The 144,179-nt window shown below is 37.4% G+C and overlaps 7 protein-coding genes, 1 long non-coding RNA gene, 4 other non-coding genes and 4 pseudogenes across 20 annotated transcripts; 3 read left to right on the top strand and 13 right to left on the bottom strand.

Annotated features, from left to right (window-relative positions):
* Window positions 1–648: 648 nt before the first annotated feature.
* TRNAS-GCU (transfer RNA serine (anticodon GCU)) lies at window positions 649–730 on the bottom strand. Its single transcript has one exon. It is a non-coding gene; the product is annotated as a tRNA-Ser (tRNA).
* Window positions 731–9,403: 8,673 nt separating this feature from the next.
* Window positions 9,404–11,834, bottom strand: LOC126590532 (putative pentatricopeptide repeat-containing protein At1g12700, mitochondrial; annotated as a pseudogene).
* Window positions 11,835–13,760: 1,926 nt separating this feature from the next.
* LOC126590225 (uncharacterized) lies at window positions 13,761–14,395 on the bottom strand. Its single transcript, XM_050255736.1, has 2 exons — window positions 14,110–14,395; window positions 13,761–13,879 (listed from the first exon to the last, which is right to left on the bottom strand). Exons 1-2 carry the CDS (start codon window positions 14,393–14,395, stop codon window positions 13,761–13,763), a joined length of 405 nt encoding a protein of 134 aa, XP_050111693.1.
* Window positions 14,396–31,454: 17,059 nt separating this feature from the next.
* Window positions 31,455–34,587, bottom strand: LOC126590226 (pentatricopeptide repeat-containing protein At1g62720-like; annotated as a pseudogene).
* A 5,640-nt stretch (window positions 34,588–40,227) lies between these two features.
* Window positions 40,228–55,590, bottom strand: LOC126590533 (putative pentatricopeptide repeat-containing protein At1g12700, mitochondrial). The gene is made up of 2 exons (XM_050255978.1): window positions 55,447–55,590; window positions 40,228–44,180 (listed from the first exon to the last, which is right to left on the bottom strand). The coding sequence occupies exons 1-2, from the start codon at window positions 55,492–55,494 to the stop codon at window positions 42,402–42,404; spliced, it is 1,827 nt and encodes a 608-aa protein (XP_050111935.1). The 5' UTR covers window positions 55,495–55,590; the 3' UTR covers window positions 40,228–42,401.
* LOC126590227 (pentatricopeptide repeat-containing protein At1g09220, mitochondrial-like) lies at window positions 40,258–40,785 on the top strand. Its single transcript, XM_050255737.1, has one exon. The coding sequence runs from the start codon at window positions 40,258–40,260 to the stop codon at window positions 40,783–40,785; it is 528 nt and encodes a 175-aa protein (XP_050111694.1).
* A 1,565-nt stretch (window positions 55,591–57,155) lies between the features above and the next one.
* Window positions 57,156–58,508, bottom strand: LOC126590228 (putative pentatricopeptide repeat-containing protein At1g12700, mitochondrial). The gene is made up of 2 exons (XM_050255738.1): window positions 58,497–58,508; window positions 57,156–57,973 (listed from the first exon to the last, which is right to left on the bottom strand). Exons 1-2 carry the CDS (start codon window positions 58,506–58,508, stop codon window positions 57,173–57,175), a joined length of 813 nt encoding a protein of 270 aa, XP_050111695.1. The 3' UTR covers window positions 57,156–57,172.
* A 542-nt stretch (window positions 58,509–59,050) lies between these two features.
* On the bottom strand, window positions 59,051–61,176 carry LOC126590534 (putative pentatricopeptide repeat-containing protein At1g12700, mitochondrial; annotated as a pseudogene).
* A 10,876-nt stretch (window positions 61,177–72,052) lies between these two features.
* TRNAS-GCU (transfer RNA serine (anticodon GCU)) lies at window positions 72,053–72,134 on the bottom strand. The gene has a single exon. It is a non-coding gene; the product is annotated as a tRNA-Ser (tRNA).
* Window positions 72,135–75,754: 3,620 nt separating this feature from the next.
* Window positions 75,755–75,836, bottom strand: TRNAS-GCU (transfer RNA serine (anticodon GCU)). The gene has a single exon. It is a non-coding gene; the product is annotated as a tRNA-Ser (tRNA).
* Window positions 75,837–80,239: 4,403 nt separating this feature from the next.
* Window positions 80,240–80,321, bottom strand: TRNAS-GCU (transfer RNA serine (anticodon GCU)). The gene has a single exon. It is a non-coding gene; the product is annotated as a tRNA-Ser (tRNA).
* A 12,478-nt stretch (window positions 80,322–92,799) lies between these two features.
* LOC126590913 (uncharacterized) lies at window positions 92,800–93,795 on the top strand. Its single transcript, XR_007612194.1, has 2 exons — window positions 92,800–93,092; window positions 93,455–93,795. It is a non-coding gene; the product is annotated as an uncharacterized LOC126590913 (long non-coding RNA).
* A 1,603-nt stretch (window positions 93,796–95,398) lies between these two features.
* On the top strand, window positions 95,399–114,129 carry LOC126589653 (tRNA ligase 1-like). The gene is made up of 27 exons (XM_050255019.1): window positions 95,399–95,850; window positions 96,530–97,000; window positions 97,291–97,341; window positions 97,565–97,647; window positions 98,294–98,393; window positions 98,693–98,771; window positions 99,102–99,225; window positions 99,476–99,582; window positions 105,676–105,804; window positions 106,250–106,314; window positions 106,422–106,586; window positions 106,818–106,978; window positions 107,126–107,157; window positions 107,594–107,763; window positions 108,644–108,723; window positions 109,009–109,074; window positions 109,169–109,458; window positions 109,875–109,982; window positions 110,607–110,704; window positions 111,130–111,190; window positions 111,337–111,413; window positions 111,504–111,575; window positions 111,664–111,740; window positions 112,436–112,516; window positions 112,756–112,858; window positions 113,014–113,172; window positions 113,282–114,129. Exons 1-27 carry the CDS (start codon window positions 95,656–95,658, stop codon window positions 113,669–113,671), a joined length of 3,594 nt encoding a protein of 1,197 aa, XP_050110976.1. The 5' UTR covers window positions 95,399–95,655; the 3' UTR covers window positions 113,672–114,129.
* A 59-nt stretch (window positions 114,130–114,188) lies between these two features.
* Window positions 114,189–115,760, bottom strand: LOC126589654 (uncharacterized). Its single transcript, XM_050255020.1, has 4 exons — window positions 115,604–115,760; window positions 114,891–115,318; window positions 114,560–114,675; window positions 114,189–114,465 (listed from the first exon to the last, which is right to left on the bottom strand). Exons 2-4 carry the CDS (start codon window positions 115,155–115,157, stop codon window positions 114,357–114,359), a joined length of 492 nt encoding a protein of 163 aa, XP_050110977.1. The 5' UTR covers window positions 115,158–115,318; window positions 115,604–115,760; the 3' UTR covers window positions 114,189–114,356.
* Window positions 115,761–126,187: 10,427 nt separating this feature from the next.
* LOC126590773 (general transcription and DNA repair factor IIH subunit TFB2-like) lies at window positions 126,188–133,987 on the bottom strand. Of its 9 annotated transcripts, none has more exons than XR_007612150.1 (11): window positions 132,488–132,621; window positions 132,163–132,231; window positions 131,820–131,903; window positions 131,219–131,318; window positions 131,065–131,127; window positions 130,066–130,155; window positions 128,360–128,474; window positions 127,224–127,268; window positions 126,920–127,005; window positions 126,734–126,796; window positions 126,188–126,273 (listed from the first exon to the last, which is right to left on the bottom strand). XR_007612150.1 is itself a non-coding variant. In XM_050256278.1 (10 exons), exons 4-9 carry the CDS (start codon window positions 131,276–131,278, stop codon window positions 126,947–126,949), a joined length of 432 nt encoding a protein of 143 aa, XP_050112235.1. In that variant the 5' UTR covers window positions 131,279–131,318; window positions 131,820–131,903; window positions 132,163–132,231; window positions 132,488–132,621; the 3' UTR covers window positions 126,734–126,803; window positions 126,922–126,946. The 9 variants fall into 9 exon arrangements, 7 of the variants coding, with proteins under 7 accessions (XP_050112235.1, XP_050112236.1, XP_050112238.1 ...); XR_007612151.1 differs by having other exon boundaries at window positions 126,196–126,273; window positions 126,734–126,803; XM_050256278.1 differs by lacking the exon at window positions 126,188–126,273 and having other exon boundaries at window positions 126,734–126,803; window positions 126,922–127,005.
* A 1,425-nt stretch (window positions 133,988–135,412) lies between these two features.
* LOC126588312 (exonuclease V, chloroplastic-like) lies at window positions 135,413–140,732 on the bottom strand (annotated as a pseudogene).
* Between the last annotated feature and the right edge of the window lie 3,447 nt (window positions 140,733–144,179).

The following is a 144,179-nucleotide window of genomic DNA, read 5'->3' on the forward strand; positions in this document are numbered from 1 at the left end:
TTTTTTATCTCTTAAAAATACCCATTTGTGTAATTTTTTAATTTTTTAAAGATACCAATTGTTATATGTAAAATGTACCAATTTCTTTTAATGTAAAACATACCCATTTTTTTATTTTATGTAAAATCAGTTCACTTTTTTTTAATCTATTTTTTAAAACTTATATGGGTACATTTTTCTCGTTCATTTGAAAATGTATTCACGTCTAGTTATTCGAAGAAATTTATTAATGTTATTAAACCTAGTATTCATTATTATTATTTTTCATGGATTGGAAGAATGTACCCATGTTTTCGGTTTGAAGAATTTACGAAATGTTTTATGGTACCATAACTTCTGGTTAATATTGATGAATGTGCTATATATATGTACACAATATGTTTTACAATATGTGTGTACATACTTTTTATGGCAAAACATGATTTTCTACATCGGCAGCATTGTGTCATCACCCTATCATGAGACGTTTGGTTCTTTTTACTTTTAGTTTCTTGTTAATTTTTTGGACAATGTTAAAAAAGCTTTGCATGGCCACGTTGTGAATGTAACGTAATCCCTACAAATATTGACTGTTCCAGTTTACGTGATCCTGCAGATGGAGCACCATAAGCATGGCCGAAAAAAATTAAAAAAAATAAATAAATAAATCGTCGCCTGAGAGGTTCGAACTCTCGCGGGGGATCCCCATGCACTTAGCAAGCACACGCCTTAACCACTCGGCCAAAGCGACTGTTGATGACGTAGGAAGCTACTAATCGTTTTTAATTAATTATTTAATTAATCAAAGTCTTTGTTTGTAAATGAGGATCCTCTCTAGATCCTCAGGATCTTGGAAATCCTCCAATCACATCTGTTTATCGTACACCGTGTGACTATTTTTCTTCAGGTATAGTTTATATTCAACTTTAAATATAAAAAAAAAACAATGATTTATGATCGGATAATGTACGATGAACGGACGTGATTGGAAGGGCCCGGGGATCATTACAAAGAGGATTCAGAGAGGATCCTCGTTCCCTAATTTCCTTTCGTGAACTTACTCATGCAAGCTCATGAGTAGCACCAGTAGTAGTACTAGAAGCAAACAATAGAAATTGGTGGCGGTGACGAATAATGGAGGAGGAGCAGACGGCACAGCTGCCCGAGATCTTCCGATCGTTTGACAGCAACAAGGACGGCAGCTTGACTGAGCCGGAGTTGTAAAATAATTGACCAAAAGATCAATGTAAAATAATTGCAATAAGGTGATTTAGCAAATTAATGGAGTTTTCTCTCGCGTTAGGGTGAGAGTTTCTCTCAACACTAGAAGAAAAATGCTCATCCATCACGGTAAATGCCTGTGATAGATTGCAATCCACTACAAACATTGTGCTCGTTAGTAATTTGGATGTGGTAAAAAGTCTCAATTTCTACCACAAGCTATGCCCATTGTCAAATGTAATGTAACCACAAACAGTGCCCGTTGTAGATTGGAATTTACCACAGGTTATTTACCACGAGTAATGCCCCTTATAAAAAAAATTGGAAATTTACTATGAATACAATTTTTTTTTTAAATAATCACATATTAAAAAAGAATTACAAATTGTACAAAGCTAACAACACCACCATTGATTTATACTAGGAAATATCAAACTACACATGAAGCATCAACTAGGCCTCAAATAACAAGGAAATTGTCAGTTGAAAGACTTCACTTTTTCTTGAACACCTCCAAACGCCTTTGAAAGTTAATACTATGAACTGTTGTTAACCTATGAACAACTGAAATTATAAACAATGTAAATCACAAACATTCAGTAGTATTGAAAATCAATAAGCACCGACAACAACAAACAGACTCAAAACTAACGAAGGCATTACTTGAATTCTCCCATCGGTCAATACATATGCAATAATTGTACTAAATAAACAATTACTTGAAGTTGGGAATTACCATTTCAACCAAGTTTCTTGAAGTTATTTAGTGAGCCACCGAAGAGAAGGATCTTGGAGTCCTTGACCTCGAGGTAGAATTACAACTTGAAGTAGAAGCTTGAACAAGGGAAATTTCCATTACTGCAGAAAAGATTCAAATAAAGCAATAAAGCATAGTGTGCGAAAAGACTCGAGTGCACATCAAAATACATATAAAGGAAGAAAACAAAAAATATATATAATGAATAGGCAAAGAACATGGATAAGGCAAATACATTTTCTGAGAAGCCATGAACACTAGTCGCCCCATTTGTAGCCGCCATCTGCGTCTCCAATCATTAAACACCCACAACCAAAATGTATAAGAAAACAACTTGAAATTAGGATTGCCATTTATTTACATCAAAGTAATTGGATGCACTTATATATAGAGTGGGCGAGATTCAGAGAGACCTTCGTATAAACTGTTCTTTATTACACTGGAGCTTTTCCCTTAACATCTCAATCAGAACAAGACATACTCATGCACATACCTAAGAAGCAAAGTGGATCATCCCACTGATTTTTTATTTTTTTATTTCTTTCACAATGGACATGTTTCAAATATATGGGTTACCAAGATTTATTCAAGCTTAAGTTATTTAATGAAATATTGAGGGAAACATCTTCAATTCACTAACCATATGATGGCCCCTGAACTAGTTAAGTAGAGGAAATGGAAGCTACGATCAAACCAACAAAACAACTACAACAGTATTAGAACAAATACAATACAAAATTAAAATACAAGAGCAAAGTTCCGAAATTTGAGTGAGAATATAGAGAATCAAATTCAAAACCATAACCTTAAAATCCGTCCAAATATTTGCATACCAATTTCTAAGCCATAAAGTGAGAAAGGCTGGCAAATGCAAACTGCCCTGCAACCCAATCGTCATCCACCATCATTCATAAGAGAGAATAAGCACATGGGTAGTTTTTGAACAAGAAAAACATTACTGCGACAAATTATTATCAAAGACTCATTAATAAAGGAATATAAAAAAAAATGATACAAATGAAAATCAAACTTACCCAACCAAAAAAAAAAAAAAAGGAATATTCATCCAAATGTAAACTCTTCCTATTGGCTGGAAAAGCGATGAGATTCAACGAAGTGACGGACGAATCGATGGAGTGACAGCGGAGCAATGGACAAACGAATCAGTGGAGTGAGCGGTGGAGGTGAGAAAGAGGGCGAAACCAAGGCCGAATTTATAAGGTTTTCAATGAAATTGGGGAAAATTGCTTCAGAAACAAAGCTTTTGATGGCAGTTTTGAAGAGATTCTGGTGCGTAGAGTCCCATCTCCACTGAGTTGGCTCGGAGGAGGAAGAAGGGTTCTTCTTGCATCAGTAAAGGGACGAATCGGGATACGCGAAGAAGGTTTGAGAGGAAGTATGAACAGGGGTGCTTGTGGAGACATAGGATTGGAGTAGATATGGAAGCCATTATGAGAGAGAGAAAAAGAGAGGAAAAAAAATTAACGAACTAAAAATAGAAGATAAAATGGAAGAGATGGGGGTATGAGGAAGGCAGAGAGAGCGCAAAGTGAACTTATCAAATTTCAAATATGTTTAAAATTTTCCAAAATTTGGTGTCCCACCTTTTCTATTTTTTTTTAATTATGAATAACTGTACCACACGTTATGCTTGTGATAGATAATAAAATGGTGCTGTGGATATATATATATATATATATATATATATATATATATTTTTTTTTTTTATTTATTTTTTTTTTTTAAGGAAAGACGATATCATTAACTTGAAAAGTTGCATTGTTTATTGGATAAGAAGATCTAGAATAAAACTCAGAGGTTCCTCAATCCAAACTAAATGTGTCCCACTTGACACTACTACCTTTGCCAAACAATGGGCAATACCATTATTATTCCTAGAAATAGAAATAAACTTCGAGGCAATAAACGAAGCTGCACTATGTAAATCATCCCCCACTAACAAATCCACAACTGAAGCACGATCCACACAAGTATTGATAATGGAAATTGCTTGGGAGGAGTCACTTTCGACTTGAACCTTTTGATAGCCAAGTTGTTGAGCCAACTCCACTCCATGCTTAATTGCTAGCAACTCAGCTTGGAGAGCCGAGGAAACAAAGGGAAGAAAGCATGTCGTTGTTGCCACAAAAGCTCCATGTGCGTCACGGTTTACCACACCAGCCCCACCCCCCTCAACCTGCAATTTAGTAGCTCCGTCCACATTCACTCTCACCCAATCCTCCCGCACCACCCTAGGCATCAAACCACTTCCTCCCTCTACTGAGTATGAGGCGTCTGTTATTGAGCAGTAAGTACAAGATTTGCTGCAGCCTAGAATTCCTGTAGCCATGCCACAACGCGTTGCACCACAACCCCTGGGGCCTCTTGCTTCCACTCCAAATTCGATCATTCCTCACCTGCCAAAGATGCCAAACCACCATACAAATGAAATCGAAAGCAGAATGATTAGTTTGTAACAACAATAAAAACCACTCATTGACTGATCCGTAAAGGACGGAATCAACCAGAAAGCTGCATAGGGCCGCAAACCATGTAGCTCTAGCAAAATGACACTCCTTGAGAACATGCACCACCATCTCCAGTGCTCCATATCTGAAAATGCACGTCAAATCCAATGTACTCCTTTCTTAGACAAATTCTCTTTTGTCAGGAGAATATTATGACAAGTCCTCTACACCATATTCTGCACTTTTGGTGGGACTTTGGCATTCCATATTGCTTTCCATAAAGGAGTAAACGGATTACCTCCAGAAGCTGAAGAAGACACACTTAGTGACGATGGTTTAATAGAATCCCATGCAACCCAATAAGCACTATTGACTGTGAAAATACCCCGGTCATTATAATGCCAAATTAATTTATTAGACGGAAGCCGATAACTAATGGGCAAAGCACCAATATGCTCCCTGTCTTCTTCCTAAAAAAACCCAGTCAACTTAGCGTCATACCACACTTTCCTTTCCACATCAATAAGCTCATGAACCCTCATTTCCTCCTGAGATGGAAGCGGCATCGTTATGGGATGAAAGGTCAAGGGTCATGGCACCCACCTATCCCTCCATACCCACATTGAAGCCCTATCCCCAATCAGCCATCTTGAGCCATTCTCCAACATCATTCTAGCTTTGAGTATGCTAGACCAACAATATCAAGAAGATGAGGGAACAAGGGGTGTCCCAAAAGGAAGTATTGGGGAAATACCTAGCCTTAAATAGCCTTGTTGTTAAGGACTTTGGGTTTTCGACAATTCACCAACCTTGTTTTGCCAATACCTCCAAGTTAAAAGCATAAAGATTATGGAACCCCATACCACCTTCCGGTTTAGCAATGCACAACTTATCCCATGATTTCCAATGAATCTTCCTCGAGTCCGGATAACTGCCCCACCAAAACCAAGCCATTAACTGATGTAACTCATCACAAAAAGTCTTTGGAAGCATAAAACAATTCATAGCATATGTAGGCAGTGCCTAAGCCACCACTTTCACGAGCAATTCACGTCCCACTTCACTTAAGTATTTCCCTTTCCACCCATTTAACCTCTTGTGGACTTGTTCTTTGATATAAGCATAAGTTTGGCGTTTATTCTTACCCACGAACGTAGGGCGGCCCAAATAATGCACATGTCATTCCACCAATTGGACCCCCAAAAAATTGGCAAGCCCTTGCTACTCTCGGCCATGCACATTAGCACTGAACATAATATTACTCTTCCCTAAGTTTATTTCCTGCCCTGACACTTGGGAGAAAACATCAAAAATATGTTGGACCTCAGCGCATTCATCCAGATTGGCTTTACCAAACAAGAAACTGTTGTCAACAAACAATAAGTGATGGATACTAGGCGCATCATCACAAATCCGAATCCCGATAAGAACTCCCATTTACTCAATATGCGCAATAAGTGCCGACAAACCCTCAATGCAAAGGAGGAATAAATAGGGAGATAACGGACCACCCTGACATAGACCATGAGAAGGCTCCACATACCCATATGTTTCCCCATTGACCAAAAAGGAGTACGACACAGATTTCACACACATCATCACCACCGACACCCATAGACTATCAAACCTCAACTTCAATGTCACAGCTTCCAAAAAGTTCGACTCCACCCTATCATAGGCCTTACTAAGATCCACTTTAATAGCAAAATAACCTTCATAACCTGACCGTTTATTATGAAGATAATGACCTACTTCCAACGCTACCAAAGTATTATCAGAAATCAACCTCCTTGGGACAAAAGCACTCTAATACGGAGAAATAATTATATTCAAAAATTTCGTCAAACGATTTGCAATCACCTTTTCCCCAATCTTATATATGACATTACATAACTAATCGGTCGCAACTGTGACATCTCCTACGGCTGATTCACCTTAGGAATCAAGACTACATAAGTGAAACAAACCTCCCGTAGCAATCTTCCAAATGTGAGAAAAGAGCGAACAACATTCACCACATCATGCTTTACAACATGCCAGAACTTCTAAAAAAATAGGGGTGACATACCGTCCGGTCCCGGAGCTTTAGACGGGTGCATTTAGAAGAGTGCAAACTGGATCTTCTCCTTCGAGTAAAGTCTCAACATCTCCTTATTCATTTCAGAAGTAACATGTCATGAACATGCCCCTATAACCTCTTACACCGCACGGTCTAGGACGCCCCGAGAATGAAAAATATTCTGAAAATACCCCACTACCGTGCCTTCAATGCCAACCCTCGAATCCTACCATACCCCATTCACATCCCTCAACCCTTTTATATTATTTTTTCGTTTACGGTTTAACGCCTGCAAATGAAACAACTTTATATTCCTGTCCCCCTCCTGTAACCACTGGACACGCGACCGTTGTCTCCAATACGTCTCCTCCCTTCCTAAAAGTGAGTTAAGTTAACCCATCAATTCACCCCTTGCTTCATAGACTTCGGGCGAAGGTGGGTGTTCAAACAACACCCCTAACTTATCCTGAACCTTTGCAATCTCAACCTTCATGGATCCAAAAACCTTCTTCTGCCATGTGAGCAAAGCACAACGGGTAAACTGTATCTTTTCACACACTTGGAAAAGAGGAAGTCCCACCACCAGTTTACTCCATGCCGAGATAATAATCCCTTCACAACTATCCTCTCGAAGCCACATCTCCTCAAAGTGAAACCTTTTACTCTTCCTCCTACTAGATTACTCAACCGAACTCCGAATCTCTACCAGAATAGGGAGAAGATCCGACTTGGAAGGGTTGAGGTGGCAAACCCTTGTCACAGGAAACAAATTAAGCCACGGTTGAGAAGCGAAAGCCCGGTCAAGTCTATATCTAACCTCATCCTCCCTATTATCCGTCCATGTATACGAGCTCCCCATAAACCCCAAGTCAATCAACTAACAAGCATGAACCACCTCCCTAAACCCATCCATTTGACTTTCCCGATGTTGATTGCCACCCAACTACTCCTCAGCACTATGAAATTCATTGAAATCCCTCATACAAATCCACGACAAAGCATTTCGTTGACCCAAATTAGCAAGTAAGGACCATGATAAATGCATTATTCGTCATGACCGGATTTCCATAGAAACCCGTTAACCTCCACCTCTACTTCGACCCTTCTAACCTACATTCCATATCAATATGGTTCACTGAAGAAGATAAAATCCCAATCTCAACCTCGTCCATCCATAACACCGCCAACCCCCCAACCTCCCATTACTTGATACTGCAAAGGATTTGTCAAAACCTTAACTACGCTGCTTCTGTATAATCACAGTCTCACTACATTTTGTCTCACATAAGAAGACAACCAGGGGACGATGATGTTGTATGAGCCTCAACAGGGCCTGAATTGCACGAGAATCTCCCAATCTTTGGCATTTCCAACATTGTGAACGACGGGTGTGCTTACTAGCACACTCCACGGTGGGTGTGCTCGCTGTGGATATTAATCATATTAACCACGAGTATCACACATGGTGACTTAGTATATTTACAACATGCAACTTTGCATGTGTTTATTAATTACTATTTTACCACGGACTAAAATTTGCATGTGATAAAAAATTGTTATTCACCACGTGCTCACTATGCCCGTGGTAAATTTGTATTTTTTACAATGGACTCTTAATGCCCGTGATCAAATTTTCGTGGTAGATGAGATGTTGTCTTGTAATGCCGGTGTGTGAGAGTTCAACCTTCTAATTTCAGTTCATTCAAGATGGTTTCTTCAGTTTTTCCACACCCTAGCTGCCGCCGATCCTAGTTGTGGCTGCCATCTTCCACCGCAACATCTTTGATGGGATTGGTTTCCTCAGCATTTGAATTTCGATCTGGAAGCTCCTCGGGTTAATCGATATAGTTTATGAATTTATCGAGCTTAAGATGTCCATCTATAATTGACTTAACTCATTTGTGCTTATTAGTCTATTTTAATGTTGGATCAAATGGGACAATTTATAATAAAAAATGCTAGAGGAATCAATGTATAAATTATTTTTGTAAACCACATACGGTTGATAATTATGCACTTTTTTTTAATAGAAAAAATTGTAGTAACGCTCTTTCAATTTTAACTCAATTGGAACAATAGTTCATCAACTAAAAATCAAGGTTCTAAAAAACGTTAGGTGCTAGTCGGGCGGCAGGCTGGCGCCTAGGCGGGGTCTAGGCGGCCTAAGCGGATTTTAGGTAAATTTCTTGTATATCTTGTAAATAAGTGCATATTGACACTTACAAAAAATTATACTTGTATGAAATCCATGGATAAGATAATAAAATAATGATAAAATGCAAAAAGAGTATCCAACAAGTCCAAAATTTAAAAACACATTAAGCATATATGCTATATAACCATAGTGAGGAGTATTGTAGGATGACACATGTACAACAAGTTCACAATTTAAAACCACATAAAATGCAAAATGGGAGGAAAATAAGGAAATATAGTAATGTAAGATACTTATCTTTAGCATCCCGGAATTTAAGTTGATACACCTATTCTATAAAATTAACAAAATTTCAAGGTATAAACATAGATTCATGTAGTACCAACTGTGAATGAAAATGTCTGGACCTGAGGGTGATGGAGCGGTAAGAGCTTTCAAAGCCTCATTCATTGTGTTGTCATCTTTAGCAACCCCCAACATATTCACGAGCTCTTGAGCACCACCCATCTCCACAATTTTCATTCTCCTTTCATCTGTAAATCAAGAGAAGACATAAAAATTTACAACCTGATTTCACAGTTGGAGATCAGAGAAATGAAACAAGCACTTATATGTTACGCAACTCAAACACAAGAAAGTTTCTGAAGTGAATTGATTTACCAACAAGGCAACCAGCACCCATACATGTATGTAAAACAGGTAAAAAATGTACAAAAGAAATATTTCTTTCAACAAATAAAGTAATTCATAATCCTATGGTATACTTGAAAACAAAGCAGTGCTTGCAACCACTGAAATGTGATTTCCAATCTTATCTGGGTATCCCATATACTTTGTAAATGTTTTAAGTTAAATAATATTTACGTGCAAGAAAGAAAACGGCAAAGCCCATGTATGCACATCAACAAATAACAATCGAAAAGTCTAAGTTCCATTACTCTGCTTTTTCAATAGATTTCATAATCTTAAAAGAAGAGTATCATAAAAGTTGCTCTATCATTTGATAGATTCAATTAATAACACATATGATACATCACTAGCCAATGCACGAATGAATGGCTACCTAAACTGCACTCAGCAGCAGAACAACTCCCTCCACTATAGCATTCAAGAGAAGGAAGCACCGAAAATTGTCAAAACTGAAAAGATGCAAAACAATTTCATCACGGTCTTTCTATAAATGCCAACAAAGCGGGATCTACTTTATCTTTAGACAATAAGTTAACGACCAACTCCGTAGTTGATGCATTTGCAGAAAAACCTATCTCCACCATTTCTTGAATAAGCCTCACAGCCGTTGATGTCTCGTTGTTATTGATAAACCCTCGGATAATTGTGTTGTACGTGTAGCCATCCGGACAACAACCTTTCTCTTCCATTTCTCTAAGCAAGTTTTCAGCTTCACATATTAGCCCTCCATTACAAAACCACTAATCATTGTATTATACGTCCTGACATTAGGTTGAATTCCTTTTGATGGTAAGTATCGAAAGAGATCCCATGCATATTCAACTTTTTCAGCTTTGCACAATCCTTCAATAAGAATATTGTAAGTTACAATATGAAAATCCAACTTCATTCCCTCCATCTCTTCCAAAAGTTCAACTGCCATAGGAAGTTGCTGGTTTTTACAAAGGCCATCCAACAAAATATTACAAGTTCGAATATTTGGAAGTTGGCCACAATCTTGCATTTGAGAGAACAAGTTATGTGCATCTCGTATTTTTCCCATCTTGCAAAACCCATCCATAAGAGTATTATAAGTAATAGTATTTGGAACAACTCCTTTATGAGACATTTCCAGAAAAAGCATCCGGGCATCATTTATCTGTGTACACTTACAATGGCCATTTATCATTATGTTATAACCACGAGCATCAACCATGAAGGCCTTGCTAAGCATTACTTCAAAAACCTCTTTTGCCTCGTCCATTTCTCCTCGCAAAAAAAAAAATCCATCCTTAAGCAAATTGTACGTGATTGTACTAAGTTTGATATCTCTTTGAATCATCATCTCAACCACGCTCCTTGCTTCCCGGACCATCCCCCTTTGTAGAATGTATCAACCAAGACATTGAAGGTGTGCGCATTTGGAAAGATATGTTTCTCCACCATTTCATTCAACAATCTTATAGCTTCTTTCCACTTCCCTACTTTGCAAACTCTATGAATTAAAGAGGTATAGGTAATGACGTTGGGATCAATGCCCTTACCCGTCATTTCTTAAAAGAGGTTCAATGCATAAAAAAACTAGAGTATCCTTGCAAAGACTGTCGATGATTGTGCTATAAACAACAACGTCAGGCTTGCAACTTCTTTCTTCCATCTTTCTAAGCAATTGGATTGTTGCACTATTGTTACCTTTCATGCAAAGACCCTTAACTAATGTGCCGAAAGAAACTACATTCGGCTTGCAATTACCACTCTACAACATTTTATTGAAAAGTGTTGTAGCCTCAACCTTTCTATTCTTAAGAAGAAAGTCATTAATTAGAGTGGTGTAGGCCGTGACATCTAGCTCAAAACCTAATTTGAAGAAGTTACCCAAGACTGACAAACTAAAGTCCACTTGGTTGAGATGACAAAAGCAATTAATGATAATGGCTAGGGTATAAACATCTGGACGAATTCCGGACACAACCATTTGGTTATCCATGGAGATGACTACCAAATAATGTTTCAACTTGGCAAGTTAAGTCAAGATTTGGTTGAAAGGGACAACAGAAGGCAGATGACGCCTTTGAAGCATTTCGTCGAACACATTGAGAGCATCCTCAATATTACTGATTTTCACAAGTTGGGGTTGTTGAGTGTTTCTAGATTTTGTCGATTTAGAAGCTCAAGAGTGAAACAAAGCCAAGTAATTGTTGAAGAAAACAACAACAGGAGAAGATTGAAGAAGGCAAGGCAGCATACCTCTGGTGTTGCTGCTTCCATAACTAACCTTCAAAGAAGAAGAAAAAGCAGCAATCGTTGCCCGCATCATCTTCATCATCTCTAAGTCAGCGAGTTAAGAGTTGAGAGTTGCTCATTGTAAGATTGTTTGTGAGAGTTCAAGAGCATGAATTTCATGTTTTTTTTCTAGTTGTTGGGGTTTCTTGTTTTTAGGTATGAAGTCGTGCATAATAATCTTTGGGCGAAAAAAACGAACCCAATCCAAGCCAAATCTTTAGGCTAAAAGCCAATGTCAAACCAAGGCCAAATACCCCCCAAGAACTAGCCTAGAAACATGTGGACTCGCCCTTTCCCAGCCCATTCTTGGCCTGATCGCATGCCCAACTCACCCCAAGCGAGTTGAGGCTTTCAGCGCTCAACAGGGTGGGACCTACTGTCAGGGTCGCTGTCGGCAACCATCATGTGCCCAACGACTCTTTTTATCATCCGACGGTTGAGATTTTTGGACTGTTGGTTGATCCAACAATCCAGATTCAAATTTTGTTTTTTTTTTAAAAAAAAAGATGTAATTTTAAAATATATTGAATCCAACGGCTAAGATTAAATATAATCAAATCTAACGGAAAAAAAAATATTTAACTGCCCAAATTTAAATCCAACGGCTAAAATAATTAAAAAAATTTATTTACCTCAAAATTCACCCAAAAACTATATAAATACCTATGTATTTGTTCAAATATCTACACAAAACTCACTTTTCTTCTACAATTCTTCCAATTTTCTCTACCATTTCCAAATTGTTCAACATAGCAAGAGAGCATATTAGAGGTCATAATTGGACCTGTGAGGATGATGTTGCTTTATGCTTGGCATGAGTTTCTGTTAGCAAAAATGGTGCAGTTGGCACAAATTAAAATAAAAAGGTTTTATGGGATAAAATCATTGAAAAGTTCCATGAAAACTGCAAAGGCGGGAAGGAAGGTGGTGGTGTTTACGATCAATGGAAGACTATTAACAAAGCATGCACTTTATGGAAGATAAGCTTGAAGAGAGCTGTGGTTGGCATGGCTAATGGAAAGAGCACTGCAGAAATTGTGAGTTTTTTTTGTTGATATTTTATTTGTCATGTACATAATATTATTTTGCAACTAATTGTTTTTATGTATTTTTTGCATAGGGTGACAAAGCAATGGAAATTTACAAGACAAGAGTAATACCAAAAAATCAACCTTTTAAGTTGCAGCATGCTTAGGACGTCTTCAAGGATTGTTCGAGGTGGGCAATTGATGCGGACCAACAATGGGAAAGATTATTTCAATGTGAAGCAGCACAGAAAAATGATAAAGATGATGGTGTCAATGAAATGACCCTAACTCCTTCTTTTGTAAGGGCAGCAAAGAGAAAAAGGAAGTCCCAAGATCCAATGAGTGGACACATTGATACCGGATTTGTAAGATTGAACGAAACCCATAGCGCCCGCCAAGAAGAAGCGGCACGAATATTTTTGTGAATGAAGGAAGAAGGGGATAGGAAGCAAGATAGGTTCGAAATTAATTTCATGATGGAGGACCTCAACAAATACACTCCAGAGAGGAAGAAGTTCTTACGTGGTAAGAAAAAGAAAATTTTGCGAAAGTATGCCACAAGGAGTATATTTCAAGATGATGAATCATCTCAACCCTATATCCCAAGTCCACCACCAAGTCAACATGGTGGATATCATTATTAAGTTCATGTAGTTTATGAATTATCGATTGTGTTAAGTTTATGTGGTTTATGTGTTTTATGAATTGTTGTTTGTATTAAGTTTATGTACTTTATTAATTGTCGTGTGTATTAAATTTATGGCTTATTAATTATTGTTTCTATTAATCTAGATGCCTTCAATAATTATTGTACTTATGCACATTTTGATGTACAATAGATGCCTTTAATAATTGAAACGACATTCAATAATTTTGACAACGTACTAGACAAAAGACTTTGCACAAGAAGACACTTCAATTTATTACAAGAAAATACCAACATAGTACACTTACAATTATTACATAAAATAACAACATAGCACACTTAAATTTAACACAAGAGCACATAAATACACCAACATCATCAACGTTCACATTTTTGGCGCAATACTTGCTTAACCAAATCCTTGCAGAGTGTGTCATGACCTTGAGGAGCTTGAATTCTATTTAAACGTCTCATATAATCACTGACCCTATCCTGTCAAGTCTCATATGTGGTTGCAGTGAGATATTCAACATCTCTTGCCATAGCTCTCGCATGTGTTAGTTGGTCATCATCCACATCTTCATTTGAATGTTCTTCAATTTCGATGTACTCATCTTTCACAATCATGTTATGCAAAATTATGCACGTTATCATGATTGAATGGAGGTCTTTGGTATGCCAAAGTAATGTAGCCCTCTAACAATTGCCCATTGAGCTTGTAAAATCCCGAATGCTCTTTCCACATCCTTCCTATAAGACTCTTGCCTCTTCGAAAATAATTCCTTCTTTGCATTATCGGGATGAGAAAAACTTTTGACAAAGGTAGACCAACTAAGATAAATACCATCAGTTATGTAGTAACCTAGCTCATACCTATTACCATTTACCTTGTACCGAAATTCTGGTGCCCATCCATTGACAACATCATCAAACAGAGCAGAAGACCAAAGAACGTTGATATCGTTGTTTGTTCCAGGAGTGTCGAATAATGCATGCCAAATCCATGTGTCGTAAGATGCCACAACCTCAAGCACGATGGTTGGCTTGTTATGACGGCCCTTAAATTGGCCAACCCAAGTAGTAGGACAATTCTTCCACTCCCAATGCATACAATCGAGACTTCTTATCATGATAGGGAAGCCTTTGTTGTCTGCCTTGCGTAGAAGCCTTTTCAAGTCTTCACAATTTGGCTTTACAGAGTTAAGGGCCCCATATATAGCTTCAATTGCCTTATAGAAGCACTTCAGGTTCTCAATAGCAGTAGTCTCCACAAGTCAACAATACTCGTCAGTTGAGTCTGCAGAACACCCATTAGCTAGCATCCGAAATGCAAATGTGAGCTTCTTATGAGGTAGTGGTCATGATTGACAACTACATTCAACATGCTTTCAAAAAGCTCTCTCCTTATCCCAAACCGCCTCCGAAAATCATGAGCAGGAAATCTTGGACGCTCGATGAAATAATATTTCATCATTCAGTCATGACACTCTTCTCTATCACGTTGCATAAATGAATGCCCTGTGACAGAACCACGATAGCTAGATTCGGCATAGTACTCATATTGCATAAGCGAGTTTGCAAATTCAACTTCTGCGTTGATCATTTTTGTATCCTCAATGTCAAGGCTTGCTTGGTATTATGCCATTTGCATTGCCCTGCTACGCCTTCTTCTATCACCCATTGATGAGATATTGAGGATTTTTAGGAAACAAAAACACTTTGAAAGTTGAAAGATTGGTGAATATAGAGGATGATTGTGATCAACTGATATTCAACCTGTGTTTATATAGAAGATGATTGAAGGTTTCAGTTTCATGTGTGTAAGTTTATGTTTCATGCGTTTCATGTGTTTTGTATGTATTTTGTATGTGTTTCATGTGTGTCATGTGTTTTACATGTGTTCTTTGTGTGATTCATCTCTATCATATGTTTTGAATGTAGTTTGTATGTGTTTTGTGTATGTCATGTGTTTCACATGTGTTTTGTGTGTGCTTCATCTCTATCATGTGTTTTGTATGTCCTACACATGTGTTTTGTATGTGTTTTATGTATTTTGTTTTTATACATCTCTATCATGATTTTCATATTCTTCCATAGTGTTTCATGAGTTTCATGTATCGATTTAGTGATTTTTCAATATTTATCGGAATTTAAATATTTTTAGATTAAAATGTTCATAAAATTAATTTACGATAGTCTACAGAATTTTTTTTTAAAAAGTAAATTTAAGAAAATAAATTAGTCTAAAAGCAACATTTTTTAGGCTAAAAAAATTGGCTTTTAGCCCAACGGTTGGAAATGGTCTTAAGGGACAAGTTTATTTGTTTTGGACTTAGTCATGCACCACGATTCTAGGGTTGTAAAGTCATGGGGGTTGTTATTTTCCTTCTTGTTCTGATATAAGGCTATTTAATAGCCATATTTGTTCTTTAATTCTGTTGATGCAGAAAACCAGAGGTCTTGGAACAACGTAAATCCGACCGTGAATCTGCATGAAATGTAAATAACACAAGATGTATCGTGGTTCACCCCAAGGTTTGGGCTACGTCCACACTGATTATGTATTTATCTGAGAAGTGTGGGAGAGAGATTCAAAGCCTTTGAGGGAGAGAGTGAGGTCTCTGATGGCCTAGGAAATGGCCTCTGAATATGATAGGGGATGTGAGAGGGGTGAGAAGGCTTAAGCAATGGCCTCCTCTATTATGAGGGTGAGGAGTCCTTTTATAGAATAAGGGCTCCTTACTTATTACATATTTGCCCCTTCCTTTATTACATAATTACATTTGAGTCCCCCGAGTATTTATACGAGATCTAAATACGGAGGCCCTAAGTATGGTATAAACAGTAGTCCCCCAAGTCTTCAGTCAAGGGAGTCTTTTGGCTAGAGACTTGAAATTCAGTCTATGTGTGGGCCGAGGTAACTAGATGTCGTCTTGAACTGGTACTTGATATGAGGCGGTGTTTAAAGTGAAATGATGCTTAATTATAAGTAGCACATGTTGCGAGGCTGCTCGGCTTATGGCTTATGTTGCCGTGGTTGGTTCGGCTTGTGGCGCTTGAAGGTGAAGGGGTCCCTTTTATAGAATAAGGGCTCGCTCCTTAATACATAAATCATGGGCTAGAGTTGATGCTCGCGGCGAGGCGGTTGCTCAGTAGGCGGCGATGCTCTCTAATGGTGGTGAGGGAGTCCATTTTATAGAATAAGGGCTCGCTCCTCAATACATAAGTGATGGGTTAGGAGTGATGCTCGCGGCGAAGCGATTGCTCAGCTGGCGGCGTTGCTCTCTAATGAAGGTGAGGGAGTCCCTTTTATAAAATAAGGGCTCGCTCCTCAGTACATGAATAATGGGTGTTCTCTAATGAAAGTGAGGGAGTCCCTTTTATAGAATAAGAGCTCGCTCCTCAACACATAAGTAATGGGCTAAGTACCCCAAGTATTTTGCATAAGGCCCAGTTGAGGCCCAATAAATGGTACATAATGTAGTCCTCCAAGTCTTCGGTCAATAGAGTCTGTTGGCTGGAGACTTCAAATTGAATCCATGTATGGGCCGAAGTGGCGGTTGTTCGAAGGCGGTATTTGTATACCCTACACTGAAGTTTTGTAGGTGAAACTTTGTAAGTGAAGCTTTGAAGCTAAAGCTCTGTAAATGAAGCTTTCGAAGCTGGAGCTTTTGTAAATGAAGCTTTTAAAGCTGATTGACATGAGTGATGCTTATGAATGTTTATGTTGATTGACATGAGTGATGCTCATGGATGTTGTCATGAGTGATGCTCATGAATGTTAACATGAGTGATGCTCATGAATGTTGATATGAATGATGGTCATGAATGTTTATGTATGATTGTCATGAGTAATGCTCATGAATGTTTATGTATGAATGACATGAGTAATGCTCACATATAATTTGAAGTACTGATAGGAGCATATTTATACGACTTAGTTAGCTTGTTTTCTTGCTTTTAATTAGCTAAACTATGATAATTATAGTGTTTAAAGTTATTTTCGTGCAATTTCAGGTTTTAGTGTCAAAGTATGCAAAAAGAAGCAATTTGGAACATTCTAGAGCATTTTTGGGCCAAGATTGGATTGTGCAAGCATGGAGGCATGAGGATGGACGAATTTGAAGACAAAAGAGGCTATGAACATGCTAAAAATCTGGTGAAACAAATACAAGTTGCAAGAAGGGATAAATTTCTAGAAGGATTGACCAAAACTTCACTCAAAACCAAGAAATTCTTCAATGCCGTGGGCATTGATTCACTTTCACCAGAAATTTGAGTGATGATGCAATGCTTAAATCACCATGACATGTGAGTGGATGATGCAATGCTTAAATCACCATGACATGTGAGTGGATGATGCAATGCTTAACTCACCATGACATGTGAATGGATGACTCAATACCTAACCCACCAACAAATCCCACTCTTTGCCGTGCTCACCTACTCAATTCCACCAGATTTTTGTGTTAAACAAGTCCATCCTTTTCCTATAAATACCATGGCAGCAACCTCATTCAAATCATCCAAAAATTAACCATTCTCCAAGCCTTCCCTTGCCTCTCCCTACATATCTAAACCTTCCTCATCCATTCCTCCATATAACCAACCATTCAACCACCATAACCACCTTGTGCCGCCACCATTGAAGGAGAGGAGGAGTAGTGCCGTGCTTATGCAATCTGCAACTATTAGAGTGTTTGGAATTCTTTCTTCTTTTAATTCTATGTTCATGTTTAATTTAACTTGTTGTTCAATTATGTTAAACATGTGGAACTAATTTCTTTTTAGTTAGAGGCAAATTTGAAGCCATGGATATATGTTGGTTATGATTTGTTTTACTCCAGTTATGAATTCATGAACTTTAGATGTGGTTTACTTTTCTGTTTTGATTAAGAACTTGTTTATGTATGTGGGTTGAGGGTCGACACTTAATTTGCATGCCTAAACTTGATGCTAGGATATAAGGGAATTTCACCTAATCGTTATGAACTTATATTCATGAGTAGTAAAGATCGCTAGTCACGATTGTGTTTAAGTAAACCCTAGGCTGGATTAACATGCGTATTCCATAGTTATGAATGCCTAGTCAATGTTTATGATTTCCGTTGAACTTAATGATCTTTGTTGAATGTCTCTATCATGCGTATTCCATAGTTAGGGACTTTGATGAGGAATAATTTGGTTGTAATGCGTATTCCATTCAATCCAATGAATCTAGGGAAATCTAAGAGTTAATTTAAGCGGACCTAATTAACTTGGAACATTGTCATTCATCGTTTGTTGAAGTCATAACTGGGAATCAAATTATATGCATATGTTCATGTGTGGATAAGGAACCCTCTAACTAGTTTCTCATCATTCTATTTCATCACAATCTGTTTTGTTTTAAGTTTATTTTCAAAGTTTAAAGTTTTAAACTTCAATTTTCGTCAAAACAAAACCCCTTGCTTTTAAGTCTTGCTTTTAGAGTCAAAACTTGTTTCCTTTAAATCTTTTGAGTCTTTTAAAGTTATATTTTCGTCCAAATCACTTGTTAGGTCTAGAATTGAATCTTTTTTATTGTTATTTGTTGTTTTGAGTGTTTTAAGTTAGTTTTGAGTTTATAGAGTCTAGTTTAGTGTTTTTTAGTCTTATTTTTGTTGATTAGCATCCCTAGTTAATCCCCGGTCTAGAACGATCCCTACTTACATCATTACTACAATTGTCATCAATAGGGTTTAATTTGTGTGTCAAGTAATTCTCACATCAAGTACTGGGTGTACTTTTGATCACCTGGTTGGTGGCATGAAGGAGAGTACGGGTTGTACATGTCATCACCTGGTTGGTGGCATGAATGGCTAGTTGCCAAATGATATTAAAGTACAGGTTGTACATTTCATCACCTGGTTGGTGGTAATAGCGGCAGGTTGCCGAATAATTTTGGAGTACTGGGCATACTTTTGATCACTTGGTTGGTGGTAATAGCAACAGGTTACCGAATAATTTTGGAGTACTGGGCGTACTTTTGATCACCTGGTTGGTGGTAATAGCGGCAGGTTGCCGAATAACTGTGGAGTACTAGGCGTACTTTTGATCACCTGGTTGGTGGTAATAGCGACAGGTTGCCGAATAATTTTGGAGTACTAGGTGTACTTTTGATCACCTAGTTGGTGGTAATTGTGGCAGGTTGCCAAATAACTGTGGAGTACTGGGCGTACTTTTGATCACCTGGTTTGTGCGATTTTGGGCTTATGGGCCTTCGCCCTCAACACAACATTGCAGCCCATTTATTTTAGGCTTTGCCATTTTTTTTTTAATTACCCTTTGATGGGGTTTATACAGATGTCTCCGAAAGATAGAAAAAATAAATTACATCATACATCTACCAAGAAAAGTAAATCACATCATTCTGGTGAGGTGTTTATTCCTTGCTTTTGCAGATTTGCATGCCTGCTATCCATAGCTTTTCTGTGGGTGGTCGACAAAATGAAGAAAGCACCAACTTGCTTCAGCTTTTAACTAAAGAAAGCATAATTCTTTCTTTTCTCTTTTCTTTTTTGCTTTCCTTTTACTTTGGTTTCTGTTTCCCACTGCGCCTCTCTCTGTCTCTGCAGACTTGCTTTTCCTTTTCCTTTCCATTGCGTTTGATTTTTGCTTTTGCTTTCTCCAGACATCCGTTGCTTTTTCTTTTCATTTCAGCTGTTGATGGTGAAGGCTAACAATGTATGGCAGCACCAGCATGCACTGTCCCCATGGCTATTCATTACTTAGGCTGCCTATGAAGAATTGAGAAACAGCAGGATGTTCTTGAAGCTTCTGGAAGCTGTTTTGAAGACTGGAAACCGAATGAATGTTGGGACAAATCATGGTGATGCCCAAGCCTTCAAACTGGACACACTCCTTAAGCTGGTTGAGGTCAAGGGGGCAGATGGGAAAACCACACTCTTGCATTTTATCGTACAAGAAATCATAAGGACGGAATGTGCTCGTCTCAATGGTGGCAATCAAACTTCAAACCCAACTTTGAGTGATGATGTCAAGTGCAGGAGGCTTGGCCTGCAAGTTGTTTCAGCTCTCAGTTCAGACCTTAGTAACGTGAAGAAAGCTGCTGTCATGGATTCTGATGTGCTTAGTAGTGATGTTTCTAAGCTTTCTAAAGGAATTAGCAACATCGCGGAGGTTGTGCAATTAAATGAGACGACGGTGTCAGATGACAGCAGCCGGAAATTCTCAGAGTCGATGAACATGTTCATGAAATTGGCTGAAAATGAGATTATAAGACTTCAAGCTCAAGAAAGTGTTGCATTGCTTTTTCTCTGCACTTTTGTTGCTTTTGTTTGTTTCCCATGTGCTCTCTTCTTTGATATTTCTGTCGGAAGGTCCCCTTCACCACCTTGGGTCCCGTCTCCATCTGCTCTAAATTCCAAGAGTGACAAAGTGTCGAGAAGTTGCACGTTATGCTGTCATTTTTTTTTCTTTTTCTTTCCACTGCGTTTGGACACTAGCTGGTGTACTCCAGCTGTAAAATCTGTGAGATCTGGAGAGAACTGTATGGAGAAATGCGATAACTGAGAGATCTCAATCTGAATGCGGGGCCTCTGTAAACAGAAGGACCAAGACCAGCTGATGGTTGAAGAATATGGGCCTGCAGCAGGATCGCATAGGCGTGCAGCAAAGCGACCTGTCTCTCTCAAAACCCATCAGCAATCGAATGGGCGTGTAGCAACATCGCATATATCTCATCCTTAAACCCTGAAACGACCGACACGGTGAAATCGTAGGTATACTTGTCGGGTTTAAGATTAGTATTCTTCCGCAAGTGGGTGTAGAGAGAAATCGCAGAGGAAGGCGCAGCATTGGCGGTAGAGCCTCGGATGACGACGTTGAAGAGGAAAAGGTCGGGTCTTTGGATGGAGAGAAAGAGGTCACGTGCGTTGCGCATGACCTTCAGGTCAGAGAACTTGTGGGTGAGCTTAGTGACGGTCGCCACTCTTGAACAACATTGGGCTCACCGCCCCAACCCTCGTCCTGTACGGCTTCACGTCCACCATTGACCCGTACCCACATGCTACGCCGTCACTGCCGTCGCCTTTGGGGCTGCTGTACCAGGTGGCGATGGCCAGGAGCCAGCGGGTGTTGGCCCCGGGTTGCTGAACTCTCAATTCATTTAAAAGTGATTCTGCTTTCTTCTGCAGCTCGGCCTTCAGTTTCGAAATGTCCTCTTAGGCTAAGCGAAGCTCATATTCACTAATTGTAGGCCCATTTTCTTCTACTGCTTCTTTCTCCTCTAGCAAACATTGAGGGTCTGTAACTCGGAAAGCCATGAAAATGTGTACTGGTCTCCTGAGTTTGCCTGGTAGAAATAAAGGTAACGATGGGTAGAGTGGTGGGGTTTCGAATTGAGAGGGTCTTAATGGCTTCTTTTGTTTGCCTGCCGTAGTAGAGAGAGAAAAAGCGTAGTAGAGAGAGAAAAAGAGAGAGAGCTCTGTGTTTGTGTCTCTGTGTGGATTTTGCAGATTCACGGTGGAGTGTGGTGAGGTCTCACGGTGGTGAGATGAAAAAATGGAAGAGAACCGAGTATTTATAGAATAAATGCTCCTCACTTATTACATATTTGATATGGTGTGACTTGTTTGAAGAGGTATTCCCGGAAATAAAGAAAACTAAGTATTTCGAGATGCTTTGTTGAAGATGCATTCTCGGAGATGAGAAAGAGTTAGGTATTTTTGCAGGTCTGCCTTGTAATGGAGCACATAGGTCGACATATATAGGGATTTCCCAATATCAGGTATTGGTTATATGCATTTACTCTTGTCAGCAATTGTGGTGTAATTAGAACAGTAAGATTTACGTGTTTTCAACTTTATCAGAGATATTTTGATAAAGTTGCACGAGATATCTGAAAAAGTTGAGATTGCGTCTGAAAAATGCCAACGAACTTTATTCAGGAAAATCTGACTTTTGAAATTCGAGAGCCATGCTGCTTTGATCTCTGAACAAGTGGCTATGTTGCCTCTTCTTTTATAGAGACATCAATTATGTTCATGAGTATGCTCATAAAGTTGATGCCTGTAGAAATTTTCACCTTCTTGCACTTTTGAAATTTTATTTGACCTCTTTTTTTTCATCATTTCTAAAAATGGCTTAGCCATCTAACATTTGCTTAGATTTGAGTGTTATGAGTGATATAGACGAGTAGCGTCAGGATAACATATGACGCTCATCCTTCTTATCTTCTAATGGTCTTCTTACGGTTGGGGACTTTGTGATGAAGAATAACATAATCGCTACTGTGGTAGCTAGGAATCTTTTCACTCCAAAGGATAACAAAATCCTTTCAAAACGGTCTGACGAGTTGGTCGTTCAAGACTCATTGGCTCTCAGTGTTCAGTGTGCAAGTTCTGTATCCAATATGGGCCAACGCCTACTTGCTCAAACTCACCAAGTTGAATCATTAATGGCTGAGGTGGCAAGTCTTAAACACGAGATCAGAAGGCTTAAGCACGAGAATAAAATGTTACACGTGCTTGCAAATAATTACTCTACAAGCATGAAAAGAAAGCTCGACCAGCTGCAAGAATCAGAAAGTCAGATTCAAAGTGATCACTAGAAGTTCGTTGCTATATTTCGAAAGAAACTGATACCTTCCCCTTCTGGTGTTTTGCCAAGTACTGGGGTGCCACATGATCAATCTCCAGTGCCTCCCCCTTCTAGGGTACTTCCGAGTACTGAGGCTTCACATGAGCAACCTTTGTGAAGGCTCCATCCTGTTTGTTTGTTTTAACTCATGTGTATGTACATATTTGTATAGAGATATTAATAGATAAGCTTTATTTCATTTAGTGTATTATGCTAAATACAATAAAACATATACTTCACTAAGATGTGGTACTTTTGGACCAAATATCAATTTATCTTTACCCTCACGAAGATAAATGATCTTTCTTAGTGTCTACATCATTTGAGTATTCAACTCTTAATCTTCAATCCATATGGTTCTTTAATATCATAAACATCATGGATAAGATTCGTGTTGGTAGATTGTTCGATCTGCAGCTCGAGACAATATTTCTCTCAACACTTTATAATCTTTCTTGACTCGTCAGGAGTCTCAATTTAATATCATCAACTCTTCAGGAGTTGTAATTTAATGTCATTGACTCTTGCAAAAGATTTTAGTATGTTGCAACAATATCATAATGATAGTACTCACTAAGGCAATTTATAACATCCATTGGTATTGAGTACATATTTTATGTTTTACCCTTCTAGGGCTTACTTTAAGCAATTTGAATCCTTCAAGGATTTTCTACACTTCATGACACATTTTCCTTTGGAATTTATATAGAGCAACTTGCTCCCATGTATAATTGAGGGATTTACTTATGGAGATATGATGTGGGCGACTCACAACCCTTCTTATATAATTCTGCATTCATATGAACTTGTTTACAACCTTGTGTCATATCATGTGAGTGTATTTCACTATATTACAAATGCCCAATGTAACCTCCTTGGTTCAACATCTTTTTGGCTATTTGTATCATATTCAAATATATAGGTCCATTTTTCCATGTTCTTACAAAATTGTAATGGAATTGCCTTTCTCCATTTTGGCCAATAATTTTGTTGACAAAAAAGAACGGGACTCAATATCAACACAACTCATTGATGAATTTAGTAGCTATTTATAAAAACCAAAATTACCATTGGTTATCATCAATTCGTGATCCCATATTTTCATGTGCATGCGCATGCATAAAAGCTTTTCATTTCTTTAGATATCCATTGCCTCTTCAAGGGCATTACACTATCTCTTCCATGACAATCATAGTTTAGAGAATGTGGATTATAACCTCTTCTTGAGCATTATAGAGCTTGGATTTTAATCTCCACTTCAAGGAGTTGAGTCATTTAGAACCTATACGTCTATCATGCTTCATGCTTTATGCATGAGACATCAACATTCCCATGTCCGCAGATTGTCCTTTCTAGGACTTGTATCCATGCGGCGACTGTCATGCTTCTGGCATGCAATAGTTATGCTTCAGGAATGCAATAGTTCAGTAGTGCCATATTCTTTTTCTTTCGAATAACTGAACCTTTTGAGTTTGAAGGTTTGCCACGCTTCAGGTGTGCAACAAATAAATCATTTCTTGTAGGCACATTTGCAGCAACTACATGTGATTTTATCACTTTCGTTGCATCATTAAATGCATATGGCATTTGATTGACACATCATTGCATCATTCAATTATTCGTACTTCATTTTCATGTTAATTGCTTCATGAATCAAAATAAGACAAATTCTCTTCGTTCCTCTGGAACGGTCTTTTCTCATCATTCTTCTGGAATGATATTTTCTCATCATTCTTCTGGAACGATGTTATTTTCTCCCCCTAACAGCGGGAAAATTGTCTTATCAAAATGACAGTCCGCAAACCACGTGGTAAACATATCCCCAGTCAAGGGTTCTAAATATTAAATGATAGATGGTGTTCAACATCAATGCCCAATCCGTGATGATGCCTTATTTCAGTACGTTGTAGCAGTGCAATAGGCACAATGATAACACAACCAAAAACTCGTAAATGTATAATGTTTGGATGGTTCATAAACACGAGTTGTACTGAGAAGTATTGATGGTTGGTAACATGTCTCAACCAAATTAATAATGCATCATGCAAAATAGCATGTACCCATGTAAAAACTGGCAATTTTGTTTTCATGAGCAAAGCGCGGGTAATCAATTTCATTTGCTTAATAAAGGCTTATGCTAAACCATTTTGAGTATGGACATAAGGAACTTCTGGTCCTTATTTAATAGTTTGTAGACTGAGACTCTTATGGCCTTAATTACAATTAAGTTGAGGCACTACAACACTTCAAACTTACGGTACTCATCAAGGAATTTCATGTCCTGATCTTCAGGAGCGAAGGACTTCATGTCTACTCTTTTTGTATGATGGAACTTCGGGTCCAATCATTTTATATGATGAGGATCAAGAAACTGCAGATTCTTATCTGATCAAGGAAATTCGGGTCCTTGTTATACTCATCGTAACAAAAGATAAGTACAATAAATAAATTAAAGCAATAAGTGGTAATTCCAGCCATAGTGAATAAATTGCATTTAAGTAAATATACTTTGTGACAAGGGCTTTAATTCAGCACCATTCATAAATCAAAACTTAAAGCAGTAGGCGGTAAAACCGTCCATGATAAATAAATTACTTTAAAGTATATAGAACTTGTGAAATGATTTTAAGCCAACATCATTCACATAAATAAATATATATTTTTCCTTCTTTCTTTTCAGCTGGTGTAACACCAAGGTTCTAAAAATCACTAGGCACTAGTCGGGCAGCGGGGCCTAGCGCCTAGGCGGATTTGTATTTTTTTTAAATAAATTTATTAAATAACATATTAACATATAAATATACATATATTCACACTTAGAAAAACCATACTTGTATAGAGAAATTAGAAGAAAAAAATGTAAATTAAAAAAATACATAAAAAAATATTTATTATATAGAATAATGGGCTTAGTTTTAAATAGACCCAACTTGAAAGAAAAGCCCATTTTTCAATTGAACCACCTCAATTCCTTCTCCACAGCTTTCTACAAGGCCAGTCCCGACTCCCAAGTTCCCAACCATCATTTGGTTAATGGAAAAGTGATACTTTCCCAAGGCCAAGGCCAGACCTTTATTCTCCATCAACTTTCTCCAAGGCCAATGCTAGTTTAAAATAAAGAATAGTGGGCGTCCTTAGCATTTATGCCTTTTTTCATCCATTTCTTTCGACTCTCTCTCTCTCTCTCTCTCTCTCTTCTCTTCTCTGCATATCCCTTTTCTCTGCAGCAAAACCCATCATCTTCTCAATCTACTTGAGGTGTCGTGAATTCTAGTTTCATTCTTTATTTTTATTTTTTAATTTCAGTGGGTTTATCGATTGATGTTGGGTGTAGGAGTGCTGGTTTGAAGATTTGGGTTGTCGGTGGTGGATCGTGCAGATGTGAGGCAAGATTTGCAGCGAGATTGGGAGTTGCTTTGACTGCCGCCTAAGCCACCGCCTAGCGCCGCCTAGACCGCCTTGAGCGCCTAGGCAGCCGCCTAAATTCTCCCCACCTCACTGGAACGCCTTAGCCTAAATCGGGTCAGGACTCCACTGCCGAGCGCCTAGGCCTAGGCCGATTTTTAGAATATTGTGTAACACCATCCAAAAGCTTTTACCCTTTTTTTTATTTATTTTTTCTTATTCATTCACATGGTGCAACAATCCAAAAATCCTTTGCCCTTTTTTTATTTGTTTTCTTTCTTGGTTTCCACATGGTGTCTGATGCACCACCCTTTTTCTTTTTCTTTTTTTATTTTGTCTTATGCTTTTTCAAAAGGTGCTGATGCATCATTCAATTGCTTTTACCCTTTTTTTTCTGCAAAAACCCATAGACTGTTACTTCTTCCATGGGAGAGGCCAAATATGGAATACCATTTCGCATCCCCTCATTTTCTTCATTTTTCCTTGCATAGCCCAAAGAACATGGCATTGCAAAGTAAGAACCTCTATACAGGAACATAGATGACAGCAGGGTTGATGGAGGTACAAGTGAAGGAGGCTTATGTTGAGTCGGTCCTGCCATTACCATCTCAGACAACCAAGTATTCATAGAAGTTCTCGAGATCCTTCGAAAACGACGCGATCTAGGTTTCCAAGTATGATGAGATTCTTCTAATTCTCTGGAAACCAGTTGCCAGGTACGAGTTTTATCATCCTATGACGACTACAGGTTATAAATTTCAATTCTCACCGGTTTTTGTTGGGGCGCTTCTGGCGTAGTGGAAGAGATAGAAAATGGACATACCTTTTATTCTGTGAGATTTTGGCTGGTAGAGGTGTGAGGAAGGTAATGCTTCATTGGATTTATGACGTTGTGCTTTACACTGACATGAGAGCTTTTCGTACTAATAACTTGTTGTAAAATTGACAATGTGTGCAGTGGAATAAAAGAAACAAGACACAAAATTTATGAGGTTTCTCTACAGTCAGTGTGATTGGAGTACGTCCTCGGGGCAGCAGTGGTGCTTTCATTATAATTTGGAATAATAGGAGTACAAAAATAACTCTCTCTATTATCTCCTCTCATCTTCCTCTCTTTTCTCTTTTCCTCTTCCGTCTCTATATTCCTTTTTCACCTCTTATTCATTTTATAAGCAAAGAGAACACTATTCACTTTACAAATTTTCCACAAATGAATAGTGAAAATACTGTGCATAAATAGTAACAGACTATTCATTTGGGCCATCCACATATTATTCACAACAGATTCTTTTTTGTCATGATTTTAGGTTTGGTCATAATTAAATTTCTTTGAGTCTATATATAAAATGAACCAAGTGAATAAGATATTTTATAAAGTGAATAAACGGTTCGGTCTGGTTTTGAGGTTCTACCAAGATGAAAACCGAAATGGATATGAACGGATCGGTCCGGTTCTTGAACATTAGTTGATTTTTTTTTTGTCAACATAGTTTTTTTCGGTTTATTATGTCGTTGTTTGATTCGGTTCCATGATTTTTATGTCCTCCTTTACAATTATATATAGAAATAAGGGCACGTATTTCATGACACTTCTTAGAGGTCAGGAGAGGTTGAAATGTAGGGCGGGTTCGGGATGGGATCTCGTACCGAAACTCAAAGCCCGATTCCCAACCCAATAATTTTCGGGACGGTATTTTACAACCCAAAACCGAACCGAAATTTCGGGATTCCCAACCCAATAATTTTCGGGACGGTATTTTACAACCCAAAACCGAACCGAAATTTCGGGATTCCCAAATTTCGGAATACTCGAAATTTTTTCGGGATTTCGAGACGTGTTCGGGATTTGTATAAACCTAGAAAATTCATACCAATTGCAGAAAATTTATACCAATTGCAGAAAATTCAAAATTGGTATAAACCCAGAAAAGCAGATGAGCAAAGAAAGCAGACTCCACCTATCTCCTTCCTCTTTTACCCCAAAAGCATCAGATGAATTATGGCCAAATTTAGTGGGCCATTGGCTGTTTTTGGTTCCCATCCGTCTCATGCTTTCAGTTCCCATTCAAAAAGCTAAGGAAAAAAAATGAAAGGGTGCATAACAAAAAGAAAAGCAAACTGAAAAAAAAAAAGTAAGGTAGATACCTCCTCGGAGTTCCGCCGACGCTAAACCCGCCGTTCACTTCGTATACACCATTGCAGAAGCCCCAATTCAAAGCCCCATTTCGAAACCCTAACCCTAACCCGAAACCCCACACACAAAAACATAATTCGAAACCCCATTGCAAAAGCTCCAATTCGAACCCCCAAATCGAAATCCTAATCCTAACTCGAAACCTCACATATAGAGAGAGAATCAGTGATAGTCTCAGAGAGAATCAGTGATAGTCTCAGAGAGAAAATCACAACAGAGAATCGTGAGAGAGAGGGTTGGTTGTGTGACTGTGTGTGGTGGAGGGAGGGTGGAGGGTCAGAGACTGTGTGGTCGTGAGGCGTGGTGGTGGCCGGAGTAGAGAGAGTTTGTCAAAAGAATTCGAGTGAGATTGTGGGAGGGTGTGTTGGTCTAATTCGAGAAGGAGAGACTTAGAGAGAGTTTGAGCGAAGAGGGGAGGGCTGTCAAAATGAAATGAGACAGAGAGTGGGTAGGGCTAGAGACCCCTAACAAAGAATGGACGACCCAAATTGTTTTGAAACAATCCAATGGTTGCAAACTTGCAATTATTTTAAATATAATTATATATATATATATATAATATTTTCGGGATTTTTGGGATTCCCAAACTTAGAATGAGCAATCCCGAATCCCATACCAAATGATTCGGGATCAGTTCGGGATTTTTGGAATCGGTTCGGGAATTTTCGGTTTGGGATTTTTTCGGTTTGGGATCGGGATTTTTTCGGTTTGGTTTGGGATTTTTGAGATTTTTTTCCAGCCCTACTGAAATGTCTCTGTTAGTCTTTCTAACCTTTGAAATGATGGAATGTTGTGACAAAGCTACCAGTTGGTTAGTTTTTTTTTTTTTCTTAACAAACGATATTATCTACACCAAGAGAGGGGCACAACGTGGGCAAAACCTCACAATGGGTTAGTCATATTAATGTGGTTCAAATTTAAGACATTATTATTTACAAATGAAGAGGAATGTCACTAAGCTGTAGTATTAAGTGGCAATTGAAAACGTTATTAGATGCAAAAGTAAGAAGTACTGAGCGTGAAAGTTTTGCATGCTTAAAGCCGTGAAACAAGTCAACAATGACGAGCACCTGTATTCAACAATTGTCCATGTTTGAATTGTGTAAGTTACAAACTCCACCTTCGTTATTCACTTAAAATATATGTAGCACTAAGTCAGATGTCAAATTTACAAACTAATTAGGTAATTGTGCACCAAAAATCTGAAGGCAAACTGAAAATTACAACAAAACGATAAAATAATAAGGCGTCAAATTAAGCAAGATAGTACAAAACACGAACAATTAAGATCACCATTGAGAAAAATCGAACCTGTATGACTAAGATAGTGGTTGAAAAACTCAGCTAGCTCCTTCAAACATGCATAGAAGCGTCTTTAGCCTTTCAAAATACATCACAATAGCATATTATTGCTCAAATTTCTAACCCTAATGAAAAGTAAAATTTATAAACAAAAGAAATTACATCTTCCGAGAAAAAAAAAACGCGAATGTGCAATGGTTGAGGAAAGAAATGCAAAACCTGAACGGGCAAACAGAAACATTTGGTATTTCACACTCTCTCTTTTTTTTCTCTTTCTTCTTTCTCTTCAAGCAAACTTTCTTAACCATTTCTTAAAGTCTTACAATTGTAGGGTTTTGCACAAATGAATTGGACCCCATCCGGATCCTCTTTGAGGGGATTATTGGAATCCCCATATTTTAGCCGTTCATCGTATATCGTGCAGTAAAAAATCATATGATTTTTTTATTTAAAATTAAACACCAATAGTATTTGACGAAAACTGGCTGCACGATGTACGATGAACGGCTCGGATGTGAGGATCCCTAGGATCCCTACAAAGTGGATCCGAAGAGGATCCTTTTCCTTGCACAAAAAGAAAGAGGAGATGCTGACGTTTGGTGATATATGTTAGAATCATGTGGGTGAAACTTCAAAAACAATATTGTTATTTTACCACATATTTGTACTATCTCTCTAACAGAGTTATGACTCACACGCGATGACAGCCCATCGCTATTAGAGAGATGATTCAAATGTGCAAATAGGTGGTAAGTGTAGCATTACCTTTAAAAAAAACAGCTAAAGTTGATTTGTGTGAAATTACATTGCGGCCCATACCTTTTATTTCTGTTCAGTTTTGATTAGTAGGTTAGAATGTTAATTTTATAAAATTTTAGTTCACGATCAAAGTTCTATTGATATGCAGTTTAACTAATTGGACATAAAAGCCTTCAAACAAAAAATTAAACTCTTGAAATTGAAAAACGTTGTATATCCACTTAGTACTACGATTTAGTAGTATTTCCCTTCACTTGTAAATGAGAAGTCTTAGATTCGAGATTTGAAACACATTATTGCTAGTTCATTGTGAGGCTTAGCTCACTCCCCACCCGTTAAGTGCACATAATATCGTTTATTCAAAAAAAAAAAGAAAAAAAAAAGAAAAAATAAGAGGTTAAACAAGCAGTTATCACGTTTAAACATGACTAGTTATTCAGGTTGTGCAAGGTTGGAATTCGGAACTAGTCCTGGACTCTTATCTCCGACCCGGATTGTCACTTAATATGCATATTTGTAGGATTCGTAAAGCAAGCAAAGGCAATCTCATGGATTGGTATTCGAGTCATAAATATGTCTACAAATTTCATACTAGTCCAGATACTCTGCTTCAGCAACAGATTTCATAATCTTAATTGACTACCTGAACTGGACTTGATAATGGAACAAATCCCTCCTCCAAAGTAGCATTCAAGGGAAGGATGCACCGAAACTTGTCAAAACTAAAAAGATGCAAATCAATTTCATCATGGTCTTTCTATAAATGCCAACAAAGTGGTATCTACTCTATCTTTAGACAATAAATTAATGATCAACTCCGTAGTTGATGCATCTGCAGAAAAACCCCTATCCACCATTTCTTGAATAAGCCTCACTCATGTTGATGTCTCGTTGTTATTGATAAACCGTCAGATAATTGTGTTGTACATCCAACCATTTGGAGAACAGCCTTTCTCTTCCATTTCTCTAAGCAAGTTTTCCGCTTCACATATTAGCCTTCCATTACAAAATCCACTAATAATTGTATTATACGTCCTGGCATTAGGTCGAATTCCTTTTGATGGTAAGCGACGAAAGAGATCCCACGCATATTCAACTTTTTCAGCTCTACACAAACCATCAATAAGAATATTATAAGTTACAATATCAAAATCCGACTTCTTTCCCTCCATTATCTCTTCCAACAATTCAACTGCCTTGGGAAATTGTTGGTTTTTACAAAGGCCATCCAGTAAAATATTATAAGTTTGAATGTCTGGAAGTTGGCCCCAAGCTTGCAGTTGAGAGAACAAGTTCCATGCATCTTGTGTTCTCCCCATCTTGCAAAACCCATCAATAAGAGTGCTATAACTGTATTTGGAACAACTCTCTTACGAGACATTCCCAGAAAAAGCATATGGGCATCATCTATCCTTTTATGCTTACAATAGCCATTTATCAATATGTTATAACTACGAGCATTAACCACGCAACCTTTGCTCAGCATCACTTCAAAAACCATTTTCGCCTCATCTATTTCTCCTTTCAAACAGTAACCATCTATGAGCGAATTGTATGTAATTGTATCGGGTGCTATATCCCATTGCGTCATCATTTTGACCACTCTCCTTGCTTCCTGGACCATCCCCTCTTTGCATAATGTATCAACCAAGACATTGAAGGTGTGCACATTTGGAAAGATATGTTTACTCACCATTTCATTCAACAATCTTGTAGCTTCTTTCCAATTTCCTAATTTGCAAACTCCATGAATCAAAGAGGTATATGTAATGACATTTGGGGCAATACCCTTACTCGTCATTTCTGAGAAGAGCTTCAATGCATCAACAACTAGAATATCCTTGCAAAGATTGTCGATGATCGTGTTGTAGACAATTACGTTAGGCATGCAAGCATTTTCTTCCATCTTCTTAAGCAATTGGATTGTTGCACTATTGTTACCTTTCATGCAAAGACCCTTAACTAATGTGTAGAAACCACATTCGACTTGCAATTACCACTCTCCAACATTTTATCAAAAAGTGCTGCAACCTCGACCTCTCTATTCTTAAGAAGAAAGTCGTTGATTAGAGTGGTGTAGGTCGTGACATCTGGCTCAAAACCTAATTTGAAGAAGTTACCCAAAACTGACAAACTAAACTCCACTTCGTTGAGATGACAAAAGCAATTAATGATAATGGCTAGAGTATAAGCAATTGGACGAATTCCTGACACAACAATTTGGTTATTAATGGAGATGATAGTCGAATAATGTTTCAACTTGGCAAGTTGAGTCAAGATTTGATTGAAAGGGATAACGGAAGGCAGATGACGCATTTGAAGCATCTCGTCGAACACATTGAGAGCATCCTCAACATTACTGATTTTCACAAGCTGGTGTTGTTGAGTGTTTCTAGATTCGGTTGATTTAGAAGCTCTAGAGTGAAACAAAGCCAAGTAATTGTTGAAGAAAACAATGACAAGAGAAGATTGAAGAATGTTAGTACCTTGGCTGAGTGGACAGCTATTAGTCCCTCTTTTGTGTTATTTTGTTATTTCCTTGAAAATATTGGTTGCATCCAATGGTAAAACAAGTAGTGATGTGTTTCCATCGTGAGCGTTCCCCCTTCTAGGGTTGTATATAAGCTCCCTTTCACCATTTGGGAAATGAGGAATGAAAAATCAAGATGTTTTAGTTATTTCCTTTCATGTTTTCTTTACATTTTGCATTGTTGTTTTCCTTGTCCTTATCATCTGGTATCAACAACGGGTTGTTGTTATCCATGTGCAAAACCAAGGCCTCTATGGTGGTGGCCGACGTCACGGACGCCGAGCTTGAGTTGGAGTACCAGCAACACCAGATCTTGGAGCTACTCAATGGGTTCCATGACTCGGTCTCTCTGCTTGCTACTCTTCATGAGTCCTTCCAGAAAAATCTCACGGACATTCAAGCCTCATTGGCTAATATTAGCCTTGTCCAGACCCATTTGATGGAATAGATTCGCACTTCCAAGCAACAACAGCCATCTACAAATCCAATTCCCCAGATCCCGATTGGGTCCTAGCAGATTCCCTTGGGTTCCTCTTTTACCCCGCTTCCCTAACCCTCCAATCTCACCTCTTTTGTGGTTCCTCCTCCAACGTAGGGTACCCATTTCAACCATTTCCCCTCTATCCCATACTCCCTACCCCCCAGCCGCTTACCCACATTTGCCCTTTTTCCCTTCCACTACTGCCACCACCCTTCGTCTCGACCTCCCACCTACTTCCTTTCCCCTGCACCAACTCCCTCCCTTCACCCCGGATCACTGCCTGCCACACCCGCTCATAAACGCATGAAGATCGAGCTTTCACGGTTCTCCAGTGACGATCCATATAGCTGGTTAGCCCTCACCGAGGAGTACATAGACTATCACTGCATCGAAACCGCTCATCGGGTCACCATTGTAGGGCTCTATTTCACATGCGATGCTGCTCTTTGGTTCAAATGGTACAAACTTCACATTGGATTTAGAATTTTGGCCACTTTTACCGAGTCTCTTCTCCAACGATTTTGGTCGAGGGACCAATTGGACTTCAACGTGTCTTTTTCCTATGTTTTACAAAAGGGTTCGCTGGAGAACTACATCAATGACTTCATCCGTCTATCATGTCGGGCCTAAGGCTGGACCAATCAACAACTTTTAAGGGTTCTCATTGGTGGGCTCAAAATGGAACTTCAAGACGACATCGTAGCCCAAGGGCCTCGCTCTTTGTCTCGAGCCATAGAACTTGCCTGCATCTATGACAATAAACATAATCGACGCCGTGGTCCTTTTCGTCCATTTTTTGCTTGCCCCTCTTTTACATAACTGAGTTCCTCGTCCTCTTCCCCTCTTCCACCACCCAAACCTGCTTCACCCTCTTCAGCGCTGCTTCCCTTACGCCTCTCCCCAGCAGAAGTCCATGAACGCCGCTCACGCGGCCAGTAGCTTTACTGCCCAGAAAAGTACTACCCCGGCCATTCATGTGCAACGCCACATCTACTCTTACTTGATGCTGCTGCAATCTTCGAAGCTGCATCCTAGACACCGGCCGATGAACCACCACCAGCTCCAGACCAGTGCCCTTTGGAAGACCCTACCCCATCATCCTCAATGCTTTGGCGTCCCCTAAACGCACCCGTAGGCGTGCTATACGCCTCATTGGCCATATTGGGAATCTATCAATTCAGGTGTTCGTCGACTCCGGGGCTGACCTCAACTTCCTCAACCCTTCAGTTGCCACTCGTCTTAGCCTTTGCATTGACCACTCTTTTATCGAGCCCAGCACAGTGTTGAACAGCTGCCTCTGTTATACCAAAAGCCTTGCTCTCAATGTCATAGTCAACTTACAAGATTACTTATTTTCCTCGAACATACGCCTCTTATCCATGATAAGGTGTGACCTCGTTCTTGGGGCCGAATGGTTAGAGACCTTAGGCTACATTGGCTGGCATTTCAAGAATAAAATTATGGAATTCCAAGTCCATGGCCATAATCATCGCTTAGTGGGGCTGTGTTCCCAAGACCCTGCACCTTCTTCAGTCTCTTCACGGGTCGATCTCAGCACCCTGGTTGCATCGCTGATGCAGGATCCTTCACACTCTGAGGGTGCTTCTCCAACACCCCTACCACTTGAGCCAATTCTTAGCTCCTACTTGGATCTTTTCGAGCTCCCAACGGGTCTCCCTCCTCCACGACCCACTGACCATTGGATTACTTTGTTGCCCGGAACCCAACCTGTTAATGTTCGGCCATATCGCTATACCATGCTCAAAAAGCCGAAATAGAACGTCAAGTGGTAGAGATGCTCAAGGCCGACCTCATCTGCCCTAGTACGAGTCCTTTCTTTTCTCCTGCTCTTTTGGTCCACAAAGCCGACAGTTCTTGGCAGTTTTGTGTTGATTATTGGGCCCTTAATTTGGTCACGATCAAGTTCCCCTTTCCTATCCCAATCATCGACGAACTATTAGATGAACTCAATCTTCTCAAAACTGGACCTCCGTTTCGGTTTTCACCAGATCAGGATGCATGTGCCGAACATTCCCAAAACCGCATTCCGCATGCATGAATGCCACTTTGAATTTTTTTGAGATGCTCTTTGGGCTGTGCAATGCCCCATCTTCCTTTCAGGCCTTAATAAACTCTGTATTCAAGCCTTTTTTACGAAAGTTTGTCTTGGTTTTCTTCGACGATATTTTCGTCTTCAGTCCAAACATGCAGACCCATCTCTCACACTTGGTTTCTGTCTTCAAGGTTCTCTGTGCTCATGCCTTGAAGGTTAAAGCCTCTAAGTGTTCTTTCGGCCAACAAACAATGGCTTACCTTGGGCATATCATATCAGTTGCTGGCGTGGCAGTGGACTCTTAAAAGGTGCAATGCATTTTGGATTGGCCACAGCCTCGCACCATCAAAGGCTTACAGGGCTTTCTGGGATTAGCGGGTTACTACCATAAATTTGTCCGTGATTTCGGCTTACTTGCTCTCCCCTTGACAGAGCTCCTCAAAAAATAAGTTCCATTAGTCTCCAACGGCAGACACGGCCTTTACAACCCTCAAGAATGCCCTTACCTCTACCCGGGTCTTAGCTCTTCCGGACTTCAACCAACCATTCATTATCGAATGCGATGCGTCCAAGACAGGCATTGGGGCTGTTCTCTCCCAAAACAATCACCCAATTGCCTTCCTAAGTAAATCTTTGGCAAACAAACACAAAACTTTATCAATTTATGATAAAGAGATGATGGCCATTGTGATTGCCGTACAAAAGTGGCGCATTTACTTGCTCGAGCACCTCTTCCAAATTCTTACAGACCATCAAACCTTGAAGTACTTAATTAGCGGATCATAACATTAACTCAACAAAAATGGCTTCTCAAGTTACTGAGCTACAACTATACACTTGACTACCGGCCAGGTTCTTCAAACACAGTTATAGATGCTCTGTCCTGAAACACTAGTGTTTGGCCCTTATGGGTCTTTCCCAACCTATATTTGATAGTATCTCAGAGATCCAGGCAGAATATGCTACTGATCTGGAAGCCTCCACTATTCTCCAACAATTCCACAACCACCAGCCCACACGCCCTCACTTTTCCCTTCGGGGTGACCTTCTCTACTATTGCGACGGTATTTTTGTGGTGGCTACTTCTCCATGGCGCAACCGAATTTTACAAGAATTTCACTCCTCCCTCATGGTAGGATACTCTGGCTTTCTACGAACCTATAAACGGGTTCGTCAAAACTTTAATTGGCCAAGTTTAAAAAAGGCAGTCAAGTCCTTCGTCTCCACTTACAATACTTGCCAACGCACAAATTATGAAGCCATCAAACCACCGGGCCAACTCCAGCCTTTGCCCATTCCTTCACAAATCTGGACGGACATCGCGATGGATTTCATTGACAGCCTCCCGCATTCTCACGGTCGTAATGCCATATTTGTCGTTGTCGATCGTCTCTCCAAATATGCACACTTTATTTCCATCAAACACCCCTACTATACAGCTAAGGTGGCCGACATATTCCTCCAGGAAGTGTTTCGCTTACACGACATGCCTGCCACAATTGTTAACCACCGAGATCTCATTTTCATCAGTAACTTATGGGAGTCATTCTTCAAGCTTAACAGCTCTCAACTCTGCCGTAGCTCAAATTACCACCCCCAATCCGATGGCCAAATTGAGGTATTAAACCGCATTCTAGAACACTACTTGCACAGCTTTATGGGGGACAAACCCACCTCCTGGGTCAACTGGCTACCGTGGGCAAAATGGTGGTATAACACCACATATCACTTGGCTACCCAACTCACCCCCTTTGAAGCTGTCTACGGGTAACCTCCGCCAAGGGTCTCCTCTTATTTGCCCGGCTCCTCCTCTGTCCACCTTGTGGATACCAAACTACGGGACTGAGATGCTTTACTTCGTCTCCTTCGAGAAAACTTACAGCTTGCTTAAGATCGTATGCGCCACCACGCCAACAAAAAACGTTCTGAGCGCGAGTTTCAGGTAGGTGATTGGGTTTTCCTTCGACTCCAACCATACCGACAGTCCTCTGTCCACCACAACAACTGCCCCAAATTGGCTCCCCGATTCTATGGCCCTTACAGGATCATTGCTCGTGTCGGTAAAGTCACCTACACTTTGGACTTACCACCGAACTCCCGCATTCACCCCACCTTCCATGTCTCTCTCTTTAAATCAAAGCTCGGGTCTATTGTGGTTGCTTCATCTATGCTCCCACCTATCTCGGATACCGGTCTGGTGGCTTGGACGCCAGAAACAATACTGCAGCGTGGCATCTTCAAATGTTGCAACCATGCTATCACACGATGGCTTATCCAATGGGCGGGCCTACCAGAACATGATGCTACGTGGGAGGACGCAGACACCATCCTCGACCGCTTCCCCGACTTCCCCGCTTGAGGACAAGCTTGTTCTTAGGGGGCAAGACTTGTTAGGACCCTGGCTAAGTGGACAATTGTTAGTCACTCTTTTGTGTTCTTTTGTCATTTCCTTGAAAATGTTGGATGCATCCAACAGTAGAACAAGTAGTGATGTGTTTCCATCGTGAGCGTTCCCCCTTCTAGGGTTGTATATACGCTCCCTTTCACCATTTGGGAAAGGAGGAATGAAAACTCAAGATGTTTTAGTTATTTCATTTCATGTTTTCTTTACATTATGCACTGTTGCATTCCTTGTTCCTATCAAAGAAGGCAAGGCAGCATACCTCTAGTGCTGCTACTTCCATAACCAACCTTCAAAGAAGAAGAAGAAGCAGCAATCGTTGCCCGCATCATCTTCAGCATCTATAAGCCAGCGAGTTGAGAGTTGCTCACAAATCAAAGAATTGTTGTAGCACTGTTTGTGAGAGTTCAAGAGCATGAATTTCATGTTTTTTTTCTAGTTTTAGGTCATCTTCAACATTTGCGTTAAAACTTAAAATCTAGGTTTTGAACCCCCTCTTTTAGATCATCGACGATAAGAAATGACATTATTATGATTTTAACAAATGAGCAAAGCAGGTGAAAGCATTATCATGATTTTAGGCTTGGACTAAATTAAATTTCTTTGAGTCTATATATAAAATGAGCCAAGTGAATAAGATATTTAAAAAAATAAATAAACGATTCGGTCTGGTTATGAGGTTCTACCAAGATGAAAACCGAAATGGATATGAACGGTTCGGTCAGGCGTAAGTTGATTTTTTTTTTTTTGGTCAACATTGTTTTTTCCGGTTTATTATGTCGTTGTCAATTCGGTTCCATGATTTTTATGTCCACTCCTACAATTATATATAGAAATAAGAGCCTGTATTTTATATGACACGTTTTGGATTCAATTCTTGGCACTAGTGAATCATATGATAATGGTCAGGAGAGATTGAAATGTCTCTGTAAGTCTTTTCAGCCTCCGAAATGATGGATTGTCGTGACAAAGCCATCAACTAGTTAGGTTTTTTTTTTTTTTTTTTTTTAACATACAATACTACATTAAAATTGAACAACTCTTTTTTATAACAAATGATATTATCTACACCAAGAGGGGTGAGTGGTCAAAGTCTCACAATAGGTTAGTCATATTAATGTGTTTCAAATCTAAGACATCTCATTTATAAGTAAAAATGAATATCACTAGGCCGTGGATTAAATGGCAATTGAAGACGTTATTAGATGCAAAAGTGAGAAGTACTTGGCATGAAAGTTTTGCATGCTTAAAGTCGTGAAACAAGTCAGCAATGAAGAGCACCTGTATTCAACAACTTTCCATGTCTAAATTGTGTGAGTTACAAACTTCACCTTCGTTCTTCACTTAAAATACATATAGCACCAAGTCAGGTGTCAAATTTACAAACTAATTAGGTAATTGTGCACCAAAAATCTGAAGGCAAACTGAAAATTACAATAAAACGATAATATAATAAGGCGTCAAGTTAAGCAAAATAGTACAAAACATGAACAATTAAGATTACCAATGAGAAAAACCGAACCTGTATGACTAAGATAGTGGTTGATAAACTCAAATTTTCCCTTCAAACATGCATAGAAGCGTCTTTAGCCTTTCAAAATACATCACAATAGCATATTATTGCTCAAATTTCTAACCCTAATGAAAAGTAAAATTAATAAACAAAGGAAATTGCAGCTTACAAGAAAAAAATAAACGCGAATGTGCAATGGTTGAGGAAAGAAATGCAAAACCTGAACGGGCAAATGGAAACATTTGGTATTTCACAAACTCTCTCTCATTTTTTCTCTTCTTCCTCTTCCAGCGAACTTTCTTATAATTGTATGTAACCATTTCTTAAAGTCTTACAATTGTAGGGTTTTGCACAAAAAGAAAGAGGAGATGCTGACGTTTGGTGGGTTGCTCTTATTAATTTTTTTTAGGTAAATTACATTTTACCCCATCATGTTTGTGGTTAATTGTAACCTTATACAACATTTTTAAAACATTTCAATCACGTACATTTGCTTATTATTTCATTTTAATTTCATACATCTGCTAGTCAATCTGCTAAATTTGACCGTTAAATGATAATGTATCAACCGTGGATCCCACATTTTTCTAATCTATTTTTTAAACCTATATGGGTACATCTTTTTCATTGATTTGAAAATGTATCCATGCCAAGTTATTCGAAGAAATCTATTTTCCTAGGGTCGGGTGATGCACGAATCGAGTGACATTGTTGAGTATTTTCAATGCTTGGAATGGGGAAAGAATCTGTTGAGAATTTTACAAGCATAGAGAAAGTTGGTCTCAAACCGAATCGAGTGACATTGTTAAGTATTTTCAATGCTTGCAGCCATGGAGGATTAATTGATGAGGGCCTGAACTTTGGGAAGATGATCGATGAGTATGAAATTGCACTGGACATCAAGCACTACCGGTGTTTAATAGATATGCTACGGAGGGCAGGGAGTATAGAAGAAGCAGAAAAGATGGCCTTGGAGATTCCTTGCAATATTGTTTATGTTGTGATTTGGAGGACGCTCTTGGATGCTTGTAGCTTTCATGGTAATGTGGAGATGGGTGAGAGGGTGACGAAGAAGATACTGGAGATGGAGCGAGGATACAGAGGGGACTACGTGCTTATGTCCAACATCTTTGCTGGTGTTGGAAGGTATAGTGATGCAGAGAGAATAAAAAGCTTGCTTCATGAGAGGAACGCCTTCAAATTTGCAGGCCATGGTTTGTTCCGACTGTTGTTCAAGATGGGCAACTATGGTCCTGCGTAAATCCTCTTTTCGAAAAACGTTTGCTGAGGATGATTTGTGTACCATTCACAAATTTATATTACCAACAGGACTTGTGAACCTGCATTTCAACAACTCAAGGCATTTGTTTCGATGGTGAACTTGCCGGCGAGCACTGTTCAGAGCGTACACAGAGAATTCCACTTTGAGAGAGTCTCATTAGCGTTTCACTTGATTCCTATCTGGCTAATAAATACATTTTTTAAATTAGCTTTGATGGTTTTGTTCATGCTAATGGTATTATGGTAAATGCTGCTGCAGGGTTAGTAATTCGAGATCATAATAGTAATCCAATAAAAAGAAAACTTACATTTTCAAGCCTATACCACCAATGGATATGTCAACTTATGCTTCGAGCTTCAAACCAGCAGGTCTCTTGGATCACTCCGAGAGGTAGAACAACCACACTTTCTAGGGTTCACTAGAGTTAAAATGGTTGCAAACTCAAATCAGTCTTCATTCATGGTAGTAATCTGTAAAGATATTCAGAATCTTACCACATCTTATGCTAGTGCTCGTTTTAGGAAAGAAAGGCTTCTGAGAAGTACATAGCCGTTGTATCAGGTGTCCCTTCTGCTTTGCACCCAGGAGCTTGTAGTACTCGCAGTTGGAAGGAAAAGTCCGCCAGTTTTTGCCTTGTATTGGGATATGAAATTGTAACTTTCTCTTCAGGTTGGTAATTACTAGCATATGCTCGCTTAATTAAACACCATCAGTTGGGAGAAGGCATAACTGTAATGATTAACGCCACATTTATGCCAAATTGAGCTCTTCCAAATTGCTGGTCTTTTACTAGTCATCCAGTCTGTTTATCGTGCCAGCACTATTGAAATTTACTCACCACCTGCAGCTGTTAATATGAGGGGATTGTTCGGGGCATGCATCTTAATTCTTCAGCCCTGAGCATCCTCCCTGTTCTGGATTCAGAAACGGAAGACTGACGGAGCCAAACATTTAGTTGCAATTGCCTTCTTATTGCACATACATTACCAACAGGACTCGTGAACCTCCATATCAACAACTCAAGGCATTTGTTTCAATGGTGAACTTGCAATATTTTAGTGCAGATAGAAAAATGATTAAGAAAAGATGGAATTCGTATATTCTTTGTTTAATCACATCTGACATCGTTTGATCGGATACAGATTGTACCTTTCATGATGGAATTCGGATGCATCATTTGATCAGATGTGTATTGTATCTGGTGTTGGAGCAACTGCACAAGTTCAAGAAAACGATTGAGTCCTCGTCCTGTAGCTATCATTTCCTCCATTGCTTCTTTCATCAGACCCATATCCTTTAAAATTAATTATTGCCAAAAAATAAAAGAGAAGTTAAACCAAGCCATAAATATGTCTACGAATTTCATATCAGTCCCATTACTCTGCTTTTTCAACAGATTTCATAATCTTAAAAGAAGAGTATCACAAAAGTTGCTCCATCACTTGATAGCTTCAATTAATAACACAGATCATACATCACTAGCCAATGCACGAATGAATGGCTCCCAGAACTGCACTCAGCAGCAGAACAACTCCCTCCACTGTACCATTCAAGAGAAGGAAGCACCAAAACTGAAAAGATGCAAAATAATTTCTTCATGTTCTTTCTATAAATGCCAACAAAGCGGGATCTACTTTATCTTTAGATAATAAATTAACGACCAACTCCGTAGTTGATGCATCTGCAGAAAAACCTCTCTCCACCATTTCCTGAATAAGCCTCACCGCCGTTGATGTCTCATTGTTATTGATAAACCCTCGGATAATTGCGTTGTACGTGCAACCATCTGGACAACAACCTTTCTCTTCCATTTCTCTAAGCAAGTTTTCTGCTTCGCCTGCTATTCCCCGGTTACAAAATCCACTAATCATTATGGTATATGTCAAGACATTAGGTTGAATTCCTTTTGATGATAAACTACGAAAAAGATCCCATGCATATTCAACTTTTTCAGCTTTGCACAATCCTTCAATAAGAATATTGTAAGTTACAATATCAAAATCCAACTTCTTTCCCTCCATCTCTTCCAAAAGTTCAACTGCCATAGAAAGTTGCTGGTTTTTACAAAGGCCATCCAGCAAAATATTATAAGTTCGAATATTTGGAAGTTGGCCACAAGTTTGCATTTGAGAGAACAAGTTCTGTGCATCTCGTATTCTTCCCATCTTGCAAAACCCATCCATAAGAGTGTTATAAGTAATAGTATTTGGAACAACTCCCTTATGAGACATTTCCAGAAAAAGCATCTGGGCATCATCTATCCGTTTACACTTACAATAGCCGTTTATCATTACGTTATAACCACGAGCATCAACCATGAAAGCCTTGCTAAGCATTACTTCAAAAACCTCTTTTGCCTCGACCATTTCTCCTCGCAAACAATACCCATCCATAAGCGAATTGTACGTGATTGTACTAGGTTTGATATCTCTTTGAATCATCATCTCAACCACACTCCTTGCTTCCTGGACCATCCCCTCTTTGCAGAATGCATCAACCAAGACATTGAAGGTGTGCGCATTTGGAAAGATATGTTTCACCACCATTTCATTCAACAATCTTGTAGCTTCTTTCCACTTCCCTACTTTGCAAGCTCCGTGAATCAAAGAGGTATAGGTCATGACGTTGGGAGCAATGGCTTTACTCGTCATTTCTAAAAAGAGGTTCAGTGCATCAACAACTAGAGCATCCTTGCAAAGACTGTCGATGATCGTGTTGTAGACAATTACGTTAGGCATGCAAGCATTTTCTTCCATCTTCTTAAGCAATTGGATTGCTGCACTATTGTTACCCTTCATGCAAAGACCCTTAACTAATGTGCCGAAAGAAACCACATTCGGCTTGCAATTACCACTCTCCAACATTTTATTGAAAAGTGCTGCAGCCTCGGCCTCTCTATTCTTAAGAAGAAAGCCGTTGATAAGAGTGGTGTAGGTCGTGACATCTGGCTCAAAACCTAATTTGAAGAAGTTACCCAATACTGACAAACTAAACTCCACTTGGTTGAGATGACAGAAGCAATTAATGATAATGGCTAGAGTATAAACATCTGGACGAATTCCGGACACAACCATTTGGTTATTCATGGAGATGACTGCCGAATAATGTTTCATCTTGGCAAGTTGAGTCAAGATTTGGTTGAAAGGGACAACGGAAGGCAGAGGACGCCTTTGAAGCATTTCGTCGAACACATTGAGAGCATCCTCAACATTACTGATTTTCAAGAGATGGTGTTGTTGAGTATTTCTAGATTCGGTCGATTTAGAAGCTCGAGAGTGAAACAAAGCCAAGTAATTGTTGAAGAAAACAACAACAGGAGAAGATTGAAGAGGGCAAGGCAGCATACCTCTGGTGCTGCTGCTTCCATAACCAACCTTCAAGGAAGAAGAAGAAGTAGCAATCGTTGCCCACATCATCTTCAGCATCTCTAAGTCAGCGAGTTGAGAGTTGCTCACAAATCAAAGAGTTGTTGGAAGACTGTTTGTGAGAGTTCAAGAGCACGAGTTTCATGTTTTTTTCTAGTTCTAGATTAACTCAAATTAAAAATAAATACACAAATCAACGAAAAGAAATGATTCTTTTTTGTTAGGAGAAGAGAAGCTTGAAGAAGAACAAGTCTAACTCTCAAATAATTCAAATTACTACATTTAAACCTCTTTCAGACCATCTTCAACATTTGTGTTAGAATTTAAAATTTAGGTTTTAAACCCCCTCTTTTAGACCATCGATGATAAGAAAAGACATTATTATGATTTTAACAAATGAGCAGAGCAGATGAAAGCGTTATCATGATTTTAGGCTTGGACTTGATGAAATTTTTTTGGGAAAGAAATCATATCCAGATCTTTTCCACCTAAACCCGCGGATCAAATGATTTGGGTTCTTCAAATTTGATCCAACGGTTAAAAATAGGTAGCCCTTTTAAAAATTATAATAACATTAGCAATTGAATCAAATTTCAAGGACCTGGATCACTTGATCCGCGGGCTTGGGCGGAAGAGATCCGGAGAGGATTTCTTTCCATTTCTTTGAGTCTATATATAATATAAGCTAAGTGAATAAGATATTTAAAAAAATAAATAAACGGCTCGGTTTGGTTTTGAGTTCTACCAAGATTAAAACCAAAATGGATATGAATGGTTTGGTTCAGTTCTTGAACGTAAGTTGATTTTTTTTTTTTTTCGATTTGTTATGTTGTTGTTCTATTCGGTTCCATGATTTTTATGTCCACTCCTACAATTATATATAGAAATAAGAGCTCGTATTTCATATGACACATCTTGGATTCAATTCTTAAGGCTGGTGAATCATATGATGGTGATCAAGAGAAACTGAAATGTCTCTGTAAGTTTTTCCGGCCTCCGACAGGATGCACTGTCATGACAAAGCCACCAATTGGTCAGTTTTTTTTTTTTTTTTAAAGCATACAATACTACATTAAAATTGAACACCTTTTTTTTTTTTTAACAAACAATATTATCTACACCAAGAGGGAGAAGTGGTCAAAGTCTCACAATGAGTTAGTCATATTAATGTGGTTCAAATCTAAAACATTTTACTTATAAGTAATAATGAATATCACTAGGCCGTTGGATTAAGTGGCGATTGAAGACATTATTAGATGCAAAAGTAAGAAGTACTGGGCAAGAAAGTTTTGCATGCTTAAAGCCTTGAAACAAGTCAGCAATGAAGAGCACCTATATTCAACAATTGTCCATGTCTGAATTGTGTGAGTTGCAAACTTCACCTTCGTTCTTCACTTAAAATACATATAGCACCAACTCAGGTGTCAAACTTACAAACTAATTAGGTAATTGCACCAAAAATCTGAAGGCAAACTGAAAATTACAACAAAACGATAATATAATAAGGCGCCAAGTTAAGCAAAATAGTACAAAACATGAACAATTAAGATTACCATTGAGAAAAACCAAACCTGTATGACTAAGATAGTAGTTGATAAACTCACATTTTTCCTTCAAACATGCATATATAGAAGCGTTAGCCTTTCAAAATACATCACAATAACATATTATTGCTCAAATTTCTAACCCTAATGAAAAGTAAAATTAATAAACAAAGGAACTTACAGCTTACGAGAAAAAAATAAATGCAAACGTGCAACGGTTGAGGAAAGAAATGCAAAATCTGAATGGACAAACAGAAACATTTGATATTTCACACTCTCTCATTTTTTTTCTCTTTCTTCTTCCTCTTCCAGCAAACTTTCTTATAATTGTATGTAACCATTTCTTAAAGTCTTAGTACTTATTTGGATGTGCTTTTAAAATAACAGAAAACGCTTTTGGTGAAAATGTTTTTAGAACCAATCCTTAGTAAAAATACAAGTAAATTCTGGAAAGACACTTAAAGTGCTTCTTGGAAGAAGCACATAACTGGTGTTTCTTACAGAAAGCACATAAGTGCTTTTGGAACCAAAAAAATATTTTCTCTAAAAAGTCTTTAGCCATTTTAAAAGTATATCCAAACGAGTCCGTACAATTGTAGGATTTTGCACAAAAAGAAAGGAGATGTTGACGTTTGGTGGGTTGCTTTTATTAATTTTTTTTTGGTAAATTACATTTTACCCCCTCATGTTTGTGGTTAATTGTAACCTCATACAACATTTTTAAAACATTTCAATCACATACATTTACTTATTATTTCATTTCAATTTCATACATTTGTTAGTCAATCTGCTAAATTTGACCGTTAAATGATATGTATCAACTGTGGATCCCACGTTTTTCTAATCTATTTTTTAAACTTATATGGGTACATCTTTTTCGTTGATTTGAATATGTATCCATGCCAAATTATTCGAAAAAAATTATTAATATTATTAGGCCTAATATTTATTATTATTATTATTATTATTATTATTATTATTATTATTTCGTGGTTCTGAAGAATGTACCCATGTTTTGGGTTTGAAGAATTTACCAAACGTTTTATGGTACAATAACTTTTGGTTAATATTGATGAATGTACTATATATATGTACACAATATGTTCTCTAATATGTGTGTACATACCTTTTATGGCAAAATATGATTTTTCTACATTGGCAACATTGTCTCATCATCCTATCATGAGACGTTTGGTTCTTTTTAAATTTAGTTTCTTAAGTTTTAGGACAATGATAAAAAAAATAAAAAAATAAAATAAAATAAAAAAGAAGCTTTGTATGGCCACGTTGCAAACGTAACGTATACTCCCTACAAATATTGGCCATTCCAATTTACATGATCATGCAAATAGAGCACCACAAGCATGGCCGACAAAAACTAAACAAAAACACGTTGCGAACGTAACGTATACTCCTTACAAATATTGGTTGTTCCAATTTACATGATCCTACAAATAGAGCACCACAAGCATGGCCGAAAAAAAAATTAAACAAAAATTAAAAATAAATCGTCACTTGAGAGGTTCAAACTCTTCCGGGGGAACCTCATGCACTTAGCAAGCACACGCCTTAACCACTTGGCTAAAGCGACTGTTGATGACATAGGAGGCTACTCATCTTTTTTTAATTAACTATTTAAATAAAAAAATTAAAAATAAATCGCCACTGAGATGTGAGGTTGACGTTTGATGGGTTTCTCTTATTAATTTTTCGAGTAAACTACATTTTATTCCCTCAAGTTTGTGGTCAATTGCAACCGCATACAATATTTTTGAAACATTTTAATCACATACCTTTACTTACTATTTCATTTCAACGTTGTATAGCCACTTAGTACTACGGTTTAGTGGTATTTCTCTTCACTTGTAAGTGAGAAATCTTAGGTTATTTCTCGTCAATTGCGTATTTGAAACACATTATTGCTAGTGTATTATGAAGCTTAGCTCACTCCCCACCCGTTAAGTGAACATAATATCGTTTTATTTGGGAAAAAAAAAGGTTTTATAATGCAAGAGCTGTAAAATAGTAAAATTTAAAATAAAATAAAAAGAAGGTTAAACAACCAGTTATCACATTCAAACACGACTAGTTATTCAGGCTGCACAAGGTTGGAATTGGGAACTAGTCTTGGACTCTTATCTCCAACCTGGATTATCACTTAATATACATATTTGTAGGATTCGTAAAGCAAGCGAAGGCAATCTCATGGATTGGTATTCGAGTCATAAATATGTTTACAAATTTCATACTAGTCCAGATACTCTGCTTCACCAACAGATTTCATAATCTTAATTGATAAATTCAATTAATAATGTTGTATAAGTGGCCAAGTGGCCAAAAACCTTTCGGTGCATATAATAAAAAATGAAGGATATAATGATGTGGGAACATCATTATGAGGAGACAAATGATTATGTTTCCTTTTGTTTTGTTGAATTTTCAAAGGCAGAAAATTTGGTGTTTTTACTCCCACCTTTTGCCTTTGGAGAAGAAGTGAAAGCATCCTTTGGTTTTTGGAGAAGCCCAACTTTGCTCAGAGAGCAGAGCAGCAGAGCATCCGAGCAGAGAAGAATGAGTGCTACATTCCTCATTGGAAGAGAGCACCTCTCTTCGGTTAGTAATCTTTCATCAAAGTTGTATTTGTTGTATTAGCTTTGAGCTTCATATAAAGAGGAAATTATTCATTATATTTCTCTCTATTTGTTTTCTTTGGTGTGTGAGAGCTATTGGTTGTATTGGGGTTTTGGGGTTGTGAGCTTGCCAACACGTTGTAAACTTCCATTTGGTTGATAGTGGATTATTGGGTGAGTTCCTACTGCTCCGAGAACGCACTCCAGTTACACTGACTGTTAAGGAACCTCGTTAAAATATTGGTGTCTTTAATATTTTGTTCTTGCATTCCATTTGATATATTTCCTATGGGTTAGCTTGAGTTGGTTCCATAAGGCTTGGTGCTATTCCTAGCATAACAATTGGTATCAGAGCACTGGTTGCTCTTGGGTGTTGTCTAGTTGCCAAAGATGTTGGACGGGCAAGATGAGAATCTTTTTGGAAGCAGCTCCGGGTTTGCAAGAACTACGGTGCAAAATGCAAGATTCCAAGTGGAAAAATTTGATGGCACAAACAACTTCGGGATGTGGCAATGTGAGTTCAAAGATGTGTTGGCTCAACAAGATCTACTTGCCGCTTTGGGAGAGAAGCCAGAAGCTATGTCGAAGCCGAAATGGGAGAAATTAAATTTGTGGGCTTGCTCTTCAATTCGGTTATGCCTTACAAAAACTCAAAAGTATTTTGAGATGCAGGAGACATTAGCAAGTGTGTTGTGGCAAAAATTGGAAGACAAGTATATGACGAAGAGTGCAGAGAACCAGCTACATTTGAAAAAGCTCTACCGCTTCCAATACAAAGAAGGTACAAAAATGATTAGACACTTTGATGCTTTTAATAAGTTGATTGCCGACTTGTTAAATTTAGATGAGGATATTAAGAATGAAGATAAGGCCTTAATATTGTTAAATTCCTTACTGGACTCTTATGAGCATTTTGTTACCACTATTATGCATGGTAAAGAAACTGTGAAATTTGAAGATGCGTCAAATGCCTTGATGAATTATGAAATGAGGCATAGAGATAAAAATCATGATAGTACCTCTGAAGCTTTATTTGTTAGAGGTAGATCATCGAAGAGGAGGTTTTCTTCTAGTAGGAAAAAATCACACTCTTGACCTAGAGGAAACTCTAAAGGTAGAAAAACCTTGGAAAGGGATGAATGTGCCTTTTGTCATAATAAGGGTCATTGGAAGAAAGATTGTCCTAGGTTGAAGACGAAAGGAAAAGAAAGTTCTAAAGCTAATGTTGTTGATGTTGAAACAGATTTTTTTTTATTTTGCTTTAACCACTTCCTCATCATTTGATTGTGCTACTAAATGGGTGTTGGATACGGGTTGTACTCATCATATGACTCCTCACAAGGATTGGTTTTAAAGCTTGAAAGAGTTTAATGGTGGTGTTGTGTTCATGGGAGATGACAATCCTTGTACAACAGAAAGGATTAGTACAGATCGTTTAAAGTTGCATGATGGCATGGTTAAAGAGTTGATAGGTGTTCGGTATGTACCGAATTTGAAGAAAAATCTTATTTCTTTGGGCACTTTAGAATCTAAGGCCTTAAGGTTTCATTTAGATGGGCAGACAATGAAAGTTACTTATAGTGCACTTGTTGTGATGAAAGCTCCTCGATATGGTCATTTGTATCTATTACAAGGAAGCACTGTGACAGGTGAAGCGTCTTGAGTCTCAGAAAATATGGGCACATCTGATTCAGATACTACTATACTGTGGCATATGAGATTAGGCCATGCCGGTGAGAAAGCTCTACAAGGGCTTGTGAAAAAAGGTCTTCTAAAAGGTGCCACGACTTGTAAGATTGATTTCTGCGAGCATTGTGTCTTGGGAAAGTAAACTAGAGTGAAGTTTGGTACTACAGTACATCAGACGAAGAGCATTCTTGATTATGTGCATTCGGATGTTTGGGGTCCTACAAAAACTCCCTCTTTGAGTGGTAGACATTGGTTCGTGGCCTTTGTTGATGATTATTCAAGAAGGTCTTGGGTCTACACTATGAAGCACAAGAGTGAGGTGTTGAACATTTTCTTGGGTTGGAAGAAAATGGTTGAGAACCAGACTGGGAGAAAGATTAAAATTTTGCGATCGGATAATGGTGGAGAATACACATCCGACCCTTTCTTTAAAGTTTGCAAAGAGGAAGGGATTGTGAGACATTTTAGTGTCCGGGGAACTCCACAACAAAATGGAGTTGCAGAAAGATTGAATTGAACCTTGCTTGAGAAGGTTAGATGCATGCTGCCTCAGTCGGTTTGAGCAAGTCTTTTTGGGCAGAGGCAGTTACTTATGTATGTCACATTATCAACCGGTTACCCTCAGCTGCTGTTCAGGGTAAGACACCAATGGAGGTATGGACTGGGAAACCTTTTACTGATTATGATTATATTCATATTTTTGGTTCGTCTGCTTATTTTCATGTAATTGAAAATAAACTTGATCCTAGAGCCAAAAAGGCTATCTTTCTTGGTTTTAGTAGTGGTGTCAAATGTTATTGGTTGTGGTGCCCAGAGATGAAGAAACTTGTAATCAGCAGAGATGTGACATTTGATGAAGAAAGTATGTACAAAGACTCTGAGAATAATGTGAAATATGTCCAACAAGTGGAGCTTGAGAAAGTTGCCTCTGGTACTTCAAATCTTATTTCTGCTTATGTCAAAGCCACTACAAGTGAAAAAGTTGGAGACTCTGAGGATGTTGAAGAAGTTGAACTTGAAGATTCTATTCAAGTTGAAGAGCAAGTTTCACCTCAAGAGTCTATTGCCAAGAACAGATGAAAGAGAAATATTACCAAGCCAACTCGGTATAGTGATTATGTTTCTTTTGCTCTTCCTATTATCACTGATGATATTCCATCCAATTTCGAGGAAGCCGTCGAGAGTGAGGAGAAGGAGATGTGGTGCAATGCCATGGGTGATGAGATGAATTCTCTCTTGAAGAACAAGACTTGGGAGTTAGCTAAATTGACTAAGGGCAAGAAAGTTATCAGTTGCAAATGGGTGTATACCAAGAAGAAAGGTGCTGATGAAAGAAACAATGTGAGATTCAAAACAAGATTAGTTGCTAAAAGGTATGCACAAAAGGAGGGCATTAACTATAACGAAATCTTTTCTCCGGTTGTGAAGCAATCCTCAATCTGTATTATGTTAGCTCTTGTTGCACAGTATGATCTTGAGCTTGTGCAACTTGATGTGAAGACGGCTTTCCTACATGGTGATTTGAATGAAGAGATCTATATGTGTCAACCGGATGGGTATACAGTGAAAGAGAAGGAGAATTTGTTTTGCAAATTGAAGAAATCACTTTATGGCTTGAAGCAATCTCCAAGGCAATGGTATTTGAGGTTTGATAAATTTATGAGAGGCCAAACTTATTCTAGAAGTCAATATGATCATTGTGTGTACTTCAAGAAGTTGCAAGATGGGTCTTTCATTTATTTGTTGATATATGTTGATGATATGTTGATTGCCTCAAAGAATGTCAAAAAGATTGAGAAATTGAAGAAGCAAATGAAAAATGAGTTTGAGATGAAGGATCTTGGTGAAGCGAAAAAGATCATTGGCATGGAGATCACTAGAGATAGAAAGAAGGGTTTGGTCAGTTTGAATCAAAGACAATACCTTGAGAAGTTTATTCGAAAGTTTGGAGTTCATGATTCAACCAAAGCGGTTAGTACCCCTTTGGCTCCTTATTTTAAATTGAGTTCTCTACAATGTCCTAAAACTAATAAAAAGAAGCTGCAAATGAAAAATATACCATATGCAAATTTGGTTGGTAGTTTGATGTATGCAATGGTATGCTCTAGACCGGATATTGCTCATGCAGTTGGCACGGTGAGTTGATATATGCATAATCCAGGTAAAGAGCATTGGCAAGCAGCTAAGTGGATATTGAGGTATCTCTATGGTACTCGAGATGTTGGTTTATGCTTTGAGAGAGATGACTCTGGTATTGGTCATTTTGCAGTTGGTTATGTTGATTCAAATTATGCACGTGTTCTGGATGGAAGGAAGTCTACTACAGGCTATGTGTTTACTATGGCTAAAGGGCCAATTTGTTAGAGGTCCATTTTGTAGTCGTCTGTTGCCTTGTCTACTACAGAGGCTGAATATATGGCAGTTGCTGAAGCTATAAAGGAAGCCATTTAGATACATGGGCTGATTAAAGATTTGGGGGTTGATCAGAAGCAAGTGGAGGTACATTGTAATAGTCAGAGTGCTATTTATTTGGCTAAGTATCAAGTTCATCTTGTGATGACCAAACACATAGATGTGCGATATCACTTTGTGCGTGAAGTCGTTGGTGAATGAGAGATCATTCTCCAGAAGATTCCAACTAAAGACAATCCCGCTGATATGTTGACTAAGGTTGTTGGTGTAGCCAAGTTTGTTCATTGCTTAAACTTGGCTCACATTTTTCCTATATAAAGAATGCGTTGAGCAGTAGGAGTTTCGGAGCATTTGGCTCGGCATGAGTTGTTCTCTTGCTAGTGTTTGGGAGTAATTTTTGTGTTGACTGTGTTGGTTGGCTTATCATGGCATTCTTGGAACTTGGCCAAGGTGGAGATCGTTGTATTAGTGGCTAAGTGACCAAAAACCTTTCGGTGCATATAATAAAAAATGAAGGACATAATGATGTGGGAACATCATTATGAATAGTCAAATGATTATGTTTCCTTTTGTTTTGTTGAAATTTCAAAGGCAGAAAATTTGGTTTTTTACTCCCCCATTTGCCTTTGGAGAAGAAGTGGGAGCATCATTTAGTTTTTGGAAAAGCCCAACTTTGCTCAGAGAGCAGAGCAGCAGAGCATCTGAGCAGAGAAGAATGAGTGCTGCATTCCTTATTGCAAGAGAGCACCTCTCTTCAGTTAGTAATCATTCATCAAAGTTGTATTTGTTGTATTAGCTTTGAGCTTCGTATAGGGAGGAAATTATTCATTATATTTCTCTCTATTTGTTTTCTTTGGTGTGTGAGAGCTATTAGTTGTATTGGGGTTTTTGGGTTGTGAGCTAGCCAACACTTTGTAAACTCTCATTTGGTTGATAGTGGATTATTGGGTGAGTTCCTACTACTCTGAGGACGTACTCCAGTTACACTAACTGTTGAGGAACCTCGTTGAAATCTTGGTGTCTTTAATATTTTGTTCTTGCATTCCATTTGATATATTTCCTGTGGGTTAGTTTGAGTTGGTTCCATAAGGCTTGGTGATATTCCTAGCACAACAAATAACACATAACATACGTCACTAGGCAATGCATGAACGAATGGCTACCTAAACTGGATTCGATAGTGGAACAACTCCCTCCTCCAATGTAGCATTCAAGGGAAGGATGCATTGAAACTTGTCAAAACGAAAAAATGCAAACCAATTTCATCTTGGTCTTTCTATAAATGCCAACAAAGTGGCATCTACTCTATCTTTTGACAATAAATTAACAATAAACTCTGTAGTTGATGCATCTCAAAAAAACCCCTATCCACCATTTCTTGAATAAGCCTCACTCCCGTTAATGTCTCATTCTTATTGATAAACCCTCGGATAATTGTGTTGTACCTCCAACCACCTGGAGAACAACCTTTCTCTTCCATTTCTCTAAGCAAGTTTTCCGCTTCACATATTAGCCCTCCATTACAAAATCCACTAATCATTGTATTATACGTGATGGTATTAGGTTGAATTCCCTTTGATGGTAAGCGACGAAAGAGATCCCCCGCATATTCAACTTTTTCAGCTCTGCACAAACCATCAATAAGAATATTATAAGTTACAATATCAAAATCCAACTTCTTTCCCTCCATCTCTTCCAACAATTCAACACCCATGGGAAATTGTTGGTTTTTACAAAGGCCATCCAGTAAAATATTATACGTTTAAATGTCTGGAAGTTGGCCACAAGCTTGCATTTGAGAGAACAAGTTATTTGCATCTTGTGTTCTCCCCATCTTGCAAAACCCATCCATAAGAGTGTTATAAGTAATCGTATATGGAATAACTCCCTTATGAGACATTTCCACAAAAAACATTCGGGCATCATTTATCCTTTTAATTTTAGAGTAGTCGTTTATCATTATGTTATAACTACAAGTATCAACCATGCAGCCTTTGCTAAGCATTACTTCAAAAACCTCTTTCGCCTCGCCCATTTCTCCTCGCAAATAGTAACCATCCATAAGTGAATTGTATGTAACTGTATTAGGTTTGATATCTCTTTGAATCATCATTTCGACCAAGCTCCTTGCTTCCTAGACCATCCCCTCTTTGTAGAATGTATCAACCAAGACATTGAAGGTGTGCGCATTTGGAAAGATATGTTTCTCCACCATTTCATTCAACAATCTTGTAGCTTCTTTCCACTTCCCTACTTTGCAAAATCCATGAATTAAAGAGGTATAGGTAATGACGTTGGGAGCAATGCCCTTACCCGTCATTTCTAAAAAAAGGTTCAGTGCATCAACAACTAGAGTATCCTTGCAAAGACTGTCGATGATCGTGCTATAGACAACTATGTTAGGCTTGCAACCTCTATCTTCCATCTTTTTAAGCAATTGGATTGCTTCACTATTATTAACTTTCATGCAAAGACGTTTAACTAATGTGCCGAAAGAAACCACATTTGGCTTGCAATTACCACTCTCCAACATTTTATTGAAAAGTACTGCAATCTCGACCTCTCCATTCTTAAGAAGAAAGTCGTTGATTAGAGTGGTGTAGGTCGTGACAAACTATACTCCACTTGGTTGAAATGACAAAAGCAATTAATGATAATGGCTAGAGTATAAACATCTGGATGAATTCCGGACACAACCATTTGGTTATTCATGGAGATGACTGCCGAATAATGTTTCAACTTGGCAAGTTGAGTCAAGATTTGGTTGAAAGAGACAACGGAAGGCAGAGGACGCCTTTGAAGCATTTCGTCAAACACATTCAAAGCATCCTCAACATTATTGATTTTCACAAGCTGGTGTTGTTGAGTGTTTCTAGATTCAGTCGATTTAGAAGCTCGGGAGTGAAACAAAGACAAGTAATTGTTGAAGAAAAAAACAACAGGAGAAGATTGAAGAAGGCAAGGTAGCATACCTCTGGTGCTACTGCTTCCATAACTAACCTTCGAAGAAGAAGAAGCAGCAATCGTTGCCCGCATCACCTTCAACATCTCTAAGTCAGCGAGTTGAGAGTTGCTCACAAATCAAAGAGTTGTTGTAAGACTGTTTGTGAGAGTTGAAGATCATGAATTTCATGTTTTTTTTCTAGTTCTAGATTAACACAAATTAAAAACAAATACACAAATCTATTAAAGTTGTTAGGATCTTCTAGCTGATAGGGTTAGGGTTATTCGTTTTTAGGTTTGAAGTCATGCATAATAATCTTTGGGCTAAAAGCCCAAAATGAACCCAACCCAAGCCGAATGTCAAACCAAGGCCAAATACCCCCTAAGAATTAGCCCAGAAACCCGTGGACTTGCCCTTTCCCAGCCCACTCTCGGCCTGATCATACGCCTAACTCGCCCCAAACGGGTTGAGGCCTTCAATGCCCAACAGGGTGGGACCCACTATCAGGGCTGATGTCGGCCACCATCATGAGCCCAACGGCTCTTTTTATCATCCGACGACTGAGATTTATCATCCAGATTCAAATTTGGTTAGTATATTGATAACCGTTTTACTATATCTATATCAACTTGGTCCACTCATGTTTTTTTTATGCCCCCTTCAAGACTAGAATCGAGGCATACAATCCCGACGTCAAAGCACTTCCGCATCTGCATTTTCAAGTCCTCTCGGTGTAGGACCCACTTTTTTGTCAACTCAATTTTATATTGTTCCTTTTAGTATTATAAATTAGTTGTATGCTCTGAACACGTTCCTTAAATGCATATTCATTATTTTTATATTTTTAAGTCTTATTTATTCCTTATTTTTAGCATTTCTTTCAGTAAATGGCTTTCGTCACCCTCGGGTGTCGGCCAGCACGTGACCATCTCGATGTCCCGATGACATTAGGATCGGGGCGTGTCATATTGATAAACCCTCGAATAATTGTGTTGTACGTCCAACCATCTTGAGAACAGCCTTTCTCTTCCATTTCTCTAAGCAAGTTTTCCGCTTCACATATTTGTCCCCCATTACATAATCCACGAATCATTATGATATATGTCTTGACATTAGGTTGAATTCCTTTTGATCATAAACGACGAAAGAGATCCCATGCATATTCAGCTTTTTCAACTCTGCACAAACCATCAATAAGAATATTATAAGTTACAATATCAAAATCTAACTATTTCCCTCCATCTCTTCTAACAATTCAACACCCATGGGAAATTGTTGGTTTTTACAAAGGCCATCCAGTAAAATATTATACATTTAAATGTCTGGAAGTTGGCTACAAGCTTGCATTTAAGAGAACAAGTTATGTGCGTCTTGTGTTCTCCCCATCTTGCAAAACACATCCATAAGAGTGTTATAAGTAACCGTATTTAGAACGAATCCCTTATGAGACATTTCCAGAAAATCATTCGAGCATCATCTATCCTTTTACGCTTACAATAGCCATTTATCAATATGTTATAAGTATGAGCATCAACCATGCAGCCCTTGCTAAGCATTATTTCAAAAACCTTTTTCTCCTCGTCCATTTCTCCTCGCAAACAGTAACCATCCATAAGCAAACTGTATGTAACTGTATTAGGTTTGATATCTCTTTGAATCATCATCTCAACCACACTCCTTGCTTCCTGGACCATACCTTATTTGCAGAATGTATCAACCAAAACATTGAAGGTGCACACATTTGGAAAGATATGTTTCTCCACCATTTCATTAAACAATCTTTTAGCTTCTTTCCAATTCTCTACTTTGCAAAATCCATGAGGTATAGGTAATGATGGCGGGAGCAATGCCCTTACTCGTCATTTCTGAGAAGAGGTTTAGTGCATCAACAACTAGAGTATCCTTGCAAAGACTGTCCATGATTGTGCTATAGACAACTACATCAGGCTTGCAAGCTCCTTCCATCTTCTTAAGCAATTGGATTGCTGCAGTATTGTTACCTTTCAAGTAGAGGCCCTTTACTAGTGTACCGAAAGTAACCACATCAGGCTTGCAATTACCTCTCTCTATCATTTTGTTGAAAAGTGTTGCTGCCTCAACCTCTCTATTCTTAAGAAGAAAGCCGTTTATTAGAGTGGTGTAGGTTGTGACATTTGGCTCAAAACCTAATTTGAATAAGATACCTAAGACTGACAAACTAAACTCCATTTGGTTGAGATGACAAAAGCAATTAATGATAATGGTTAGAGTATAAGCATTTGGACGATTTCTAGACATAACCATTTGGTTGTTCAAGGAGATGATTGTTGAGTAATTTTTCAACTTGGCAAGTTGACCCAACACTTGAGTGAAAGGGATAATAGAAGGCAGAGGACGCCTTTGAAGCATTTCGTCGAACACATTGAGAGCATCCTCAACATTAGTGATTTTCACACGCAGGTGTTGTTGGGTGTTTCTTGATTCCGTCAATTTAGAAGCTCGAGAGTGAAACAAACCCAAGTAATTGTTGAAGAAAACAACGACATAAGAAGATTGAAGAAGGCGAGGCAGCATACCTCTGGTGCTAATGGTATTATGGTAATGCTACTGTAGGGAAGAAAAACTTGGAATTTAGATAAAAGTTAGAATTTATAAATTGACATGCACTAATCCCCTTGTTTAGATTCATAAACATAGAAATTTAGAATTTTCACTTAGAAGAAAAACTTGGAATTTGGGATCTCAAATTCCTAAGTTTAAATTCCATATAAATAAATGTCATTTCCCAATTTCTATAATTGAAAGTTTAAAAATAACAAGTTTCGCATCCAATTTCCTTATTCTTTTAGGTTACTCAAACAAGAAAATTTACAAATTTAGAGAATAAAATCCTGTCATTTTTTTATTCAAACATAGCGGTAAAGACATGTTAGAATTATGTGGGTGAAACTTCAAAAAACAAAATTGTTATTCTTACAACATATTTGTACTGTCTATCTAACAAAGATATGACCCACATGCGTTGGCGGCCCCACCGTTATTAGAGAGATGATTCAAATAAGAAAATATGTTGTAAGTGTAGCATTACTTTTAAAAAAAAATAGCAAAATTTTTTGTGTAAAATTACATTGCAGCCCATATCTTTTACACAGTTTTGATTAGTAGGTTAGATTGTTAATTTTATAAAATTTTAGTTGACCATCTGAGTTCTATTGATATGTAATTTAACTAATTGGACATAAAAGCCCTTCAGACAAAAAATTAAACTCTTGAAATTGAAAAACATTGTATAGCCACTTAATACTACAGTTTAGTGGTATTTCTCTTCACTTGTAAGTGAGAAGTCTTAGGTTTGATTCTCGTCAACAGCGTATTTGAATTACATTGTTGCTAGCCCATTATGAGACTTAGCTCACCTTCCCACCTATTAAGTGTACATAATATCTTTATTCAAAAAACAAAAAAACAAAAAAAAAAAGCAAAAAACGTTTTATAATGTAAGAGCTGTAAAATAGTAAAATTTAAAAAAAATAAAAAAGGTTAAAACAAGCAATTATCACGTTCAAACACAACTAGTTATTCAGGCGGCGCAAGGTTGGAATTGGGAACTAGTCTTGGACTCTTATCTCCGACCTGGATTGTCACTTAATACGCATATTTGCAGGATTCATAAAGCAAGCGGAGGCAATCTCATGGATTGGTATTCGAGTCATAAATATGTCTACAAATTTAATACTAGTCCAAATACTCTGCTTCACCAACAGATTTCATAATCTTAATTGATAAATTCAGTTAATAACACATATCATACGTCACTAGGCGATGCATGAATGAATGGCTACCTGAACTGGACTCGACAGTCGAACAACTCCCCCCTCCAATGTACCATTCAAGGGAAGATGTACCGAAACTTGTCAAAACTAAAAAGATGCAAATCAATTTCATCATGGTCTTTCTATAAATGCCAACAAAGTGGCGTCTACCCTATCTTTAGACAATAAATTAACAATCAACTCCGTAGTTGATACATCTGCAGAAAAATCCCTCTTCACCATTTCTTGAATAAGCCTCACCCCTGTTGATGTCTCATTGTTATTGATAAACCCTCGGATAATTGTGTTGTACGTCCAACCATCTGGAGAACAGCCTTTCTTTTTCATTTCTCTAAGCAAGTTTTCCGTTTCACATATTTGCCCCCCATTACATAATCCACGAATCATTATAGTATATGTCTTGCCATTAGGTTGAATTCCTTTTGATGATAAACAACGAAAGAAATCCCATGCATATTCAACTTTTTCAGCTCTGCACAAACCGTCAATAAGAATATTATAAGTTACAATACCAATATCCAACTTCTTTCCCTCAATCTCTTCCAACAATTAAACTGCCTTAGGAAATTGTTGGTTTGCACACATGCCATGCAATAAAATAGAATAAGTTTGAATGTCTGGAAGTTGGCCACAAGCTTGCATTTGAGAGAACAAGTTCAATGCATCTTGTGTTCTCCCCATCTTGCAAAACCCATCCATAAGAGTGTTATAAGTAATAGTATTTGGAACAACTCCCTTATGAGACATTTCCAATAAAAGCTTACGAGCATCATCTATTCGTTTGCACTTACAATAGCCATTACTTCAAAAACCTCTTTTACCTCGTCCATTTCTCCCCGCAAACAATACCCATCCATAAGCGAATTGTACGTGATTGTACTAGGTTTGATATATCTTTGCATCATCATCTCAACCACGCTCCTTGCTTCCTGGACCATCCTCTCTTTGCAAAATGTATCAACCAAGACATTGAAGGTGTGCACATCTGGACTGATATGTTTCTCCACCATTTCATTCAACAATTTTGTAGCTTCTTTCCACTTCCTTACTTTGCAAACTCCGTGAATCAAAGAGGTATAGGTAATGACATTGGGAGCAATGGCCTTACTCGTCATTTCTAAAAAGAGGTTTAGTGAATCAACAACTAGAGCATCTTTGCAAAGACTGTCGATGATCGTGTTGTAGACAATTATGTTAGGCATGCAAGCATTTTCTTCCATCTTCTTAAGCAATTGGATTGCTACATTCTTTTTACCTTTCAAGCAAAGGCCCTTTACAAGTGTGCCGAAGGTAACCACATTAGGTTTGCAATTACCTCTCTCCATCATTTTGTTGAAAAGTGATGCTGCCTCGGCCTCTCTATTCTTAAGAAGAAAGTCGTTGATTAGAGTGGTGAAGGTCGTGACATTTGGCTCAAAACCTAATTTGAAGAAGTTAGCCAAGACTGACAAACTAGACTCCACTTGGTTGAGATGACAAAAGCAATTCATGATAATGGTTAGAGTATAAACATCTGGATGAATTTCGGACAAACCATTTGGTTATTCATGGAGATGACTGTCGAATAATGTTTCAACTTGGCAAGTTGAGTCAAGATTTGGTTGAAAGAGACAACGGAAGGCAGAGGACGCCTTTGAAGCATTTTGTCGAACACATTCAAAGCATCATCAACATTACTGATTTTCACAAGCTGGTGTTGTTGAGTGTTTCTAGATTCGGTCGATTTAGAAGCTCGAGAGTGAAAACAGCAACAGGAGAAGATTGAAGAAGGCAAGGCAGCATACCTCTGGTGCTGCTGCTTCCATAACCAACATTCGAAGAAGAAGAAGCAGCAATCGTTGCCCGCATCACCTTCAGCATCTCTAAGTCAGCGATTTGAAAGTTGCTCACAAATCAAAGAGTTGTTGTAAGACTATTTGTGAAAGTTGAAGAGCATGAATTTCATGTTTTTTTCTAGTTCTAGATCAACGCAAATTAAAAATAAATACACAAATCTGTTAAAGTTGTTAGGGCTTCTTCTTTTTACGTGTGAAGTCGTGCATAATAATCTTTGGGCTAAAAGCCCAAAACGAACCCAACCCAAGCCTAATGCCAAACCAAGGCGTGGACTCGCCCTTTCCCAGCCCACTCTCGGCCCGATCACGCGCCAAACTCGCCCTATGTGGGTGAGGCCTTCAACGCCCGATAAGATGAGACCCACTGCCAGGGTGGGACCCACTATCAAGGTCGCTGTCGGCCACCATCATGAGCTCAACAGCTCTTTTTATCATCCGACGACTGAGATTTATCATCCAGATTCAAATTTTGTTTTTTTTAAATGTAATTTTAAAATATATTGAATCCAACAGCTGAGATCGAATATAATCAAATCTAACAGTAAAAAAAGACCTAATGGCCCAAATTTAAATCCAACGGTTAAAATAATTAAAAAAATTATTTAACTCAAAATTCACCCAAAAACTCTATAAATACCTATGTATTTGTTCAAACATCCACACAAAACTCACTTTTCTCCTACAATTCTTCCAATTTTTCTTTCTATTTTCTTTCTATTTCCAAATTGTTCAACATGGCAAGAGAGCATATTAGAGGTCATAATTGGACCTGTGAGGAAGATGGTGCAGTTGGCACGAATCAAAATAAAAAGGTTTTGTGGGATAAAATCGTTGAAAAGTTTCATGAAAACTAAAACGGCGAGGGGAGGGAAGGTGGTGGTGTTTACGATCGGTGGAAGACTATCAACAAAGCATGCACTTTATGGAAGGGAATCTTGGATAGAGCTGTCGTTGACATGGCTAGTGGAAGGAGCACCGCAAAAATTGTGAGTTTTTTGTTGATATTTTATTTGTCATGTACATAATATTATTTTGCAACTAATTGTTTTTATGTATTTTTTTATTAGGGTGACAAAGCAATGAAAATTTACAAGACAAGAGTAACACTAAAAAAGCAACCTTTTAAGTTGCAGCATGCTTGGGACATCCTCAAGGATTGTCTGAGGTGAGCAACCAATACGGACCAACAATGGGGAAGATTATTTCAACGTGAAGTAGCATCGACAAATGATAGAGATGAAGGTGTCAAGGAAGGTGTCGATGAAATGACCCCAACTCCTTCTTTTGTAAGGCCCCCAAGAAGAGATAAGCAAAAGGAAGTAAAGAGAAAAGGGAAGTCTCATGATCCGATGAGTAGACACATTGCTACCGGATTTGTATGATTGAGGGAAACCCATAGCACTCACCCAGAAGAAGCGGCCCGAATGTGTTTGTAAATGAAGGAAGAAGGGGATAGGGAGCAAGATAGGTTTGAAATTAATTTCATGATAGAGGACCTCAACAAATACACTTCAGAGAGGAAGAAGTTCTTACACTTCAGAGAGGAAGAAGTTCTTACGTGGTAAGCAAAAGGAAATTTTGCGAAAGTATGCCACAAGGAGTATATTTCAAGATTATGAATCATCTCAACCCTATATCTCAAGTCCACCACCAAGTCAAGATGGTGGATATCATTATTAAGTTCATGTAGTTTATGAATTATCGATTGTATTAAGTTTATGTAGTTTATGAATTGTTGTTTGTATTAAGTTTATGTACTTTATTAATTGTCGTGTGTATTAAATTTATGGCTTATTAATTATTGTTTCTATTAATCTAGATGCCTTCAATAATTATTGTACTTATGCATACTTTGCACAAGAAGACACTTCAATTTATTACTAAAAAATACCAACATAGTACACTTACAATTATTACATAAAATAAAAACATAGCACACTTAAATTTAACACAAGAACACATTAATACACCAACATCATCAACGTTCACCTTTTCGGCGCCATACATGCTCAACCAAATCCTTACGGAGTGTGTCATGACCTAGAGGAGCTTGAATTCTATTTAAACGTCTCATATACTCAGACCATCTCCAATAGGGGGCTAAAAGCCAAATTACCCCCCAAATAACCCCCCAAACCATCTCCAACGCATGCTAAATTTTTGGGCTAAATGTCAAATGTTATTTTTGGGCCAAATACCCCCCAGTTTCCTCCCTCTCCCCCCCTCCCCGCGAGACTGGACTCGCTGGCCTTTAGGCCAGTCTCGGCTCGTTCACGCACCAACGCGACCCACACGGAGCGCCTGCATTTCGTTCCTGACATGGGTGGGCCTCACTGTCAGCGGGTTGTCGGCCACCCATCGATTTCCAACTGCTACATTTTTAATCGGATGGCTAGTTTTCAAGGACCGTTGGTTGATCCAACAGTCCAAATTCAAATTTGATTTTTTTAAATATGTTATTTTAAAATACATTGAATCCAACGGCTAAGATCGAATATAATCAAATCTAACAGTAAAAAAAAAAGATCTAACGGCCAAAATTTAAATTCAACCGCTAAAATAATTTTAAAAAATATATACCCAAAAACTTTATAAATACCTATGTATTTGTTCAAACATCCACACAAAACTCAATTTTCTCTTACAATTCTTCCAATTTATCTTTCTACCATTTCTTTCCATTTCCAAATTGTTCAACATGGCAAGAGAGCATATTAGAGGTCGTAATTGGACCTGTGAGGAAGATGTTGCTCTATGCTTGGCATGGGTTTCTGTTAGCGAAGATGGTGCAGTTGGCACAAATCAAAATAAGAAGGTTTTGTGGGATAAAATCATTGCAAAGTTTCAATAAAACTGCAATGGCGGCAGGGGGATGGTGGTGGTGTTTATGATCGGTGGAAGACTATCAACAAAGCATGCACTTTATGGAAGGGAAGCTTGAAGAGAGCCGTGGTTGGCATGGCTAGTGGAAGGAGCGCCACAGAAATTGTGAGTTTTGTTCTTGATATTTTATTTGTCATGTACATATTATTATGTTGCAACTAATTATTTTTATGTATTTTTTGCATAGGGTGACAAAGCAAGGAAAATTTAGCCCAGGGTTGAAAGATTGGTAAAAGTTGAAAGCTTGCTTTGTGGAAAATTTAGTGATTTTTCAATATTTATCAGAATTTAAATTTTTTTAGATTAAAATGTTCATAAAATTAATTTACGATAGTCTACATATTAATTTTTTTTTTAAATTAATTTAAGAAAAAAAATAGCCTAAGTTCATTCTTTAATAATCCCTGGCTAAATTTTAGGCCAAAACGATTGGAGCAGAAAAGCTGTTTTTGGGCTAAAAGCTAAATTTTTCAGGCTAAAATATTTGGCTTTTAGCCCAACCATTGGAGATGGTCTCACTGACCCTATCCTGTCAGGTCTCATATGTGGTTGCAGCGAGATATTCAACATCTATTGCCATTGCTCTCGCATGTGTTGGTTGGTCATCATCCACATCTTCGTCTGAATCTTCTTCAATTTTGATGTACTCATATTTCACAATCATGTTATGCAAAATTATGCATGTTATCATGATTGAATAAAGGTCTTCGGTATGCCAAAGTCATGCAGGCCCTCTAACAATTGCACATCGAGCTTGTAAGATCCCAAACGCTCTCTTCACATCCTTCTTATAAGAATTTTGCCTCTGCAAAAATAATTTCTTCTTTGCACTATTGGGATGAGAAAAACTTTTGACAAAGATAGATCAACTAGGATAAATACCATCAGTTAGGTAGTAACCTAGCTCATACCAATTATCATTTACCTTGTACCGAAATTCTAGTGCTGATCCATTGACAACATCATCGAATATAGGAGAATACCAAAGAACGTTGATATCGTTGTTTGTTCCATGAGCGCCGAAGAATGCATGCCAAATTCATGTGGCATAAGACGCCACAGCCTTGAGCACGATGGTTGGCTTGTTATGATGGCCCTTGAATTGGCTAGCACAAGCAGTAGGACAATTCTTCCACTCCCAATGCATACTGTTTATACCACCTGGTGTGCTACTTCTAGTTGAGCATCATTTTAGATTGAGCACCGCCTCATATCGAACATCAGTTCAAGACAACATCTAGTTACTTTGGCCCACACATAGACTAAATTTCAAGTCTCCAGCCAAAAGACTCTTTTGACTGAAGACTACTGGTGATGAAATGTATAACCCGTACTCTAATATCATTTGGCAACTAGCCATTCATGCCACCAACCAGGTGATGAAATGTACAACCCGTACTCTAATATCATTTGGCAACTAGCCATTCATGCCACCAACCAGGTGATGAAATGTACAACCCGTACTCTCCTTCATGCCACCAACCAGGTGATCAAAAGTACGCCCAGTACTCCAAATTATACATGAGCATTACTGATGTCATTCATACATAAACATTCATGAGCATCACTCATGACAATCATACATAAACATTCATGACCATCATTCATGTCAACATTCATGAGCATCACTCATGACAACATCCATAAGCATCACTCATGTCAATCAACATAAACATTCATGAGCATCACTCATGTCAATCAGCTTCAAAAACTTCATTTATAGAGCTCTAGCTTCAAAAGCTTCATTTACAGAGCTCTAGCTTCAAAAGCTTCATTTACAAAAGCTCCAGCTTCGAAAGCTTCATTTACAGAGCTCTAGCTTCAAAGCTTCACTTGCAAAGCTTCACCTATAAAGATTCAGTGCAGGGTATACAAATACCACCTCCGAACAACCGCCACTTTGGCCTATACATGGATTTAATTTGAAGTTTCCAGCCAACAGACTCTATTGACCGAAGACTTGGGGAATTACATTATGTACCATATATTGGGCCTCAACTGGGCCTTATGAAAAATACTTGGGGGACTTAGCCCATTATTTATGTATTAAGGAGCGAGCCCTTATTCTATAAAATGGACTCCTTCACTTTCATTAAAGAGCACCCATTATTCATGTACTGATGAGCGAGCCCTTATTTTATAAAGGGACTCCCTCACCTTCATTAGAGAGCATCGCTGCCTACTGAGCAACCACCTCACCGCAAGCATCAACTCTAACCCATCATTTATGTATTGAGGAGCGAGTTCTTATTTTATAAAAAGGACTCCTTCACCTTCATTAGAGAGCAACGCCGCCAGCTGAGCAACCGCCTCGCCGCGAGCATCACTCCTAACCCATCACTTATGTATTGAGGAGCGAGCCCTTATTCTATAAAAGGGATCCCCTCACGACCATTAGAGAGCATCACCGCCTACTGAGCAACCGTCTCGCCGCAAGCATCAACTCTAGCCCGTATTTATGTATTGATGAGCGAGCCCTTATTCTATAAAAGGGACTCCCTCACCTTCATTAGAGAGCATCGCCGCGAGCTGAGCAACCGCCTCACCACGAGCATCACTCCTAACCCATTATTCATGTACTGAGGAGCGAGCCCTTATTTTATAAAAGGGACTCATTCACCATCATTAAAGAGCATCAACTCTAGCCCATCATTCATGTATTGAGGAGCGATCCCTTATTCTATAAAAGGGACTCCATCACCTTCAATGCCACAAGCCGAGCCAATCAAGGCAACATAAGCCACGAGCCTCGCAGCCTCGCAGCATGTGCTACTTCTAGTTAAGCATCATTTTAGATTAAGCACCACCTCATATCGAACATCAGTTCAAGACAACATCTAGTTACTTCGGCCCACACATGGACTGAATTTCAAGTCTCCAGCCAAAAGACTCTCTTAACTGAAGACTTGGGGGACTACTGTTTATACCATATGTAGGGCCTCGTATTTAGATCTCGTACAAATACTCGGGGGACTTAAATGTAATTATGTGATAAAGTAATAGGCAAATACGTAATAAGTAAGGAGTCTTTATTCTATAAAAGGACCCCATCACCCTCACAATTAAGGGAGGCCAATTCCTAGCCCTCTCACCCCCTCTCAAAGCTCTCACTCTCAGAGCCCTCTCTCCCTTAGATAAATACATAATCAATGTGGACGTAGCCCAAACCTTGGGGTGAACCACGATACATCTTGTGTTATTTACATTTCTTGCAGATTCACATTCGAATTTACGTTGTTTTAAGACCTCCGGTTTTGTGCATCAACACATACAATCGAGACTTTCTATCATGTCAGGGAAGCCTCTTTTGTCTACCTTGTGTAAAAGCCTCTTCAAGTCTTTACAATTTGGCTTGTGGAGGTATATGGCTCTATATATGGCTTCAATTGCCTTACAGAAGCGCTTCATGTTCTCAATAGCAGTAGCTCCGCAAGCCGGCAATACTCATCAGTTGAGTTTGCATAACACCCATTAGCTAGCATCCGAAATGCAAATGTGAGCTTCTGATGAGGTGATAGACTTTGGTGGCTTACGACATCTATCTTCCTTGCAAAGTAGTGGTCATGATTGATAATTGCGTTCAAGATGCTTTCAAAAAGCTCTCTCCTCATTAGAAACCGCCTCTGAAAATCATGAGCAGGAAATCTCGGACGCTCGATGAAATAATATTTCATTATTCAGTCATGACATTCTTCTCTATCACGCTACACAAATGAACGCCCCGTGACAAAACCACAATAGCTAGATTCAGCATGGTGCTCATATTGCATAAGCGAGTTTGCAAATTTAGCTTTTGTGTTGATCATTTCTACATCCTCAATGTCAAGGCTTGCTTGGTATTGTGTCATCTGCATTGCCCTGCTACGCCTTCTTCTATCACCCATTTATGAGATATTGAGGATTTTTAGGAAATAAAAACACTTTGAAAATTGAAAGATTGGTGAATATAGAGGATGATTGAAGGTTGAAAGATTGTGTGAATATAGAGGATGATTGAAGGTTGAAAGATTATGTGATCAACTGATATTCAACCTGTGTTTATATAGAGGATGATTGAAGGTTTCAGTTTCATGTGTGTAAGTTTATGTTTCATGTGTTTCATGTGTTTTGTATGTATTTTGTATGTGTTTCGTGTGTGTCATGTGTTTCACATGTGTTTTGTGTGTGCTTCATCTCCATCATGTGTTTTTCGTGTGTGTCATGTGTTTCACATGTGTTCTATGTGTGCTTCATCTCTATCATGTGTTTTGTATGTCCTTCACATGTGTTTTGTATGTGCTTTACATGTGTTATGTGTGTCTTGTGTGTTTTATGTATTTTGTGTTTATACATCTCTATCATGTGTTTTGTATGTGCTTTGCATGTGTTCTGTGTGTTTTGTGTGTTTTATGAATTTTGTGTTTATACATCTCTATCATGATTTTCATATTCTTCCATAGTGTTTCATGTATCGATTTAGTGATTTTTAAATATTTATCGGAATTTAAATATTTTTAGATTAAAATGTTCATAAAATTAGTTTATGATAGTCTACATAATTTTTTTTAAAGTAAATTTAAGAGAAAAAAAATTAGTTTAAGTTCATTCTTTAATAATCTGGGGCTAAAATTTTAGGCCATAAGGGTTGGAGCAAAAAAACTGTTTCTGGGCTAAAAGCTAAATTTTCCGGGCTTAAAAAAATTAGCTTTCAACCCAACGCTTGGAGATGGTCTTAAGTGACAAGTTTATTTGTTTTGGACTTAGTCATGCACCACGATTATAGGGTTGTAAAGTCGTGGGGGTTGTTATTTCCCTTCCTGTTCCGATGTAAGGCTATTTAATAGCCATATTTGTTCTTTAATTCAATAAGATTATTCTCCCATCAATCAAACGTATTCTAATTTCTGCATAAACAAGTTCTTTATCGTTCTGTTGGTTCTAACAAAATCAACGAAAAAAATGATTCTTTTTTTTTTTTTTTGGAAGAATATAAGCATGAAGAAGAACAAGCCTAACTCTCAAATAATTCAAATTACATTTAAACCTCTTTTAGACCATCTTCAACATTTGTGTTAAAACTTAAAATTTAGGTTTTAAACCCCCTCTTTTAGACCATCGACGATAAAAAAAGGACATTATTAGGCTAAATAGCCAAAATGGTCCCTAAGATTTGTATAACTCATCACTTTGGTCCTTGAGATTCCAAATCAATAAAAGTGGTCCCTGAGATTGTCCACCATCCATCATTTTGGTCATTCCGTTAAAAACTCTGTTAAGTGTTCCGGAGCTCTTGGCCGGAAGTTTGGGCAATTTTCAAATCTTCGTAACTCAATCGTTTCTTAACCAAATTCGACCCATAATATATCAAAATGAATATAGGAAAGTATAGAATAAGATTATACCTATTTGGAAGCCCAATGGTTGCCTGAGATGGCCGGAAAATAGCCTCAAAGTTGACTGGTCTGAGGGAACTCGCCGAAAACTGGATAAACTTTAAACGTTCATAACTTCTTCAATACTCAATGAAATCGATTGATTCAAAAATGAAAATCATATTTCTCGATGAGACTAAGAGAATGGTACCTTTTTTTATGGCTAACTCACCTTGGCTTGACCGGAAAATGGCTCGAAAGTGGCTATCTAGGTCTCAAGTTAGTCATCAAAAAATGTACCATTCTATTTTTCTCATCAAGAAGTATGATTTTTATTTTTGAATCACTTAATTTCGTTGAATATTGAAGAAGTTATGAACGTTTAAAGTTTACCCAGTTTCCGACGAGTTTTCCAGTTTTTGCTCGGACCAGTCAACTTTGAGGTTATTTTCTGGCCATCTCGGACTACCATTGGGCTTCCAAATAGGTATAATATTATTCTAAACTTTCCTATCTTCATTTTGATATATTATGGATCGAATTTGGTTAAGAAACGATTGAGTTATAAAGCTTTGAAAATTGCCCAAACTTCCGGTCAAGAGCTCCGGAACATTTAACGAAGTTTTTAACCGAATGACCAAAATGATGGATGGTGGACAATCTCAGGGACCACTTTTATTGATTTAGAATCTCATGAACCAAAGTGATGAGTTATGCAAATCTCAGGCACCATTTTGGCTATTTAGCCGACATTATTATGATATTAACAAATGAGCAGAGTGGGTGAAAGCATTATCATGATTTTAGGCTTGGACTTAATTAAATTTCTTTGAGTCTATATATAAAATGAGCCAAGTGAATAAGATATTTAAAAAAATAAATAAACGATTTGGTCTGGTTCTGAGGTTCTACCAAGATGAAAACCGAAATGGATATGGATGGTTTGGTCCAGTTCTTGAACGTAAGTTGATTATTTTTTGTCAACATGGTTTTTTCAGGTTTATTATGTCGTTGTTCGATTCGGTTCCATGATTTTTATGTCCAGCTCTACAATTATATATAGAAATAAGGGCCCGTATTTCATATGACACGTTTTGGATTCAATTCTTGGCGTTGGTGAATCACATGATGGTGGTCAGGAGAGGCTGAAATGCCTCTGTAAGTCTTTCCGGCCTCCAAAATGATAAGTGAAGATGAATATCACTAGGCCGTAAGATTAAGTAGCAATTGAAGACGTTATTAGATGCAAAAGTGAGAAGTACTGAGCATGAAAATTTTGCATGCTTAAAGCCGTAAAACAAGTCAGCAATGAAGAGCACCTGTATTCAACAATTGTCCATGTCTGAATTGTGTGAGTTACAAACTTCACATTCGTTCTTCACTTAAAATACATGTAGCACCAAGTCAGATGTCAAATTTACAAACTAATTAGGTAATTGCACCAAAAATCTGAAGGCAAACTGAAAATTACAACAATACGATAATAAGGCATCAAGTTAAGCAAGATAGTACAAAACATGAACAATTAAGACTACCATTGAGAAAAACCGAACCTGCTAAGATAGTGGTTGACAAACTCAAATTGTTCCTTCAAACATGCATAGAAGCATCTTTAGCCTTTTAAAATACACCACAATAGCATATTATTGCTCAAATTTCTAACCCTAATGAAAAGTAAAATTAATAAACATAGGAAATTACAGCTTACGAGAATAAATTAAACACGAATGTACAACGGTTGAGGAAAGAAATGCAAAACCTGAACGGGCAAACGGAAACATTTGGTACTTCACACTCTCATTTTTTCTCCTTCTTCTTCCACTTCCAGCAAATTTTCTTATAATTGTATGTAAACATTTCTTATAGTCTTACAACTATAGAGCTTTGCACAAAAAGAAAGAGGAGATGCTGACGTTTGGTGCGTTGCTCTTATTATTTTTTTTTAGGTAAATTACATTTTACCCCCCTCATGTTTGTGGTTAATTATAACCTCATACAATATTTTTAAAACATTTCAATCACATACATTTGCTTATTATTTCATTTCAATTTCATACTTCTGTTTGTCAATCTGCTAATTTGACCGTTAAATGATAATGTATCAGCTGTGGATCCCACATTTTTCTAATCTATTTTTTTTTAATTTATATGGGTACATTTTTTCGTTGGTTTGAAAATGTATCCATGCCAAGTTATTCGAAGAAATTTATTAATATTATTAGGCCTAATATCTATTTTTTTTTTTAGTGGTTCTGAAGAATGTACCCATATTTTGGGTTTGAAGAATTTACCAAACGTTTTATGGTACAGTAACTTTTGGTTAATATTGATGAATGTACTATATATATGTACACAATATGTTCTATAATATGTGTGTGTACATACTTTTTATGGCAAAACATGATTTTCTACATTGGCAACATTGTCTCATCATCCTCTCATGAGCCGTTTGGTTTTTTTTACATTTAGTTTCCTAAGTTTTTGGACAATAATAAATAAAAGCTTTGTTTGGCCACGTTGCGAACGTAACATATGCTCCCTACAAATATTGGCCATTCCAATTTACATGATCCTGCAAATAAAGCACCACAAGCATGGTTGGTTCTTTTTACATTTAGCTTCCTAAGTTTTTGGACAATAATAAATAAAAGCTTTGTATGGCCACGTTGCGAACGTAACATATGCTCCCTACAAATATTGGTCATTCCAATTTACATGATCCTGCAAATAAAGCACCACAAGCATGGTCGAAAAAAAATTAAACAAAAATTAAAAATAAATCGTCGCCTGAGAGGTTCGAACTCTCGCGGGGGATCCCCATGCACTTAGCAAGCACACGCCTTAACCACTCGGCCAAAGCGACTGTTGATAACATAGGAGGCTACTCATCTTTTTTAATTAACTATGTAATTAAACAAAAATAAAAAATAAATCGCCACTTGAAGTGTGAGGCTGACGTTTGATGGGTTTCTCTTATTCATTTTTTGAGCAAATTACACTTTATTCCCTCAGGTTCGTGGTCAATTGCAACCACATACAATATTTTTGAAACATTTTAATCACAAACCTTTACTTAATATTTCATTTCAACTTCATACATTCATTAGTTAATTCGTTAATTTAACCATTAAGTGATGATGTGTCACATCCTGGCCCAGGCCCCCATCACATTCCGGGCTCGACTCCGCCGTAGCACGATATTGTCTGCTTTAGGCCCCGACCACGCCCTCACGGTTTTGTTTCTAAGAACTCACATGAGATCTTCCCAGTGGGTCACCCATCATGGGATTGACCTTGCTCGAACTCGGTTAACTTCGAAGTTCCGATGGAATCCGAGGCCAGTGAGCTCCCAAAAGTAGGGGTGGGCACGGGCCGGGCCGGGCCCAAAATTGGAAGGACCGGACCCGCTTTAAATTGTAACTGGCCGGGGCGGGCCGAGTAATGAAAATTTTGAATCTGGAACCGGACCTAACCCGGCCCGTTTGAAACGGGCCGATTCGAGCCTGGTCCACGGTTCCACTTACCTTTTTTTTTTTTTTTATTGTTGGGTCCAATTGCATTTTATTTTTTTATTGGAACAGAGTACATAGTCTACTGCATCATCCAATTTTTTTTTTCATCTTTGAAATTCCTAAATCCAAAATTCCAAATAACATGAAAAATCCAAATTTCCAAGATCCAAAATTAGAACCGAGTACAGAGCCTACAGATACTACGATCCAAAATTTCAAATAACATAAAAAATCTAAATAACATCGAAAGTTCAAGGTCCGAACATCAAAATAACATATAAGCTCCGTAATAACATCCTAAACAACAAAATAGCATCCGAGACCAAAGTCCAAAGATCAAATTAACATCCAAAATAACATAAAATATGTAATAACATCCAAATTAACATCCGAAATGACTTCAAATATTCTGATGATTTATGATAGAAGGACGACACCCTTCCTTGTGACCTCTCTCTAATTACAATTGAGGAAGAAACATATGAGATCATTAGATATGAGAGATTAGAAGCATATTACATAATCAGTAATTACATGAAATATATTCATTTTGTCTGTTGGCAAAACATTACATTGGAATGCAATGTTTACCTGAAGTGCAGGAAAACTTGTAAATAACACAAAAACCGGTGCAGCTAGTCGGTTACAGGGATTAAATAGCATTAACAATAAGGGATGTTAACTTGACAAAGAAGTTATATTCTCACATGCAAAGCATAGAAGATGGTTCATATATATAGTTATCCAAAACACAATCTGTAATTAGGTTTTTGCCATGTGAGATTGGCTGCATCCCTGTAAAAAGCTCCAAAAACACCACACTGAGGCCATAAACATCCCTCTTATCCGTTAGCTTATGAGGCTATAAACATTCAATGAAAAAACATGAAATATATTACATTTTGGCTTTCTTTATGTTTATGAAATATATTACAAATTTCATAAACATAAAGAAATTTCAAAAACATAAAGAAAGCCAACAAACTTTTCATTATTGGCTTTGCTCAATAATCTAGTTAGTTCCGATTCGGGGTTGAAAATCGAAACCAATAAACTATGGATATCAAATAATCTTAACTATTGGCTTTGACTTACAAGCATTAAGATTGCAGCTTCAACCTTCAATTACCAATTTTAGTTCAAAAATTGTAACAAATCGAAAAGTTTCTGCAAATTTAAATACCTAACAACTTAAAATCTACAATCTATAAGCAGATCCATAAAATTCAAAACCAATAGAAACGTTTCTGCAAGTAATCAAATCGCAGCAGTCCATATAATCAATCGAAAAGCTTATGCAATCATAGCCCCAAAAACCCTTAATTCCCAAATCAGAAACCCACATAATTCCTAAATCAATTGAAAAGCTTAAGCAAAAATCCTAAATTCCTAAATCAGAAACCCACATAATTCCTAAATCAATTGAAAAGCTTATGCAAAAATCCTAAATTCCTAAATCAGAAACCCTAATTTATAAATTACCTAGGGATTTGCAGGATGATGGTGGTGTTCTTGACGGCGAGGATGGTGTGGTGGTGGTCGGAACTCGCGATTGGGAGGATTGAAGGAGAGTCAGGAGACGATGCCGCGATGGTGATGGTGGCTAGCTGATGTGATGTCGACACAGATGAGGTCGACTCAGTCACTATGAGTCTCAGAGAGTCGAGTCGAGTCGAGTAGGGGTGAGAGAAAGAACGAGAAAGTGGTGAGGTGAGCACTGTGATGATGGTGGTTATGACGGCGGTGATGGGGTGATGATGGTGGTTGCGACGGCGGAGGCGGTGATGGGGGGTGATGATGTTGGTCGCGACTCGCGACAGCGCTGTGAGAGTGGTGAGGTAAGCACTGTGAGTCGAAGTCGAGGGAAGGGATATGGAGAGGGACTCAGGGAAAGAGAGTCGATGGAGAGTCTGAGAATCCGAGAGACTGAGGTCTGAGGCTGCTGAGGCTGAGGATGCTTCTGGAACTCGGGACTCGGGGAAGGTTGGCTAGGGTTGAAAGTTGAAAACTTGAACTGACGGTTGAGATTGGATGGGGAGATGATATTAAATCTCGTTCGTCCAATCTAACACAAACAGGCCGGTCCGGGTACCCGTGGATCCTATAATTTTGGAACCGGCCCGCCCCTAAAACTTCAATTACCTGGCCCGCCCCGCCCCGATCTATTTTTACAAAACTAAGAACCGGCCCGTACCCGCCCCGTACCGGTATTACCCGCCCCTACCCGCGGGTCTAGGACCCGTTTGCCCAACCATACCCAAAAGGCCTCGTGTTAGGTAGAGATGAGAATATACATATAAGGCTTTATAGGATCCACTCCCCTGGGCAATGTGGCAATCCACCCCCCTTAGGGGGCCCTACGTCCTCGTCGGCACACTTCCAGCCAAGGATTGGCTCTGATACCAAATTGTCACATCCTGGCCCGGGCCCCACCGTAGCACGATATTGTCTGCTTTAGGCCCTGACCACGCCCTCATGGTTTTGTTTCTCGGAACTCACTTGAGAACTTCCCAGTGGATCACCCATCATGGAATTGTTCTCGCGCGAACTCGCTTAACTTCGGAGTTCCAATGGAATCCGAAGCCAGTGAGCTCCCAAAAGGCCTCGTGTTAGGTAGAGATGAGAATATATATATAAGGCTTACATGATCAACTCCCCTAGCCGATATGGGATATTACATGATGTGTTAACTATGGATCCCACCTTTTTGTTGATATGACAATCACCTTTTTTATGTAAAATCCATTCACTTTTTTTTTTAATCTATTTTTTTAAACTTATATGACATTTTTCTTGTTGATTTGAAAATGTATGCATGTCAAGTTATTCGAATAAATATTAATGTTGTTAAGCCTAGTATTCATTATTATTATTTTGGGTTTTTATCACAAAGTATCCAATTTACATGATCCTGCAAATAAAGCACCACAAGCATGGTTGAAAAAAAATTAAACAAAAATTAAAAATAAATCGTCGCCTGAGAGGTTCGAACTCTCGCGGGGAATCCCCATGCACTTAGCAAGCACACGCCTTAACCACTCGGCCAAAGCGACTATTGATGACATAGGAGGCTACTGATCTTTTTTAATTAACTATTTAATTAAACAAAAATTAAAATAAATAGCCACCTGAGATGTGAGGCTGACTTTTGCTGGGTTTCTCTTATTCATTTTTCGAGTAAATTACATTTTATTCTCTCAGATTTGTGGTCAATTGCAACGACATACAATATTTTTGAAACATTTTAATCACATACCTTTACTTACTATTTCATTTCAACTTCATACATTTATTAGTTAATTCGTTAATTTGACTGTTAAGTGAAGATGTGTCAACTATGGATCCCACCTTTTTGCTGATATGACAATCACCTTTTTTTATGTAAAATCCATTCACTTTTTTTTAATCTATTTTTTAAAACTTATATGCCATTTTTCTCATTGATTTGAAAATGTATTCATGTCAAGTTATTCGAAGAAATATTAATGTTGTTAAGCCTAGTATTCATTATTAGGTTTTTATCACAAATGATCCCTGAAATTGAACCACTCAATCAAGATAGTCTCTTAAATTAAAAATCAGTAAATGTAGTTCTTGAAAATAGGTGTCGCAAATCAATGTAGTCATTCCGTCACAACTCTGTTAAATATTCTATTATGTGATGATGTATCGCTTAGCTGGGTCCCACAAATATAATTGAATATTGTCAAATAAACTAAAAATATTTAAATAATGAAATAATAATTTTTATTTTGTATAATTAAAAACTTCCAAAAAAAAAAAAGAAAAGAAAATCATCATCTTCCCATCGTGATACTCCAAACAATCCAGTCGGGCGTGCAACTCTTGAGGAGCTCAGCGCCGCCTAGCCAAACCCCGAAAATCCGATCAATTGCCTCCCTTTGCAGGTGGCTTTGCACTCTAGGAAATTTTTGGAAAAAGTTTTAGATGGGCAGTGCGAGGGAGCGGTATAGTAGCAGAGACTGGAGCTTTGCTGTATGTGTACCCAAAGTCGTGCTGGAGAACAAGCTGGGTGCAGGGCTTGGTTTTGGAGAGTTCTATGGGTTTGTGTTATTCAAAGAAGAGAGTTGGTGCGCGCGGCGTCGTTTTGAGGGGTGGGCTGGGAGAGGAGCTTCGATCTGGGTATTTTGCAGAAAAGGTAGTGACCCAAGTTTCATTAAGACTTGAATATGAATTTGCAAAACACTTGCACGGCCGACTGGGATTTTTTGGTGTGTGAAGACGGGAAGAAGATGACCATCATCTTTTTTATTCTTATCCTTTTTTTTTAATTCTTAATTATAAAAAATAAAATTTGTTATTTTATTATTTAAATATTTTTTTATTCATATAACAATATTTAATTATATTTATGGGACCCAGTTAAATGTCACATCATCATATAACAGAATATTTAACAAAGTTATCACAGAAGAACTACATTGATTTGTGACATCTATTTTTAAGAATTACATTGATTGATTTTCAATTTCAGAGAACATTTTGATGGGGTGGGTTAATTTCAGAAATCATTTATGATAAAAACCCTATTATTTTTTGTAGTTTTGGAGAATGTACACATGTTTCGGTTTGAAAATTTACCAAACGTTTTATGGTACAGTGACTTTTGGTTAATATTGATGAATGTACCCATGTTTCGGTTTGAAGAATTTACCAAATGTTTTATGGTACAGTGACTTTTGGTTATTCTTATCCTTTTTTTTTTAATTCTTAATTATAAAAAATTAAAATTGTTATTTTATTATTTAAATATTTTTTAATTCATATAACAATATTTAATTATATTTGTGGGACCCAGTTAAGTGTCACATCATCACATAACATAATAGTTAACAAAGTTATCACAGAATGACTACATTGATTTGTGACATCCATTTTCAATGATTATATTGATTGATTTTCAATTTCATGGACCATCTTGATGGGATAGGTTAATTTCAGGGATCATTTGTGATAAAAACCTTATTATTTTTTGTGGTTTTGAAGAATGTACCCATGTTTCAGTTTGAAGAATTTACCAAACATTTTATGGTATAGTAACTTTTGGTTAATATTGATGAATGCATTATATATATGTACACAATATGTTTTACAATATGTGTGTACATACTTTTTATGGTATAGTAACTTTTGGTTTTGAAGAATGTACCCATGTTTCAGTTTGAAGAATTTACCAAAGGTTTTATGGTACAACAACTTTTGGTTAATATTGATGAATGTACTATATATATGTACAATGTATTTTACAATATGTGTGTACGTACCTTTTATGGTAAAACATGATTTTCTACATCGCCAACATTGTCTCATCATCCTATCATGAGACGTTTGGTTCTTTTTACTTTTAGTTTCTTGTTAAGTTTTTGGACAATGATAAAAAAGCTTTGCATGGCCACGTTGTGAATTTACGTAATCCCTACAAATATTGACTATTCCAATTTACATGATCCTACAGATAGAGCACCACAAGCATGGCCAAAAAAAAATTAAACAAAAATTAAAAATAAATCGCCGCCTAAGAGGTTCAAACTCTTGCGGGGGATCCTCATGCACTTAGCAAGCACATGCCTTAATCACTCGGCCAAGGCAACTATTGATGACATAGGAGGCTACTCATTTTTTTAATTAACTATTATTATTATTATTCGTGGTTCTAAAGAATGTACCCATATTTTGGGTTTTAAGAATTTACCAAACGTTTTATGGTTAAGTGACTTTTGGTTAATATTGATGAATGTAATATATGTACACAATATGTTCTATAATATGTGTGTACATACTTTTATGGCAAAACATGATTTTCTACATTGGCAACATTGTCTCATCATCCTATCATGAGACGTTTAGTTCTTTTTACATTTAGTTTCTTAAGTTTTTTTACAACAATAAAAAAAAAAACTTTGTATGGCCACGTTGCGAACATAACGTATACTCCCTACAAATATTGGCCGTTCCAAATTACATGATCCTGCAAATAGAGCACCACAAGCATGGCAAAAAAAAATTAAACAAAAATTAAAAATAACCATCGTCTGAGAGGTTCGAACTCTCGAAAGGGATTTCCAAATTACATGATCTTGCAAATAGAGCACCACAAGCATGGCCGAAAAAAAAATTAAACAAAAATTAAAAATAAATCACGAAAGGGATTTCCAAATTACATGATCTTGCAAATAGAGCACCACAAGCATGGCCGAAAAAAAAATTAAACAAAAATTAAAAATAAATCATCGTTTGAGAGGTTCAAACTCTCGCAAGGGATCCCCATGCACTTAGCAAGCATACGTCTTAACCACTCGGCCAAATCAACTGTTGATGACATAGGAGGCTACTCATCTTTTTTTAATTAACTATTTAATTAAACAAAAATAAAAAACAAATTGCCGCCTGAGATATGAGGCTAGCGTTTGATGGGTTTCTCTTATTCATTTTCGAGTAAATTACATTTTATTCCCTCAGGTTTGTGGTCAATCGCAACCTCATACAATATTTTTGAAACATTGTAATCACATACCTTTACTTACTATTTCATTTCAACTTCATACATCCATTAGTTATTTTGTTAATTTGAGCATTAAGTGATGAAGTGTCAACTATGGATCCCACCTTTTTGCTGGTATGACAGTCAAATTTGTCTACATTGATTAAAAAATAAATTATAAATAAAAAATTGGGCCCCACCCCTTAAATCTTAGTTTGCAGCTATTCCAGAATCCAACTAATTCTTACCAAAAAACACTGATTGTGGCTGTTGCCATGACCATGACATCAATTCCAGTTGATTTTCAATTTTTTATTCTCTTAAACATACCCATTTGTATAATTTTTCAATTTTTTTTAAATATACCAATTGTGATATGTAAAATATACCAATTTCTTTTAATGTAAAACATACCCATTTTTTATGTAAAATCCATTCACTTTTTTTTTAATCTATTTTTTAAAACTTATATGGGTGCATTTTTTTCGTTGATTTGAAAATGTATTCATGTCAAGTTATTCAAAGAAATTTATTAATGTTATTAAGTCTAGTATTCATTATTATTATTTTTCATAGTTTTGAAGAATGTACCCATGTTTTCAGTTTGAAGAATTTACCAAACGTTTTATGGTACAGTAACTTTTGGTTAATATTGATGAAAGTATTATATATATGTACACAATGTGTTTTACAATATGCGTGTACATACTTTTTATGGCAAAACATGATTTTCTACATCAGCACCATTGTCTCATCATCCTATCATGAGACGTTTGGTTCTTTTTACTTTTAGTTTCTTGTTAAGTTTTTGGACAATGATAAAAAAGCTTTGCATGGCCACGTTGTGAATGTAACGTAATCCCTACAAATATTGACCATTCCAATTTACATGATCATGCAGATAGAGCACCACAAGCATGGCCGAAAAAAATTAAACAAAAATTAAAAATAAATCGTCGCCTGAGAGGTTCGAACTCTCGCGGGGGATCCCCATGCACTTAGCAAGCACACGCCTTAACCACTCGGCCAAAGCGACTGTTGATGACATAGGAGGCTACTGATCTTTTTTAATTAATTATTTAATTAATCAAAGTCTTTGTTTCTAAATAAGGATCCTCTTCGGATCCTCAGGATCTCAAAGATCCCTCAATCACATATGTTCATTGTAAATCGTGCGGCTATTTTTCTTCAGGTACGGTTTATATTCAACTTTAAATAATATAAAAAATACAATGATTTATGATTGCACGATATACAATGAACGAACGTGATTGGAGGTTCTCGGAGATCCTCACAAAGAGGATTCATAGAGGATCCTCGTTCCCTAATTTCCTCTCATGAACTTACTCATGCAAGCTCATGAGTAGCACCAGTAGTAGCACTAGAAGCAAACAATATAAATTGGCAGCGGCGGCAAATAATGGAGGAGGAGCAGACAGCACAGATGCGCGAAATCTTCCGATCGTTTAACGGCAACAAAGACAGCAGCTTGACCAACCCGGAGTTGTAAAATAATTGACCAAGTGATCAATGAAGAGTGTAAAATAATTGCAATAAGGTGATTTAGCAAGTTAATGGAGTTTTCTCTCCCGATTGGGTGAGAGTTTCTCTTTGCACTACAAGAAAAATGCTCATCTACCACGATTGACACACCACGTCCCGAAGGAGGGCATGCTGGCCGTCACGTGAGAGTGACGTAACCATTTGCACAGTACGGAAGCTTTAAGATACAATTTATAAGTTGATACACCCGAAGGTGAGTCCTAATTTTGTCCAATCTGTCAGAACACCGTCGAATTCCTCGTAGTCACCACACCTTTGTGATTCCTGAACCTGGAGGGGCGCAAAACCAAAATTTAGTGGGTCAGTAAAACAATTCTTTTCCAAATCCAAACATTTCTCAAAACGTTGTAACCCCTCTCCGTAAAACCTGTATACTTTCCCAGAAATGTAAAATATAAATATACATATATATTCTCAAACTTCATTTTTACTATCTCAACATTTTTCTTTATCAATCATGCCATGCCATGTCTAATTCAACAGTTAAGTATGGATGCATCAACAATAATCATATCAGGTGTAAGAAAGTAATCAACCGGAGGCCCTCTAATAGCCATGTACGGTTGAACCTAGAGCTCAAAATCTATCACTCTCACTCTGCCGGAGTCACCTCTGTGACCTGTCCGGCCTTCTGCACACAAGTTACGCTCTAGTGCTTTCTCATCAATCATCTGTGCACATAATCTAAGGTCACCCACCAGTCGAAATCTCACTAACACTCTTCGACTGGCCCGTCGCACCCACTCCGCGTGGACTGTGCGACCAGCATCTACTTGGATCCAAGGCGAGCGTGCGATGCGGTGAATACTATAAGCACTAAACCATGGTGCAGGATTTGAGCTCAATATACATTAACATCATCATATCAGTATTTAAATACTCACCTGATACTCACCTGTGCGTCCGCCGCACCATTCATTCATATGCATCATATCTCAATTTCATACTTTTCATATCATTTCATGCATGGCAATTCGATTCACATTTCTATATACTTTTCATATACTTTTATGCATGGCATCTCAATTCACATTTCAATATACTTTTCATATAATTTTATACATTGCATTTAAAGCATACTTTCATTCAATTTCAATTTCTGGGAAAACGTCAAGTATATATATATACGGAAAACAAAACTGCCCACTCACCTGGAGTTCGCCCTACAACTCCCTAGCACAATACGCCAAGGCGTCATGACGATCGGCGCCTAAAACAATAATCAATTCCAACCTCAGAATTCATATCGATAGAATATATAACTTATATAAAATACGTCACTACGTAGTTCAATCCGGAAGATCCACCACTCAGATTTTAAATCCATAACTTCCAGAGGTCCACAATATATCTCTAGGATAACATCCTAAAATTTCATTACCATCCAACGGTCGGATCTCCGTCAATTTCCAAAACTAAGTGACGGTTAACATTTTATTTTATGAACTTACAACTCCAATTCCGGAAGATCCGTAACTCGGATTCCCAATCCGTAAGTTCCAATAATCCTCAAACATTACGTATTGCAACGTATTAAAGTTTGGTAACGATCCAACGGTCGGATCATCAATTCACATTTTCACCTAATGCGAAAACTATAAAACGTTATTCGAACACCTAACCAACAATCCTTAATAACTTTCTCATACGGTGCTCAATTTGGGTATATGAATATACCACAGTGATCTACTCGACGTCACGGACGTCGACATATTTTTAAAATAATGTTTTACTGTAGCACGCGCCCCCACGCGCCAAGGAAGGCACGGACCTACGCGCCCCCACGCGCACCTTCTTCTTCCTTGGGTCGCCGGACTGGTTTTTCCGGCGGCCGGAAAACTGGGGAATTTTCAAATGCTTCGTTCTCCTTCGTTTCTCAACCATTTTCTTCGTATAATATATCAATTTAAAGCCCTCAACATGTAGAATCACAATATACTACTTTTAAGCTTCAAAAACAACTAAATCTCACCGGAAAAATCCAAGCAAAACCGGCCAAACTTAACCCTCGTGATCCCGACGTCCAAATCCTTCCAACGAAGCACTCCGAGCTTCCTTGGGACCTCACTAAGCTCACTATCAGCTTGGATTGTCCTAAAAATCAACCAATTCAAAGCTCATGAACAGTACACATTCACGGCAACTTTAGAAACTAGGGTTTTCGAAGTGAAACTTACCTTAAACTGGTACCTACGTGATCGTGGAGTCCTCAGGAGTGCAATGGTGGTTTTAAATCCGACGTTGGTAATAGTTTTAGGTGGTTTTGATGGTTGCCCGTGTGTTCGAGAGGGTGAGAGAGAGAGAGTGAGGTCTGAGGAAGAGAAAGAGAGTATGAAGGACAGTATACGGGAAATGGGGAGGGAAATAAGGAATGGGGATCCCACGTGGTCCTTTTCCAATCCCCAACTCTAAACCACAAAATTTTAACCTAAAAATCTAAGTTCCATCCTTATTAAATTCCATTTTATTTTCAAAACTTAGGAACCTAGATAATTATCAACTTGAGCTTCACATACTTAGTATTTCTTAAGGGCAATTTCGTCCATTCACAGCCACGAATGTAATATTTTGGAACGGGCTGTGACAACGATGAATGCATGTGATAGATTGCAATCCACCACAGACATTGTGCCTATTAGAAAACTGGATGTGATAAAAAGTCTCAGTTTCTACCACGAGTTATGCCCGTTGTCAAATGTAATGTAACCACAAACAGTGCCCTTTGTAGGTTGGAATGTACCACGGGTATTATTGCTATTGTGGATTACTTATTTACCACGAGTAATGCCCGTTATAAAAAAAATTTCCAAAAAAAAAAAATATATATATATATATATATATATATAAACCCACAAAATTGGAAATTTACTATAAATACAATTTTTTTTTAAATAATCACATATTAAAAAAGAATTACAAATTGTACAAACCTAACAGCACCACCATCGATTTTCAATTTTTTTTAATCTCTTAAACATACCCATTTGTATAATTTTTCAATTTTTTAAATATACCAATTGTTATATGTAAAATATACCGATTTCTTTTAATGTAAAACATACCCATTTTTTTATGTAAAATCTATTCACTTTTTTTTAATCTATTTTTTTAAACATATATGGGTACATTTTTCTTGTTGATTTGAAAATGTATTCACATCAAGTTATTCAAAGAAATTTATTGATGTTATTAAGCATAGTAGTCATTATTATTATTTTTCATGGTTTTGAAGAATGTACCCATGTTTTCAGTTTGAAGAATTTACCAAACGTTTTATGGTACAACAACTTTTGGTTAATATTGATGAATGTACTATATATATGTACAATGTGTTTTACAATATGTGTGTACATACTTTTTATGGTAAAACATGATTTTGTACATCGCCAACATTGTCTCATCATCCTATCATGAGACGTTTGGTTCTTTTTACTTTTAGTTTCTTGTTAAGTTTTTGGACAATGATAAAAAAGCTTTGCATGGCCACGTTGTGAATGTAACGTAATCCCTACAAATATTGACCGTTCCAATTTACATGATCATGCAGATAGAGCACCACAAGCATGGCCGAAAAAAATTAAACAAAAATTTAAAATAAATTGTCGCCTAAGAGGTTTGAACTCTCACGAGGGATCCCCATGCACTTAGCGAGCACACACCTTAACCACTCGACCAAAGCAACTGTTGATGATGTAGGAGGCTACTAATCCTTTTTAATTAATTATTTAATTAAACAAAGTCCTTGTTTCTAAATGAGGACCCTTAAGATCTCAAGGATCCTCCAATCACATATGTTCATCGTACATCGTGCAACTATTTTTCTTCAGGTACGGTTTATATTCAACTTTAAATAAAAAAATACAATGATTTATGATCATACGATGTACGATGAACAGACGTGATTGGAGAGTCCTGGAGATCCTCACAAAGAGAATTCGAAGAGGATCCTCGTCCCTAATTTTCTCTTGTGAACTTAGTCATGCAAGCTAAGCAAACAATATAAATTGATGGTGGCGGCGAATAATGGAGGAGGAGCAGAATGCGCAAGATCTTCCGATCGTTTGACGGCTACAAAGACGGCAGCAAAGACGGCAGCTTGACCGACCTAGAGTTGTAAAATAATTGACCAAGAGATCAATGAAGAGTGTAAAATAATTGCAATAGGGTGATTTAGCAAGTTAATGGAGTTTTCTCTCCTGTTAGGGTGAGAGTTTCTCTCCACACTAGAAGAAAAATGCTCATCTACCACGGTGAATGCTCGTGATAGATTGCAATCCACCATAAACATTGTACCCGTTAGTAATTTGGATGTGATAAAAAATCTCAATTTCTACCACGAGATATGCCCGTTGTCAAATGTAATGTAACCACAAACAGTGCCCGTTGTAGATTGGAATTTACCATGGGTACTATTGCCGTTGTGGATTACTTATTTACCACAAGTAATTCTGGTTATCAAAGACTCATTAATAAAGGAATATAAAAAAAATGATACAAATGAAAATCAAACTTACCCAACCAAAAGAAAAAGGAATATTCATCCAAATGTAAACTCTTCCTATTGGCTGGCAAAGCGATGAGATTCGACGGAGCAATGGACGAATTGATGGAGTGACAGCGGAGCAATGGATAGACGGATCAATGGAGTGAGCGGCGGAGGTGAGAAAGAGGGCAAAACCAAGGCCGAATTTATAAGGATTTCAACGAAATTAGGGAAAATTGCTTCAAAAACAAAGCTTTTGATGGCAATTTTGAAGATATTATGGTCAATAGAGTCTCATCTCCACTGAGTTGGCTCGGAGGAGGAAGAAGGGTTCTTCTTGCATCGGTAAAGGGACAAATTAGGAAACGTGAAGAAGGTTTGAGAGGAAGTATGAACATGGGTGCTTGTGGGGACATAGGATTGGAGTAGATATGGAAGCCACTATGAGAGAGAGAAAAAGAGAGAGGAATAGAAGATAAAGTGGAAGAGATGGGGGGCATGGGGAAGGTAGAGAGCACGCAAAGTGGATTTGTAGAATCTCCTACAGTTTTTTTTATATCTTTTAGATTAAATATTTATGTCTTTTTAAAATTTGATTAAAATGTTTTGACTAATAAACATCTTTCGCATTTTCAGTTAATTTAAATTACAACTCATTTGTATTTTTTTTTAAATAAAATGTTAAGTATTAATTTCTGAATTTATCCTCTAAGTTGTTGGATGTGTTTTTTTTCTTATTTAGTGGGATATTGGTTATTAACTCTATTATCTCTTTTTTCAATTATATTCTTTCGATCAAAATAAATTGTCATGTCCTACAAACATTAAATATTCTATCTTTTTCCAAATGGGTTGTTTTTATGGATTTTTTTCCAAATCGTTGGTGATCCACATTAATTTTTGGAAGTTTTAACGAAAAGCCCACGGTACTGTTAATTTTAATGAAAAACCAAATTTTTACACTAAAAAGTCAAACCTGGTACTATTCATTTTACCTTTTATTTTGTCCTTATCGTTAAAATTCAAAGTTTTCAATCCCCTTTCATTAGTTTTCCTTTAATTTTTTCATATTTTTTATTAGTGACTATTTTCTTTGCATTTTTTTTTTACTTATAGTTGTTGACAAACTATTATCAGGTACAACATATTATGTGTATATTGTCGTTGGGTACGTTTGAATTTGTAAAAAACGTTGATTGGTACGTTTATTTGCGGTTTTGGTACGTTCGATTTAGTATATATTGTTGATATTGGTACATTATTTTCAGTTTTGGTACGTTCGATTTTGTACACATTATTTACTGGTACGTTTATATTGTTGTTAGTCCTATTTTTGGTACGTTTGATTTCGTTGGATTTAAAAATATTTTAAATCGTTTTAAAAAATTAAATATATATTAAATCGTAGATAATCATTGCTAACTTGTAGGAAGTATTGTGAAAATAAATTGTATTTAACTACTTATTTTTTTTTACAATTATCTCCAAAGAGGGAGAGGGTAATCAAAATGCTGATTATAAAGAATTTTGGCGTGAGGTTTTAAGAACTATGGGACAGTGGCAGGTTATGTACTTTTGGTACAAAAAAATATTAATTCTTATACATGTGGCACCAAAATTATGAGAAGAAGGGCTTAATTAAATCTTTAAAATGCATGGATGTTTTATTTAAAAAATTCAAAATTGAGGCATTTATTTCAAAATGTCCCATAATTATGAATGACTGTACCACATGTTAAGCCTGTAGTAGATAATAAAAAAGGTGCTGTGGATATATATATATATATTTTTTTTGAAGGAAAGACAATATTATTAACTTGGAAAAGTTACATTGTTTCTTGGATGAGAAGATCCAAAATAACACTCGAAGGCTCCTCAATCCAAACTAAACGTGTCCCACTTGACACTGCTACCTTTGTCAAACAATGGGCAATACCATTATTATTCCTAGAAATAGAAATAAACTTCGAAGCAGTAAACGAAGCTACACTATGTAAAATATCATCCACTAGCAAATCCATAACTGAAGCACGATCCACACAAGTATTGATAATGGAAATTGCTTGGGAGGAGTCATTTTTTACTTGAACCTTTTGATAGCCAAGTTGTTGAGCCAACTCCACTCCATGCTTAATGGCTAGCAACTCAGTGTGGATAGCCAAGGAAACAAAGGGAAGAAAGCATGTTGTTGCTGCCACAAAAGCTCCATGCGCGTCACAGATTACCGCACCAGCCTGACCCACCTGAACCTGCAATTTAGTAGCTCCGTCCACATTCAAACTCACCCAATCCTCCACTACCACCCCAGGCATCGAACCACTTTCTCCCCCATACCGAGTACAAGGCGTCTGTTACTGAGCAGTAAGTACAAGATCTGCTATAACCTGGAATTCATGTAGACATGCCACAGCGCATTGCGCCACAACCCCTAGAGCTTCTTACTTCCCACACCAAATTCGATCATTCCTCGCCTACCAAAGATGCCAGACCATCATACAAATGAAATCGAAAGCAAAATGATTAGTTTGTAACAATAACAAAAACCACTCCTTAACTGATATGCAAAGGACGGAATCAACTAGTCAACCAGAAAGCTGCATGGGGTCGCAAACCATGTAGCTCTAGCAAAATGACAATTCTTGAGAGCATGCACCACCATCTCCGATGCTCCATTACAGAAAATGCACTTCAAATCTAATGGTACTTCTTTCTTAAACAAATTCTCTTTTGTCGGGAGAATATTCTGAGCCACACCATATTCTACACTTTTGGTAGGTTGGCCTTCCATATAGCTTTCCATAAAGGAGTAAATGGATTACCTCCAGAAGCTTAAAAAGACGCACTTAGTGACAGTGGTTTAATAGAATCCCATGCAACCCAATAAGCACTCTTGATTGTGAAAATACCCAGATCATTATAATGCCAAATTAGTTTATCAGATGAAAGCTGATAACTAATGGGCAAAGCACAAATATGCTCCTTGTCTTCTTCCTCAAAAAACTCAGTCAACTTGGCGTCACACCACGCTTTCCTTTCCACATCAATGAGCTCATGAACCCTCATATCCTGCCAACATAGAGGTAGCATCGTTATGGGATGAAAGGTCGAGGGTCGCGGCACCCACCTATCGCTCCATACCCGTATCGAAGCCCCATCCTCAATTAGCCATCTTAAGCCCTTTTCCAACACCATTCTAACTTTGAGTATGCTAGACCAACAATATGAAGAAGACGAGGGAACCAGGGCATCCCAAAATGGAGTATTGAGGAAATAAATAGCCTTAAACAGCCTTGTTGTTAAGGACTCTGGGTTTTGGACAATTCGCCAATCTTGTTTTTCCAATACCGCCAAGTTAAAAGCATAAAGATTCTAGAACCACCATCTTCCGATTTAGCAATGCACAACTTATCCCATGATTTCCAATGAATCATCCTCAAGTCCGGATCACTGCCCCACCAAAACCGAGCCATTAACTAATGTCACTCATCATAAAAAGTCTTCAGAAGCAGAAAACAATTCATAGCATATGTAGGCAGCGCCTGAGCCACCACTTTCACAAGCAATTCACGTCCTGCTCCACTTAAGCACTTCCCTTTCCACCCACTCAACCTCTTATGGACTCGTTTTTTTTATATAAGCAACAGTTTGGCATTTATTCTTACCCCACAAACGTAGGCAGGCCCAAATAACGCTCATGCCGTTCCACCAATTGGACCCTAAAAAAATTGGCAAGCCCTTGCTGCTCTTGGCCATGCACGTTAACATTGAAAGCAATACTATTATTCCCCTAGTTTATTTCCTGCCATGACGCTTGGGAGAAAACATCCAAACTATGTTAAACCTCAGCGCATTCCAGATTGGCTTTACCAAACAAGAAACTGTCATCAACAAACAATAAATGATGGAAACTAGGCGTAGCTCACAAATTTGAATTCGCTAAGAACTCCAATTTGCTCATTATGCGTAATAAGTGCCGACAAACCCTCAATGCAAAGGAGGAATAAATAGGGAGATAACGGATCACCTTGATGTAGACCACGACAAGGCTCCACATACCCACATGCTTCCTCATTGACCAAAAAAGAGTACGACACAAATTTCACACACATCATCACCACCGACACCCATTTACTATCAAACCCCAACTTCAACATCATAGCTTTGAAAAAGTCCCACTCCACCCTATCATAGGCCTTACTAAGATCCAGTTTGAGAGCAAAAGAACCTTCATGGCCCCACCGTTTGTTATGAAGATAATGACCTATTTCCGACGCCACCAAAGTATTATCAGAAATCAACTGCCTTAGGACAAAAGCACTATGATGCAGATAAATTATTATATTCAAAATTTCTTCAAACGATTCACAATCACCTTTGCCCCCGATCTTATATATGACATTACACAAACTAATCGCTCACAACTGTGACATCTTATGCGGTTGATTCACCTTGGGAATTAAGACTACATGAGTGAAACAAACCTCCTGTAGCAATCTTCCAGAGGTGAGAAAAGAATGAACAACATTCATCACATCATGCTTTACAACATGCCAGAACTTCTGAAAAAATAGGGGTGACATACCGTCCGATCTCGGAGCTTTAGACGGGTGCATTTGGAATAATGCAAATTGGATCTCCTCCTCCGAGTAAGGTCTTAACAGTTCCTCATTCATTTCAGTAGTAACACGTCGTGAACATACCCCCATAACCTTTTGCACCGCACGGTCCAAGACGCCCTGAGAACGAAAAATATTCTGAAAATACCCCACTACCGTGCCTTCAATGCCAACCCTCGAATCCTACCATACCCTATTCGCATCCCTCAACCCTTTTATATTATTTTTCCATTTACGGTTTGACGCCCGCAAATGAAAAAACTTCGTATTTATATCCCCTTCCTGTAACCACTGGACACGCGACCATTGTATCCAATACGTCTTCTCCCTTCCTAGAACTGAGTCAAGTCGACCTATCAATTCACCCATTGCTTCATAAACTTCGGCTGAATGTGGGTGTTCAAACAACACCCCTAACTTATCCTGAACCTTCGCAATCTCAACCTTCGTGGATCCAAAAACCTCATTCTGCCATGCGAGCAAAGCACAACGGTTAAACCGTATCTTTTCACACACTTGGAAGAGAGGAAGTCCCACCACCGGTTTACTCCATGTCGAGATAATAATCCCTTCACAACTATCATTTTGAAGCCACATCTCCTCAAATCGAACCTTTTACTCTTCCTCCTACTAGACGACTCAACCGAACTCTGAATCTCCACCATAATAGGGAGATGATCCGACTTGGAAGGGCTGAGGTGGAAAACCTTTGTCATAGGAAACAAGTTAAGCCACGGTTGAGAAATGAAAACCTTGTCAAGTCTACATCTAACCTTATCCTCCTTATTATCTGTCCATGTATACGAGCTCTCCATAAACCCTAAGTCAATCAACTGACAAGCATGAACCGCCTCCCTGAACCCATCCATTTGACTTTCTCGATGTTGATTGCCACCCAATTGCTCCTCAGCACTAAGAATTTCATTGAAATCCCCTATACAAATCCACGACAAAGAACTTCGTTAACCCAAATTAGCAAGTAAGGACCATGATAAATGCCTATTCGTCGTGGCCGGATTTCCATAGAAACCTGTTAACCTCTACCTTTACTTCGACCCTTCTAACCTACATTCCATATCAATATGGTTCATCGAAGAAGATAAAATCCCAATCTCCACCTCATCCATCCATAACACCACTAACCCCGCTAACCTCTTATTACTCGATACTGCAAATGATTTGTCAAAACCTAAACTATGCTACTTCTGTATAATCACAATATCACTATATTTTGTCTTACATAAGAAGACAACCAGGGGACGATGATGTTGTATGAGCCCCAACAGGGCCTGAACTGCACGAGAATCCCTCAATCCTCAGCAGTTCCAACACAAAGCATTCATTGTGAACGGCGAGTGTGCTCGCTGTGGATATTAATCATATTGACCACGAGTATCACGCGTAATGGCTTAGTCTATTTACAACATGCAACTTTGCGCGTGGTTATTAATTACTATTTTACCACGGACTAAAATATGCTTGTGATAAAAAATTGTTATTCACCATGTGCTCACTATGCTAGGGGTAAATTTGTATTTTTCACAACGGATTCTTAATGCCCGTGATCAAATTGTCGTGGTAGATGATATGTTGTCTTGTAATGCCAGTGTGTGAGAGTTCAACCTTCTATTTTCAGTTCATTCAATCTAGTTTCTTCAACTTTTCCACACCCTAGCTGCAACCGATCCTAGTTGTGGCTACCATCTTCCACCGCAACAGCTTCGATGAGATTGGTTTCCTCGATATCTGAGTTTCGATCTAGAAGTTCCTCAGGTTAATCGATATAGTTTGTGAATTTATCGAGCTTAAGACGTCCATCTATAATTGACTTAACTCATTTGTGCTTATCAGTCTATTTTAATGTTGGATCAAATGGGACAATTTATAATAAAAAAATGCTAGAGAAATCAATGTATAAATTATTTTTGTAAACCACATACGGTTGATAATTATGCACTTTTTTTAATAGAAAAAATTTGTATTAATGGTCTTTCAATTTTAACTCAATTGGAATAATAGTTCATGGTTTATTCTATTAACACACCACATATTGTTGATTAAACCCCACATACTTAATACATCCCACATTTGCTTTTTCAATTAAAAATTATCTTAATACACCCCACATATTTTCTCATAATACCCTTACACCCCACATTCTTATACACCTAATATTTTCCACATACACCCCACATTTTCTATACACCCCCACATTCTTCATATCTTATAATACTCATTTTCAATTTTTATAATTAAATTGACTTAGGATTAAAACTCTAACATTCTCTAAAAAGATAAGTCTACAATCTGGTCTATTGAGCTTGAGTTTCATTGGATCATCACAATCAATCTCCTTTTCTCTGTCTCTTAAGCCTTTTGCTAACAAAAAAGGATTTTTGCTAAAAAAATGGCAACTAGGAGGAACCTAACAGAGCAAAAGTAAACCCTAGAAGATGAATAAGAACGGAAAAGGCATTGCTAGGTTGGCCTCCTATGAAATTGGGTAGTATGGAAAGCAAAAGCAGGCTTAAATAATTATCAATGTTGTTGAATAATTAAAACAATGACAAATATTAAATTTTACCTCATGTGAAGCTTTTGAAATATTGATATCGTGTTCCATTCATTAAATTTTTTTCTCAATCAACATGTTTATAGTTTTAATAGTTAGAATTTTATTCAACAATGGAGTGATAGTTGAAGAAGATAAAAAATACGTTAAAAGTAATTTGGATTGTATTTAGGAAGGGAAATTTTATTTGGACCCAATAAACCTATTTCTACACCTATTAAATTTTTGTTAAATTTTATATTCCAATTATGCCCTAAAGAAAAGATGAGTGTAGAAAGATAGTATCAACTGGGGAATGGGTGGGTCAAAATGGCCCAGAGAGCCACAATTGGCGGCTGGGTGGGTTGCCGGAATTCAGAAAAGGGATTGCCGGAGGGTGGAGAACTGAAAAGGTGAAACTGAAGAGAAGGCATGACCAATCCACGACGCAGATTGCGACAACCCGACGACGCAGCCGCTCTTGAAGGTTTGGCAACTTGACCACGGTGCTCGTGATGACCCACCCCTACCCCCACCCCCACTACGTTGCTCGCGACGATTCAACGACCCTGCTCCCAATATCCGACGAGAGAGGTACTAGTAACCATGGCAACTGATGGGTTATGAATCTTGTGCTATTCTGGACTTGCATCCAAAATAGAAATCCTGTGCATGATAAGTTGTAGGGAATGGGTGGGTCGAAATGGCCCTAAGAGCCACAATTAGCTCTCTCTACTCTCTGAGCAATATTGTCTTCTCAAAACAAAATGATGCTCTTACTGAACACACGCTCTGCCTTTGAATTTTCCACAAAACGAAAGCTTTTTGCTTTTCTCCCCAAAACAAGAAAAGACATAATGATGTTGTCCCCTGTTATTTGCTCTTTTTCTATTTGGCCGAAAGTAGCTTTGGCCTTTTAGCCACTAGTTCAACATCATCGTCTTTCTTGTGGACAGGGGAGGAAATCACAGGGCCAACGAGCAGCCACGGCTAGAAAACAAGAATGGTGGAGGCAGTCCTAGGAGGAAGATGGGGATGTTCATGGAATTGGGCATGAAGAATTGAAAAACGACGAGATAAAGAGCATATCGGTGGTGACAGTTTCTGGAATGATGATCAGAATCAAGTCTGGTTGTTGTCAGGGTAGGTGGTTGGGTGGGTTGACGTGTTTGTGTAATTTTTTTTAAGTATGTAAATTTTGTATTTGAAGGTAAAATGGTAAGTTTGTGGGACAAAATTTTTAAGTTGGGTGTGGAAAGAGAATTAATGGGTTTAAATAAAATTTCCCATTTAGAAATTTCTTATTTTCTTTAAACCTCATAAGATGGAAATTGTCATTGCATAATAGGTTACATAAGACACTTAATATTAAATTTTAATGTGGGATATTAATAAAAAAAACCTAGTTCATCAACTAAAAATTCATGACAATTGGTCCTTTAACTCATCAAAACATGCAACTATGGTCATTATCGACAACTTAGTCAGAATTCCATCAAAATGAGTTATGTTGGAAGGAACGATGTTACAATTGGGTTATGGTTGAAGGATCATTGCTTCAATTGGGTTAAAGTTGAAACATTATTTATCTAATTGGGTTAAAGTTGAAAGAGTATTGATCCAATTTTTCTCATTTTGTTTTCCATATTTGCCCCTCTATTCAGCCTCACGTGTGTGGCACGTGACTCATTTTGAATGAAGTTTTAACGGAATTGATGAAAATGATCATAATTGCACGTTTTGAAAAGTTAAGGGACCAATTATCATAGATTTTTAGTTGAAGAACTATTACTCTAATTAGGTTAAAATTGAGGGACGATCACTACAGTTCTTTTTTAAGAAAGTTTTAACGAAACACTCCTAGGGGGCGTTTGTTGTACCGGACTGTCTTGGACTGGACTAACTGCAGAGACTAAGCTGGACTGGCTTAGACTAGACTAACCTGGACTAGTTTAGTGAAGCGTTTGTTGCAGTATCGGACTAAGAATCAGGTAATTAACAAACTATACTATTATATTATTTAATACATATTATAATATATTTTTTTATTATTGATTTAACATTTTTCTTTTTTTCTTTTCTTAAAAACTTCTCACCCTCTTTCTCCCTCTCTGTCTCTATATCTCTCTTCGTCCCCAAACTTGTTTTCTCCATCAAAATTGTTTGCAGAGATGGCTGGAGCAAAGGATTGTCATTGCAAGTCTACAACAATGTTTCATAACTCTGTTACTGCGCTGTCAATCATTTCAAGAATTCAATAACAAGCTAGCAACGAAAGATGTTATATTTCTCTATTCAATTAGCCAGATTCGAAGTGAGAACTTTATGCCAAGCTATTAGAACTTTGATCATCTGTGCTATATGGGCAACAGTTATTAAATTTTTTTTCCTTTCAATTTTGGTGGTTGGAGTTTGAGATTAGGCGATGGGTGTGTCCGCGCGGTTGTGAGCTGCAGTTGTCCCCCTGGCTCGGGCCACGGACGAGCAAGTGTCGCCGACTGCATGGCCACGGTGACAGTGCCGTAGAAGAAAGAATGGAAAGCCCAGGGAATGGAAGTCAGGATTTAGCAAGGGGAAGCTCGGGGTCTTGCTGTCGGCCTCGTCTTCATTTTAGTCCCACTTAATACCTTGCAAAAGCTCGGGACTCATTAACGAGGTTTAGCGAAGTGGAGACCACCTCCTAGTCGAGGCGAGTCTCATTTACTTTAGTCCAGGCCCTTACCAAACGTAGGATTATAATTCTACTTAAGCCAATCCAAGCCAGTCCCACTTAAGCAGGTGTAACAAACGCCCCCCTAGTTCCTAGTACTAGTAGTGTTCATTTTTAACAAAAATATCATTTTTATCTTTTCGATTGAAACTCAATAGTTGAAAAGTTTTCCTTTTGAATAACCGCCACTCACAATATTGTGTATCGCGGAACACCGAAACTCATTGCGCCTCTCCCCTGAACCCGGTCGCTGCTACCTAGTTCCAAGGATTTTACACCAAAACCTCAGAGCAGCCCAGGTACGGACACGCCGCAAACTCCAGAAGTTGTCTCTCTTCCACTTGGCGGCTCATCAGCCACATCCGCATTCGTTCTCTGGGAAACTCTCTCTCTCTCTCTCATATAAATATAGAAGCGTAGTGGTGGCACGTCCAGAGTAGCAATTATATGTGGGCGTCGCAGAGAATCATCTATGCTCTCGCTCTCGCTCCTCCCCTCTCGTCTTCGTCAGCCTTCGTTTCCGGAATTTTCCTCTTCCTCCGGTCCTCCTCTCCTTCCTCCGCCCATCCTCGCTTTCTCCCTCCCTCGCTTTCTCTCTCCTCTTCCATCTCGCTCCCCCATTCCAGCATGCCTTACAACCAGGTACCAATTTTATCTTATTTTAATTTGACTTTTCATTTTTACGCTGTTTTTGTATGGTTCGGCGATCATTTTCTGTTTTTTTTTTTTTGGAGCTCGTTTACTTTGAATGTGATTATAAATTGATTGGTGGCGGTTTCGGTTTGTTGATCGTCGTCTGAGTAATTTTCTTGGCCGAAACGTTTTGTTGCGGGTCGGTTAATTGCGATTTGTGAATTCAATTTTTATGTTAATTTTGAATTTCGAACCGTGTTGTTATGCACTACATTTGTAAACGTTTGGCGGAGATTGCTTATTATTGCTGAGGAAGTTGATCGTCTGCTAACTATGGTTGAATTGGATGAATTTAGCTTCATAATTCGGGGTGGTATTTCGGGACTGTATGGTTGTTTCTGTAATGTGATATTAATTTCAGCGAAAACTTGGTTCGGCCCATATAAATAATTGGTATTCTTCTGTAGTAGTAGGAAAATTATAGCAGTATTATACTTTGCGCGGGAGTGATTGTATATATCTTAATGCGGTTCTGGTCCCGGTTTAGGAGTTGTAATGACATTGCCTCCTGATAAAGTGAAGAGCCTCACGGCCTATGTACATTGTGGTGAAGACTCTGGTTGTTTTTACTTTAGTTGAACATTGCCTTGCTTGAGTGTATGATTGAGATGTTTGGTTTACTTTGCAGCAAAGGGGTGGGCGTACAGAACAAAAGTGGACACAAAAGCAAAAGACTGACAGCCCGTCCATGTCCACTGGGGATTCTTCAGCAGCTGTCACTAACAGAGTTGGTGAGTTGAGTCTTACTGGAAGCAATGGGCAGGCCAATGCTTCAGTTGAACCCACACAGTTTGGGAAGTTCCAATTGGCAAATCAGGGTCCAGTTCAAGGGCAGAAAGGAATTTGGATGCCTAAATCATATGTGACAGTGAGCGGAGCTAAGGCGGTAGAAGTTGAAGCAAATGTTGATGAAAGTACAGTTGGAACCCAAGGAAATGGAGCTGGACAAGCAGCAGCTCAAAAAACCAGAGTTGGTTTAAGTAAGCTGTTCAATGGTAATCTGTTGGAAAATTTTACTGTGGACAACTCCACTTATGCTCAGGTGCAAATACGAGCTACTTTCTATCCCAAATTTGAAAATGAGAAGACAGATGGGGAGGTATATTTCTCTTCATGAGTTTCCAATTTCAAATATATTTATCCATTTGTGTCTCTTGTATGGGAATTACCAACATCAATAGCGTTATGCGGGTTTTTTCTCCAACAACTAGCATGTGCTTGCGTCACTGGATTATGTTATATAGCCAAGGAAAACAAATAGAAATGTGCTCATATTTTATAGAATAGTGATGTGATTAAATGGCTACTTGCCTTTAGATAATGATGAGATTGTTTATTTCTTCTTGGATCTTATCTGAATACTTGTCTGATGATTATTTCTATATTCAGATTAGGACAAGGATGATAGAGATGGTATCTAACGGCTTGGCTACCTTGGAGGTAAGGGTGTTTTATGAGCTATTGAATTGCTTCCTTGCTGCATGGACATTTTATCTGTTGGCTTTCATGTTAGCAATCATTCTTACTCTCTCGTAAGTGTTGGGGAGCCTCCAGTTGCTTATGCTTGCTTAGATTTACAGTTTTCTGGTTGATTCAATTTTGTTGTTATTTTACTAAATTAATCTTCATATGAAGAATTTATTTATAATGAAACTTTTTGCAGGTTTCACTTAAACACTCAGGGTCTCTTTTTATGTACGCCGGTAATAAGGGTGGGGCATATGCCAAAAACAGCTTTGGGAATATGTATGCACAAGACGACCATTTCTTCCCATCCTTTTTATATGTTTTTTAATTGTTCAATTCACTCAATGAACGAAAAGATCAATGGAGTCAGTCGTGTTAAATATCTTGTAGTTTCTTTGTTAACCTCATGTCTTGAAGGGCATGATGTGTGCAGTGCACAAGCAAAAAGGATATTGTATTCCTTAGAATACTGTTCGTAATTTGTACAATACACGAATTTCTTAACTGTCAACTTTTATTAAGTAAATTTGTTTTATTGCTTATGTCATCATTAATTGGAATACTTAAATGAATCTGATTATAGAGCAAGTTCTGGAACCATTTTGGGAGAACAAATCTGATCGAGGGAAAGATTTGATTGAAACTTTATGTGTTGCATGTTTCCACTATATCTGCATTTTTGGAACCAGTGCTTGACACTTAATGTGTTGGATGTTTCCACTATATCACTAATTGGAATACTCAAATGAATCTGATTACAGAGCAAGTTCTGGAACCATTTTGGAGAAAAAATCTGATCGAGGAAAACATTTGCTTGAAACTTAATGTGTTGAATGTTTCCACTATGTCTGCATTTCTTCCTTGTTTTGTACTTATTTATAGAGAGGTTAGTCGTGGTTTGCTGAATATTCTATTTCTACTACAGATATACGGCTGTAGGTGTATTTGTTCTTGGACGGATGTTTCGGGAGGCATGGGGACGTGAAGCACCAAAAATGCAAGAAGAGTTTAATGATTTCCTTGAGGTATGCTATTCACATGAGAAACCTGAACATAAAGAAAACTGATCTTCATTAATAGCTATAAATTTCTTCCCTTCTGTACTTGTTTAGTCAAATCTAAGGTTGACTGTGATAGTTCTTAAAAACAAAAAAATTTATTCTCGAGAGAGGCTAACTATTCTGATCAAAGTATTGGTTTTTGGCTGAATTTAGATTTCAGCCTTTTCTAAATTTGTTTATTTAATAACTTAGTCACCAGTGGTTATGCTTGAATAAATCTTCTTACTCCCTTCCCCTAATTTTTCTGTTGGTCACTATTTCAGAGGAATCGTATGTGCATATCAATGGAACTTGTAACTGCTGTTCTAGGAGACCATGGACAACGCCCGAAAGAAGATTTTGGTACTGAGTTATTATTTTATAATTCATTTTCCTGTGGATTGTGTTAAAGTACTCTGTAAAGTCAGATGCATAGTGTCTCTCCCCTGGCTTTTCCTGTGCGTCATATATTATTAATGCCCATTTTAATTATATTAAAATTTGACTCTAAACTTCTTTGTCTTTTAGGAGAATTTTGTTGTTTATAGTTTCTTGAATTTCCAGAATAAGGAACCATGATTGTAGTGATTGCACTTGTCATCGCTTGTATTTGATTCAAGTGATGGGTAAGCCTTTTCTCAATATTCCCAAAAAGATTTTCAAGCTCATGTGATTTTTTTTTTTATTAAACAGCTGTAGTGACGGCAGTCACAGATTTGGGCAATGGAAAGCCAAAGTTCTACTCAACCCCTGAGATAATTGCTTTCTGTAGAAAATGGCGCCTACCAACAAATCATGTATGGCTGTTCTCAACAAGGTGACAACCAGTAATTTCCATGTCACATGAATGGTTATGGTCATGGCAGTTATGTTTTCTAGTCATACTAAGTTTGAAAGATAATAACTTCCTTGCTTTCAGTCTAGGCAGTTAACTTGATAATAAAGTTAGTACAATCTTCGGGTATTTCAAAGGAGCAGTTGCGTGAGGACAGTTGATTTGTTATAGTTATTGCAATATTTTCATTAATGAAGTCCTGATGAATCTTTTTCTTTATGTATTACTAAAGGAAATCAGTGACATCATTTTTTGCTGCCTTTGATGCACTCTGCGAAGAAGGAACTGCAACACCTGTATGCATGGCTCTTAATGAAGTTGCAGATATATCTATACCAGGTAAACTCTTCAGCGAATTTGCTTTAATTTTGATTCCCACTTCTAGTGATGCCTGTTAGCTTATCTCTTCATAAGTATTGCCTGTTAAACAACCTTTGTAGGATAAAGGGAAAAATGGAGACCAAAGTTATAGAAGCATTGTGTTTATAGTATATTGCAACACTAAAGCTATGTCAATCACTTGAAAAAGAGGCTTTTGAACAAAATTATTCGGAACATGGATACTGTTGATAAATTTGGAATAAAATGGGTATTGATGATTGTGTATCCGAAGGGAGAACATGTTAATGAGATTTTCCATTTTCCTTTGTTGCTTGTTTTTATTAGGGAGAATGACAAGTCATCCATTTCAGTTACTGGAAAATAGTTAGTTATATCTAAATGTGCTTAGCTGTGCTAATGATTGTAATTAGTTAGGGCTGTTATAAGGTTAGGCAGTTAAGGGGTATTGTTGTAAATAGCCAAAGGCTATATATATACATCACCACAGTGTACAATTGTTCAGTTAAGTCAATACAATAAGAAAACTTACAGAGGAAGTTTTCTGTTTCTATATGGTATCACGCCATTTTGCTTAACAGCATTGATTCCTTCTTCCGCTCAAATCGATCAATCAATCGATCGATCGATTCTTGCTCGATTCCTCCTTCTTCTCAAATTCTTCTTCTTCGATCTTTCTTTCTCTCGTGATTTCTGCAAGATATGGTGGCGCAATCCTCTTCGACACCGCCTAAATCGTCTTCTCCGTCGATCCAAAACCCTAATTTCTCTGGTAATCCAAGTCCTCTGAGTTCCTACACCTCTCTTACAATTCATAACATCGGCAGCATGGTGCCGATTAAGCTGAAAAGATCAAACTACCTGCCATGGCGTGCATTGTTTGGCCCAATCCTCAGGCGATACTAGCTTCTTGGAATTATTGATGGAACTGAAGCATGTCCATTGCCATTCCTGCCTGATCGCAGCATCAACCCTGCATTTGAGGAATGGTATGAAAAAGATCAAAATCTTTTGATCTGGTTTAATTCCACACTTTCTGAGGAAATCATTCCTTTCACGATTGGGGTTTCCTCTTCTCGTGAACTCTGGGTCAAGCTTGAGTAGAGATTTGGTGGAATTTCAGAGGCTCACATTCATCAATTGCGGTCACGTCTTCAATCGGTTAAGAAAGGATCTCACTCTATCTCTGAATATCTTAAAGAAATTAAGGAGATCTCTGATTCCTTGCAAGTTGCTGGTGCCTCTGTCTTTGATCGAGATCTCATTGCGGCCACTCTTCATGGCTTGCCTGATGAATTTGAGTCGTTCATAGACTCAATTATGCTTCGATTGTCCTTTACATCTCTTGATGAGCTCCATGGTCTTCTTCTCACTAAGGAATTCTCTATGGCTCGATGCAAAAATGTTAGTTCCTCTTCTGCAACTGAGCCTTTTCAAGCTTTCTCGATGCAATCTCAACCCCCTCTATTACCCACTCCGTCCGTGTTTGCTGCTCAGCACCAACTCCAATCATGGCACCAACCAAAACTCACAATCGTGGCAAAAATAATCGGGGCAATTCCTTCTCTCATAGAGGCAATCGTAATTTCCATAACAACCGTGGTCATTACTCCAACACTCGTGGCAATCGCAGTTATCAAAGCCCTCGTCCAGCTCAAGGTTCTTCCACTTTCAAAGTCCCTTGTCAAATCTATGGATCTACCAGTCATGAGGCTATTGACTGCTGTGATCGCATGAATCCAGACAATTGTGGTCGGATTCCTCCAGCCAAACTTGCTGCTATATATGTCAATCACTCTGCCAAACCATCTCCATCTTGGTTGATTGACTCGGGTGCCACCTCTCACATTACCAATGATGTTGCCAATATTTCTTCTCCTACTCCCTATACCGGCGAGGACAAAGTGTATATTGGTGATGGTAAAGGACTTTCTATTCATCATATTGGTTCATCATTCTTAAATACTCCTCATAATTCTTTTCAGCTCCACAATGTTTTACATGTTCCACACATGAAACATAATCTCTTGTCTGCCTATCAGTTTCTTAAGGATAATAATTGTTCATTAACCCTTGAGCCTTATGGATCTACTGTCAAGGATCGTATTTCGGGGAAGATGCTTTTGCGGGGACCGGTTAGAGATGGATTCTATCATCTTCAAGCCTCAAGTACTTCTTCAATTTCTTCACCTACAGCTTTGCTCAATATTAAAGCTCCTATTCAAGTTTGGCATCGGCGCTTGGGTCATCCTTCCTCCTCTATTCTTCGAAGGGTAATTTCTAATCATCCACTGGCATTACAAGGCAAGTCCATTGTTGATTTCTTCTACTCAGATTGTGCACTTGCAAAGAATCATAAGCTGCCCTTTGGAGTAACTTCTTCAAAAACAACTCAAAGTCTTCAACTTTTGTACTGTGATTTGTGGGGTCCGGCATCTGTTGTTTCAAATAGTGGTTTCAAGTACTATTTGCTTCTTGTTGATGACTTTAGCAAATATAGCTGGTTCTTTCCTTTGAAGTCCAAGTCCGATGTATTTTCTACATTTGTGGCATGTTTACGTAAGGGTAATCGGAATAAAGAAAGGGAATTGAATTTCGATTACGGAGTATTTCGGTGTTTACTAAATATTAAGGAATCAAAAAAGTGGTGGAGCCCACACGAAACAAGGAATCCAATTTCTGAAATTGGAGGAACCGGATTCCCTAGTTTTGTGAGGTATTTGAATTCCCTGAGGATAAGGGAATCGGGAATGCATCTTTTATTCCAATAATGCCCTCACTTGTTTCTTATTATTCCAACATTGCCCTTCATTTGACACTCATTATGTCATTTTTAATAAATAAATAAAACCTATTTATATATTTTTATATAGATAATTTTATTATATAAATTTAATTAAGAATTTAATTTAATTAATTAGTATGAAAATAATTTATTTATGTAAGGGCAATTTAGTCATCAATTTAGTTTTCATTCCGATTGAAGTGAATTAGTCAACAACTTATATGAACTCAACATCATTCTTGCCATCTTTTAATAAATAAATAAAACCTATTTATACATGCTTATGTAGATGAATTTTATTATATAAATTTAATTAAGAATTTAATTTAATTAATTAGTATGAAAATAATTTATTTATGTAAGGGCAATATAGTAATCAACCTAGTTTTCATTCCGATTGAAATGAATTAGTAAACAACTTGTATGGATTCAACATCATTCCTACTCCGATTCCTGATAGTTTTAGTAAACAACTTCAACAAGAATCAGATTCTGATTCCACCTCATTTCAATTCCTCCTCAATCCAATTCCCCCTCAATTCAATTTCTCTCAATTTGATTACGGATTAGTAAACGCGCCATTGTTGCCTTCAAATCTTATGTAGAAAATTTACTTGGCAATAAAATCAAAGTTCTCCGTTCAGATTCAGGGGGTGAGTTCATTAGCACATCGTTTGCATCCTTTCTCAGACAACATGGCATTTTTCATCAATTTAGTTGTCCCCATACACCTGAACAAAACGGTTGTGCTGAGAGAAAGCACAGGCACCTTGTTGAGACAGCTCGTACTTTGCTAGTTGCTTCTCATGTTCCTCCTGCTTTCTGGGTTGAAGCTTTCTCCACTGCCATGTATCTCATTAATCGGCTTCCTATCTCTAGTGTTTCCAAGTCACCATGGGAACTTTTATTTCACCAACCTCCGGATTACTCCAAACTCAAGGTGTTTGGTTGCCAATGCTTCCCTTGGCTCAAACCCTATGTTCACAGCAAATTGGATGCCAAGAGTAAATGTTGCATATTTCTGGGATATAGCCTACAACATAAAGGCTATCGGTGTCTTGATCCCATTACAAATAGAATTTACACCTCCAGGCATGTTATCTTTGATGAAACTACCTATCCATTTCAGTCATTTCAACCTCCTGATTCTAATCAAGCTGCAGCATCTCCAGCAGGCTCTTCATCTCTGGATCTTCATTTTGATACCTATATTCCCAATAGTTCTGCACCTGTCTCCCATCCTCCAAGTTCAGCCTCTCCTAGTACCTCAGTACCTATCTCTTCTAGTTCTGTTTCTGTTTCAGAACCCTCACCTTTGCCACATAGTATGACAAGTCATCCTCCTGTCACCATTAATTCTCATCCCATGATTACAAGATCCAAGGCTGGCATATGTAAATCTAAGTCTCAGGCTTATGCAGCAACCAAATATCCTCTTCCTGTTGATCTTGACTATGTTCTCAATACTTACTTACAAGCTTCTAAGCATGCTCACTGGTGAGCAGCCATGCAAGATGAATACAATGCCTTGATCTCTACTGGTACTTGGTCACTAGTCCCCTCTCATCCTTCTCAAAATTTAGTTGGCTGTAAGTGGGTGTTTCGAGTTAAGAAAAAGGCTGATGGTACTATTGATAGGTACAAAGCTCGCCTTGTAGCAAAGGGTTTTCATCAACAAGAGGGTATTGATTTTCAAGAGACCTTTAGTCCAGTTGCAAAGCCGGTTACAATTCGCATTCTCCTCACTCTTGCTGTCCGATATAATTGGTTTCTTAATCAGTTGGATATAAGCAATGCTTTTCTTCATGGAGACTTAAAGGAGGATGTATACATGCAACAACCTCCTGGATTTGTTGATCCTACTTCTCCTAGTCATGTTTGCAAGTTGAGCAAATCACTATATGGACTAAAACAAGCCCCCCGAGCCTGGTTTGACAAACTCTATCAAGCCCTTCATTCTCTTGGATTCCATCAATCATCCGCTGATGCATCCTTGTTTGTTCTCAATGGTCCTCATTTGGTTATTGTCCTAGTATATGTTGATGACATTCTTGTGACTGGTCCAAATTCTCACATCTGACAACAGTTTATTAACCAACTCAGTTCTCAGTTTCCAGTAAAGGATCTTGGTCCTTTACACTACTTCTTGGGCTTAGAAGTGCACCGATCTTCACAGGGTATTTTTCTCCACCAAACCAAATACTTACTTGATCTTCTCAAGAAAACAAACATGGAGGGTGCAAAACCATGCTGCACACCTCTTAGTTCCATGAAACTTAATCACAGTGGGCCTCTCTTGTCCAATCCCACTGAATATCGTTCTATTGTAGGAGGTTTACAATATCTAACTTGGACTAGACTGGATCTTGCCTTTGCTGTGAACCAGATCTGCCAAGTCATGCATGCTCCTAGGGAACAACATCTTCAGGCTGCTAAAAGAGTTCTCAGGTTTCTTAAAGGCTCTATTTCCCATGGTCTATGGTTCACAAAGGGTCCTGTCCATCTTTCAGCCTACTCTGATGCTGATTGAGCCAGGTGTACGTTTGATAGACGTTCTATAAGTGGATACTGTGTGTTCTTAGGCTCCAATCTCATTAGTTGGAGTGCCAAGAAACAAAGTACAGTGGCATTCTCTACAGAAGCTGAATATCGCTCCTTAGCTCACACAGCTGCAGAAATCACTTGGGTTTGCAAAATTCTTAGAGATCTTCACTTCTCTCTACCTACACTGCCTACTCTTTGGTGTGACATCATCTCCACAATCTCCCTGGCATCTAATCCTGTCTTTCATGCTTGCACTAAGCATGTTGAGATAGACTACCACTATATTCGAGAATTGGTTATGGCTAATCTTCTTAAAGTACAGTTCGTGTGCAGTGAAGATCAATTGGCTGATCTCCACACCAAGTCACTATCTAAAAGTCGATTCACCTATCTGTGCTCCAAGCTTCCAATTGGAATTTGTTCTGATTCCCCTTCTAGCTTGAGGGGGTGTATTAGGGAGAATGACAAGTCATCCATTTTAGTTACTGTAAAATAGTTAGTTATATCTAAATGTGCTTGGCTGTGCTAATGATTGTAATTAGTTAGGGCTGTTATAAGGTTAGGCAGTTAAGGGGTATTGTTGTAAATAGCCAAAGGCTATATATATACATCACCACAGTGTACAATTGTTCAGTTAAGTCAATACAATAAGAAAACTTACAGAGGAAGTTTTCTGTATCTATAGTTTTGTGTTATCCCCAGTTGGACACTGGTTTCAAGAGGTATTTGTGATGTTTGGAACTCGATTGTAAATCTTTTTGCAGGTTCAAAAGATCATGTAAACGAGCAGGGTGAAATCTTAGAGGGCATTGTTGCTCGTATTGTAAGCCAGGAAAGCTCAGAACATGTGGAAAAAGTCTTGAAAGATTTCCCTCCTCCACCAATGGATGGAGGTATGATGTTACCTTCTTTGTCTATTTTTTTGGGGGGGCATTATAGGTCACTTCAACCTGGAGTTTTTTGTGGGTGTGTTGCTCTTCCGATTCAGCCACAACATTCACTTGAAACTTATTAAACTCTTTTCTCTCTTTCCCTTTTTGGTACCTAAATTAATTTTTTCTGTTAACAAAAAGTAAAACGATAGGTTGAAATTGTTGTTGCATGTTAATTTGTTTCCATTTATCTCCCAAATATATTCCGTTACATTTAATAATGCAAACAATTTTTTGCTTTGCGCTGATCCCATAAGTTCATACTTGATTGGTCTTAACAATCCATTCAAAAAGTTCTTCCTACTATCCTCTTGAAGATAAATTTGTTGACCCATGGGAATGCTAGTCAATTTTGAAGCTTCCTTTTCATTGTTTAGAACATCACTGGGTTTGCTCTATGTTTCAGCTGGTCTTGATTTGGGACCGAGCGCAAGAGATATTTGTGCTGCAAATAGGTCGAGTGAAAAGCAGGTAATAGTTATTGTTTGGATATGAGATTTCTATTGCTTTGATGTTATCAACAATATTAGAATTTAGATATACTATTTTTAAATATTTTTTCTGAAATCCTCATGCAGCAAATAAAAGCGCTTCTTGAGGGTGTTGGCTCCTCTTTTTGCCCTGACCATTCGGACTGGTTTGGAGTTGGAGCTGGTGATGACCATTCCAGAAACGCAGATAAATCTGTGCTATCAAAACTTTTGCAATCTCATCCTGCAGATTTTTCTACCACCAAATTGCAGGTCATTCTAGTCTTCATTTCAATCTTCTTGAGATAATAGCATCACCGCAATTTTACAGATGAAATCCAGTCAATCTTCGACCATTAAAAAAATTATATATCCAGTCAATCTTAAATGCTTGCATCTCTGTCCACATATTCTTTTAATGGTTTACTCATACAATCCACAGTGAACTGTTAGTTTTGATCTACAATTATCCCTTTGTAAATAATATTTTATTTATTGAATCAGGAAATGATTCGGTTAATGAAAGAAAAGCGTTTTCCTGCTGCCTTTAAATGTTACCATGACTACCACAAAATTGATTCCATATCAAATGACAACCTTTTCTATAAAATGGTCATCCATGTGCATAGTGACTCCGCATTTAGGCGTTACCAGAAAGAGATGAGGTATTTTTCAAATTCACTCTCTAATCTCTATTATGTTATTTTGAGTTTTCTTTTTGAATGCTAGACTTTTGTTTATATTTTTATTCTCCTTACTTTATTTTTTTACATGTCTTGGGTTCATTGAGGATACTTTTTGGTGCATTTCAGGTCTAAGCCAGGACTGTGGCCTTTATATCGAGGTAAAAAAAAAACCCTTGCTGAGTGAAAAAATTCACGCTTATAACCAGTTAATATTTATTTCTGTACTGGACAATGGACATGTTTTATAGATTGTCTACTCAATAATCGTCGTTGAAAGTATGCACATTGGACATAGGGTTTTGGCTCTTATTTTGTTTAACCTTTCCATGATTTTATTTTATATTTTTGGTGTTATCTTGGTACAAGTGAAGTATAAGTCTGGTTAGACTGAAGGTCGAGAAACAATCTCTCACTGCTTTTTTCTTAACTATAAGCCCCCATAACATTCGGTGAACCTTTCTACAATGCATGTGTCTTTTAATGAATGATGCAAGCATATATCACACCTTGGAAGAATAGGTTTGCCTTATATTTTGTTTTGCTTACTTGAGTCGTTTATTCAGTGCTGAATCTGATACACTTAATATTATGTAGGTTTTTTTGTTGACATTAATTTATTCAAGGCAAGCAAGGAGAGAGCTGCTGAGATAGCAAAAGGCAAAAGCAGCATTGTGGAAGATGGGAACAATGGTATGCCTGGAAAATATGGATTGGCTGATGAAGATGCAAACTTAATGATAAAACTGAAATTTCTTACATACAAGGTATGTAGTCCTGTCCTAGTAGAAAAGTATGTATTCATAAAATTCCCTCAAGGAAGCAAAAATAGTATGGTGATTGTTCTCTTTTCCCTGTCAAATTTTATTAGAAAAATACTTTTCACCATATAAGGCTGATAAATAGACCTTTCTTTTGTTTGAAAATGGCTATGAAGGTGGTACATTATTATAATAATAGTATCTAATCAAGATTATATCCTCTGGATTAGCAAGGTTAAATCAAATGGATAGCAGCTAAAATATTTTACTGACAATAATGAATTCTTATATAAATTCTGTATGGCGACTGAAGCAACACAGTGCAACTAGTGTGTTCTTTATGGAAGGGATTAAGGTGAATGAAAATACTAGTAGGCCAGCTATGTTTTAATATGGTATATGGTGGATGTAAAGTATTAAATAAGAAAATGGAAGTGGCACAAACGAACTGTTGAATCGAAGTACCAATTGTCTACTGGATCTTGTAACTCACTGTTTTGTTTTCAAATTGTTTCTTCTTTTCCTTTGTTGGATATAGAAAAATTCTAAAAAACAAGTGCTGCACCATTCTTTCCAGACTGAAATAGATAGAAGGTTAGGTAGCTTGGGTAGAGTGTTTTGTAGTTTTTAATGGTCGAAAGAACTCATGCATGGTGGTGGTGTGTCAGAGTATGAATAATTTGTTCACTCATATCATATACTAACAACTTAAGCTTCCCAACAGTTATCATATTGGTACTACATCTCTTGATTTCTTCATTTTCTCTATGAACATATTACTTAATCATTCGATTTACTTTTGATGTAATGTGTACCAATCAATGTTCGAATCATCATACAAGGGTTCAAAGAATTAAATATTGATTCTGCTTATCTTTCACTGCAGCTGCGAACCTTTTTGATTCGCAATGGTTTGTCAATTCTGTTTAAAGAAGGTACAGCTGCTTACAAGACCTATTACGAGCGGTGAGGTTCTCAGGTTATCTTACGTTTTATGTCTTAAAATGAGTATATTTTAGTCACTAGTCACCGTTATTTATCACACGTATATTAAGATGTTACATAAGTTTTTTTTTTGGTTGGAAAAGATGTTACTTAAGTGGAGACATGAGCAATATGGTGTTATAAACTAGTGTGGTTGTTATTTATTGCAGTGAAAGAGACTCCATAGTGCTTTTCTTATTCTTTAGCATGCTAGTACCACAAAATCTTGTTTTTTTAACCATTTATACTTTGCGTCTGTCATTACAGGCAAATGAAAATATGGAATACTTCAGAACCAAAGAAGAGGGAACTCAGAAAGATGCTTGATGAATGGTGATTTGTGTAACACTACTCTGTTATTTTCTTTGCTTATGACTTTTGTGATTATCTCTTCTTACCTGGTAGAATTTTGTTCCTTCATGTTCAGGGCTGTGTACATACGAAGGAAATGTGGAAACAAACCGCTTTCATCATCAGTTTACCTCAGTGAGGCTGAGCCTTTTCTTGAACAGTATGCAAAACGCAGTCCACAGAATCAGTCTCTCATTGGATCTGCTGGAAACTTTGTAAGGGCTGAAGATTTCCTGGCCATTGTTGAGGGAGGAAGAGATGAAGAGGGTGATCTTGAGAGGGAGCAGGAGGTTGCACCATCAAGCCCCAGTGCCTCAGGCAGGGACACTATCCCAAAGGCTGAGGGTCTGATTGTATTCTTTCCTGGTAAGAATTGTGTCAAATCAATGGAGTTTTGGAACGTTGGAAAGTTCTCATGAATGCAATAAACAACGTTTGAAAGATATCTCTTTGTATATACTTATACATCATGCAACTTTTTTGTTACTTGGGAAGCATCGTGTTCCATAGTTTTACATTTCGATATTTCTCTTTTTATACTTCTTTGGCAGTGTGCCCTTGTGCATCTGAATATCTCTTGATGGGTATTTGCTTTTATATTTACATATGGGTGTTTATAATTGCTTTTATATTTACATATGGGTGTTTATAATTGCTTTGACAGTGAATATGATTGGGTTCTTATATTTTTATTTATCACCTCTTTTGATAATGGTTTATGGGATTCAAAGCATATGTTCTATGCATTTCCTGATGTTTCTTTCTTGGCTTGAAATTTTCAGGACTACCTGGTTCTGCTAAGTCAGCATTATGCAAGGAACTACTTCAAGACCCAGGAAGAATGGGAGATGATCGACCAATTCAAAGCCTGATGGGTGACCTTATCAAAGGTAATTTTGTTGTTGAAGCACCCAGAAAAACAACTCTTGTGAACACTTCAAATCACATTTTTTTGACATTGGAGGTTTCGAGCAGTTTCTTCATCATGCACTCATAATATAGTTATCCTTCATCATCCTTCAACTAGCAGTTTCTATGTAAGAATCTGATCAGGTCATCCCAGCATATCATAGGTATCCTTGACCATGGTGCTGAATTTATGCAAAGGATTTACCTATGCAATATGATTGAGCTTCATGAGAAGTTCAAAATATCTAGAATTTGAGGACTTCTTCTCATTTATTGTTCATATCTTTATTACCTCCAATGAGAGTATTGTCCCACTTTGGGAAAGTGAAGCCTTGCACGGTAGTTCAAAAGATATTAGTACTCTCCACCCATCGCCAATTGGTTGAAGTTGGAATCAAACTCTATAAACATTGGAAGTTAAAAATACGTAGAATTTAACGGGCTTCTTCTCATTGTACTGTTCATACCTTCATATCGAAACTTCTGTATTCTTCAGAATAGATCCACTGGCATCCTATTGTCAAGATGCTTAATGAATTAGTACGTCAAAAGATTATTGGAGGACTTATTAACAGTAAGATTACTTGTTTATTGTATATAAACAGGAAAATATTGGCAGAAGGTTGCTGAAGAGCGCAAGAAAAAACCATATTCCATAATGCTTGCAGACAAGAATGCACCAAATGAAGAAGTATGGAGACAGGTAATTTTCTTTTGGGGTTCACTTCAAGGATTGTTCTACAATCTGTTCATGAGAATCCAGAAGTAGTGTTCCATGCAGACTGTGTGGAGGTTGATCCGTAGCCCAAGGTCCTAACCAAAACTTGTATTGCTTAGTGCTAGTCACTTTCTGTAGGACTAATAAGCAAAAGTGGATTGCTTTTAATCCCTAAATGGGGTGATGTTCCGGAAACAAACAATAAAACCCAAAAATGGTAACCCAAAGGAACTAAAAAGGACGTCTTGTCCAACAAGATTGATGGCTACTCGATTGAAAGGAATCATGAAAAAGATCTCCAGATATGAATGATTTTTTTTTTTTGGATAAACTGTTTATTAATTATCAAACCGAAACTGATTTGTGCTTATCATAATTACACTACCATTTTTCTCGTCTCTCTTTTGCAGATTGAACACATGTGCAACAGCACTAGGGCCTCCGCGGTTCCAGTCGTGCCTGATTCTGAAGGTTCTGTTGCTCCTGAGGCTGTTATTTGTTGTGTTCCAGTTCACTTTGTACTGTAGTTAAAGATGAATGGAATGTACTTCAGTAGTTTAGGAAATGATTTTGAGGCCATTGGATATGCTTTTACATTGTGATCTTTTAATTTGCAGGAACCGATTCAAATCCATTTTCTCTTGATGCATTAGCAATTTTCATGTTTCGGGTGCTTCAACGTGCTAATCATCCAGTATGCATTTTATTCTCTCATGTTCTTTTTCTTCATAGATCTGAGACACCTATATTTATTTGCATACTTACATGCTCTCAATTTCTGAAGGGAAACCTTGACAAGGAATCTCCAAATGCTGGCTATGTGCTGCTAATGTTCTATCACCTTTACGAGGGCAAGGCATGAATTATGTACTCTGGTCCATGCTCTATAGATGCACCTAATTTCATTACATTTTTCTGAATTTGTTATTGTCTAAATTTTTCAGAGTCGCCGAGAGTTTGATGGGGAATTAGTTGAGCGTTTTGGCTCACTTGTCAAGATGCCGTTGCTGAAGTCTGATAGGTAGTTTCTGTTTTCCTTGTTTTTTCCGAAAGAAAAGGGCCTGATACCTCTCGTATTGGTTGTTTTCTGTAATGCTCTCTATTATTTGATAATGATAAATATCAGGGGAAAACTGTTCATAGTAATTCAAATCATGCACCTGGCAAGGCAGGGGTTTTTGCTAGGAGCACTCTTTGCATGCCTTAATTTATGGGTGGGTGGATTGTATTTACTATATAGATTAAGGGGAATTCTCAGTTCATATGAGTAATCTCTAACGAAAAGTATTTAGTGACACACACGCACTCACGCGCACGCGCGCACACACACACACACACACACATACATACATACATATATATATACATACATATATACATACATACATACATATATATATATATATATATATATGTTTCCTTTTATTTTACTAATGAATTAAAAGATTGTGTTCACTGCCTTATAAGACTGTCTAAAAATTGTGTTATGGATAGAGGAAAAGATAATCCAATTGGTTTGTGTGGTTGATTCCATAACATATGAAAAGCATAGGATGAGGTATATTATTTCTTTGTATGAAGCTTATATCTTTCCTCTCTAGCCATGCAGTTACATTAACTTTATGGGGATTTGCTTGTGTAAAATGTGAAGTCTTTTATTTGTCCCCTCTTGCATTGCAATACACTAATGTCACCGGATTTATTTTGCATACCCAGGAATCCATTACCTGATCCCGTGAAGAATATTCTGGAGGAGGGAATAAATCTATACAAGCTTCACACCGCCAAACATGGAAGGTTAGCTGTTTGGACACTATAACATGAAATTAGATTTGACCACCACGGAGATACTTATTTCATTTTCATTTTCGTTTCCTACTTAATTGGAATTTCGATGAAGCTAAGCTTTTAGCTGTTTGCGTACAGCGTACCATAGTAGCAAGACAATTAGAATTTTCCTAGTCATTGTTTAACCTCTGTTGTGGCCGCTTTCATGTGGGAAAACCTTACCTCCTTGCATGTAAACCTGTACTCAGATTGGAGTCGACCAAGGGAACCTATGCAAAGGAGTGGGCTAAATGGGAGAAACAGTTGCGGGATATTTTATTTGGCAATGCTGAGTATCTGAATTCTGTTCAGGTCGGTATCATTTTTGCGTATTCTTTTTTACCTTCTGAGCCGTTGATTCCACATTTTCCAGTTCTATTATATTAAACGTCTCTGGAATTTACTTGATGAACCATTTACTTTTCAGATCACTAAATAAACTTTTTGTGCAATCTTAATGACCTCAGGTTCCTTTTGAGTCTGCTGTAAAGGAAGTGTCAGAACAGCTGAAAAAGGTCGCAAAAGGTGAGTACAAAACTCCAGATACTGGGAAGAGGAAGTTCGGCGCCATTGTCTTTGCTGCCGTTAGCCTGCCTGTTATGGAAGTCAGTGGTCTGCTTGATAGCGTAAGTTAATGTTCGCTTTCAATTATTTTTCCTAGTCTGATCACTTATTCAGTGAGATTATGATGACATATCTGTCTCGTGTTTCCTTTCTTTTTTTCTTTTCGTGCAGTTGGCTGTGAAACATAGTGAAGCCGAAGCTTTCCTCAAAGACAAGCATTTGGATAAACTTAACAAGGCTCATGTTACTCTTGCACACAAGAGAAGTCATGGTGTTACTGCCGTGGCTAGTTACGGAACCTTCCTTCACAAAACGGTCCCTGTGGATATAACTAAGCTTTTCTTCTCGGATAAAATGGCTGCATTTGGAGCCAGCCTTGGGTCTGTCGAAGGTGAAAGAGTAGTGTCTAAAAATGAGTGGCCGCATGTCACCTTATGGACTGCAGAAGGGGTTCCGGCCAAGGACGCCAACAACTTACCCCAATTGCATTCGGAGGGGAAAGCTACCTGCATTGCAATTGACCCACCTGCCACCATTGATGGCACGCTGGAATTTTACTGAGGTTTGATCGGCCAGGCCAGATTGAGCTCGGCATACGATTGGAGTGAAATTCATTTGACGATGCGGGTGTTCAATGAAGAGAGAACTTAACTGCTTAAGTGAAGGAGAAAATTTTGTATGCCATGAGGAAAAGGAAATTTTGTTGAGTTGATTTCTTTTCAGAGGTTTTGTATACATAAGGCAATTAAAATTTTAAAGTCTCTCAGTGTTGCTTCATCAGCCTTTACCAATTGAGGGGTGTTTAGCCGCGGTCGCATCGCTCGTATCTGTTTACACGATTCGGGATGATTGCACAGCTGCAACTCCTCCAAGTTTTATGACACTTGAAATGTTGACACTGCATTTTTTTACATTCTTCCCCTTGGTGGCGCTTCGGCTACTGTAGTAACTGTAATTACAATCAAACTCTTGGGAACTATCTAAGCAAAGTAAAATGCAGGAAACAATTTCGATGTTTATTTATGCCCCTTGATTCTTCTTCGACTTGTTCAAAAACCGAAGGGTGTGCGAAAATTGCTTTCGTAAAATTTGATTTTTACTCAAAGAAAAGCAATTGCGATGGCGCATTAGCCTAAACCAAACAAACAAAAAAATGGAAGGCTTCATCCTAATTCAATTGATTTACAGCATGCTGAGTGTCTAATTTCATACCAAGTCTGTGTTGTAGACCTGAACCGACTTTCCATCATTCCAAAGTACTCGCTTGTTCTGCAGCCAGTGTAGGCAAGATGGCCATAGCCTCACCGTCGATGACGGTAGCACCATTCTTGAAGCATGCCGTCTTGAATTTCACTCTGAACCAAACATTCAAAAACCAGTCAAGTCGGTCTCTGTTTAAGTTATACGAACTGTAGAAGAAGTGCTTTGGCAAAGAATGAGGTGGCTTACAGATATCTGTTCTTCTGTTCTCTTATGTTAGTTGCTTGTACCTCACCAACTATCTCTTCTCCAATATAGACAGGCAACCTGAAATGCAAGCTTTGGGAAACATATATAGCGCCGGGCTGGAAACACCACAACAAAATCAAGGAATTAGAACTTCGGTTCTCAACAAATGCAGCCGAAAAAGAAAATTTTCAGCAATAAATGTAGGAAATGTTCCATGCCGAAGAGCCAATGACAGGAATTTTTAGGAACCATGTGATCACTGTATATTACAAATGAACCAAATCGACGAGTCATGAGAAGGGAGGATAAAATTATGGAGCATCATACTTACAAAATGAGAAGATATGATCTTGGGGAACAGGGCAGCAACAAGCATCCCGTGAACCAGTCGATCTTCAAATCCAGCATTTCGAGCAGCCTCGGAATCTAAATGCAGAGGGTTAGAGTCATGACTCACTTTTGAGTACTCCAAAACATCTTCATTGGTGAATACTCTATTTTGCTTCAATGTATCTCCACTTCTAAGAAAACCAGCTGCTGCTGATGAAAAACCTCTCAAAGAAAGTAGGTTGACTGAGAGTAAGTTCCGGCCAAGCATAACTGTAACCGTTTCTAAACGCTGTCCGACAGAGTATCAACCCGATGAAACTACGTTGATTTTACGCCTTACCAGAATAGCATTGTCCTCTCCATAGAAAATACAGGTTTGAATGTCTTCTAATCTACTTGCAGTGTATGCTCACCACCTGCACCATCAATCTGCAATTCACACAATGTTTCAGGATCATGGGCAATTTTTTTTTTGCATAAATTGCTAGGCTGAAGTGAAAGCCTTCATTTTTTGCGCACATAATTCCCAAGTTGCTTGTACGAGGCATTGTAACAAACACTTGGTGGGCATAAATTTCAACAAAACAAAGGTACACACAGTGATCAAATTGTTCGTTAGGATCCACCCGCGAGATTCCAATTCGACACAGATATGATTTATGCTAGTCGAAAACTAAATTGTTGCAAAAATAAAATCTCCATGCAGAATATTACCTGATATTGGCCGCAATAATAATAATGCATCGCTGCGGTCTTTGTTTTTTTTTTTGGAGTACAGGGAGGGAGAGAATTAAAGTAAACGTAACCAGCAAATGGGCTGCTACTTGTATTTATTTTTTTATTTGTTTTTTATTTTTTATTTTTTTAGTTGTCATTACCAACAAAGCAAACGTATACAAAGAGAGGCCTAATTACAATTAAACATAGAACTGAAACATGGACCCCAAAACAAAAAGGCCCAACCCAAAGTTTCAGCGCGTAAAAACAGGAGGCCCAAAAACCCCTTGGAAATCGGTTGACACTGTGAGATTCATGTGTTGCATCTTAGAGTTGTTGATAGCCGTTATAACTGGCACGTAAGGAGGCGTCTACGGCTTTAGGATAGTGACAACATGCATCTATTAATATCACAGGCCAAATCATTTTTTATCTTTTCCTTTTTACTGCTTTATTTATTGATATATGTGTTTAATGCATTTGGGTATTGTCCAATTGATTGAATTTACATGCGTATTATGATCATAATCATTTAAATTATCCAACAACTAAAACCGTAAATTGCATCTCTACTGTCGTGGAAAACCCTATGAATTTGTATGTGTTGTTATTTTGGTTGTGTGATCAATCATCGCAATTTATTAATTTCGTAATTTAACAAAAATGTGTTTGCATGTATATGCATCGATTATCTATAATATGTATCTCTATGGTGTTTCGTGATTGAGTTAGGCGGGTGATGATTAAAACATATTTTGCCTACATTGCTTGATTATCTCATATTATTGAGATGGTGATAAAACTCAAATGTATCTGAGTCTTCTGAGGTCGTCCTTCCTCTTACTGGGAAAAACAAGCTTTATTTTTTATGTTATTTTAATATTTGGGTCAAATGAAAGAAACTTGTATTACAATACAGACCATGTCTTTTCATACGGATTTTCTATTCGTTTTATAGGAATAAAGTCTACATAGAAATATTTTAAATTAGGGTTCTTACAGGTTGAATTAAAATTCAATATTCTTTGTGCTTTCATGCTTGTGTAATTGTTTTCTTGGTAACTCCGATGACTTAGCATTGTGGTTTAAATGATTGAGATTAGGGGTTTGCATCTAGAATTACTTGGAAGAAAAAAAAAATTCCTTCTGAACTCGTCACTTTTCCCGCCTGGTAAATATCCTCTTTACTGCTTTATTTATTTATATATGTGTTTGATGCATTTGGGTATTATCTAATTGATTGAATTTACATGCATATTATGATCATAATCATTCATATTATCCAACATCTACATATTCCTAGAAAGTTGCAAAAAGCAGTGAAAAGAAACGGTTGCAAAGGTGGAAAATTGTGGGATTGAGAGATGTCGAAACCATTGGAGAGAGGACGAAAATGGGTTGAAGAGAATCATGGACGTGAAAAAACAGCAGAGGGAAGAGGAAAATGAAGGTCGGAATCGAGCGGCGCGTTGTTTAGTAAGGCTGGGTTCGGTTCGGAATGGTTTGGTTTTTGCCAAAATCGAAACCGAACCGAAATTTCGGTTTGGTTTAATTTTTTTTCGATTTTTTCGGTTCGGTTTCGACCCGGTTCGGTTTTTTTTTTTTTTATCCTCCCGTTCTTCGTCTTCTTCTTCAATAGCAAAAAGAATTCTAAATTGCCGAAAACATTGAATACATTCTTCAATCAGTTCTCAAATGCACTTAATAAGATACCTTAAAACAAACATATGCAACTGGTTGTTGGCAAATTACATCTAAACCAATCAAGAAATTTAAGTGCACCATCGCTAAACATATGAGATTTAAGCTGCTCATCAGCAATTAAACAACAATCCTTGCATTTCTTAATTTCCAAGTGAATCAAATTACATTCAAGAAATTTGAATTATGCATTATAGCTGACATCTACCATTTCACCCTTCTACTACCATGCACAATCAAGAAAAGCAAAACAGGTGCAGCATAAAAACCCATAAATCGACAAATAAATAAGAGAGATTAGGGATCTTTGGTGAAGGGAGGGTTGCTGCGGGTTATGGAGAAGAGGGTAATACTTACGGATTGTAACCACAGTTGGAGCATTTGAACTAAAACAAGAAAAACCCAACAGTAGAAAAACTATTTCATAAACCACAAACAGAAAACTCCTAATTTACCAAATTAAAATCAACCAACAACACAACACAAAAACACAACCAAATTAAAATCAACCAAAACGAAAAAAATAAATCTTTTTTTTAATTAATAGTTAAAATAAGGAAGAGATTGAACCGATTTGAACTCCCTCAGCCATCCTCCTCTGCTTCCAAATCGAAAGGGACGACGGAAAATTATGATTTGGAAGAAGGAATCCGTGAGGAGAACAGGAGAAGACTGAAGAGAGAGTGATTTGGAGGGAGAGAGAGAGAGAGAGAGAGTGAGAGTGAGGAAGCAGAGAGATAGGAAGAAAGTAGCATAGGGGAGAGAGAGAGTGTGTACGAGAAAAGGTGAAAACTGAAATGGAAGAGAGAGTGACGGCTAGGGTTTGTAAACCTAAGAAATTTTATAAAAGCATTACATATTAGAAACCTATCAATATATTACTGGTTATAACATCACAAGCCCAGAGTTAAGTTGTCTTGAAACAACCATCCCCAACCTGTAGGTCAAGGGTTCAAACCCTGACGCCAACACATTTTTTAGTATTTATGTATAAATTATTTTTTTTCGGTTCGGTTTGGTTTTTTTTTTTGTTCGATTTTTTTCGGCTTCAGTTTGGTTTGGTTTTCGATTTTTTTCGGTTTTCGGTTTTTTGAACCCACCCCTACTGTTTAGCTCCAGTTTGGATAATTTCTCAAATGGTTAAATAATTAGGAAAACTAATGAAAATGACTTGAAAACTTTGAGTTTTAACGATAAGGATAAAATAAAGGGTAAAGTGAATAGTACCAGGATTGACTTTTTAGTGTAAAAATGTGGTTTTTCGTTAAAGTGAATAATACCGGGAGTTTTTCGTTAAAGTTCCCATAATAATTTCTTACGACCAATACCGCTTTGACAACGTTGGGTTGAAAGATGTAAAAACAATTTTTTTTTTAAGGATAGGTTGGTTTTTCAATTCATATTTTCAAGTACCATTTATCCAATGAGGATCCTCTTCGTGAGGATTCTGGAGAGTCTTAAATCGTGTCCGTTCATCGTACATTGTACGGTCAGAGATCATTCTAAATATTTTATTTTAAATTAAATATGAATAGTACCTGAAGAAAAATGACCACACGATATACGATGAACGGACATGATTTGAGGATCCTCATGATCCTTACAAAGAGGATCCTCTTGGCTCTTTGTCAACTAAAAACCAAGAAAAATACTATTATATTCTTCCCTGAATAATTAAAAAATAATAATAATCTATCATCTAATTTCATAAAATCTATCGTTTGACAAAAAAATAGTATCAAAATAAAATTATGAGCATTAAAGTAATTTCGCACAAAAATATTTTGCTATTGTTTTTTAGGAAAACTAATGAAAATGGCTTGAAAACTTTGAGTTTTAACGATAAGGACAAAATAAAAGGTAAAGTGAATAATATCATGTTTGACTTTTTAGTGTAAAAATGTGGTTTTTCATTAAAGTGAACAGTAACGCGGATTTTTCGTTAAAACTCCCTTTTTTTTTCTTTCCTAACCCACATGTCAACAAAACATATATATATATTAAAATAAATAAAAATAAAAATTCCCATATTCTCTCTTTCACGTTTGTCTCCAACTTATCTTTCTTCCATGTACTGTTTTACTTTTAAATTTTTTATGTGTGGCCTTCATCTAGTGCTAATTTATAAATACTTTAGTATAAGTGCTTTATGCAAAAAGCAAGCTCAAATGGATCCTTAATGTCTGAGATGTTGAATACTGGAAAATAGTTTGCATTGGGAATCTTGGGATGATATTAGAGCCAAGCCAAGTTCCACTAGGCATCTTGGTTGTTCTCCGATTGGCTAGAGCTCGTAATAGTAGTTACTAGCAAAAATGCCCTCGCGTTGCTGCGGGACTTGAATGCACCAGCCTTAACCACATGAATAAGACATTTAACCTAAAAAAATAAATTCAACATAATCATGAACGAACAAAATGGATAGATGAGTAAAATGTGTCGGTAAGATGAGCAATTAGGGTTTTATAAACATTCAACCGAGCTGTTTACAAAAGATACAGTTGCAAAAAATGCTCTGTTTCTTGAGAAACATAAGCAACATGCATTTAACACTTATATTGCCTTTCAAGTTAAGATAGCAAAATATACGTCCAGCAGGCCAGACACGTGTTTTAACAGCTAAACAAAAAAGCAAAAAAAGTGTGTTGTTCTTGTTTCAACAGCTAATCTTTCAAGCACTAATGGAATGATAATATATGAGATCCTATTTGTTTTTTATTGACTGATGCTTCAACATCATCCACCTAATTCATAGCACACATCCATAGATACCTGAGAACGCTTATTCTCACCACCATTGTGTTGTTATTTTAGTATGTTTTTTCACTAAGAAGAAAAGGAAAGAGCATCACGAAAAACACTAACAATTTCAACTCTAAAATGTCACCTTATTCCTATAACCCACCTCAATCAACAACAAAAAAAGAAAAATAATTGATCCCTCCAAGCTTTTCATCTTTTACATCAACAAACACTAAAACTGGGCAGCTTGGTATATCAACAGAAGGTTTACCATCCAGATCATGCTTAAGCAATTCATCAGGTATATACATCTACTTCAAGACACGTTTGGACCTACAATTTGATCCGTAGTATTCTTATGGCATGTAAAACTAATTTTGGGGAACCAAATCTTAGCAAACCAAACAAAACAAAACCCCAAATCAATTAAAAAAAAATTAGGCCAAAAGAACCCACACCTAACAAAACCCTAGATTCGCTCAAAAAGAGATTTATCTTATTTTAGCTAAATGAATTCCAACTGGCCACAAACCAAAGCCTTGACCAAAATGAATTGCACTTAAGTGTCAACCAAATTTGCAAACATTTAAAAGTTCTTCGATTTTCACACACCAAAAAAACATATCAAATTAAAAAACCAATGCAATGTTAGTGAAATAAACTCGCACGGTATTTTAAGTTGTAAAACAATCACCTTGCAAATGAATAGGCATATCTGATTCTTCCAAATCCTTTCACCTCGATCCTAGAATTCGTCCCCCGTGTCATCACAAAAACATGTAAAAAATCCAAGAAAATCAAATGCTATAAACACCAAATTCCAAATTTGCAGTCAAAACCAAATTCCAAACGATGATTGTATGCATATCTGAGCCATAAGGGAACCAAATTTAAAGAATTATTTGGAGATGAAAAGCCTAATGTAAACCCTAATAAAGTTTATAAATTTTATAATAATCCTCCGATGTGGGACAACATGAAGACCCTATTGTCGAGTTGTGTTTGTATTCCGTTCCAAGGACTGTGTAACTAACAAATCAGGGCTCAAAAATTTAGATTTATCTTTCAGAGGAAGAGAGAGAGTGTTACAGTGACAATGGCAGTGAGAGCTAAGAAATAGGAATCCATGACTCTTCCCATGGAAATTGTTCTGGATTGTTGCTCTTGAATAAAAAAACTATCTGCTTTGCTTTCAGCTGCTGAGTTATCAAAAGTGGAAAGGAAGCCCTTCGAAAATTCAATACAACTGGAAAATTTTATTTGCTGCAGTTTAGCACCGTTAGATTCCAAGTAAATCATACTATTTTAACAATTCTCAATTTTAACACTGTAATGCCGATTTGGCAAACTAATTCTGCGCAAAAATAATATTTCGAGGATTCATAAGAATGCGGGATTGAAAGAAGAGTGCATTGTCTTGAAATAAAAGTAACTGCAAAGGAAATTAACAGTTTGCATCATTGAATCGAACTAAAAACATAGTAATGCCATTAAATCTCTCCTCTTAGAATTACATATCATTGTTTATATGGTTTGCTGTAAATAGTAGAATTCAACTAATACTTTCAATAAGAACAACTGAAGGCATCTAAATGGTAATATTGTTAATTACCAGTCAATTTCTATTAACTAAAAACACTACACATATCAACATTAAATAAAAAGCAATTTATTTGAAAGCTAAATTTTCCACTTACAATTGATGTCAGTGTCCAGTTTGCCATTGCAAAACCTTCCAGTAGGTTGATGGTTCACAAAGTTCCTTCCATAAGGAGGGTAATCAACATTTCAGTGTCTGCCAACCACCGCCGTACATCCAAAGCCCCCATCTGCAGCAACCTAAACCGACCAAAATCCAAAATCCTGAAATTCCCAAACACAATAAATCCAATAGCAATTCTGAGACTTTCAAATATAAGGAGATGGACCAACACAGAGAGAAAAGACTTAAATTTACAGCAAGATGAAAGCTTTTTCAAATTTGAGGGCCAAATCTAATGAAATTTAGCAAAATGACCAAACAGATGTGGAATCTTTTGCATCCCTGGGAATTCTGGATTAGGGTCTTACGGAGATGAAGATATAAGCAATGTCTATAGGGATTTTAATTTGGTAATTGTTCTTTTATTCTTGAAGAGATGCTAGAGTAAAAATTTCAAAGACTAATTCTAAAGTTTTCTCAAATAAATAAATGTAGGCTGAATGGTTCATTGCTATTGAGAAAAGAAAACACCTTAACAAAGTGGAAGCACTCTTATTGTGTGTTAAGAATTTTTTATTATTGGAAGCCCATGATATACAATCATGAGCTCTACGTAAAGAAACATTGGAATTGTCATGAGAAAAAAATCAATAACCAACCACATGACCACAATTTAAGCCTCACCTTACTTGCTAATTGTGGGGTTTTAAAGCTAGAAGCCCATTAAACATTGACAGACACCAGACTCCCCAATGATGCAAATTTCTATTGCATATCTGACCAAAACAACATTCACACAGAATGTCCACTTAGAAGCGTACTTCCTACAACCAATTTTAAAACATGCATAGAAATTTTGCATGTTTGATTTCTGAAAAACAACCAGTATCTAAGCTAGTAGAACTTTGGAAATGCTTGACAAAAGAATACGTATAGGGTGGACACACACACACACACACACACATATATATATATATATATAGGGTGGACACACACACACACACACACACACACACACACACACACATATATATATATATATATATATATATATATATATATATATATATCTGTGTGTGTGTGTGTCCAACTGTCCATAAATTCCTTACCACATCAACCTTGACCCATTGGAATCTATAAATTTGAATTTGTTTAAATTCCCATGGCTACACTTCTTTACAAACACTTATTAGCTGCTAATAATTAAACTGACCAACTATGATTACTGTGATGAGTTGTAGGATACAAATGTGTGATATAATTCTGTTTGTTTAGTAAAACTATTACACAGCTAATGTTTCACTCGCCTCTCTTTTCCTTCCAATAATGATTGATACAAAACGGGCATTTTTCATTGGGAATCAAGGATTGCAACATTAATATTATCAATGATCGACAATGTAAATTGACCCAAATAAAAGGATAGTCCACATTAAAATATGTTAGACTTAAAACATTCTTCTACATCCACCAAAACGTTTTAAATCCTCTAAAATTATATCGTGGTCAAATACATTTGAATTTTCATAAGCTTTATGCTGTTAAAAGTTTAAAATCAGATAATAAAAAATAAGCAAGCACATGATAGGAAGTCAATGAAACCTGCAATGTCAAATCCCGAGTCAGCAGCACGTTTCTTGCAATGGTTCACGTGGCTACCTCAAAATAGGTTGACATTTAAGCTTCATTATGAATGGAAAGATTAATAGATGATAATTAAGAAGGATCAAGAAAAACCAAAAAGCCAATGAACTGATGAAAGAGCGAAAAAGAGAAACAAAAAACCTCAATTAAGCAATTAAATGGAGTATTACTCGTTAGAGCTGGATAAGTACCCAGTTCCTCAAAAGAGTGAACTGATGAGAGTGCAGAGAAACGAATGATTGAGAAATTCAAGCTCTGAGCTCAAAGTTGGGGCTTCCACTTTCCAACTGGGGAAGAAATAACAGACGAAACACACAGAGCCAATCCACCTAAAATATTAATCAAATGGGTTTTCTTCTAATTCAAAATTTGGACCACCCAAATTCCAATGAAGCAATAACCATTCAAAATTCCAACAGATTGAAGCCCTCACAGACTACAAATCATCAATACCCAGCAGTAAAAATATTGAAAACAGTAATAATGAAGGAAACAGAAATTAAAGATGCGAGCCATTCTCTAAATCTCAGACACCAATCCAAATTACCAGTAACCAATATATAGAAAAGATTGAGTTTTTTTTTGTATCATTCAATAAGGATCCTATATCTACCAAGCGCAATGGTGCTCTAGGATTCATATACCCGATCACCATGATCAATCAACACACAGGAGTACCAATTAAGAAAGAAACTGCCATAGTAGTTATCATAATCACCTCCGTCACGGAAAAACCCTGTCTCATGTGGTTGGGAATTATAAGAACCTGCACTATCTGGTACTCTGGCCTAGAAGGAGTGGCCCCTTGCTTTTGCAGCCTGCGTCAGATTCTTCATCAAGTATCGGTCAGAACACTGCACCAAACCAGGTTGAATCAGAGAACTACTTCAAAGTTCAGATAGAAGTAAAAAATCAAATGAGCTATAGGCTTAAGGTCATAACCATAGATGAATGAAGGGCTATTAACTTAACATTTAGAAATAACCGTCAGTCCCTACCTATTATGCATGCCACTAATGAAAGGAGGGATCACCATTTATTAAGGTACCTGGAATTCACCAATACCAGGATATTTCCAACCATGCCGTTCAGGATAAGGATACCGTAGCTCTCCACAGGGACCTACTCCAACTTCAATTTCTGATTTTATTCCTTCCTAAAAAAACTCATGAAATTCAACTCCGAAGCTCCTCATGTAGTCGAAGTAAACCTGCATTGGTTCCATTATAATATAACAAAATAGAAACTCTCAGCATTAAACAGTAAGAATGCATAGGGTCTGATTCTTAGATCATAGAAAATGAAAATTCTTCCATTTTCTGCCAAGTCTCACTGATTAAAACTTTCACCCAAAAAAACACTCTATCTCTCTGATCAAACTAAAACTCCAAAACCAATTCAATGGTTGATTCAACAGGTTTATACTATAAAGAAAATAACCATACAGTATGGATACCTAGTCTTTTTTTTATGGAAAAGAATCTTGTAACAATGCTTTTGTTTGATTAATACAATCTGGTCTCGGTTAAAATCTAGTATCATTTACAGAAAGGGGAAAAAAAAGTTGTAGTAATATACCCATAATACGCTGCAACATGCTTGCATTTCTCCGCACCAAGTTCCCAAGGAACACCAACCGGTGGTTAATCATGTTAGCATCCAAAATCACAACCCTGTGCCTGATAAATAAAGCCAACCAGATAGTCGAGATAAAAAAGGTGAAACTACATGCATAGAGAACTATAAATAAGACAAAAGTCAGTTCTTTGCAAAACCAACAATTGCATTTACCAAAAAAATGAAATAAAAATAAAACCCAACAACCAAAAAAAGGAGCATGTGCAGTAGCAGTCATGTAAGAGTTCAGTTCAGAATTTTAGATTAACCCATTACATCATTTCTATAAAAAATATTCAATCATTGAGCAAAATTAATATGTTGGCAGAAAAACAAATCTTATGAAAATGGTGTGTGGATTTATAGTTAACCAAAAGCATTGATTATAAAAACTGTGACATCTAACTGATCAAAAGAATAATCTTTACATTGATAACATACAAATGCAAAGGTCATAACTTGTAAGTGGTCTTGCTAACTATAGCTTACGTTAAGTCCCAAACTTACGATATTTGGATATATGATAGTGAAACTGTAACATTGTTCTTTGCATCCAACATTAATTCCTTGAAATATATGTTTTAATCCTTGGATCATCTACTTTTATCTCAAGGATTACCACAACTGTCTTTCAAATTTTATCTTCTCCATTACTTCCAGCCAAAAGAAGAAAAAAAATAGGAAACTACACACATTTGATAACAGAAACAGAGATCACTTCCAGAACCTGTTCCTGTTTGGATAAAAATGGCATCACACTGCCGGATAAAACACAAATGCTTGTGGCTACCCATACAATATGTGGAAATATATATACCAGCCCAAGCATCCTTACAGTATATAAGCACATAACTAATAGATACATATAAAGAGTAGTTTGGGATATAGATATGGGTGTACCTGGAAGAATAAGGATGCAATGAGTCAGAGAGAGTAAAGAGAGATGGTGGAATTTCGGAGGAATACTGGACGACGACAAACTGCGCAGCCATAGCTGTTGGTGGCGGTGATTCCGCTGCGAGAGACAGTTTGAAAAAAAGTATTCAATAAATCTTGCAGAAATATAATAATTCAGTCATGAGCTTCGAATCATTGGCATTTCAATTTTAAGATAGTATTAACTGTTTACAAAATTAGAAGCAGCTGATGGCATAGCATACCGGCTTCAAAAGGCTTCAAGTATGCTAAAGTAGACATAATCTTCAGTATGTAGAGATGTTTTCCTTTCTGAATCTTTCCTGCAACAGATCACAGCTGGTTTCTACAAATTTTGAAAACCGAAGCTGTTAGTATGGATGTCTGTTAAATTTAATCTTTTAACAGTAGGACGTATAAGAAAACAAAATGAAGGTGCATACATAATCCATGTTTCCCTTTTTTTTCATCTACTCAATCAGATAAATGTGAGTGCTAAATGAGTGCATTTAAATTAAAAACTCTTAGATTTCACTTTCACTTAATCATAGGCATCCACTCATCCGTAACAAATGGAGAAATAAGCATAAATCACCTTGAGACAACACAGAGTCCACTGTCTAAATAGATCTTAATATGTTAATTCCCTATAATAATTGGGATTACTAATATAGTGTCAAGAAATACAACAACAACAACAACAACAACAAAGCCTTTTCCCACTAAGTGGGGTCGGCTATAATATAGTGTCAAGAAATGATTGGAAATAAAAATATGGGTAAACCTGTGACAGAAGACAGACTTACAATAATTCAGCCTTCAATCCTAAGGTCATTTGAATCGAAGAGTTGAATCTTAATGCAAGTTTTCTGCAATCTTCCAGAAATACAAATAAAAAGTTAAAATCCAAGACTAAAAATTAACTGATATCCCAACTTTTTAACAAATTGTGATGAAAAAATCAACAAAATAGAATGAAAAACATGACTTACACATTTAAGGCATAGTTCAATCTTGATCTAAAGTTGATGGTGAGTTGATTGGTGGTCACCAACTCTAAATGAGAATTCATCAGAACCTAGAAATTTAAACACAGAATTTTATAAAATCAATATTTACTAAAACCCAATTATTTTATTTATCATATATGATGGGTTGCTAAAGACTAAATAAAAAAATGCGCATGGAGAGTCAAAACTCTGTCAAAAATCCATCTTCAAAGTACTATTAAATGCCAGCATTTACCGAATTTTAAGAAATTGAATTGTTAAAACTTAAATACCATGATCAATTCACCTTCCTTAATCTTTTCTAAAGTTTCCTCGCACTCTTCTTTAACCGCTGCACAAAAAAAATAAAAAATAACACGTATTACTTCTTAAATACTAAAGTTGAAGATCTTAAATTCATAAATTATCCAAGACTTAATAAGCTCGTCAAAATAAGCATCCATCCAAACAATAGCACTCAAATTAAGTTCCTCTGTTTCCCAACATTTTCTCAACAACCAAGCATAGGAAAGTTGTGTTAAACTAAACAGGTAGTAGTTGTGAGTTGGGTTTCACCTTTTTAAATTCATAATATTTTTAACATGCATGCCCATCATTATTTCTTTAATTTGCTTTCGAAATGGGGTAAGATCATATTGGTTTAAAACTACTGTTAACATGTTATCATTCAGCCCATCCACAACTTTCAAAAGATGGTAAAGGTAGCCAAGAATTAATCAATAGCAGGTAAACACGCCAACTGTGTCATTCAAATTTTATCCTCTCCATTACTTTCCAGCCAAAAGAAGAAAAAAAAAATAGGAAACTACACAACATTTGATAACAGAAACAGAGATCACTTCCAGAATCTGTTGGGATAAAAATGGCATCACATTGCCGGTTAAAACACAACTGTTTGTGGCTACCAATACAATATGTGGAAATATATATACCAGCCCAAGCATCTCTACAGTATATAAGCACATAACTAACATTTTTCTCTGACTTGACCATATGTTTTTCAAAAATGATGCTCCAAATCACTAAGCAAAATAATTTCTCCGACACAATTTGCACCCACACCAAACAACAATCCAATACTTTATCTTTGTACAATTGTCTCACAATCACATAATTGTTAATTCACAGCACGAACCAATCGATGTTACTGGTACAAAATATAATCACCTACACCTAATCATCTTATATTAAGAAGACATCATACAATAACAATGAATGTTTTACACTGTGCAAGTGAAGCAGCTTTCATTTGCCAATTTCTCAAGCGATAATGCAAGCTCCATTGCTGGATAAAAAAAATAAGGACTGAGAAGACATCAAATCCAATGCAGACAGCAGATAAAATTGAACCCAAAAGGCAAAATCCTTATCTAACAAATAGATACATATAAAGAGTCGTTTGGGATATAGATATGGGTGTACATGGAAAAATAGAGACACACTGAGTCGGAGAGAGTAAAGAGAGATAGTGGAATTTCGGAGGAATACTGGACAACGACGAACTGCGCAGCCATAGCTGTTGGTGGCAGTGATTCCGCTGCGAGAAAAAGTTTGAAAAAAAGTATTCAATAAATCTTACAGAACTATAATAATTCAATCATGAGCTTTGAATCATTGGCATTTCAATTATAAGGATTCATAATTTCAATTTTAAGATAGTATTAACTGTTTACAAAATTAGAAGCAGCTGATGGCATAGCATACCGGCTTCAAGTATGCTAAAGTTAGACATAATATTCGGTATGTAGAGGTGTTTTCTTTTCTGAACTTTCCTTCAACATATCACAACTGGTTTCCACAAATTTTGAAAACAGAAGCTGTTAGTATGGATGTCTGTTAAATTTAATCCCGTAACAGTAGGACGTATAAGAAAACAAAGTGCAAATCAAATTAAGTGCATTTCACTTTCATGTATTTTTTATTGCATCTAATGATGTGATTTATAAATTGTAGGAAGTAGTTATCAAGCTAAGTGAACAATTGAGTCATTTGAAAAGTTTGGTAAGTGTCTTATGCCCTGGTTTATGTTCAAGCCTGGGTTCTTTAGTTAGCCTATAGTGACTATATTTCTATTTATATATTTGGGTGTGGTGGTACTGTTGGCGCCATAGCTTTGAATCCCAAGATTTTTCAACTATGGCACTTAGATTTAATCTGATGATCAATTATGACACATTTAAAAGTTTAGATGTCTTTGATATAATGTTCTTCAGATGTTAAAGAAAAACAACAACCTAATGACCAATTAGGGGAGCAAAATTTCTGTGATTATTTTTATTTTATAACATACATAGTTTTTTATAAGCATTCTTGTAAGGCCGATTACATTTGTAAGTATAACTGAACCTCAAATTGTCGGTCATGAAGAAACTGAAGTTCAAGAATCAAAATCTAAAAGAATCTACAAAACTGGAGACTCTAACTGTCCTACTATAGATCAATGGCTGAAAACACAGGACAAAACTTTGCGCTAAACTTTTCTCTGTTGTGTTTACTAATTTCGTTCAAATTCAAATCACACAACAAAAACTTGTTAATAATAATTAACAAACAATGCCAGCAACCTAACAACAAAACTAACAGCACACTAAACAGAAGCTAACAATTGAAACAGAATAAGAAGAGCTTAAAGCTCTATTAAAAAGTTCCTGCGCAAAAACATTCAAGCGGCTTCAGATGGTCTCCTACGCACAAAATTATAGTGTAATAAGGGAAAATCCCATTTAAAATCTCGAATAGATCCAAGAACTTAAAAACTCCAGAAAACCCAATTCGATGAACAAATTCCAAATTCGTCAACCATTGGAAGTTAATAGTACAGGCCTTGATGTCATGCATAACATGATTACTTAGTATGATTACTGTGCTAATCCCTCATGTTCAGATCATGATATTAATGGTACAACCTAACATACACATGGGATTCTGTGCTAACACCACCTATCTAATATGGTAATGCGTTGAAAATAATGACATGAAGAAAGAATGGTAATTAAGCATGATGAGATTACCATTAGCATAATGTGTCCAAATTCAGAATACTTCCTCAATATGTTTTGTAAATGCTAACACCAGTAGCAAAGCAATCGTCTAGCATCTAACAAATTTAAGAATGGATAGAAAAATACCTTAGTAGTGATCTCTTTTGTGCCTGCCTGGACTACACTTGCAGCCAACTGAGCCGCCAATGTCGCAACCAAAGATAATTTTCCAAAACCCTATCCAAATTAAATAAACGGAAAACCAAAAACAGAGAGATAGTGTGTATCAATATCAACCATCTTCATCTACAATCATGAATCAAGAATATACATAATAACAAAAATAATGCAACCTGAAATTAAATGCGCAGCATATTGCCAATTAGAATTGAAAGCCAAAAATATCATTCCACATATTTCTATTGTGCTACAAAGTCACTACTAAATAGCAAAAAATTCAAACTTGGGCTCTCAAGTTGTCTTTTTGATTCCGCAAGGTTCAAAAGAAATCCTCAGCAAAAAAGATGACAGAGGAACAGTATTACACTGTTTATGAAACTTAACGGGCGTTAGGCACACATGTTTATATTTTATGTTTTTTTCTTATTGTCCTTGTCATTAAATAAAGTTATTAGATGGTTTTTTTATTAAAATGCAAAGTTTTGGAGCCCTTTCTATTAATTTTCCTTAAAATGAAAATTGTTCCTGGTAAGGTGTGTGGCTATGAGTTCCTCTAACCTAAACTAACAACATGCCAAATGTTTGGATACAGAGACAAACATAATTCCAAGTAGTGAGATAAAACAATTAGTGTCTTAAACTGCTCATCCATTTGCTAATAAAGAATTAGAGTACACAATAGACGGAATTAGCTGAATAACCTTCGTTGGCCAACGTTGAATAACATTCACATCCAAAAATATCTCAAATTTTGATAACGAAATTCGTGGAGATGATAAAAGAGAGAAACAGAAACTAATGAGATATTAATAAACATGCAACTTGAAAACCATACTACAATTCTGGCTCGCACACACAGAATGCACAACCTATTTGAAACCCCGATCACCCATGTGAAAGAAAAAAAAGAAATTGTAACCGAGTATGTACTAAACTTAGAGGGGAAAGCAAATGAGAGAACTATACCACTCTTTCTGGAATTAAGCAGAGACAAAGGCTGAAATCAGGAGACAGCATTGCCTTTAGTGCCTGCACATCAATACAACACTCATAAACATTTAACAAACTTCTTATTTACAATTAAAAGAAATGTTCCAAAGCAGCAAGATTCAGTACAGACCTTAACCAAGATGCGGGAAACAATTTGGGTGCTCTCCCTAGCCAACTTTCCAGCGTCCATGTGGTCAACTGACCAACTTTGTCCCAACGTCGATCCGCCCCTGCGTAGGTGTAGGTCTTATGTTCAATATATTGCAAAAGGGGAAGATTCCATTGCAAGAGCTCCCTAAAATCAAACTAAAACATGCAATTGTACCTAAAAGGGGATAGCAGCTAGGAAAATACAAAATTTCACAATGTAGTTTAGATGTTGAGTAGGCATAGAGCCTGAAGTTTGTTTCCACTAAAACATGTAATTGTACCTAAAAGGGGAGATCAGTTTTCTTGATGATTAGGAATTAGTTGTGGAATAAACGATTAGAGACAAAGCTAGAATGAGTACAAATAACCAACTTGTTTCCTCGATGATGAGTCTGTCAAGCTAACTAAAAGATTAGTAGCTAAGTTAGTAGGTATAAACCAACTGTCTTTCCTTCCCTGGATAAGTACACAAAAAGATAGAAATTTAAAACTTGAGGTCAGGAAATGGTTAAAACTGTCATCTGGGAAATTATTACCAATTTAGTGCATGTTATACCAAGAATAAATCACAAAAGTATAACCTGCTGAAGTTTGATCAGTCCCAAATCTGCAAGATCCTTGACTATATTATTTTGCCTCTCATTGAATGTATTTATGTTATATGCCTGACACACAAAAAAGAGAATAGAATCAAGAGGTGAGAGATTAATTCCAGGTAGAAACTTTCCATGTGGAAGAAAACACTTTTCTACAAAAGAAATAAAAAAATGAATACTATGAGAAGTTCTTATGGCAACATTTACTGCAGCACTATTCATATTTTAGTTGGAAATAACTATAAGCCAAAAAAATATATGGAGGAATTCAATAAAGCATATGCTACGGCAAAGGAATAGTCATGTATAAAGAGCATATAACTAATACCTCGCCATTAACATGAAAACTAAGTTCTACCAGGAATGAAATCAAATCTGCAGAATCTAATCCACGCTCCTGCGCCAAAAAGGAGAGGTGAGGAGAGACCAACATAGCTATTGTGAAGGAAAAAAAACACAAAATATCAGAACAACATCAAAAGTTAGACTTGCAGAATCCCAAATTACACTTTCCCAAATTCATCGAGACAATTTCTTAACTAATGTAACTTCTCTAGTTTTCATAAAAATATTAACTTGGGTAAAATCATATTCCACAAAATTAGAAATTGGGGAGTGAAATTAAACACCAAAACTTCACAGGGGAGGTTTACCATTATATATGCAGGCATTGAAATCAAAACCTTCTTCCGCCATGGAAGTCAAATGTGATGTTTGAACTGAAAAGCTATAAGTTGGCATCCCCATCTTCAATACATCGCTTGGGAACAATACGAAGTTGTATCTGCACCAAAATCAGCAAACACACATCATCAAATCACATTCTATACATACATACATATAAAAAATAAATAGATTTAAATTCCAAATTGGGCATGAAATTACTTGCCTTGAGTGGGGAGGGTTTTACAAAACGCCGCCTTTGGAGACCCAAGCCTTTGAGCGGTTGCGGCGCCTGGTGTGGCGGTGCGAGACAGAGAGAGTTTGAGAAGCAGCGATTAATTTTTTGGATGAGAGAAACGGAATGAAGCAGAAGACTCGAGAAGAGGCATCCTCAACGATGAAGTTCACGCAAATATTTTTAGGTCTCAATGCACCTATACTGCAAACCAACGAAAATGCAAATGAATTAATACAATTGCCAATACCAATTTCTAAGATTTTAGCATTCTCTTTACCCTTGCAACCGAAAACCAAAAATCCCAGAAAAATGAGCAAGAAGCTTAAGCAGAAAAAAATCATATTTTAAACCACCAAAACCCAATACCCATTTAACCTGAGATTTTAGTGTTCTCTTTACCCTTGTGGAAGCGAAAACCAAAAATCCCAGGAAAATGAGCAAGAAGCTAAAGCAGAAAAAAAACATATTTTCAACCACCAAAACCCAATACCCATTTAATCATTCACGAACGAAAAATCTAAATACAGAGTGAAAGATCAACAAAAAACTGAAACCCCCCCCCCCCCCCCAAAAAAAAGCCACAAAAAAGAAGAAGAAAACTGACCTTAAAACAGAAGACAATGTACCGAACAGAGAGATGCATCCCCAAAATGAGAGAAAATGAGAGAAAACGAAACAAAGGAACCCCCAAAACCTAACCCAACAGTTCACATCCATGGTAACAGCAAAGAATGGAATAAAAAATGGAACTTAGCTTTCGAAATCCAGCCATTGATCCGACATGCAAAAGGGAACGGACGATCCAGAGTGATTCATGAACTGAGGGGACCTTACTCGGCTCTGTTCATCATCCAACCCCTCCCTCTCTCTTTCTCTCACTGTCTCCCTTCCACTCACCCATGCCAGGATCCCTCTCCCTCTCTCTCTATCGGAGGCATGGCCTCCCATCCCCGAAACCCTCACTGAATGACAGCAAACCCAAACCCACCCCAATCCGTCTCAAATGCACAGGACAAAATTACCCTCCTAACATTTAATAACTACGTTCCAACCCAGCCCCAAATCCCACGGTTGTGTTGTAAATAAAGCAAAATCGAGGGGGGAGGAATTGACCTCAAAAGACAAAATCACCCTCTGAATTTTTGAGAATCACCCCCCAACCCAGCCACATTCGGCTGGCATTGTTGTAAATAAAGCAAAATCAAAACAAAGGTGAATAGTGCCTGCCCTCCCCCCTACTTTAGAATAAGTAATTAGAGTCAGGTAAATATATCGAGGCATTGAGTTGACATCAGCCTAGGAGTGGGTTCAAAAAATCGAAAAAATCAAACCGGACACTAAAGTAAGCTGAAAAAAAAATTGAATCGAAATCCGTTAGTTCGGTTTCGATTTCAGCCCCACGCATCTAAACATTGTCATTTTATTTTATCCTATGAGGCCATCTCCAACCGAAGGGTCCAGAGGGTCAGAAGGCCAAAAATAGCCCGAAAACCGTCTCCAACCAGAGGCTAGGCCAGAGGGCTCGTGGAATCTGAGAGGGCCCCACAGAATCTGAAAGGGCCAAAGAGCTGGAGAGCTGGCCAGAAAAACCATTAATCCTATCGGTTAAAAAGAAATTTGAATCCAACAGCTAACTGGCGTCAATTACGATTGGATTCATTTTTTTTTATATAGGTTTTTTGGGCCCTTTTTTTTTTAAATTCTCAAAAATTCTATTTTTTTTTCCCTATAAATAATACCTAAACCATTCATTCACCATTCCTCACAAAATTTTCACCATTCCTACACCATTTCAATTCTCATATTTTCTTTCCTCTTTCAAAAATCTATCCTTCAATTTTTTCAATAATTTTCAAATGGCCTCGTCGTTTTTAAATTTTATTTGTAGTTTTTAAATTTAATTTGTAGTTTTTTAATTCAAGTTAATGTTGTTTTTAAATTTTATTTGTAGTTTTTAAATTTAATTTGTAGTTTTTAAATTTAATTCATCATTTTTAAATTTAAGTTATAGTTTTTAAATTTAAGTGGTTGTTGGATTTGAATTTAAGTTGTTGTAGTTTTTAAATGTAAATAATAAATTATGTTTGGCCCTATGGCCCTTGGTTGGAGACGGTTTTTTGTGATAGGGCTAAAACGAGCCCTATGGCCCTTTGGCCTTCGATTGGAGACGGAGGCAAATATGGTCATGTACTATTAATTAAAATATTAATATCTTGAAGGGCCAAAGGGCTACGAGCCCTCTAGTCAGTCCTCGGTTGAAGATGGCCTGACATAAACGATGGGGTTCCGAGCTTTCCTCCCCACGCCTCACTCTCCTCCACCTCCAGCCCTCTGCACTCTCTCACTCCGTGCTCCTCAATCCTCACCGTGCCTCACGGCCCGGCCTCTTCTCTGTCTGCGTCTTCAAGTTTTACAGGGAAAAGCATATAGAAAGGAAAAGGTAAGCCGTCCCTTCCGCACCGAAGTGTTGCCAAAGGAGTAAAAGGACTGCCATCGTGACAATGTCCCACACTGGAAATGTGGGAGTATGCTTTTGGGCACCATTTTCTTAAAGGCCGGTTTTATCGACGCAAGTTCCACATATGGGCTTGTCTCATTGAGTAGTTTGCGGTGGTGATAACTTGACACCCAAGTTTTCAAGTTCTTGACCCATCAGACTTCATCCATTGAGCATAACTTTCAGTACAAAACAATTGAATTTTAGAATATCTGTTTGACGAAACAACAGAAACGATACATTCAATGTACATCCTAGAGCTCAAATCCAACACAGCAATTACCCCAAAAAAGCAACTCAAAAAAGAAGCAACTCTAAAAATTTATGCTTCTTGTACCCTTGTATAGGATGCTGATTGAAACATAACCAATGCAGGTGCTTTTCTCTAACTTGGTGGACTATTATAGTCTGCTTTTTTATCTTGGCAGTCATTGGAATGTTGACAGGACAGGCATTTCCATCGCTCTTCCTTAGGAGTGCATCTGGCTTCACGCTCTCCTCGCAAGAACTCGAGTCTACACTGAATTTGACTTTTGATCCAATCAGAGTCATATGCAAACTCATCTTCACCAAGTAATGAATGATCTCTCTGTAACTCATATCTGAATCAGAGACAGTCATATCAGTGTCTTTCCAAAAGGTATAGTACCAAGTATTTCAACATGAACAAACGTTTACTTGAACTATAATTGAAGTCAGGGAAGCACGCTGCTTATCTTTTCATACATTGAATGATACCATAAGTCTTTTTGTTGTTGTCAGCAATGATTCGGGAAATCAAAATGGACCGGCTACTTTTTCACTCAAATGTGTTCAAAGTTCAACTATTTACACCAGATGCAATCTTTGTGGCAAACCATATATGACCCGGAATTGGGACATTCAAAGATATACCTATAGAAACAAAATTGAACAAGCAAAAGTAAAAGAAGATCTCCTGCATAAATTTTACACTCACCTCAATAGCAGCTGGTCATGAGCAGGTCGCAGGTTGCTGCACATGTTCCCATAGTGTCTCACTATGTCATCAAGGGTCTGCAAAACCAAGAGAAAGTTTTACCTATAAAAAAAATGCCTTTGAGAAGTGGTAATTACCTGAAAGCTCTACGTTACACACTTTTCCTATTAACTAACCATTTAGTTAATGTAAAAACCATCAATAAGAAGCCAAACCACTTACTAAAATAAGTACGGTAATATTGATAAATCTGAAAATCATGATTTACTAGACTGAATGTATCTATTATAATTCAAGTGGAGAGACTCTTTACCACCGCTGGGAACCCTGACTTAACAGTCCTCGCTCTGATTGTCTTAGGTAAAACGAAATGAGGTTTCAAGGAAAAGAAATCATAAAACTTCTCCGATGGGAATTTATTGGCAGCTAAAGCATCCCAAATACACTTGTAGCACATCAACTGAACCCTGCAAAAATAGATGTACACAGTGTGAGTTCATTTCTGTGCATTTCTTCTGCAATGGCAACGAAAAATCAGCACGAAACATAAGCTAATAAAGGTGCAGACCTTCCATTTCTTTGTTGCGATTCATGAGGAAATGTATCTTTCACACGAGTCTTTGTGTCAACTAATATTGGGTTTCTGTTGGTTTCCGTTACAGACAGTCGAATCTCATCAATCACACCCACCATCTATACCCCTTCTATAAAACCTATTCTGATACCATAACAAAGTATAGCCAATCATTGAAAGAAAGGAAGTTAAGAAGATCAATGCTCGGATGCCATCAATTCTATGAAAGAAAACAGAGAATTGGCTGTAAGAATAAAGCACAAGAAAGAACGTGCCTATCTGACATACCAATATATAAATGTCATCAATCTCAGAAGAATATCCTGAAGCATATTTCTAAGGACTAATCCTACTAAAGGTAAGATGTTTTTGTAAGACACTCTCAATCATGTTTCATTTTCAGTATTGAGGTTTCAGATATCCAGCGCATTGTCTCATTAGGTCCCAAAAACCACATCTGGATCACCGTCAGCAATTAGTAGAGTGTATTTCATATCATTTCAATCAAATACATGATAAGTTGTATATTGACTTAAAGGGCACCATAATCTTTACAATCCAGGATTCATACTAACATCCAACCCATACAAAAAACTGCCAAGCAAAGCATCAGAGCTGCAAACTTGATCCAGACATCACTCCTTATAGATGATAACTACTTTGTGCAAGAATGAGCCATATGATCCATTTATTAATTGATTATAATGCTAAAGAAGTCATTGAGCCATATGATCCATTTATTAATTGATCATAATGCTAAAGAATCCCTAAGAACGCTTTATCTAACTAATTATAACAAAATGCCCCACAAAGATAAATTAATAAATAGAAAGACGAATCTTGGACCTTGCATGGATTGAGAGCATATGATATCAAGTAATGCCAAGATTGAATCAAGTAGTTCCACCTAAACAATGTATCAGGAGTCAAAGATTGAATCAAGAGACGCAGATGAATTAACTTACAGTGGCAGCTCACGTGTCAATCCTTCAAAGAGTAATTGATCTACACCAGTTATAAACTTCAGAAGCTTCAGAGCCCATACAACTTCAATCGATTTGACACGATCTTTAACCCTTTTTACAGCCTGCCCACAAATATAAGCAGATTGTAAATGTGCATAGGAAACATGGAGCTACGAAAACGTATGGAAAAGTGCTTTGTACTTTGGCAAGTAAGAAAAAGGTTCCATTCATCTAAAAAAAGGCTGAATTCTAGTTCAACATGAACTATGATTTTAAAATGCAAAGAGTCAGCTAATTCATGCAGGACAAAACCCCAAATACTACCAAATCGTAACTCTTTTTGAATGCTTACCTCTTCTTCAAGTTTTACATGGCGAGCAATACATGCTTCCATAGCCTTACTCACTTCTTGCATGCCAACAAGGAAAACAAGCTCCATGTTTCGGTCATACCATTGCTATAATGGACATGTAATGAGAACAGATCTAGGTCAAATATCTTTCGAAATCGTTAAGTTGGTGGACAGAAAACTTACATTAAACCCTCTTGCAAAGTAATAATAGCATTCAGATTACTAAAGTTAATTATTCATAGTTACTACTACACCGGCACATTGCAAATACTATCTCGAAAAAACAACCATATACCACGGTTTCAATGTCGATGATACTAAAGTACGTGACACTCAACCCTTTCTTCCTACACAGGTGCAACGAGTCCGCCACCCGAGTCATCTTCTGGGCACTCTTCAAACCTACAGCATCCTCGATATTGGGTTCGGACCAAACTGATAACCTGCTCTTCGGATCCCATTTATCTTCAATCAATTTGACACGAACTTTAGCTTTTTTTACAACCTGCCCAAAAATATAATCAGATTGTAAATGTTCGTAGGAAACGTCGAGGTATGGAAAAGTGCTTTGTACCTTGGGAAGAAAGAAAAAGGTTACATTTTGTCTAACAAAAGCTGAATTCTGTTTCAACATGACTACCAAATTGTAACTTGACTACCATAGGAATCGGCTAATTCATGCAGGACAAAACCCCAAACCCCAAATAGTAATCACCTTTTGAATGCTTACCTCTTCTTCAAGTTTTGCATGGCGAGCAATACCCGCTTTCATTGCCATACTCTCTTTTCGCTTGCCAACAAGGAGAACAAACTCCATTTGTTTTTCACACCATTCCTGTCAGTGACATGTAAGGAGAACAGATCTAGTTCAAGTATCTTTTGAAATCATTAAGTTGGATGGACAGAAAACTTAAACTAAAACCTCTCACAAAGTAATAATAGCTTTCAGATTACTAAAGTTGTTTATTCATAGTTACAACTACACTGTGCCCATTACAAATACTATCTGGAATTAGCGACCATATGTGGAAATTAGAAGCATTTGTGAACACACAGCGGAGAAATGGGGATTCTCAATCTGATTCCGCCTCATTTTCACTTTCCAACTGAAAATTATTCAAATTTCAAATTTCTAAATCAAATATTTTGCTTTACACTCATACACCATTGATGTGTCATAAAGAAAAGCAGCAAATTTAAATCAATCTATTGCATAGAAACCATTTAGCCGACCCCACCTAGTGGGAAAAGGCTTTGTTGTTGTTGTTGTTGTTATTGCATAGAAACCATTGCATTATCATCGCTATACAATTCAAAAATCAATCCCAAACATTCAATGTAACCATCCAAATCCATTACCAAATGATTAACAATCAAACAACAAAGTTTCAAAATTTACAAACATAAAGCAAAACCAATTTTGCAAAAACCTCAAAAAAAGAATCCGAAAGCCAATAAATTCCATACACTGCCAGTAATGTCGGTGACAAGCAAGCCCTTCTTCCTATACCGGTGAAAAAACGATTCAGCCACCTGAGTCTTCTTCTGAGGACTCTTCAAACCACCCGAATCCTCAAAATCGGGTTCGGAGCAACCCGATAGCCTCCTCTTTGCATAGCCCTTCTCCCAATAATGAGATAAAATGTTGTAATGTAAATTATCTAAAACACCAAGTCAAGAGAGGATAAAAATTATAAAGCATCAGACTTACAAAATGAGAAGATATGATATTTGGGACCGGGGAAGTAACAAGGATCCTGTGTACCAGTCGATCTTCAAATCCAGCATTTCGAGCAGACTCAGAATTCAAATGCAGATGATTATAGTCACGTCTCACTTTTGAGCACTCTATGACATCTTCATTCGTGAATACTCTAGCTTGCTTTAATGTATCTCCAGTTCCAAGAAAACTAGCTGGTGCTGACAAAAAACCTCTCAAATAAGGTAGGTTGACTGAGAGTAAGTTCCGGCTGAGCATAATTGTAAAGGGTTTATAAACGCTGTCCGACAGAGCAGCACCCCAACAAAGTTATGTTCATTTTTGCCTTTACCAGATAAGTGTTGTCCTCTCCATAGAAAATACAGGTCTTGGCATACTAACTAGTGTATGCGTACACCTGCACCATCAAAGTACACCTTCAAACCTTCAATACACGTAATGTTTCAGGAATCAGGATCATGGGCAAATTAGTTTTCGCGTATATTGCTAGACTGAAGTGAAAGCCTTCATTTTTTCCTCATATCATTCCTATGTTGCTTGTACTAGGCATTGTCACAAACAATTGGCAGGCATAAATTTCAACAAAACATAGATACACCCAGTTATCAAAATGTTTGCTAGGATCGACCCGCGAGATTCCAAAAGCTACAGATGATTTATTATTCATATGAATGTCAAAAGCATTGCCGGTCGAAAACTAGACAAATGAAAATATAAAATCTCCAAGCAGAACATTAGGCGTTTGGAAAAGCAATCTGCATAAAGTTGGGAATGCGAGAACACGGATTGGGTTGATTTTTACCTGATATTGGTCCCCTTAAAACAAATGCATCACTTGGTCTTTGTTTTTTCGGAGAACTGAAGAGAGGGACTGAGAGAGAAAAGGCAAACGAAACTAGCAAATGGGTTGCTGCCTGTAGTTAAGGAGAGATTTTTTAGTGTATCACACGAGGTGGTACCACGTGTTCCTATATAAATCGTGGGTTATGTGTGTTAAAAGGATAATAAATTAAAAATTAAAATTTTTCACCATTTTCATAAAAACACGTGATGTACCATCTGTGTTCCCGTCACAACTAAACATTTCTCGTAGTTAAGCGTCTGGTTAGTATTCTACTTGAATCCAATTTTTTAAACTCAAAAACAATTTTCAAGTTTTAGACCTTAAAAACTTGTTTGGTATGACTATTTTTAAAGGGGTGTGATATTCACACACCTCTTTTTACTTCTCCCACACCATTTTGGTTTTCGACTGTCGGATCGGATGAATTAAAGAAGATCAACAGACATAAATTAACAAGGGATGTGTGAGAAGTAAAAAGGAGTGTGTGGATAGCACACCCCTTTCTAAAAACTAAATTCAAGACTAACTAAAAAATATAGTCTATTATCTAAAAACATAAAAACTGAGTTTTTAGAGTTTTTAAACATAAACTCACTCCTTTCGTTTCTCTCCCTTCTCCTTCTGACTCCAAATCTATCTCACTTTTCTTCTCTCTCTCCTTTTTTTTTTTTTACCTTTTTCGTCTTTTCTCCAATCCACTCTCTTCATTCTCTCGGCTCTTTCTCTCACTCTTCTTCCTCTCTATCTCGTATGATCCTCTCTCTTTTTTCTCATTCCTTCAATCATCTTTTACTTTCTTTCCTCCTTTCTCCTCTTTCTCCTTCTCCTGCGACCCCCTCTGTTTAAATTTCTTTGTCTAGTTTAAGTCGTAAGATTTAAAATTTTTAAATCGCAAATCAATCAAGTTTTTAAGTCGTAAAGAAAATTGTTTTCAGGAAATGTTCTTAAGAAATGTTTTAAGAAATGATAAAAACTTTCAAATAGAATACCAAACAGGCTCTAAGCATTTTACACTTTTTCTTCGTCGGAGACCTCTTCATCAACGGAATGTAAAATATTCATACTATTCATCGGAAAGATGTAAATAAAAATATATATTCACATTCTTTTATATCTTTACGGTAATCTCCACAAGTTAAAGGGAGAAAAATAAATGAAACCACATATTTTTATCTCTTTAGAGATGCAAAGTGCGACGTAAATACATTTCATAAAAAAACCAAATGATGATTCTTCAATACGCTTTTCAAATTGCTTTTCTAAAAAATTACTTATATAGATTTTTAGTAAAAATTTCGGAATGTTAATAAAAGCCTTGTAGTTTAAGTGCTTCTCGCAAAAGAAATTCCAAACGAATTCTTAACGTTAAGACTCAAATATTGCAAGTTGGAAAAATAGCCTGCATTGGGAATCTTGGGATGGTATATGAGGCTATGAGCATCGTATTAGGGCCACGTTCCACTATGCAACTTGGTTGGTTTCCTGTGGGCAAGCTCGTATTAATTGTATTAGAGCCAGGTGATAGCATCGAGTCATGGAATTAATACGACCCCTTTTTTTCTTTTTCTTTATTGTTAAATTGGAATTACACTAGGTAGGGGTGGGTTCGGTTCATTTCGGTTCGTTTTTTGGCCGAAACTGAAAACCAAACCGAAGTTACTGTTCGGTTCGGTTCGGTTTGGTTTTTCTTCGGTTTTTTTCGGTTTCGGTTTTTTCCGGTTCGGTTTCAGTTCGGTTCGGTTTTTTCCATTTTTTTTTAAAATCTGGATATTGGTAAATTAGCCCAAAAGGGGACTGCCAAATTAGCCCAAAAGACCCAACAAACAGTAAAGGCCCAGGCCATAAAATACAAACAAGAAAATAAAAAATAAAACTGGGCTTCCACTGAAGCACCCGCCGCCGAGCATCCCTACTAGCACAAACCCTCGCCACCAACCAACCGACGCCTCGCCGATTGCAACATCCAGCCATGAGCACCTGTTCGAACACAGCCAAACAAACGAGAACCAAGGGTTTTAATAAAGAGTAAAGACCCAAAAACCAAAGATCTTTACCACATAGACAAATCCAATAACAACATCAGCCAATTTTCGTTCAAAAATTCATCAATTAACCTCGAAAATAAACAATTGGGACTCGTTGGTTTATTCGGATACAAAAGTATGAAATGAACTAATACTAATCTTCCATAAGAACAAGCAAAGTAAAAGTGAATGCATAAGCAAATTTCAGAAAAAACAAAGCAAAAACAGAACCAAACCTGCACTGCTTGCAAGACTCACTTCACCGTGTCATCCAGCGTGCGTCGCGTGCTGATGAGCACGCCTCTCTCCTCCGACATCTGTTCCTGGTGCATAAGGAAGACGAGGTCCAGGTGGTTTGCGGGCCCTTCAAGAGCCGTGAGGGCAAGGTCGTCTAGGTTCACCGCCGCAAATGGGTCATCCACATCGAGTGAATCACCCGCGAGAAGGTCAATGGCTCCACTGTGGGAGAGAGAAAGGCTGAGAATTTGACGATGGGAGAGAGAGAGGCTGAGAATTCGCCGATGGGAGAGAGAGAGACTGAGAAGACAGAACTAGGAATAGATGAAATGGGAGAGTAAATGGGGCGGCTAGGGTTTTGTGTTTGGAAATCTTATAATGAATTAAAGATCCAAAATCAGTATAAATATTATACTAGTACGATTGTAGCAACAGAAAGCCTGTTGTCAAGTTGGCTGAAACAAACACTCTTAACTAAGATGTAAGGAGTTCGAAACACCTTGCCTCTAGGTTTTGAGTATTTATATATGATTTATATAATTAATATATATTAAATAATTATATAAATTGGTTCGGTTCGGTCCGGTCCGGTTTCTGGACCATCAAAACCGAAACCGAACCAACCTATTTCGGTTCGGTTCGGTTCACTTAGTTCGGTTCGGTTTTTTTTCGGTTCGATTTTTTTCGGTTTCGGTTCGGTGTTCGGCTCGGTTTTTTTCGGTTTTCGGTTTTTTGAACCCATCCCTAACACTAGGGCAAGGCAAAGCCAAAATACACTAGAAAGCCCACACAAAGGACAAACAACGCTACAAATCATAGAAACAACATACAACAAGGTGAAAGAGGGTTAAAGACCGACACAGTCAACAACTACATGTCACCCTAATTCACTCCAACACCAACTTTATTTAATGTGGGCAAGGTAGACCATCTTTGTTCATAATATGTACAATCAAAGATGGGGGTCTTTCGACCCAAGTATAATTGTTCATCTTCGAGCCCTTGCTCCTCGAAATCTTGCCAAATGAGAGAAGGGCTACTGTCGAGACAATATCCCACTAGATACTCCTTATATGCCCTTTTTAATTGGGCAACTTCTACATATGGGATTGAATCATCGAGTTAGGGCTTGTTTGGAAGTACTTTTAAAATGTCTACATACGCTTTTGATGAAAATGTTTTTAGAACCATTACTTAGTAAAAACGCAAGTAAATCCTGAAAAAACACTTGAAGTGCTTTATGGGAGAAGCACATAACTGGTGTTTTTTCTAA

This window comes from Malus sylvestris, chromosome 11, assembly GCF_916048215.2.
Source record: "Malus sylvestris chromosome 11, drMalSylv7.2, whole genome shotgun sequence".
Taxonomy (NCBI): Eukaryota; Viridiplantae; Streptophyta; class Magnoliopsida; order Rosales; family Rosaceae; genus Malus; species Malus sylvestris.

Bases quoted from the DNA above. Each gene is read 5' to 3' on its own strand.
- LOC126590225 (XM_050255736.1), bottom strand. From the start codon at position 14,395: ATGATAAGAAGTCTCGATTGTATGCATTGGGAGTGGAAGAATTGTCCT. The intron at 13,880-14,109 runs GTATTTATCTTA...TGATTGTGAAAG, and splicing joins AGGTTACTACATAACTGATG to ATGAGTACATCGAAATTGAA.
- LOC126590227 (XM_050255737.1), top strand. From the start codon at position 40,258: ATGGGGAAAGAATCTGTTGAGAATTTTACAAGCATAGAGAAAGTTGGT.
- LOC126590533 (XM_050255978.1), bottom strand. From the start codon at position 55,494: ATGTTGAAGGTGATGCGGGCAACGATTGCTGCTTCTTCTTCTTCGAAG. The intron at 44,181-55,446 runs GTTAGTTATGGA...TCTTCCTTGAAG, and splicing joins CTGCTTCTTCTTCTTCGAAG to GTTGGTTATGGAAGCAGCAG.
- LOC126589653 (XM_050255019.1), top strand. From the start codon at position 95,656: ATGTGGGCGTCGCAGAGAATCATCTATGCTCTCGCTCTCGCTCCTCCC. The intron at 97,342-97,564 runs GTAAGGGTGTTT...AACTTTTTGCAG, and splicing joins ACGGCTTGGCTACCTTGGAG to GTTTCACTTAAACACTCAGG. The intron at 109,459-109,874 runs GTAAGAATTGTG...TGAAATTTTCAG, and splicing joins TCTGATTGTATTCTTTCCTG to GACTACCTGGTTCTGCTAAG.
- LOC126589654 (XM_050255020.1), bottom strand. From the start codon at position 115,157: ATGCTTGGCCGGAACTTACTCTCAGTCAACCTACTTTCTTTGAGAGGT. The intron at 114,676-114,890 runs GTAAGTATGATG...TGGTGTTTCCAG, and splicing joins AGATCATATCTTCTCATTTT to CCCGGCGCTATATATGTTTC. The intron at 114,466-114,559 runs GTAAGCCACCTC...TGTTTGGTTCAG, and splicing joins GAACAGAAGAACAGATATCT to AGTGAAATTCAAGACGGCAT.
- LOC126590773 (XM_050256278.1), bottom strand. From the start codon at position 131,278: ATGGACGCTGGAAAGTTGGCTAGGGAGAGCACCCAAATTGTTTCCCGC. The intron at 131,128-131,218 runs GTCTGTACTGAA...ATTGATGTGCAG, and splicing joins TTTCCCGCATCTTGGTTAAG to GCACTAAAGGCAATGCTGTC. The intron at 127,006-127,223 runs GTGAATTGATCA...TTAAATTTCTAG, and splicing joins TTTAGAAAAGATTAAGGAAG to GTTCTGATGAATTCTCATTT.